Source organism: Coptis chinensis, chromosome 1 (genome assembly GCF_015680905.1).
Source record: "Coptis chinensis isolate HL-2020 chromosome 1, ASM1568090v1, whole genome shotgun sequence".
NCBI lineage: Eukaryota > Viridiplantae > Streptophyta > Magnoliopsida > Ranunculales > Ranunculaceae > Coptis > Coptis chinensis.
The window spans coordinates 38,298,617-38,442,066 of record NC_141456.1 but is presented as its reverse complement, the minus strand read 5'-3'; the positions used below and the strand labels follow the sequence as shown (position 1 = coordinate 38,442,066).

The following is a 143,450-nucleotide window of genomic DNA, read 5'->3' as shown; positions in this document are numbered from 1 at the left end:
CATCTATCATTATCAAAGGCTACAATATCATCGTTGCTACCATTACTATAACGCCTATATTCCATTGACAGAAATTCTACATTGTTAGGTTGTGATGTTGAGTGGTTACTGCTTCTACCCCAAGAAGTGGAGTTGCACCTAAAAAAACTATAGAGATAATAAGTGGACAGTGGATCTGGTTTACAAAATGTACAATATACTACAAATTCATTTACCAACAGATCGAGCGCATCACAGTGAAGTTTTTAGAAGGATAGGGAGGAGCGACTACACTGAAATCCCCTATTGCAAGATAACACATGTTGCCTTTTTTGGAACCATCCCTGTCGCATTCAGCACAAAAGTACCAAGTCTTTGTTCTCGAAAAAACTTGGTAGGGCTATACATTTCACTAACTTACATTTTGCAAACCTTCTATGGGCAACAATTAGATAATTGAAAGCTTCAAGCATGAATAAATATCAACGCAAGGACATGAGAAACCCCCAAATACATAATCATATTAGTGGAATTGAGAATCTTGTATTAGATCAAAGCATTAGAAATAAGATGAAATATTTCTATTGAGAAGCGTGGAGAAAAAATTAACCAAGTTCCTATTGAGATCCAAATAGCACATAGATGAGTCTATTTAGGGGTGTGGTGGAGTTTGCTTTGTTTCATATTGGCCTCATGACCAAATGATTAATCAATTAGAGATCATTGAAGAATATACATTGCACTTAACTAAGAAATACTTAAGAAAAAGTTGAATGTTCTCGATGGTGTACATTCAAGAAATTAAGGTCTTTCTAGCTAATAACAAAGCAAAAAAATGGTGTTAAGAGCATCCAAAAATTAGAACTTTAGGCACTATAGAACCATGCAAAATAATAATAATAATATATTAAATATATATATATATATATATATATATATGAAAAAACTCAACTCGCTCCATAAGCAGTAATGTTGCGGAAAAAATCCAAATCCACCCCAAAACCCTAAAAAAATTAGAACTATCGTGCAGTGGCAATGAGCATAAATAGGAAGCATCAGAACGCAAAAGATTGGGTACTAACACCGTACCGCACGTATAGATGAAATCAATGGAACCTCACCTCAAAGCCAACACATTCTTCAGGATCGACCACACAAATAGATATGACAAAAAATTTATATGTAACCATGCTGCGTTGAGTTCTCTCATTCTCTTTTCCTTTTTTTTTCATCAAACGTTCCATGTATTTTTGGTTCATAGAAATGATGCTCCAACCATGTTTATTCTCCAAACTATTCAAGGGTGAACTGACAATTTGAAAAGAGATTTAAAAAATGGAATAGAGCTTGAAGCCATAGAATTCACAACACTTAGTTCGCTTGGCCGCGAGAAAACAAATGCATGGAATCAGTGTAGAATTCAGAACTTTAGGAAAACGCGATTGTCTATGCATCATTATATTTCCATAATAGTTGTCCATAAGAAAGGTAGGCTATCTAAAAAGATTGTTCACAATTCATTATTCTATTTGATACAAATGGATGAAGATGATAACCCAACAATTATATAATCTCAACATACCTTTGAAAATTGCACAATTTTAGCAGCAGTGCGACAATTTGATGAAGACTCGAAACATAGGTTACACAATTGGGCAATCCTTCTTTTCTGGGCTTTACTGCCAGCATAAAAAACCAAAGTTTGGTTAAGCTCCTCTATCCTTAGCCACCCTTCAGTCGAATATCAACAGATATCAAATTAATCTAAAATTAATAACTAAAGAAATACTTTATAGTCAATATTGTTGCCTTACAGTACGTACATCTTAGCAACGGAAAACAAATATCGTGTATATATATATATATATATATATATATATATATATATATATATATATATATATATATATATATATATATATACTAGAAAGTAGACCCGTGCATACGCACCGGTATTCTTAAAAACTTGTTCAACAATCATAACATACATATAGAAATTTTCTAATTAACTAATTCGTGATTCCTGTTTTCAGTGCTAACCCGTTTTAATTTCATAACAAATTGTTTTAATCAAGTTTTAATTTCTCAACAAAATTTTTTAATTGAGTTTTAAAAACCCATTTTTAATTGGGAGAGAGACCCGATTTTAATTTAGAAGTGTGATTTCCGTTTTAATTAGAAGTGCTAGAATTTATCTTTTCAATAGGAGAGGATTTTCCGTTTTAATAGGAATTGATGATGTGGAATTTTAAGAGAGCTAAAAAAAATACTCATTGTGGGAGCTTTAGTTTCCTAACAAATTGTTTTTATCAAGTCTTAAAAATCTATTTTAATCTCTCAACAAATTATTTTAATCAAGTTTTAAAAGCACATTTTTTTAATTGGGAGAGAGATCCCGTTTTAATAGTTGATTTAATTTAAAAGTGTGATTCCGTTTTAATAGGAGATTATTGTTTAATCAGAAGTGCTAGAATTTCTCTTTTCTAATTGAGGAGGAATTCCCGTTTTAATAGGAATTGATGACGTGGAATTTTAATAGAGCTAAAAAAAATACTCCTTGTGGAAATTTTAATTTCCTAACAAATTGTTTTAATCAAGTCTTAAAAATCTATTTTAATCTCTCAACAAATTATTTTAATTAAGTTTTAAAAATTTATTTTTTAATTGGGAGAGGGATCCCGTTTTAATAGTTGATTTAATTTAAAAGTGTGATTCCGTTTTAATAGGAGAAAGATTCTTGTTTTAATCAGAAGTGCTAAAATTTATTTTTTCTAATAGAGGAGGAATTCCCGTTTGAATAGGAAAATGATTCTCGTTTTAATTAGAAGTGCCTAACATTTATTTTTTCAATATGAGAGGAATTCCCGTTTTAATAGGAGATGATGATGTGGAATTTTAATAGAGCTCGAAAAATACCCTTTGTGGGAGCTTTAATATTAAGATATATATATATATATATATATATATATATATATATATATATATATATATATATATATATATAATTCTTTAGTTGTTAGCTTTAGAACATACTGGACTCGCCGAGATTACCCATAAGAGGTTCAATAATTCTTTTATTTTCTTCCTTCATTTCTAAACATAGAGCAACAAAAACTTGATCAGTGAAATCATCAACACACCATATTAGTAAAAAAAAATAGCAACAACTAAAAACTTTGTTTCACCAAATCACCTAGTGTTATTCCATTCCAATTACTTGAATAGAGCATGCAAAAGAGTACCACCAATCGACAAAATGAATCCATTTAAGTATCATTAACATTTCCTATTTTCTGTCATTCTTAGTTCGTTCGCCAATAAACCAATGAAAGTAAAAGGAAAATTAGAGAGCTTGAGAACAAGGCCCAAAATATCGATATATCACGATATATATCATATATATATTATTTTTGGTACAATCGACATGGATATATTCGATATATCTCAACCTAATATTGAATACTTTTTTTTAATATATATCGTAATTTCGATATAACGATATATATCAACCGATATATATATCACGATATAAATTATTGACTTTGACCGATATCGTTGACTTTGACCAAATATCGTTGACTTTGACCAATATATCAACGATATTTTTGATATAATCGACGATATTTCCGATATATCGACATACAAAACAAAATTTTGACTAGTCAACAAAAAAATAGATATCTCTGATATATCTGATATATATCGGTTTTTTGGTACATCAAAATATTCACCGAATTCGATATTTTGGGCCTTGCTTGAGAAGAGACAAGAAAAATTACCTGAAATATTAGGGTTTTACAACTGAAAAAAGATAACGATGAAGAGAGAGGAAGAAATTATTTTTAAATAGAAAGGATAATAAGACACTGGCTTTTGAGAGAGAAGAACAATATCTGAGCAGATTATAGAGGAGACTAACTAATGTTGAGATTCGAGAGAGATAGAGCTGAAGAAGAAGAACAGTAGTTAGGGGGTGGGGAAATGAAGGGTCTTGACTCTTGGGATAAATTTTTTTTTCCAATTCCTTGATTGTGAAGAGCGAAAGATTTTCTCTTTGTTCGGTTTCCATAATTAATACTGATAATTAATATATAATCCAACCGGTTGGGAAGAAGTATCAAAAGTGAGAACCAAGGGTTTGCATTACGAAGAATTTTCACAAATTAAGACTTTTAATTAATTCCTAATCCATATGGTGGAATGGTGGCCCTCGATTTATACCCCTCAAATCAAATCCCAGCCGCGAGTCAGGAACCAAACTGTTTTGTTAAGTTTATGTTAAATGTGGGTAAGTTAATTCGCCAAGTAAATTCGGCACACACCTAATTCACGTAACTTCGAAGACTTTGTAAAAAAATTGAAGAATTTTGTCACTTTGATGGCCAGCCATCGTTTGATAAATATTTTCGTCTCATCATTCCATCAATTGCTCTAGCCCATGCACTCCGTGGGCAGCCACCAAAGAAAACGTGCCCCTCGCTTCCGTTTGTTCACTTGTTGACTTGCCTCACTCCATAGTCCCACACTTGACAGCATACTTTCTACCTTATAAATACATCTCTCACCTATGCATCTTATCTATATCCGAGTTGACACCAAGTTTTACACTTGAAAGAAACTAGAAAAGAAATAACGCAAATATCACTAAGAGAATTAAGATGGCTTTCCATGGGAAAGATGATGCTCTGGACATCAAAGCTCAAGCTCATGTGTGGAAAATCATCTATGGTTTTGCAGATTCCCTAGTCCTCCGATGTGCAGTGGAACTTGGAATCGTCGACATCATTGATAACAACAACCAACCTATGGCACTTGCCGATCTGGCATCTAAGCTTCCTGTTTCCAATGTGAATTGCGATAATTTGTATCGGATATTACGATACTTGGTGAAAATGGAAATACTGAGAGTGGAAAAATCTGATGATGGTGAGAAGAAGTACGCGCTTGAACCTATTGCAACATTGCTTTCAAGGAATGCGAAGAGGAGTATGGTTCCAATGATTCTTGGAATGACTCAAAAAGATTTTATGACTCCTTGGCATTCAATGAAGGATGGCTTAAGTGACAATGGTACTGCTTTTGAGAAGGCCATGGGAATGACTATATGGGAGTACTTGGAAGGACACCCTGATCAAAGCCAATTATTCAATGAAGGCATGGCCGGTGAAACAAGGCTTCTCACGTCTTCACTTATATCTGGAAGTAGAGATATGTTTCAAGGTATTGACTCACTTGTTGATGTTGGTGGAGGAAATGGTACTACTGTCAAGGCCATTTCTGACGCATTTCCACATATCAAGTGCACCCTCTTTGATCTCCCTCATGTCATTGCCAATTCCTATGACCATCCTAATATTGAACGCATTGGTGGCGACATGTTTAAATCCGTGCCCAGTGCCCAAGCTATCTTACTCAAGGTGAGAAACGTTTCTTTCTTTCTTCCGTTTTTTTTTTCCTTTTTCTTTTTGAAGCCCTACCAGTCTACCACTAACTGAATAATTGGTGTATGCAACAAACATATTTGCCGCCTTTTGACAACAATTGTTTTTACAACTTAACTTAGCCCAATGAGTCTATGATTATGTTTTGCATTAACCACAGTTCTAATATTTAAACCAAAAAGTAAATTGAAATAACCAAAGACTAACATAATAACAAAATCAATTAAAAAGAGGTTAGTGCCATGAGTTTATTTCCTAGCTTAAAAAATGCCGTTTATTTTATAGACTAGAAACAATGCAAATCTCGTGGAACAAATCCATTGTAGCAAGTGATGAATTTGAAAATTGTGGGCTGTTTAAAGGATTGGCCCCGAATTATATTGTAAGCCTATCCTTCTTTACGAGCTTATAAATCGGGGCTAATTCTCCACTTAAAAGGTAGATAGTCAAGTTGGACGGTAGGTAGCTTCCAGAATATGCTTTTGATCAAGGCTTTGAGGGCATTTGAAGAACGAATTATAATGGTCCAATCCCACGGGAAACACGCCTCCTGTTCTAAAACAGCAGTTTCCAAAATTGTTGAGAGACAAAACAAATGAGAATTGAGCATAAGCAAGTGTAATAAAACCCCTCAATGCCCCTCATCCACCAGTCCATGTTGTAATGAGTACAGCCCAATCCAAATCTCGAGAAGGGTTGTGTGTATCAAAAGCCTAATGTCGTGTCCTTCTTGTGGAAACAGTATGTGGTTATTACTTATTTATTTATGTATCTTCACTTTTATGTTATCTTCTTGTATTCAATTTGAGACTAATGAGTATTATATTTGAGTCGAATGCAGCTAATTTTGCACGATTGGAATGACGAAGACTCGATCAAGATTTTAAAGCAATGCAGAAATGCAGTGCCAAAAGATGGAGGAAAAGTGATTATAGTGGATGTGGCATTAGATGAGGAGTCAGACCATGAGCTTAGCAGCACACGATTGATCCTTGATATCGATATGTTGGTGAACACTGGTGGTAAAGAGCGGACTAAAGAGGTTTGGGAGAAAATTGTGAAAAGTGCAGGATTTAGTGGTTGCAAAATCAGGCACATAGCGGCAATACAATCAGTCATTGAGGTTTTTCCATAATCATCTGTGGATGATTTTGCCACATACGATCCTAATAATGGTGTTCCAAGTCATCCCTGCTGCAAGTTGTTTGTTTTGTCACATAGCTGATTTTGATGTGATAAGTTCTTAGTCACGAGTATTGATTGGTATTTCTTTATGGCCCTCTTTCTTTATCTCTAATGGGGAAAAAAAAAAAAACAAGTTCATGTAACAAATATTGTGGTTCAATATTAATTGAAAGTCGTGTTCCCAGTAACGCTATCTTTCACCATGTTTCTTCTGTGTACATCGCCGATAATACCAGTACTACAGTACTACTAGTACTATGTAACAAATAACAAGAAGGGTAATCTGTAATATCTTTGACCGCTACCGGCCACCACATACACAGTACCTCTTTCATTCTACATAGGACAATTGAACAGTTTCAAGTTTAATCATCACAGACGGGGAATAGGAGATTAAGGAGCTACTGAGTGGTATTTTTATGTGCATGCTTAAACATATATACATAGAATTGAAGAGGGTCAGAGGGTGTTCATCAAGAAGAAGCAAGACGATGATTCAAAAATGAGGAATCGGGACAAAAGGACAGGGTTTTAGCATTTCATCCACCATCCAAAGCGCTGCCAATCATTTGTCATAGTGTCATACTACTCTTGGCTCACGCAATGATGATAAATGTAATCAGGCAAAACTAGAAAAGAGAGTAACAAAAATTAAAATGAAAGTAAAAACTTTTTTTTCCCCCTTTTTGATGCATATATAACAAAAAGCAGTAGAAAAGCACACGCTACTTCTGGTCTTTTCACCTTGACTAAATTAAAGCAGTAAAACCGACACAAGTACTAAGCAGCTTGAGGGCATTTGTGCATAATCATTCCTAAGAAAAACTTATGAAGCATGAAAAAGGCTGGAGAGATTCAATACTTAATTAAGTTCGTGACTCTGCATTTCGTCAAGTTTTATAGCTACCCAAAATAATCAATTACATATCTGTTACTATTGTGCACTTGTGCCGCCTCTCATAACATCACAGGCTCAAGCAGCAAATTAAACATAACAACCCATGCAAGTGATCTAGTTTTTTAAAAAATGCTGCAAGACAACGTGTTTATAAATAGGGTTAACTAGTATTACCCCCCATTAGATGAGCCTATTAGGATTTCCTTCCCACTAGATGGCCAATTAGGTCTCCCTCCTAAACACACACTCCTAAACACACAGTCAATTTGGATTGACCGTTAAATTTCAAGTCAAGCAACTGAAAATTACACAAATGCTCTCATTATTTTCAAAAAACAAATGTTCAATTTTAATTAGGTGGGGGGGGGCAATTATGTCATTTTCAACTATTTGACTTAAAAGTTAATAGTCAAACCAAGTTCACGGTGTGTTTGGGGGGCTGTTTATAAATCTGAAAATGCAGAAGGCAGTCAAGGCACCATCACAATATGGACGCTAAAAACTCTCCAGTTGAAATTCGGAGCAGCTTGGCTTAAGAAATCCAATTCGACGAGGGGTCAAAATTCCTGACCAGTAGCGGAAAAAATTGCAAAGAACAGACTAGGAGACATCTATTAAATACCTTTTTATACCCGTTTTCTCACTAACATTCATATGAAGACATTCGAATCAGTCTCTATCGTGTGGGGCGGTGGGCAAGCTTGACTAAGACTCGTGTAGTCCTATGTCATACTAGACGCACACATAACCCTTGGAACTCCTTCCAAACCTTCTACAATTCAAAGTTCTAAACCTTTTTTGCAAGTTTCCAAAGCTTCATTCACTTACTTCTTCCAAGTCCTCAAATGGCTCAGGTTATCTTCTCTACTATAACTTTGTTCATATGTTTTTAAGGTATTAATCATATTGCACTACGTTAGTTGCTAATCTTCTTTTGCCTTTTTCGTCATGAATTATTAGAAAAAAGCGATTTTCAAGCTCTTAACCATGACCGATCAGAAGACAAAACAAAAGGCTATGGAGGCTGTTGCGGATATCTTTGGTAATCTTCAAGTTCTTCATATGTTGATGGTGGACAATAATAGATATTTATCCGCATGAGGATAGTTTTATAAACATTTTCATCCAATTTGGTTAACAGGAGTGGATTCCATTGCGGCAGATATAAAGGAGCAGAAGATGACCGTAATAGGTGAAATGGATACTGTTAAAATCGCGAAAAAATTGAAGAAGATAGGAAAGATAGATATAATATCAGTTGGACCAGCTAAGGAAGAGAAGAAAGAGGAGAAGAAAGACGAAAAGAAAGACGAAAAGAAAGATGACAAAAAGTAATTGTGAGTAATTAACTGTAATATAACATATATTTAAGAAATATATATTAGTAGTGCTACAACTATAGCTAGTTGGTTTGTTAATTTTGTATTTCACTATAAAATTTTAATTCAATATTTAAATTATTCCTTCGCTTCTTCTCAAAAGTATATCTAGTGAATATTATGCTCGTGTTCTTCAGTGCAAGCTCACCATATCCACATTGTGTTCCAGAGTTTCTGTTTTGAATGTCAATCATTTGCAAATGATGCACTAAGTCAACAAATATCCATTCTTGACTAACTTTAGGCGGCTATTACTCCTAGCCAGTCCCCATTCCTAGCAGCCTCTCTTACTGTGAATACAGATGCTTCGAAATCCCTTGGTTCATTGATCAGTGGAACTAATGGTTGTCCATTGAAAAGAAAGACCAACTGTGACTATCATCTAAAGGTTGATCAAGGTTTAATTGCCTGTAGTATCGGTTTCATTATGTATAGTATAGTAGAAACAAGTTCGCTACATTTCATTCTTGGAATCAACTGAGAGTCAAATCTCCACATCTTAAATACACTGTTTGGCATCCCTACTTACGAAAAGTGAAGCTCACTCGGCGTGTCTGGTACCAAGTCTTTGCAAATATTTTAATTAGGAAAATAGGAAAGAGATGATTACCACACCGCATACAGGAGCCCACACAACAAAGAAACTGAACAAAGTATATATCCTACTTCCACCGCTAACGCTGCATTTGATAGAAAGATTAAGTAGTTACACTGACCTCCTGGTCCGGTAAGTTTTTGGAATTATATTTCCAAAATCTATAGACTGTAAAGAATATCTATTCTCAGACAAATGAAATGTGCTTCATTTGATTGTATCTTTTGTTTGGAATGGAGGAAGGTGGATTCCCACAGCATTCAATTTTATTTGCGCAACAAACTAATTTAACTGATAATGGCAGTATGGGGTACTAAAGTCACTTGTTAATGTTAAACAATATCGCCATAAATTTGATTTGCACGTTGCACTTTATAGTATATATATATATATATATATATATATATATATATATATATATATATATATATATATATATATATATCTATTTTCAATTATTTTTAAAACTACTTGCATACATACTGAATAAAAACAGAAACCACTACAGTGATATTTTTTCCCCCCAAATAAGTTCTCTCTGTTTGAAAAAATCACACAATACAGTGATATATTTTCTATCTAAAATCACACAATATAGATTGAAAAAAATATCAATTTGCGAAAACCTACAATGGTTGTAGTTCAAACGTAGATAAACAGAAGTGACATAAGGGCTGAGAACATATATCACGAGCTACAAATTCAATTTGGTATGAAATAAATTTTTTTCGTATAATAATGCAGCAATTATAGAATGAAGTAAGCTGCAATGCTACATTCACTAAAACTGATTAGGATTTTGGTGACAATCTACATGTACCACCTTAATATAAAGAGTGCCACCACCAATGCTGACGTTAAGTTTTGCCTTTTATAACTAAAAGCACATTTTGTCATTCACAGGCTCACATCAAGTTGGGGAAATCCGAATAACAAACATGACCATAATACAAAATATCAGGATATGGGTATTTATCGATACTCAATTTCTGGATATATATTGTGGATATATCCCTCTATTTGGAGATATTTGACATTGTTTCACATGTAAATATCGTGGATATATCTAAAATATCGACAAATATCGTAGATATTGTAGATATTTTTTGATATATCATGATACATTATTTATATTTATTTAAAATATAATAGTAAATATAAAATAAAATTGTTATATATACAAAATATCATTAAATATCTCCAAATATCGTAAAATATCACAAATATTGCAAATATCATCAAAATATCACCGATATTTACAGTCGTATATATCTCTTAACATATTGTGATATTTATATATCTTTTTCTGAAATCTGGATAGATATCCCCAAATATCGCGATATATCGGAATATTTTGTACTATGAACATGACACATGACGCAAGTTTAAGATAATCATTTGATTTTTGTTATCACTATTCACTGAGCATAAAACAATATGTCCATGTCTACCTATCATCATGAGTTGGTAGCATGAATAGATTACGTATCTTTCTTGTTTGATACCTAAAATATATAATAAATAAAAATAATATGATACAGTATTCCTTAACCTATATTAATAGAAAGGAGCTCGACAATGAACGTTTTATAATCTACAAAATACAAATACTAGTCTCTTTCTTTTTTTTTAAGAAAAAAAAATGATAAAACATATGTTAGCACGCTCATTTCATTTTCTGTAAATATAGATAATGATAGAATAAGTAATAAACTACTGGATAATGGACTGGCCAAAGAATGGTTGAGGAGCCGGCCAAACAATGACTGGAAAACTAGCCAACTGGATTGAATCCTACAAACTGCAACTTGATCACCATCTTCTCCACCAGTTAGATAACCATCTTCTCCACCATTCCCTTGTCTCCAAGTCAGGCCTTCGACCAAAAATACAATTCCCTAATAGTGCATTCGAAAATCTGACATAACAGAGAAGAAACTCTTAGAGTGCATCAACTCACATCAGCATCTTCAAATGGAGAAGGCTTCAAGATCCAAAGGCTTCAGAAGCCAGTTGCAGAATGGGGAGCTTTCTTTGAATATACTGGAAGTTAACCTATATTCTTGAGCCCCTGCCTGAAAAGTGAATGTAAATGCCTCAAATAAATATTTCTACTCAGAATTAGACGATCAACAGATACTAGCTGCAATTCAATTGACTTGAAATGACTGTACTTGATTAACCAGCATCCCAATCAATTCAAATCAAAATATAATCTCAGTGCTGAAATTCCACGACAGATCCACAATCGTCCCATCATCAAATCAAATACTCTATCTGAGTATAGTTTGCTCAACAGGCACACGCCTAGGGCTCGGGAAAACCTCGAGCACACAGGGAAACCACCTCCAAAATTCCCATGTTATACAGGAACAAGGAAACATAATATGAAACACTACTGAGAATAAATAGGAATCTATGTATAATATTCTTCCAACATGACAAGGCTATAAAGGAAACAATTTCCTAGTAAAAGAGGAATAAGCTTCTGAGTAATGTCATCCATTCACACAAAACAAGGTTGCCAATAACTATCTCTTAGTAGCTTTACAGGCAAAAGAACCATCAATTCTTTCAGCTCTTAAACCTCAAAAAACCACCTTCCTTCAACCGCTTACATGAAGACACACACACAGCCAGAGAAAGAAATCAAGCAATGGGAGATAGCTCTGTGAGCACATCTTCAGTTTTGCAGATCAATTCGAACAGGCCAAGAAGCAAGAAAGCACAGAACCCACCACTGGTGACTACTACTTCGGTAAAGGTCACCCAATGAAATCCCACCGTAAAATTATGGCCCACAACCTAATCACTCACTACTCTTTCCACCGGTTCATGGAAACAAATTGCCCTTTCCCTGCTGATATGATGGTTCCAATACTTAAGAATTTTTCGCTTCCTTCACACCAGAAACCTTCATTATCATCCAGTCGCATATTCTTAAACGATTTAATGTTGGCGAAGATTGCTCCTTTCTTATGGTTTATTTGATTTCTTCGAGCTGTCCGGTTGTATGCTTAGTCACCTAAAGCGTGCATATACCCCACCGTTCCCCCTCAAAAACCACGGTTTGACGGCTGAAAGCTAAAATTGTGTGAAAATTGCGCTCTGATATTTTGAAATCGGCGCTCTGAGTTTTGAAAACCGCGCTTTGTCAAATCTAAAGACACATGAGTGATTTTTAATGGCCAGCAGTCCAGCACATTTAGTACTTACGGTTTTGTCTTCCATTGCATTTAATACATTCAATAGTGGGCCAGGCTTTTAGAACTTTGAAGTTTGACAAATTTTTGACACCTTACTTCAACGTTGAACCGCTGATGATTCTAGATAACTTCACATATCATAATTATGAAGGATTGATTAGATATCAATTCAATAACGAAAATACTATAAGTCACTTCCAACTAAAAAAGGGTAGCTGGTGGTTCAAAAATTAACAAATGATAATACGTCTAATTGTAAACATATATAGTCTTATAGTCTTATATGTATTTATTTTAGGAATTTATTATAAAATACATTTCATAATTTATTTATAATAAAAAATATAAATAAATTGACACTTTCATAACGCTGTATATAGTGGAGTTTCTCATGTTAAGCCCTCTTCCGCTCCCGCTCCTCGCTCTGGTGACTAAGGTACATGCTTGGTGCTGTGAAATTTAATCCAAAAGATGCCGATATCTTGTTGAATTGGACTTACGGGGTCGCACCATGCTAAAAAATGTGAAGCTTCTGGGTTTTCTATGTCAATGATAATGTATTTGAGTTTTGGAGCTGCTTAAAGTTCACCGGGTATGATGGGGTTGAAATGTTGAATTGTTTTTTGCTTTTGATTTTTCACTTGATTAAGAATAAGTGTTCTTGCAGTTTACTACTTCTCTTTTGGGTTTTAAAGCTATTCAAGTTATGGTTACCTATCCAAAAGACAGAGGAAACATAAACTTTATGCTATGCCTACACAGGCACACCATAGAATTATCTCAATCTATACTAAATACTCCCATACAAAACCACAGAAAAGAAAAAACCTGTGTGTGCGTGCCTTTAAGAATGTAAGAGGAGAAAATTATCATATTTGGCTTAGCTATATTTTCCACATTTTTAGCACAATTCTGTGACAATGTCACCGTTTGGCAAAGACAAATATGCCCCACACAATACAATGCTGAATGTATCAAAATAACTTGAGATATAAGTATGCATATAGAATACTGAAAAACAAATTAATGGAAAAAATCATTCCATACCTTCAATCTCTGATAAGAAATTTCGTCATCTTGAGATTCAGTAGGACATTTATGCCTCAACAACAAGAAAAACTCCAGAAGTCGCTTTCTAGAATCAGAAAAGTGTATTAATACAATGATACAAGAAGAAAAGAGTTTCATGCATGCCAGATTCAATATGCTTATAAGATAAGCTCATGCAAAACCATGTTTGATGCTCTCTGGAAAATATTTCTGAAAGGAAGCATGTTTGTTTACTTGCATAGAGATGACTCGCTGGATGGGTACATAGCTCCTTTTGCAGAGGTTCCTTGCTTTCGACCAGTAGTTCCAAGAATAACTTCATGCAGTCCCGACTTGTTCCAGCAGATAGAATACCTATAATAGAAGCATTCAGCACTATTTAACTAAAACAAAATTTACAAGTTGAAGCCGAGGATCTAATACCCGCAAGTCAAAGTCAGTGATGCAGATTCGGATTGCTGAAACTCCTCTGGGGGCATTGGAGCCTCCAAAATCTGAGGCTGTCAATAGCCCAAAAGTAAAGTAAAGACAAGTACACAACTTTGCTCAATGCATATTGATCAATGTATAAACATAGAGGACCTTATTCACTCTAAAAGGAGACATTAGCCTGTTGGCCAATGGAAGAATGCGCTCAGTAACGGCTCTTCTCAAATGATTTTCCAAGGGAACTGCAGCACTTTGCCTAAGACACTTCCCAACAATCATAGATGATATATACACTGGTTGAATAAAGTAAGAAAGCAGAGCTCCTATAACGAGGAACAAAGTTAGCATCATTAATTGTTTCAATTAGTTCAAAGGGAAACTGATCTAGCAAACGTTATGTCACAGAACAACCATGTATTTTTATTTATTTTTAATGTCTCAACCACCAAATCATATCAGTGTCCTAACATGAAATTTTCAACGGGTGTTTAATAAAGTTGAGTAGAATATACGTACATAACTATCCAGCAGTTGTTCTTCCAAAATGAAACAGTGTCCACCAGCACTGAATCTCGTGAACTTATCTCAATTACATATAGGCATATAGCTTCATTAATTCTTGAGGGGAAAACATGTCTATTGGAGAATGAGATAGAGGTTCCCACAGATATCTGAAACTGCCTTCAACCCTCATGTTTCATAGCGATATGCCGATACCACAGATACGAAAACATGCACAATGTATCAAAATGAACAATCAACCCCCCCCCCCACCCCACCCCCAAAAAAAAAAACAAAGATAGTTATATAGGTTGATAGACTTACAGACAAAACAGGTGATACATAAATTAGACATATTTGTTGAGACGTTTAGCATAGTCCCACACGGGTCATTTAAAGCCTTGCATAATAATATATAAATATTGGGTCAACTCCACTCATTGCCAATTGGTTTTGAGTATGACGCTCAAAATTAAGATGGTTGAACACGATATTGTATTTGGGCAAAGATCTCGTCTACTCTACATCACCCAAGTATGTTAGTCCACGTGTTAGGCACAAATAACGCCATGAGATGTTAATTACTTAATTAGTATAGTCCCACATGGGACATTAAAGTCTAGCTTAACAGTATATAAGTTCCTAGGGCCGCTCCACTCAATATTTTTGAGGTGTTTAAATGTCCCATGCAGAACCATCTAAACATCACAACAAAATTAGCTCATTGTACAACCAACTTAGTTGTGGACCTGGAAAATGATACATATAAATCTAATTAAAAGGAGGTTAGAGCCCATCCCCTTTCACATAAAAATGAGTCTAAATGATGCATATCTGCATCAATCTTCCTGTACACCTTTTTCTAGCATGTCCGAAGAAATCTCTACTGCTATAAATGAAACAAACTGTACTAGAAGCAATAGCTACATGCTAACATTTTTAACAACTAGACTTGCATAGTTAAAAACCCTGAATAGAAATTACAACCACATAGAGTAATAGTAGTAGCCACGACTGCAACTGACCTTGAACACCTACGGTGTTCCAGCGAGCTATTTTATCAGAGCAACTCACTGACAGAGTAGTCTCACCACGACCAGGTTTTCTTTGAACCATGCCAATGGTTTGACTGCACTTTCCTGGAAAAAATAATTGTAAGAAAAATGAAAAGTGGTCTATTGAAATTGAAATTGAAATTGCATCCTAAAGGCAATTCAGTTGTTCTAACAGGTCGGAATCAAACAAAACCATATAACAGGTCATTCATCCTCATATAATAATTGGCTTGTAAAATAAATCAGATATATGAATATATCTAGAGATCTTATTCATTATTATCGGGAAAAAAAATAGAGATCTTATTCACACATGCCAATAAGTATGTTTCAATTCACAACTTTGATAAAACAATTTCATACTCCATAATAATATAGAGAAATACATCTGGCTTTGTTTGTATCATAGTAAAGCCAAAGTAAGAAACACATTGTGCTGCATTATTAACAAATAGAGAAATAACTAAATCTAATGTTTATACTTCAATTCTTCAAATGAGCACAATAAGAGTTCCATACCCTCCATTACCGTCATTCTTTACACGTGTTTCCAAATGCTCATTAGTAGGATCCCCGAGGTTGGTCATCGACAACTGTGAATCACTTATCTCAGCAACCGGGGAAGTGGAAGCATCCCCACCTATGAGATACAAAAGGAAAAGTAAACATAATCATTCACAACCACAAAACTGAGCCATTATATCCTAACGGCGATAACATAAGAGAAGCAGAAAGCACAAAAGGAATTGGTAACGTACATGGCAACTGTGTGATGTACAAATGCAGTTTCCAACCTGGCCTCATTACATATTTCACCTGGCCAGAAACACCCACGTCCCTTTCGAAAAGCAAACTCATACCAACATCATCATTAAGACATTTAATCTCTGCATAGAAGAAGCTAACACAATTTCATAGGAAAAACATTCTCTTAGCATTTTTCTATTAAAATGATCTCAGAAAGTTACCTGATAAGTGCTCTTCTCGCGATGACTTCAGCATGCGAATCATTGAGTACATCACCACGAGAAGTCAGTAACGAACGTCCAAGGCATTTAGTTCCAGTTCCCAACGACACAACTTTAAGATCTACACAAATAAGTGAGTCATACAGAGTAAGATTTATTATGTATGGTAGGGTAAAAGAAAGATGAAAATACCGTGGGAAGGAGAAGAGATGAGAAATGCTGCGAGAACTGTGATTTCTCGGCCTTGAGGTTTTCCTTTCTTTGGGAGAGAGTTATAGAGTGAGAATACTTTCGAGGATACTATTTCTCCCCATTCTGAACAATTATATTCATCTTGGGTATCCATAATTACGAATTTATGGGCGGCCTATTTGGGTAAATAATGTACGAAAATAGAGAGAAGCCGGAACAAGTAGAGTGAAAAGAAGAAGAAGACTAGAGGCACGTCCCCACGTGAGTCAGTGAGAGCGATTTGTGTGTTGATGGATTGGGTTTTGGACCTTTTTTTTATAGACCCACCGGGCTTATGGACTTTGCGTGGACTTTGCGTTTTTCAAGTTAGCAGAGCGAACTTTCTAGGCCGACAGGGGTATGTGGCCCAAAAAGTATTTTGGTTGGTTTCTGTCTATTCTCGTTCTCGAGCAATTTCTCCCTTTCCCTCTCCCTCCTCCGTTCTCAACCAAATTCAACTCTCTCTCCCCACTACAAACCCATCTCTCCCTCTCTCTTCTCCACCTCTGCTCACGTTATCTAGTCTTAAGCGAACTTTATATATTTTTTTACTTTGCAAATAGTAAAAAAAGATTCCACTCGGTGCGTGGTCCCTACGCTAGGTCGGAGTGAAAATTTTAATACGGTCTAGTGGAGACGAAGAGAAGAGATAAGGACAGATATAAACCAACCAGATGAAATTTTGGCCCAGAACGTTCACTCCGCTCAATTGATAAAAGAACTGTTTGGGCTTGGGCATTAGAGAATCAAACAAGGCTCCATGGGCTTGGGTATCAAACAAAGCGGTGCGGACTGTGGATTCTCGGGTTTACTTAATTTTTAAGGTATACTGGTATAGCTCGATAACACTCTAGTTTGGTTTTTTGTTATGGATTTTAGGTAACAGGCTACAACATGTTGACTCGATGTTTAACTCTGCATTAGTCCTTGGAAATATTCAATCTCCTTATTACAAGCTATTATGAAGATGTATGTTCCTAATTTCGCACACTTTCACTGTGGTTTAATATGTTTGCTTAATTCTCAAAGTTTCATCTACACATACATGTAGATTGCAAACCAATGCCGGGGCACTTACAAATTTCGAAGTTCTTGATTTTTTACGATTTAGAGGCGCATCAACGGACCCCACTCGAGTTATTGCCAATGTAGCTCCATCTGAGTTCCAGGTGTGTTTTAGTAGTAATAAGAGTTGTTTTTTTTTGTGATTCTGTTGTTAATTAAGTTTGTTTGAATGGTTTTTCATGTTAGGTTTATGATTATTTGGTTCAAAGTGCTGCTCGCAATCAAACAAGAGAAAGTATTGATGAGTTTTTGACAAGTTGCGCAAAATTTGATCTTGCAAAAGCTGAGAAACTTAATCTTATTAATATCAGACCTTCTTCTGCTGCTGAAATCGACTCGGTAAGCTTATTCCGATAGTGTGCAAGTTTCTTTTCTTTTTGTCATATTTGTTAGTGTGTTATTGTTTTGCAATATTATGGACTAAGACAATTTTCATAATGCTACCACATATGCTGATTCACCGTTGCTCAAGTCCAACATAGACCACTTCTAATTCACCGTTCACTTCAATTGATTTTTTTCAAAAGTTACCACTTACTCCTATAAACTTGGGGGAAAAGTCAAGTTCTAAGGTGTTGCTTTCTTTGTTATTAGGTCAGCAAACCGCCATCACTTTTTGTTCAAATTGTTGTTACTTGGAATTTAGTTGTTCATAGATCCAAGTTTGTCTACACGAGTGTGGTGAAACTTATGTTATTTGGACTTGCTGAGCATACTCTATCTGTAGCTATTCATTGTATTGGGCTATTGGCCAGAAAATCCTGATGACCTGCAGCTTATATAAAAAAGTGCTGTTTGTCCTGTTTCAAGTAGCCAAAGTGAGAGTCTTAATTAGTGATTCCTAATGGTGCTTGACTGTTTATCATCATAAGCATCTGATTGTAAGGTCATATTGTATTTTACCAGTTAGGATCTGGATATAAGCAGGGCCATTGCAGTTGCTAAAAATTTAACAGAGAGTACATGTTCCATAGATTTAGACATAGTACTAACTTGATTGCCATTCCTACTGAGACTGACATGAAAATATAACAAGAATTGAAAAGCTGAAGAGTTTGATAAGTCTTTTTATATCATAGCCCAATTAGGAGACATTCAATTGAACCAGGTTTTTCATGTTGATAAATTAGGGTATTTAATAGGAGAGATAGTCTGGTATGTAATTTCTCCAAGTAATAAATCCTTCGAATCAGAATTTGTCCTTTATGAAATAGAAGATTTCAAATCACCATATCCCTATTGTTGTTGTTGTTGTTGTGTGTGTGTGTACTACATGTGTTCAGCCATGTGGGAAGCTTACTTTCACTGAGTTTGTGATCCTTCCCTGTCTTCATATAAAATTTCTGATATGTTTGTGTCCTTGCTGGCAGATTGTAGAAAACTGTGAACAACGTATGGGCAATGAAGATGAAGCTTTGGTGAAAATGATAATTGAGATGTTGCCTGCTCCAGGGAAACCTGAAGGGATAGATGAGGATCCTACGGAAGATGTTGCTGATCAGGAAGCAATGGAAGCGGTGTTGCCCTCTTCAACAAAGCCTGGAGGGACAGATGAGGAGACTGTAGAAACTGTTGGGGATCAGGACTCAGTGCTTACTCTATAAGGTTATCTTTTCTGTACTGTTACTATATATCTTTATGTGGTGTGAAATTATCGCCACGCTTGCAATTGATGTGAAATGTTTTTGTACAGTTTAAGGGCGATGAAAGTGAAAGTCCCAGGTTTCTTGTGTTTAGTTATTTTTCAGGTATAGAGAACGAAGAAGCTAAACTTCATGTTAGGTTAAGCCCGATTTTGACCACATCAATTGTTCTTTTAACCTGTTAAGTATATCAATTAATTTCAAGTTCAGTTTTACTGCTGCAACTCTTAGCTATCTGTATGTAATGTAAAACCTGTATGCATTTATAAATACGACCTAACCAAAGGAATCTTTGTATAGTCTGAGAACTTCATAAAAAGCTTCCTTTTATCATGTCGGCAGTGGAAAACAGACCTTTTAATGGCTTTTAAACGTGGGATTGGATGTAGCTGCCATAGTTGAGATAATATCCTGAAGCTGAAGCTGCATTGCAAAATACGAAGGAGCAGCTAGTGTTGAAAACACAATGTCTTAAATCTAGACAATATTTAGCCCTCCACGTCACCACCACCTAAAATGGGTTTTAAAGATACCCTGTACGTAAAAGCTCAAAACCGCTGTCATTGCATGATAACTGTGGACCATGTACACATCTCTACACTATATGATAGCCGGGTCTATGATAGCCGGGTCTTTAGGAGTCCCACTTCTCAACCGAACAGTGTATTTCCAATCTCTCTATTTTAAGATTTTAAAACCACCTCCCTTAATTATTTTAAATTTCTAATCAATTCTTTTCTTTTTAAACAATTTGCAAAAAACTCCCCCACTTTACTGAAATTAAAATTAATTTCATATTATTTAAAATAATTTAAAAAACCTCCTTCACATTACTGAAATTATATTCAATCCCTCCTAATATTTTTATATTATTTTTTAGATTAAAACTAAAATTCAAAAAATCATACTATCGGAGACATAGGTTAGAGCGACAAAAATCATACTATCTGAGAAATATTAGAGCGACGAGTTTAAAGCACGGTTTGCATACTTGTTTAACAACTATATGCTTGAAACCCTCGTAATGTAGAAACAGCACCGATCGCCAAAAGTGAAGTGGACTTTGGTCAGATCAAACAATGTAAAAGTGCAAGTTCACATAGGTTTCTCAACACTTGCACAATTTTATCTGTGAGTTTTGATTTGACAAATTGCACCCTTTTATGGAAAAAACAAATTTGACGAGAAACTACTGATACTTGAAAGAAACCTAAACTCGGTAATCGTTAAAACCTAAAGAGACTTGGAAGACAGAAAAACAAAATCCCGTCAAATTGCAGTAACAAACATTTTATTACATTTGAACAACACACAGTTCGATCAAATTACTTAAAAGAGTATGCGAGCGCATATTTAAATACATAGGTTTACAGCAATAGGTTCCAACATACATTCAATAAAGGCACAACAAAAATTAAAGAGAACATCTTGTCTAACTATTATTTATGAGACCTTCGTTCTCAGAACCATTTTATCGTCTTCCACTAATTTATCGATTCTTGAAGCCTCTTCTGCCCCACATTCTGTTCTGCACCTGGGATGCCCTGATCTCCCATTGGGCCTTCTTGAAGCCTATTCTCCCCCACATTTTGTTCTGCACCTGAGATACCCTGATCTCCCGTTGCACCTGTAATCAAATTCACAACACTAAACAAGTTAACATACAAAATCAAAATATTTAGAATGGCACCGCAAATGTTTGGGTCAAATCAAATGGATTAAACATACCTTGAGATGTATTGGTGTCGTTAAAAGCTTGAGAAGGATTTGTTTCACCACCTTTTCCAAACCAAGAAGTGAATGCTCCTTTGAACTTGTCCACCACACCTTTTCCAGGGCTATCATTACCAGAAACATGACCCCCCTTTTCACTCTCTGAACTACCCAACCGGTCAGCCACCTTCTCTGATTCAGTCACCTTACCCATAGGCTTGTTCTCTCTATCCATTTCTTCTTCACTGTTACGCTTGTGAAAAGCATCTGAAACACCCTGACCCATTGCCTTCTTCTCATCACTGTCCACAACCACTTTCGGCTTATGGAATGCACCAGATATAACTTCAGAAAGTGCTTTATCTTCTTCACCAGGTTTCAACTTCTCTGCAATATACCCCTTAACTGAAGCAACTCCTTTATCTGTCTCTCCAACACCCCTTCCTTTGTCAACCTGAGAACCAGTACCCATATCGGTGTCAGCACCAATACCTTCATCTGTCTCTCCAACACCCCTTCCTGTGTCAACCTGAGAACCAGTACCCATATCGGTGTCAGCACCAATACCTTCATCTGTGTTTTTTTGGGTAATCATACCTATACCAGGGATCTTGGAAATAACTGCACTCCCAACCCCAGCTTCTTTACCATATACTGGTGCATTCTCTCCACCTTTATTTAATTCAGCTCCGGTAGACGAGGCAGAATCAGGACTGCCACCATATCCAAGCTTGGAAGCTGCCATATTTTTCGCCGAGACTGCTGCTGAAGAGATCTTCTCCGTGTAGCTGCTTTGCTGTGTTGTGGGCTCTTCAACAGACTCGGCAGATGGCACATTTTCTCCTCTGTCAGTTTGGGCTCCTGCAGTTTTGTCATCTGTTTTATCACCATACCCAATCTTAGATGCCACAACGTTTTTTGCCAAAAGAGCTTTATCGGCAATTGCCGAGTTTACTGATGGCATCTTGTCTGTGTAGCCACCTTGGTTAGGCTGATCTACGTTCATGTTCATGTTTTCTGGCTGATCTCCGTTCATGTTTTCTAGACGATTTTCATCGGACTCGGAAGCATCGTAGCCTTTTGGGACTGGTATAGTGTTTTCTGCAGTAGTATTTGTTTTATCGGAACTGAAATCTGCACTTGGAGTTGAAGAGAACTGATCGTGACTTCCAGTTTCTGGTGGTTCACAAAGGTTGGTGTTATTAAGTGTATATTGGTTAGCTAATAGTACCAGGCTAATGCACAATGCAAATTACCTGCCCCAAGATCAGGAACTCTAGTTTCGTAATTTGCTGGCTCTTCATGTCGTCGTTTTGGTTCAGTTAACTCCTCAAACGGTGATTTTCCACCCAAGTTAACCTCAGTTTGCTTTGGTTGCATATCATGGCCTTGGCCTGTGGTTCTGTTTCTCGCTGCTGCCGCTGACTCGTGTACTGTAAAGTTGAAGTGCATTTCCATCAAATAATACAACAGTTACATGGAAAAAAGCCATTTCTCAATCTTCAAGGACAATGTGAATTACCTGCTCCTGAGCTGGGAACCGAAGTTTGGTCATTTGCTGGCTCTTGATGTCGTTGTTTTGGTGCACCAAAGTCCTCACCCAAGGGAGATTTATTGACACCGGATTGCTTTGGATGATCGTCCTGTTCATTGGTTACGTTTCTCGCAGGCACTGACTCGTGTACTGTAAAGTTGAAGCGCATTTCCATCAAATAGTACAACAGTTGCATGGAAAAAAGCCATTTCTCAATCTTCAAGGACAATGTGAATTACCTGCTCCTAAGCTGGGAACAGAAGTTTGGTAATTTGCTGGCTCTTGATGTTGTTGTTTTGGTGCACCAAAGTCCTCACCCAAGGGAGATTTATCGACTCCAGATTGTTGTTGTTTTGGTGCACCAAAGTCCTCACCCAAGGGAGATTTATTGACTCCGGATTGCTTCGGATGCTCGTCGTGTTCATTGGTTACGTTTCTCGCAGGCACTGACTCGTGTACTGTAAAGTTGAAGCGCATTTCCATCAAATATTCAAATAGTACAACAGTTGCATGGAAAAAAGGCATTTCTCAATCTTCAAGGACAATGTGAATTACCTGCTCCTAAGCTGGGAACAGAAGTTTGGTAATTTGCTGGCTCTTGATGTTGTTGTTTTGGTGCACCAAAGTCCTCACCCAAGGGAGATTTATCGACTCCAGATTGTTGTTGTTTTGGTGCACCAAAGTCCTCACCCAAGGGAGATTTATTGACTCCGGATTGCTTCGGATGCTCGTCGTGTTCATTGGTTACGTTTCTCGCAGGCACTGACTCGTGTACTGTAAAGTTGAAGCGCATTTCCATCAAATATTCAAATAGTACAACAGTTGCATGGAAAAAAGGCATTTCTCAATATTCAAGGACAATGTGAATTACCTGCTCCTAAGCTGGGAACAGAAGTTTGGTCATTTGCTGGCTCTTGATGTCGTTGTTTTGGTGCACCAAAATCCTCACCGAAGGGAGATTTATTGACTCCTGGTTGCTTTGGATGCTCGTCGTGTTCATTGGTTCCGTTTCTCGCAGGCACTGACTCGTGTACTGTAAAGTTGAAGCGCATTTCCATCAAATAGTACAACAGTTGCATGGAAAAAAGCCATTTATCAATCTTCAAGGACAATGTGAATTACCTGCTCCTAAGTTGGGAACCGAAGTTTGGTAATTTCCTGGCTCTTGATGTCGTTGTTTTGATGCACCAAAGTCCTCACCCGAGGGAGATTTGACTCCGGATTGCTTTGGATGCTCGTCGTGTTCAGTGGTTCCGTTTTTCGCAGGCACTGACTCGTGTACTGAAATTTAAAGAGCATTTATAGCAAATTATGCAAGTATACAACAATTAATTATATGAAAACTGCTTTTTCTCAATCAACTCTCAATTACCAAAATTTAATGGTTTCCAAATTCCATGATTCGAGGTTAACTCATTGTAATATGTAAATAAAAAATGTAGAACTATCTCTATCAAAAATAGTCGTTAGTCAACTTTAATATCAAAGATCCCCTAGATTTAATAGAGTCAATGAGTACTACAGTTTATATTTTCACAAGTTTTGGTGATAATTAATTTACCACTTCCCACTACCTGATTCACTTTATTCAGTTCAACACAACAATCAATATCAAACCAGAATTTGCTCCAATAAAAAAAAAGCTAGAAAAATTAATTAAATGTGGCACATAGTGTGGTGGGCATGACTTGGAGTCTTTTTGTTCGAAAGCAGATGGTACGGTACGGTAACACTCATGACGTTCAATTTGACTCCTATGAGTTGGTGACTTTACTAAAAGAAGCTTACTTGGTGCACCATGGACTTCTGGGTCTTGAACAAGTTTTTCGTAGTCATTTTCAACTTCCCCATCAAGCTCATGATCATCATCGTTTTCATGTTGATCATGACCTTGACCATAACCATGTGTTTTAGTAACAAGTGTGTCCTTAATCTTCATTGCCCTGGCCTTCACTCTGTTCATTACTGATTTCTTCTCATGGTGTTCACCTTGATCACCTTCAGCTACATAAACATATACCAAACAGAAAATCAAAACAAGAACGAAAAATAAAGTACGTTCATAAAACATGAAGAGTTGGCAGGGCTATTACCAGGGTGAAGTCCTACACGTGTCGTCTGTGGATCCATACTGAGTTCAAAAAAAATTTGCAGACTGAAGTTTCTTAGTTTGATAAACTTTGTAGTCTATATAGAATGTGCTCTTAGTTTTTTTTTTGTGAAGAATTGAGATAAACTTGAGAGGTTTTATATGCGAGAATGAGCTCTTGTCCCATAAAGGTTCCAGTCATTCATTCGGACATTTATCGACAAAAAAAAAAGTACTTATTCGGACACGTGTAATTTTTAAGTTTAATACGTGTCTCTTTTCTAAGGTAAGGCCGACATCGACTAAGTGCGACACGTGGCCCTATGTAATGGTGTCGGTACCGGCCATTGAAGAAAAAATAGATTTTGCTCTTCATTACCTCATGTCGGTAAGAATTTTGTCGACCAGTGCAGCACGACACGTGGTTTGTTCTTATTGGTTCTTTGGCTATTGTACTTAGCTACGTGGCACTTTGTAATTGGGTTTTGGAGTCTGAACGATACTCAGTTTGGGCAGCCCGAACTGTTGTGGGCTTAGTAGAGTGGACGGGTCATTCACCAAAATCAGGTATTTAAGTCCGAGCTAAATGGAGACACCAATCCATATGCAAACACTAGATTTTTGAAAATTTGGTTAAAAATCTTCTTTAGTGGAGACACCAATTCATATCAATATCAAAAAATCAGCAAACTAAACACCAAATGTACAATGCGGTTTTCCAAAAACTGCGCAGCATTTCGAACACTGCTTAAGCTATGAATGTACTCCTCTGTGGGCTTCTTTGAGCAGTTTTTAGAAAACAGGATGCGCTTAAATTTCATGCCCACGCAGTTTTTCACTATAATTTCATGCACTCTATATTGTTATACTCACTTCTACTCTCTACTCTTACAAACTCTCTACTTTCCACTCCTTAATTCTCAACTAAACCACAGTGACTAGTGATTAGTGAATAACAAAGATCCAAGTTTAGAGGGATTTCATGGACAATTAAAGAATATATATCCAACTAAACCAAACAATGGTTGGCTAGTTGGTCAAGATGGTGTAGTGAGAAATTAGCAAAAGTAAAACGAATTTTGGAATAGGGTTAACTCTAAATGCATTTCATGCAAATCTATGAAGAGGGACCGAACGCAATGAACTTCAATGGCATAAAAAATCGGTGGACTAACGTTCAATCCAATATCAATGCATAAACACTAATACCTGATGTGTTTAGATCAATACTCTACTATCTCTTTATACTATCAACTTTATCAAGTAATATAGATCTAGTAAAAGTTCGTTTCACTCTTAAACTATCAAGAAATAATGAATTCAACTAATTTAAATCGAGAAAAAAGGTGAGAGTAATAATTTTTTGAAAGATGAATCAAACTACGAATATAATTATCTATTATAATAAGAAAGTTTAACTCCTCAGAATAACCGCTTTTTGGTTCAACAAGTTTGGTTATAAAATTATACGCCTAATATTTCACCGAACTTATTACATATATTCTCCAAAAATATCACTCTGAAAAGGCACCTCTCAGCTCTTTCAAAAGATAAACACTTTTTCACCAACTTATTAGTTATTACAACTTTTTTTTTTTTCCAAACGCCACTTCTTCATGTTTTTTTTTTCTTCTTCTCTACTTTTGAGCGATGCACTCGAAAATGGTAAATATTACCCCTTACTCTTTAATTCTTTATATGCCTTTTAAAATTACCTTTTAAACTTTGTTTTATATTCTTCATTGTTGCAATTGTTTCCTTACCAAAAATTTCAGATTCGTCATTACAAATGTCACTTTAATTTGCTCTCCCTCTTATGATCAGGTCGATTTCTTTCAATCATTTCTTCTAGGTATTTGTTATTGATGAACCCCAAAAAAAAGACAATTATTACAAGTGTGTCATTGGTCCCAAAAAGTCCAAAAAACAATTATTCAAGTGTATTGGTGGTCCCAAAAATAATTTCGAAACCCCAAGCTTAAACGAATCGGTAGGTTGTTGTTCATTATCAAAACCCAATGATATGGCCACATCGTTTGAACTAAGTCTCCAACGATATGACCACATCATTTAGACTAAGTCCCAAACGACTTGGCCACACCGTTTGGACTAAGTCCCAAACGACTTGGCCACACCGTTTGGGACTTAGTCCAAACGATGTGCCCACACCGGTCAAGAGGCAAAGAAACAAAACTTTATATTTTTTCAAAGTTCAAATGCCACACCGTTTGGGACTTAGTCCAAACGATGTGCCCACACCAGTCAAGAGGCAAAGAAACAGAACTTTATATTTTTTCAAAGTTCAAATGTTACACCGTTTGGACTAAGTCTCCAACGATATATATGGTCACACCGTTTGGACTAAGTCCCCAACGATATGGCCACACCGTTTGGGATTTGAACTTTGAAAAAATATAAAGTTATATTTTTCTCTAGAGAAATGCCGTGTGGGCAATATCGTTGACTAAGTCCCAAACGGTGCCAAGTCGTTTGGGAAACGATATGGCCATATCGTTGGAGACTTAGTCCAAACGGTGTGACCATATTGTTGGGTTTGCATAATGAACGACCTAGACGGGTCGTTTAAGTTTGGGGTTTTCTAATTCAATTTTTTGGGACCAATGACACACTTGTAATAATTTTTTTTTTTGGGTTTGCACAACACAATATGGAGTCCATGAGTAATAGGACTCTTCTTCTATTGTTATTGCTCCATTAGATTTCCTATTTTTTTGGGTCAATGAGATACTCCAATTTAAATAAGAACTGTTTTGGGTACGTATCTCACTTTAAGGCTTTAATTTCTTTTATGGCGGTTCAATCAATAAATCTTTTCATGCTTTTTAAATTTTTTCATTGTTACTGATTTAACTTTTTTTGTGAGTCGTCCATCTTCTTTTGTTTCAACTGAATTATTTAATTTTTTCATTGTTGCTGATTTGTATTCATTGTTATTTTATTCTTCTATCATTACCAATTAACTTTTAATTTAATTTCTTCATTCATCTATTTATTTATTTGAAATTACTCCGACCTTCATTACCTTCATTTTGTTTCAATTTTTTATTATTTTTTTTTTTTTGGCTAAGTGCGACTGTATTGTATTAAAAACAGAATAAAAAGGAAAAAAGCTACAAGGTATACAGAAGTACAAGGTATACAAAAGTAGAGAATTCAATCTCTTAACTTCCACGTTACAAACTCAATCAAATCTATAGTAAGTTAGATCAGACACCTTCCATGCCATTTATAGAGTCATAAGAGTTTACCTTCATATACTAAAGAATTAAAAATAGGGTTTTAATGGAGGGGAAAGTAGAGAAGAGTTTTAAATACACCTTTTAGCAAATCATTGATATGTCTAATTAGTTTTATTGTAAAGTTCTAATCTTTCATATTTCCCACAATGTTCTAACACAAATTTCCGAATTTTGTTAAATCCCCACCCAACCAATCTTTATCTCTATGCCAAAGGTTAATTAGTATGAGAAGATAATCAATCCACCAATTAATCTCTTGTGAGGATTAATTAACTTCTATCATAATAGTAACATCTCTTATCTATCTATCCTAATAGTAACATCTCTTATCTATAGAACAATGAAAATATTAAAGCACAAACAATAACTAAATTAAACTAATTAAACATATCAACTCCTCACCTTGGATTCATTATAACTCTCCCAATAGAATAGAATAGAATAGAATAAACACGGCCACGAATATAAAAACTGAAAAATAGTTTCTTTGCTTGTTCAGAGACTTCAGACTTAGAGCAGCGACCCAAAAACCAGGCTGAAGAACTTATTGAAACCAGAAACTTCTCTCTTGCCTTTCTCATCCACCATATCCAAGTCTGAGCAGCGGCGTAGAGAGGAGGACAAAGAACGACTCACCTTCAAATCAGAAGCTTCTCTCATGCCTTTCTCATCCACCATATCCAAGTCTGACCAACGACGCAGAGATCAAAGAGGACGAAGAACGGCTCACCTTCAAATCAGACAGTTCACTCCTGGCTTTCTCACAATCTCACCATCCATCTTTCTCTTCTTTTCGACGATTTTGTAGAGGCTGTCGGCACACCTTTCGCAATCATCCCTCTTTCTCGTCGCCATGCATGGTGTTTTTGCAGAAACAAAAGAAATTATGGATGATGAATTTGAATAAATTATTATGATAGAATAAACAAGGGTTAGCGTTTTAAAATTTAAATACAGATGAATTGGAATTTCTTTTTGCTCTTGGAATTTCCTTTTGCTCCTAACTATAGCAAAATAAAAATAAAAACAAGTTAAGCGTTGGGCATGGTAGTTATATCCATTTGAATATTAGCTGCGGCATCGCTGCATTCGCTTCATGCAACCTTGACACTGGCTCAGCTTTGTTAGCTTGTTGATTGTTTTTCAATTGATAATTCGGAATGATTGTATCAAGTACGTTGTTCCTCCACATCTGGTTTTCTGAACACAATGGTTAATACTTAATGGTATGAGACAGCTTGGATTGCTTTGCATAGAATCTTATAGGACTCTCTTGTTAACGCTTTAATTTACTCCTAACTGGTACCCCTAGAACAAGATCATTCTTTTAGAGTTTTCATGTTCAGTAGTGTATATTTTCAACATGAGTATGTTCAATTTTAAAATTGATATCTCAGAAGTCAGAAAAAAAAAATAAGTAAATCATTTTGATGCACTTTATGCTTCCACATTACCCCAGAATATTATATTGTTATCTATCGTATTCAAGAAAAAAATAGGATCGGGACTCCAACTCCGTGGTGTATTTGTAGTCGTTGTGGAATTTCCATTATATTACAGACATCATCTGGTCGTACGATAAGAAGATATGTATTTAATCTTCAAAAAGAAACAAAGAAAGAATAGTTATACATACATCAATCTCGCGCAACCTAAGACACAAAGAATGGCAATATGATATCGAATCGTGTTACATTCCACCAGAAGGATTAAGAATTGAAGCAACACAAAGCCAGTCAAAGTCGAAAAAATGAATTAAAAAGGAATGCTTATAAGATTGAGAGAGCCTAAAATGTTTTCTTAAAGAGCTCGCCCTTTAACGATGTCCCAGCTCATCTCGCTAGGATCTGTTGCCTGCAACTCGACCTGAATTCCGTCCAATTCTCTTGAATCTATCCTTGAGCTAGCATACACCATCTTACTCCTCACCCTTGATGTATCAGGAGACCTACACATGCACAAAAATACAAAATCATGATTTCCCATGAACTTTTTTTTTCCTTTTGCTACATTCTGGAGCTCTGGACACTACAATGCGTAAATCAAGTGCAGGGCTAGTGGTTTTGAAATTTGAAGTGAGATGATACAAGCCCATATCTCTATTGGGCTTCAAAGGAAATTCGCTAGCTTATTATAACGGGCCGGATTGGTTGTCTTACTCTTCAACGGGCTTGAGCAAAGTCTAGTCCAATACATATAGACCCAAAATCATTATGGCACAAATGCACAATCTGTTGCGCACCTTCTAGGTTGCAGCCGACATAGCTGAGAGAACGATGACTATTGTGATGGTTAGACCTAAGTAAACATAAAAAACATGGTATATCCTAATATACTATATAGTGTATTTCTTTTCCGTTTTGTTTTCATCGTTTTTTTTTTATGGTTTCCAATGGCATTTGTTTATACGCATTGGAGAACTAAAATAATAATTAAACGTGTTTATATACCGACTTTTTGTTATGCATGGTAATTTATCTTGCTAATGTAAGTAACCATGAGGGCCTTAAATTTTGATGACTGAAATGTAGAAGAAACAAAAGGAGTTGATGGGTTCATTACCATGCAATGAAGAATATCTTGCTTTTCTGGCAGTTCTCATCAGTAATGAAATCAAGATCAAAACAGCATAGCGGCATTCATTGGCTGGTAAGCTTGCTGTGAACTCATCATATGTGGCATCTGGTTCACCCACTGTTTCGACGACTACCTGTTGTATTTTTTCCTCGATTCTGAATACAATGAATCGGAATTGACGTTTGGTTTTCAACTCTAAAAACTTCAGCTTACAATCATCATGCACAGCCATTCCAGACGCCGCATTCGCCTAGTCCATGATTTAACAAAGGGATAAATAAACGCCATGCATATCATAATTCTAAGAATGAACCATTAATTTTAATTACATCCTATAATTCAAGGCACCCAGTAGAATATGTCTCATAAGTGATAGAACAACCATGAGTCATCAAAACAACAAAATGAAACTATCAACATTGTACTCTATATGTTGATGTACCTTAACAATATAGCTCAAAGATGGATTGCACAAATGTATAGACCATTAACGAAAACTCCACCATATAACATCTGATTAGTTTACCTTCTATTCCTCATTTGCATCTTTTTGTCTCACCTATTCTCATACAACAATGCTAAAATATAACAAAGCTATACATGCATGCATGCGTTCAAATTGAGAAATATTTGCAACATACCATATTGTGCTCCAAGGGGTTGTGAAAACTGAAATGGAAAGGAGAGAAAGAAGAATAGAGAAAAGAAGGATATGGCACTAAGGTGATATTGAAGATCCTTGAATTTGGGTGGATGAAAGGTGAGTTTTGAGAGAGGAGAAAAAGGTGGGAACGAGAGCTTTTAAGGGAGCAATTTCGTCCAGATCATCTCCTGGTGTTGTTACCAGGCCTTGTTTTCTCAATTTTGGTCGAGAATGTCGTTTGGGTAGTTTAAACTTAGGCCTACCTGGTTTGTTTAAGCATTTTGACCAATTTTCCCCATTTTTAGGACTTCCGATAACAACATTTCCCCTTCACTCGCAAGTTAGTTATGACTATAAGGTCTACAAATAACAAGGATAATTTTGTGTTGAGACTAGCCTTGTGTTTGTGTATAGCTTGTTAGCTACTACATCTCTGGCTAATTGTCCATTGTTTCAATTGGAAAAGATAAATCAACCAATCGCAATATGGCATGATATGTTCTACTCATGGCGGCCCTGGCCCTATGTTGTCGAAGCTCTTGGGCCCCAAAAAAAAAAAAAAAAAAAAGGCCCTGTTTTGCTTACAAAAACCTACTATAGTATTAAAAAACCAATTACAAAAGCCCAATCTAAGGGCGGGGAACAAACAAACAGTCTCATATTGTATAGGGCCTATTGGAAGTTAGGGCCGGACCTAGTTCTACTAACCGCAGACAGCACGCCGCATGATATATTACTGGTTGGAAATATATTATCAACAAAAAATAATAAATACATAGCGAAATAAAAAATAATCAATTATATCTCCAAATCGCGTAATATCATCAATTATATTTCGAAGACATTCTTGTGCAATTTGTAACTTTCTGCCATCGCTGAAAATCTACAAATCCACGTCACCACTCTACCATGTGATCAAATTCAACTTATTGAACCCAGGCCACTGAGATATAGTCTGTCCAAATACCCATGGGCCATGGCTAGACGGCTCTGCATAGTCCAAAGGCCAGGGCAGCAACTATTTAAAAACTATACTCGAGATTAATCCAGTTAAAACAACACTATTTATCTAATATTTTAATTAAAATAACCCTCAAGTACAAAATAAGTTGGTCCGGTATTTTTTCTTTTCTTTAAATATCATTTTTATCCTTATGTGTTTTATATATAATAAATCACACATTTTTTATTGCTTTAATATAAAAGAGAGTTAGAAAACCAATTTTCGAGTGAAAATAAGCTGCAAGGACAAATCACTGTTCATACCTGTATAGACCCCCACTTTGTGGCTCATTAAGCCCATGGATCTAGCCCAGTTCAATTAAGCCCAAGGGCTTAATCCTAGCTACACCCAACAACCGGGTTACATGTAAGATATATCCGTGTTTATTATTGTAGAATATAAAGATAGAGGTTCAAAGAGATAAGAATTCTTTTCGACAAAACAAACACAAAGGCTCGTAGGGTCTCAATTTCTTCATTCATATAAAAACTACTTATTGAAACTTGATCCCTAAAGAATAGATCTTAGATATGTAGGTAGCCATTATTTGGTTCGGTTTCATCTCCCCAAACATCAAATTCCTCTGTTTTTAGCTGCTTCATCACCATTGCTCGCCAGGTGTTGAAGCGGTTACTACCAAAACATAATTGGCGCCGTCTATGGGGAATTTAGAATCCATTATCACGTGAAAACAATCAAGATAGTAAGTACAAGAAGTAGACCAAATAGTCAACATATTCCTCCTGCTAATAGGAATCGCAATCCTCGAAATTCAAATCGGCCAATGCAAGAACCGTTGAACAATCAAGTTGCTCCTAGTGGTAGGATCAATTCTCAACATCCACCCACCACCACCGCCACCGCAAACGGAAGTACAAATGCCGCCGCCACCACCCCTAACAGTCTTGCAACAAGAAAACATGTAAGTCGGTAATCCCTCATGTGGTCCGCCATCCGTCCGTGTCAATCCTTCAGTTGACATGGATATGGACGTGGACATTACTCTCACACCAACTAACGAAAAAGGGGATAGTAATAGCCAATACACCCCTAATACGGTTGAGCGTGAGTTAAGACGAGTTAAAAATTTAAATAGGAACTTGAGAAGGAAGTTGACAAAGAGGCAAAGGACGGTGGACGATGTTGCCAATTCAACTACATCAAGGCGACCACCACACAGGACGTAGGCCATTCTAGTGTATGGGACCGCCTTTGAAGATCCACCTCATCGTCCTCGAAGAACGTGTTACTTCGCGCAATACCAAACAAAGGCATGCTCACCCTATTACCCGCTTATATTGGGAGAATCGGATTGGCAGGGATAACTACTACCCTAGACATGTCCGATCTCAAAGGGAAGATTTACCTCTGAGAAGCAATTTCAGGGAAGACCGCCATCCGAGATATGTTCGACATGACTGGGAAGGCATGTATCCTAGACAAGAGCAACAAAACATGGAGAAGCGGTATAATTATACCAGCAGGGTGACTACCGGCCTAGATAGGCTGGTTACAGGGATAGACAAAGACAATCACCGGCCTGAGTCGATCGTATGCATCGCCAAAAGATCTCTAACTCCAATAAGAGATAATGGAAGGTATCCTTCTCCACATGGGCACGACCGGGCGCCCAAATGTTCGAGCCAATACTTTAACTCTAACGAACAAATAAAAGAGTTGATTGCAAAAAGAACTTAATGATAGAGAGTGAAGGGATGTCGAATGAAAAACTTGATACCAATGATGGCGTACTTGATAAGTTTTCGCTCGACATTTAGGAAGCTTACCACCATCCCGACTTCAAACAACCTGATTTTAAACTTTATGATGAGTCGGAAGGAGATCCTGGCTTGCATGTTCTATCGTTCAAAAATAAGTTGGTGTTATAGGGTGGAGATGATCCACTCATGTGTAAGCTCTTTCCATCCACTCTAAAAGGAGAAGCATTACGCTAGTTTAATGAGTTGCCTTCAAGATCAATTCACCAATACAATGAACTGGAAAATCAATTTGTTAATCGTTTCTGCCATAATTGCAAGACGCCAAAGGATGTCGACTCACTTCTGAACATCAAGCAACAACGTGACGAAAAGTTACGTACTTTTGTTACTAGGTTCCGAAATGCAGCAGCAGATGTTCTAGAAGTTTCTGATGGAATGCTTCTTTTTGCCTTTAAAGAAGCATTATATTATGAAAGAGACAGAAGTTCGAATTTCATTGTAAGGGATCTTTACCACTCTCTAATTAAAGATGTCCCTAAAACCCTGCGACGATCCGTCTGTTAGGGTCAACAACACATCCGTGATCGAGGAAAACCTATCGGGCGAAAAGCAAAAAGAGACAAAGATATTCGAGTAAAGATTTTTCTCGACAAAGAAAGAATTCTAAGCCGGGCAAGGATGACCGGATCAACAACATAATGATGGAAATAATGACAATCGGCAAGTCAATTTCAATCGTGATGGAAAGACTCTACCGAGCTAAAACCGACCCTTCCAATGCCAAGTACTTTGTTATATATGAGAAGTTAAAAAGTGGGAATCTTTTTTCCCCGCCTTATCCACTTTCAGAAGATACCAAAGGTACAAGGGACAAATCCTTGCGGTGTAAATTCCATAATGACTATGGCCATGAGACAGAACTTTGTCGCCATCTCTCCGGGGTAGGATTCAGAAATTAGTGGAGAAAGAACTTTTAAACGAATATCTTACTAAAAACTCTCAACAAAGTATTCTTTTAAACTTATGAGCATGTCATTAATGTTTCTCATTCTCATGTTGAGTCTCTTTCCAAAAATTAGAGTAAGAATCAAAAGCGTTTGAAAGTTAGTTATGTTGGTGAGTTTAACCGTGTCAACAAAGTCGATTTTGTCAAAGGAATCCATACCGAAACTTGTGAAGAAGAGCCCCTCCGATTCACCGATGATGATCTCCTTGGTGTATATCACCCTCACTATGACGCAACATAATTATTCGTGGTCTATAGGTGCTTCTCGTGTTCAACGGGTAATGATCGACCTGGGGCCACTTCCAACGCCATTTTCAGTGGATGTTATTCTCGATACAACTTCACAGGGGTATGATCATCGCCAAAGACAATCCTATCATCGGTTTGACGGACAACATCTTCGCCGGTTGGAAGAATTACCTTACCAATCAAATTAATGAACAAAGAAGTTAAGCTCGATTTCTTATTGATGGGACCATTTCCCACTATAACGCAATTTTGGGTAGAGATTGGATACATTCCATGGGGTCATGTCACCACATTTCATCAGTGTGTCAAGTTCCCATTCTCTCGGCATATTTGCAAGGTTCGTAGTGACCAAGTATCTGCCCATGCCTGTCATGACAAAGCAATGGATGACTATAAAAAATCTGAAGTTTGTGGTAATACCATCCTTGTAAGTGCCCCACCCAAGTTGAGTTACCTAGTGGCGTGCCCTCCATCTATAATATTGAGACTCATGTGAAAGGGTCGCATATAGTGGATCGCCTTTTGGAAGTGCAAGTAGGAGATTCAACAGAAGAAACCACTTTTATTTCTGCCGAACTTTCGAGCGTGGAGCAAAAAGAGTTGGTTTCCCTTTTACAGCAAAATAAGCGTATCTTCGCTTGGAAAATTGAGGAAATGCCGAGAGTAGACCCTTCTGTTGCCTGTCATAAACTTGACATTGATCCAAGTTTCAGGCCAGTCCGCCAAAAACCAAGAAGAATAGCACCTGATCGGAAGCTCAAAGTTAAGGAGGAGATTGATAAACTACTTGCGGTTAACTTTATCCGACGAGTTACTTACCCAAAATGGCTTGTTAATGTCGTTGCAGTGCCAAAAAAGAACGGACAAATCAGAATTTGTATTGATTTTACAAACCTTAACGAAGCTTGTCTGATTCATCCGTATCCATTGCCACGAATTTCCGAACTGGTGGACGCACTTCGGGCTTCCAACGCCTATTTTTCATGGATGCTTCTTCCGGGTACTACCAGATCTCTTTGAATGTGGATGACCAAGAGTTCACCGCCTTCATCACCGACCAAGGCATTTTCTGCTACATTGTTATGCCTTTTGGTCTGAAAAATGCCGGTGCAACCTACCAAAAGCTTGTCAATACAATTTTTTCCGATCTACTGGGGAAAATAATGGAGGCTTATATCGATTATATAGTCGTTAAATCGAAGCTTACTAGTGATCATCTTTCCTATCTTCAACTTGTTTTTTATAGGCTTAACAAGTATAACATGAGACTCAATCCCGCCAAATGTTCTTTTGGCCTCTCTTCTGGAAAATTTCTGGGATACCTCATGACTCGTAGAGGTATTGAGGCTAATCCCGATCGATCTGCTTATTGATATGTCATCACCAAAAATAAGAAGGAAATTCAACGGCTTACTGGTCGGCTTGCCGCTCTTCATAGATTTATTTCTAAATATTCTGATCGTTGTCATTCCTTCTTCCAGACTTTAAAGGGGGCGGCAACTTGGAACGTTGATTGTGAGATGGCATTGCAACAACTGAAGAAATACTTGGTTAGTCCTCCTATATTGACAAGTCCTTCAACGAGTCAACCTATTGGCATATACCTAGCAGCTACAACTCAAGCGGTTAGTGCTGTTCTTTTCATCGATGATGGTAGACCCGTCTTTTTTATCAATAAGAATTTAACCAGAGCTGAGTCTCGTTATTCAAAGATGGAAAAAATTGCACTTGCATTGGTTCATGCCACTCGTCAATTGAAACCATACTTCCAAGGGAGGTTGGTCAGAGTTTATACTAAGTATCCTTTACGCAAAATCTTTCGTAATGCATAGGAACCAAGCAGATTAGCCAAATGGGAAAGTTATCTTAGTGCATATAGCATTGTCTTTGAAAGTCGTACTGCTGAAAAAGGACATGCTCTGGCTTCTTTGATAGCTGATTTTCCGATTGATGATTCTCCTATTGATGATTTCTTGCGCCAGAAAGAATCTATGGAAGACATTCTATCGCCAATAACTGGGGGAGACGAAGACCAACTTGAAAACGCAATTCCTAATACCATTGACCTATGGATTATTTACTCAGATGGCTCCCATAATAAATCGGGGTCTGGAATTGGATGCATTTTTGTTACACCCGACGGAGAGAAGATTGAGAAATCTGTTCGACTTGGCTTCACCGCTTCAAATAACGATGTCGAATATGAGGCTGCCATTTGTGCCTTGAGAACAACTTTGAAACTGGGGGCGCGAAAGCTCCAGTTATACACGGATTCTCGCCTTGTGGCCAATCAGTTTGGCGGTTCTTTTGAAGCAAGAGATGAGCGTATGACGGCTTATCTTAGTTTGATATATAGCCTTGCCCGACAATTTGATAGCATCTCTATCATTCAAAGACCCCGAAATGACATACGTCATGCAGATTCGTTGGCTTATCTCTCCGTCGTAGTTAGAAGCGAAGAGTCAAGGCATATCACTGTGGAGTTCCAAAAATAGCCAAGCATTGCCTTTACCGAAAAAGAGTTGCATGACTTGTATGTACATGAAAGCAATTACCTCTTTTGCTTGTACGCACTAGCGAAATACGACCCACGTATAATCGCACCAATCATGACTCGAAAGCGGAAAAGGAAGATGGAAAATTCACAACATGACTGTACTTTGGATCTTCCATCAGAGTCCATAGATCCATTTGTTCCTCCTGAGTTCGCTCCAGAAACAGATAGTGAGTTGGTACATGAAGCAGATGGTAGTCCTGAACTTCCCGATACGATACTATTAGAGCCAGTGATGATCTCCGATGAGCAAGATTGGCGTCTTCCTTATATCCACTACTTGCAAGTTTCTTCACTTCCGCCAGAACCAAAACTCGCTGAAAGAATCAAACGCGATGCATGGAAGTTTTTGGTGATATCTGCTGCTGACAGAAGTTTGCAATTATATCGCAAAGGCTCAGACTTAAACCCTATGTTGTGATGCCTCTCAAAACAGGAAGGACTTCAAGTTTTGGAAGAGATTCACTCCGGCTTATGTGGAAGCCACTCCAAGGGACGAAGTTTAGCTCATAAGGCTATGACACAGGGCTATTGGTGGCCAGAGATGCAAAAGGATGCAAAACACCTATCTGAGAGGTGTGAGCCATGCCAAAAGCACGACAATATGAGTAAACTCCCTATTACTGCGTTGCATCCCATGCTTAGCCCATGGCCATTTGCCAAATGGGGATTAGACATTATTGGCCCTTTACCTAAAGCTCCAGGTAATATACGTTTCCTACTTGTGGCAACAGATTACTTTACCAAATGGGTAGAAGCAAAATCTTTGGTTCAAATCCATGCTTCCAATGTCAAGATGTTTTTATGGAGAGATATTGTCTGTCGTTTTGGCATCCCTACTGCACTTGTATCAAATAATGGTAAACAGTTTGATGCTGAAGAAATTCGTCAGTTCTGTACTAATTTGAAGATACGACATAACTTCTCCGCACCTTATCATCCATGAAGTTAATGGGCAGCCGGGGCCACCAATAAGGTGATTTTGGCCAACCTAAAGAGACGTTTGACTGGCGTCAAAAGAAATTGGGTCAAGGAGTTACCAGCTGTCTTGTGGGCTTATAGGACAACGCCAAAATATTTAACTGCATTATCACCTTTTAACCTTGCATATGGTGCTGAAGCAGTCTTACCTACAGAGCTGATTTCCAGTACATCTCGGTCAGTTGTTATTGAAACAGGTTCCAATGACAATACTTTGGCTCAGTCAAAAGCTCTTATTGATGAGGTTCGCTCTGAGGGACTACAACAGCTTATTAAGTATCAAGCTGACATGAAACGGAACTACGACAAGAAGATCCGTCCTAAGTCTTTTGCTCTTGAGGACTGGGTTCTCATCTGTAGAAACCCAAAGCTTATAGAATCAGGAAAGTTTGGAGAAAATTGGCAAGGACCCTACATCATAGATCGTCCAGCATCTAAGGGTCATATTTCCTCCGTACTGTTTCTGGAAGAATGATAGAGAAGCCATGGAATGCTTACCACCTTCGTAAGTTTTACCGTTAGGAAATCTTTTGCATTTTTACATTACTCCATCAATAACAAATTTATCCATCTATGTAGTTCATTATATTTTATCCATCAATAAAGGCATTCAAATTGCATTCTCATATGTTTGGCTATCATTTTATATTACTCTATTAGTCTGTACTTTTCCTTTCAACAATGTCATTCATTAACATTAATTTCGGAGAGGTCATCCATATTATGCCTTCTTCGGTCCGAGTAAGTCGCATTCATGCCTACTTGAAAGAAACCCGAGTCAATAAGATGGTTATTCTTGCTCGGTACAATTATTGATATACTCCTAAATTACAATATCCGTGCGCATTCCACTACTGAGGCAACGACGTTGTGTTTTAGTTTGGTCCCAGTGCATGGGTGACGATCTTACACCTGTGCAACTCCAACAATTGTCAGGCCTTGCCTAACGTTCGGTACAAATATTTTGACACCTGAATAGCTAGGTTCATAGAGGACGATCATGGCCCTTTTGCTTTTCAATCACACTTTCTCCAATGGATTTTATATTGGGGGCGTCTGCTTTCCCCTCGTTATATCTCTACCATATTTTTCTATCCATACTACGTATCGACATGCAGCAAAGAACGCAAGATCAATAGCAAGATGATATATTATTATCAAATTATTGCCGTCGATGCATGTTCATTCAAGGTTGGTAGTATTTTTACTATATTTATTTCAATATCAACAGTCTATTAAGTTCCCTCCGGTAAAGGCACCCCTTTCGGAGCAACTTTAACAATCTCCATATACATTAGATATAATTTATTATAGGTTTTCTTTCTCTCTTCATTCTCTTCTAGAACATCTGCCTTTTGCATAACTGCTTGCATCATTTCCATCTCTTTATTTCCTATCTCTAGAGAAGCTTGTGTTAATAATTTCTTGTTTTCCACATTCTCTTTCTTAGCAGCACTTAATTCTTTTTCTAACCCCAATATTTTTGCAGTCATCTTTTCGTTTTCTTCTTCCTGCGTTTTCACCTGGGCTTTTAAATCTTATAATTTTTTGGTCCTTATAGCGGTGTTCCGCTCCTGTTCTTCCATCTCATTTAATTCTTCCATTATTCTCACTACCTGAAACATTAACGTAACCTTAAAACGCATGTTACCGATAAATAATAAACAAATGTAACCATAATTTACCTCGTTCCTTTTCTCCCGTTGCATGCTAGTTGTCACATGGATTAAATTGTTGGATTCACCTTGCGTTTTGTGATTTTCCATCAGTGCTAAAATGCCAACTCCAACATGTACAGTATCGTCTTTCTTCTCTAAATTTTTAACCACAATTTTTTCCTTTTCTTTTACGCTCTCTTATCTCCCATAACCATCTTCTAAAAATTTATAAGTTTCACCGTCGTCCTTCAACGGTAACTTATAATCTTTTCTTCTTAGCGTTCTCATCTTTTTTTAAGTATTCACTCCTTCCTCTGTATCACTATTACTATCTTCATCTTCTACGATTATTCGCTTATTCCTAATAATATTATTTTGATCTTTGACCTTATTTTGTCTAATTAATTGTCCATTCATCACTTCAAATTCTTTAGTTTGTTTTTCCTCCACACCTCTTTTACTATTTTTCCTTCCTACAACTTTACAACTCGATCTCATCTTCATCCTCTCCTTCAAAACTTCTTTCTTCTTCTCCCTCATCACTTTCTTCTTCACTCTCTTGCCCTTCACTCTCATCCTCTTTTTCCACCCCTTCCTCCACCTCACATAAGAAGTCCACTATATCATCTGGGAAACTTAGGTCAAATACTTTAGCTGGTATTTTCCCATGGAAGTAAAATTTTAAGTTATCCTGTGTTTTGCTATCCATGTCTACCATGTCAATCGGCGGAATTTCATCTACAAATACAGCCACCACCAAAAAAACAATTAGTAATTAAGTTATTACAAAATCTTCCTTTCCTAACACAAATATAGTATCGACCTATGTGTAAACACAATACAGTTTCTTACCAGTAAAATTGTTTGGAATGTCCCTTCCTGTCGTGTTCCACTTCCCTCGTATGCGATACGGATAATCTTCCTAATGCTTGTAGCTATCAGGAAGACCACTAAATCTCTCCCTTCTTTTTTTAAAGTGCACGCCGAGCATTATGAAATTGTCTTTCGGAGTGACACGAGGCCTTGCAATTGTGTAAAGCTCTTGACACCCAAATCTTCGTTTGTATCGTAATTGTAATCTTTGCATCCTTGAGACTATTAACCAAAATAGAACTGACATCTGTGAAGGTGTAACATGCCACCATTCTAAGATCCTTGCAACAGTATTATCTAAGGGAAATTTCAAACCATATGATAATTGGTGCCATGTTGCTACTACTTCATCTTCTTTGGCTTTTTGTAAAACACTTTTCACACTGTCCACATTGAATTCTTGTAATGCAAACCGTTTCTTCATCTCCGTTATTGAAGTCTTCATTGGTTGACCTCGTATGTATAGAGTACCTTTTGTTTTGGTCCATCTTCTTTGAAGTTGAATTCTCGTCATTACCGTTTCAAATTTTCGCTTCCACTTCACACTATATACAAATAATAATAATAATCTTTATTACCGGTTTTGTTCTCAATTTTTTTTTTCTTTTCTCTCTTTCTTTCTATTTAGTTTGGTTCTCCAACCCCACCTGGTGTGTTGTATTTATAGTGGTTTCTGATAGTTTAGCTAAACAACAATTCTAAATACTATTCCCTTGTGTATTAGGACTCCTCAGCGTGCCCGCCTTTTCTTGATTCCCTTCCTTGTTTTGTTTTTATTGACAATCTCAATATTTTGCCAACACCAAACTTTTACGTCAACTTAGTCAAGAAATTCGCATGATAAGAGGGCCCTACACTTTCATGGGTACTATTGCTATTGTTTTTTTCATTCTCTTTTCACATGGGTCCCGGTCATACTCTTTTTACATGGGCAATCTTTTAGCCCTTCTTACTAATTAAAGGCGGTCTTACGTAATATAACTCTTCTTCCAACAAACATTTTGTCATAAAGCTGGTCTACCAATACCAATACCAATTCTTTTTGGTTTTATTAGCACTCCAACTTTTTCAACTGTTCTATTCCTATTCTACTCACGTTTACTTATCAAGACCGGTCAAACAAGAGTACACAAAACAAATCATCTAGGCCGGTCTTACTACTCTTTTACCTATTTCATTTGTTTTTTCTTATAACCAAACAAGTTCCAAACCCATATTATTACTTTTACAGTTCTATTATTCTTACCTTTTTAGCCGACCTCACACAATTAATTAAGTTAGGACATTATTTCCGCCAATAACTTCCGCCCTTCCGTCAATTATTTCCGCTAATAATTTCCGTCAATTATTTTCGCCAATAATTTTCGCCAATAATTTATGCCAATTATTTCCGCTGATAATTTTCGCCACTAACTTCTGCCAATAACTTCCGCCCTTCCGCCAATTGTTTTCGCCAATAATTTTCACCAATTATTTCCACCACTAACTTCCGCCCCTTCGCCAATAATTTCCGCAAATTATTTTCGCCAATTACTTCCGCCATTAATTTTTGCTAATTATTTCCGTCCTTTGTCGCCAATAATTTTCGTCTCCTGTCATCGCCTACTATCGTTTTTGACAATGAGATTACACACACCAATACTTGATAACATTTATTCTATTTTATTTTTTTCTTTTAAATCGAGGTTCTTCCATTCTTTTTTCTATATTAACTTCTTTGCCACATGGGCTTTGCCCATCCACCAAAGAGAGGGCGATGTATAGACCCCCACTTTGTGGCTCATTAAGCCCACGGATCCAACCCAGTTCAATTAAGCCCAATGGCTTAATCCTAGCTACACCCAACAACTGGTTTATGTAAGGATATGTCCAGGTTCATTATGGTAGAATATAAGGATAGAGGTTCAAAAGGATAAGAATTCTCTTGACAAAAACAAACACAGTCCTCGTAGGACTCAATCTCTTCATTCATATAAAAACTATTTATTCTAATAATGTGAACTACGTTGAAACTTGATCCCTAGAGAATAGATCTTGGAGTGCGTGAAGCGACCATTATTTGGTTCGGTTTCATCTCCTCAAACATCAAATTCCTCTCGTTTCTTAGTCGTTATTCACCATTGCTCTCGTTGTGTTGAAAACAAAAGTTGCGAAAAACAATACTCCAATAGTTGTTCTTATTGATCATACACTATATTGAGGTATGAACAGTGATTGTTCATACTCCAAATATGTATGAATAATTATTCATACTCTAATATGTGTTCTTATTGATCATACATTATGTTGAGATATAAACCGTGATTGTTCATACCATAAATAAGTATGAAGTCTATGAATATACACCGAGTAGTTTGTGTTGGGGCAGGCTGTTTATTATTTCGCGTAAGGAGTAAACTTTACTTTTTATCTATCTAATCTGCTTTTTTATTTCGCTTCAAGAGTATGTTTCACCTTTCATCTCCGTAGTCCTTATAAGTGATTAAAAAAAAATTTGATTTTGAGAGTGATTTTTTCTTCCAATTAATCTGTACTTGAGAATTACTCTCTATTAATCTAATATGTCAATTAGCATTCCCCCTTCCAGAGTTTGAAGCCATCAATCTGGAATTCTAGATGCACATTCCTTTGGGTAATTCCATAATTCAAGGGGAAATGTGTATAAAAATATAAAATCATACTTTTAAAAGAGTGCTAAACTACATTGCGAAAAAACTATACGAATCAATTTTTGGATAAAGTTTTATAAAGTTCACAATATGATTTAGAGTACGACTTAATGCATACCCATAATTCGTGATTCCGAACGAAACTCTGGAATTCTGTTCGGAATTTCGGTTTTTCAAAAAACTGGAATTCTAAATATAGTGTCGAAATATTTGAAATTTTGAAATTTTTTTGAAATTCCAAATGTAATAGGGTCGAAATTTACTGGATTTCGGTTTTTGAATTTATCGGAATTCCAAAAATTCCGAAATCCCGAACTATGCGCATAGCAGAAACTCAAGTATCCTGGTGAATTTTTGGAATATGTATTTTTTAAACATTTTTTTGGTAAAAGCTACACGTATGAGTTTTGTCCGAGTGAAGGAAGTTAAGTTCAAGTGATCTTTTATTGGGTTTCAGAAAGACTAGCTAATGGAAAATTTTGTTCAAACCCACCCGAGACCACCCACATAGCAAGCATTTATTTTTATTCTTTTTTAGATAAAGGAATTTTCACTTGCACCAGCCACCAAGTAGTATTTTCCAATTCCTAGGCACCTGTCGTGCGTCATATTATTTTGGGCAAATTTGATGTTCCTAATCCTAATATAGTAGAACCTCGATAATTTAATACCATTGGAACTAGACAAATCTATTAATTAAATGGGGGTTTAATTAATCTGTAAATTAATAATGATATTAATTAATCGGTAAATTAATAGTTATTAATTTATTCAAATATTTATGATTTTTCAAAATGTATTCTAGAAATATTTTCAATAGTATTAAAGATCATATTATATTATCTTAATATATATTTCATTATACCTTAAAACATCTCTAGGTGGTAGTATAACGGTATAACCTGTCAAAATCTTCAAATTTGAATAAATATTTTGGAATTTTCTGGAATATCAATTCTAGGTGGCTTCAAATTCGGTCGCATCACTTGTTCGTTCGCATTTTTATTCGCAAATTTGGCAATTTGGATCTTGATCTTGGGCGACATTACAAATAAGCGCCCGATGGTATTATTATCGTAGCGCCCACTCCTAATGTCGTGGGTTGTTGTTTTGGATTTGTCTTTGTGACACTCCAACTATTAGCGGCGATGGTAATGTCGCCAGATGTTGTTTTTTTGCTAATGAAATTTGTGACCACCTAGAGTTGGTCGAAATTTGCGACTAGATTCTCCAAAAAATTTCTCAAATTTGAAGAGTATACTACCACCACCTAAAAATGCTCTTAAGAATTTGTTCTCTTATGTTTTAATATTTTAGAAAATAGTTATGTATCAAAGTGATCTTATATGATCCTTGTCATTTAAGATCCAACTTGACTTAAATTTCACAAGACAAGCAACACTAGACTCATATTTTAAGAAGACATAATATTTCACTTTATTTGTATTTTTTTTTATTAATTTATGTAATAAATTGACTCCACTAAACTCCATAGAAATTGTTTTGAAATCTATTATCTTATAAATTAAATTTTATTATTTAAACACAATAATTAATTTATCGTGTATTAAATTATCAGAATTTTACTTTACAAATAGAATAAACTCCACTCCAAAGAACTCGGGAGCTAGTTTTGTAGACAATTCCATGCTGTAGTGTTGTTCCAAGTGAGCCAGAATCAGAAAACGATTGCTCCCAGCCTTAGGTTCTGGAGCTCTTATAGTTATATCAGTTACTCGAGTTGCAATAGCACATGGCATGATGCATCAAATAACAAAGAGTCCAAGATTATATTTATATATGAAAGGGGGAAAAGACCTATGAAATGGTGGGTCGTTTGCTTTGCTAGCAAGCCATCACTGATAGTAACATTTTCTTTCAGTGGATAGAACCCTTGCATCTTGCAAAGCTGTCATATTACAAGTGAGGGGTCATCTGTCTCTGTAGTCTGTATGTTCAAGACTCGAGTAGAAAGCACGCTACACCGTTGGTGTCATGGTGTGTAATATACACCACTTGGAAAAAGAAGTAGTTCAGCTACAGAATCATCTCTCTTTTGGAAATGATAGAAAAAGAAGCACTTTGGATAATGAGACCGTGACATTATAACTAGAAGTCTAGAACACCATTGCAATTTTGTTTTTTTACTCTTACAGTGTCGTCGTCTTCTTTCATTTAATCTGGAACAGTTGGCAGAACTAAATAATGAACAAATATACCGACATATATATGACAAAAAAAAAGGGTTGCTGTGTTAACATTTATTGGACCACAACTTGTTTTGACAATATAAAATATCAACTACTCCGACTGACTTAATATGTTCTTTATGAGTGTGGCCAGTATGTCGCTCCTAAGGGCATTTTCAATAGGGGTATAAACCGTATAGAGTGGAAATTTTACACTCCAAATATAAAAAAATTCTCTTCAATGGGGGTGCTATACCGTAGGTAATAGTGTATTAGCTAATAGAGAGGGTGGAGAATTCTCTTTCTCGCTATTAGTTAATAAAAATCCCGGGCGACACTCGAACTGATGTCTGAGTGAAATAATTTTCGGACGTTACTCCAAGTAACGTCCATTTCTAATTCTAAAGTATTTTTTTACACTTCTCCATTGGAGAATCTATTTTTTTTTTTACACTTCTCCATTGGAGAGTATAAAGTATGAATATTTATAAGCTATATAATAGTATACAATTAGAGGTGTAAATCTTAATGACACCTATGTGGAGTCTAGGTGGAGGTGTAATTTTACACCTCCCATTAAAGATGCCCTAATAGCAAGTCCAATGAAGTATTGTTAAAAAGAGATGTTAAACTCTTGCCACATAGGATTTTAAGGGTTTTTATTTTATTCGACCAAATATGGCAAACCAAAACTTGAATTTCATTTCAATTGCTTTTTTTCTGTTTTGAAGTGCTAAATGAATACGGACGACACAATTTATGTCGTCTGTCAATTAGTTTGTAATTTGAGTTGAATTTTTTTTGGATGGACGATACAATTTCTATCGTCTATCGAAATTTAACACATAGATAGCAAAACTTGTGTCGTCTGTTTCCCAAAATTTATTATGGCAACTGCTAGACAATGCCACAAATTTGGATGGACTTATCATACCAACTAAATTTACGAGCCTTCTAACAACCCCATTAGAATGACATTTTGGTTTTTGGGTTCTATATGGCCTTTAGACCATATAACACTCCATTGAACTTGCTTTAAAACATTTGTAGTTGTTCAGGAATTTGGAATAATCGAATTCCAACTACTCTAAAAAACCAGAAGTCTATATAGTATTTCAGAAAACTCCGGCCAAGATTTAAGATTATTAAATTCTGACTTTATAATATTATTTTGATGCAGTTTTATTTTTCTAAATAAACAAAATATTTGTTAAAATTTCTGACACTTCATTTAAAAATTGCGAACGAACATTGGTTGAGTTTGAGCTCAAGTTCGTACTTATATTTGACGATAGAGATTTAGGGGAGAAGACAACAATTAGTATTATTAATAGACCAGACTTGTTTTTGTAAGGCAACACAATTTTCAGCTTGCAACACTAGACGGCGGAGCACGCCCAAGTGCTGGAAGCTTAGAACCAACGCACGGTCATGAGGCTAGGCACCAATACCCGTCCGATTGTTTTCTCCAACTAACAATTTGGGGAAGAACGAACTTCCTTGGTGTGTCATGTAATCAAAACATAAACATGTCTCACCTTCGTATAACGTACCAACATAGTGTCGAAATGAGAATATGAGATCTTTAAAACCAAAATTTTAGAAATAAACAACATTATGCTCAGTTGCTTACTATCAAAAAAAAAAACAAAACAACAACATTATGTTTATTTCCGTAATTTTACTTATAGTTGTCAGATGATCATGGCCAAGAAGAACATATGATATCAAAGAATACTATCATAAATTTATATTTATACATATTGTAAATTCAGGCAATTGATTTCATATATATCCCTCTTTTACAATTTTACCCATAGATTGGGATTTTGGAATTACCAGAATTATCAAAATCTGGAAAACCGAAATTTATAATATTTCAACCATATTATATTTTGATTTCGGCTAATTTCAAAATCATCAATATTTCAACTCTATATTGTTTTTTTTAAAACTGAAATATCTACTGAAATTTTGACATTCCTTTTGGAATCATGTCATTTATGGGATTGTGGTAAAATTTTTATCACAATCCCATAAATAACATGAGCAAATTGGACCGAATTTTTGTGACACATTAGAGACATTTGATATTAAGATTTTAAAGTACTAAAATTCTATAGTAACTGAATCTTTTGAATCGAATTTGTGAACACACTGACGTAACACTCATCAGGCAGGCAGGGAGTGCGTGTGTATTGGTCAAAGAAGTACTGAAAATCAAGGTCTCTCTGTTTGCCACGTCATTGTGTTCACAAATTCAGTTCAAAAGTGTGAGTTGGTGTAGAAACACTCTTCAAAGTATTGGCGAATGGCGAATATCGATATAAATTTTGGGTCTCTTCCAATGACGTTAGATGAAAGAAAGAAAAGAATCCGTGTTTCCTCGTGATCTGTCATAATTAGATTTTTTTTCTTCATTTTTCAATTCGAAAATATTCAAAAAGTTGAAACTCCCACTCCAAAACAAACGGCACCGTTAAAATACTAACGAAAGTCATAACCCTAAATGAAGAAACCGTTAACTCCCCTTTATTATAAGACCCCCCTTCATTGTTTTCACTCTCAAGTCTCATCACACTTTCCCTCTCTCTTCTCTCTTCACCAACTTTCAATCTGAACCGTCAAGAAGCAGAAATAATGAGAGAAATCCTTCACATTCAAGGTGGGCAATGTGGAAATCAGATTGGAGCAAAGTTTTGGGAAGTAGTATGTGCAGAACATGGAATAGATTCAACTGGAACATACCATGGGGACAGTGAACTACAACTGGAAAGAGTTAATGTTTATTATAATGAAGCTAGTTGTGGTAGATTTGTTCCAAGGGCAGTTTTAATGGATCTTGAACCTGGTACTATGGATAGTCTTAGATCTGGTCCTTATGGTCAGATATTTAGACCAGATAACTTTGTTTTTGGTCAATCTGGTGCTGGTAATAACTGGGCTAAAGGTCATTATACTGAAGGTGCTGAGTTAATTGATTCTGTTCTAGATGTTGTTAGAAAAGAAGCAGAAAACTGTGATTGCTTACAAGGTATATCATTTCTAAAACATTCTAATTTGTATTGCTTTGATGAAATATGTAAAGTTATGATTTTTTTGTTGTTGTAGGATTTCAAGTGTGTCATTCATTGGGAGGAGGGACTGGATCTGGAATGGGGACATTACTGATATCAAAGATTAGGGAAGAGTATCCAGATAGAATGATGTTGACATTTTCTGTGTTTCCATCACCAAAGGTTTCTGATACAGTGGTTGAGCCTTATAATGCTACTCTTTCTGTTCATCAACTTGTGGAGAATGCAGATGAATGTATGGTTCTTGATAATGAAGCTCTCTATGATATTTGTTTCAGAACCCTCAAACTCACTACTCCAAGCTGTAAGTTTTCATTTCGTATTCGGTAATTGGGAGATGGCTTTTTAAATTGTTTGAATAGAATATTCGCTTTTCACATGGCGGGACAGCTAATATCACGTGATATTGTTGATCTGTTTTTTTTAATCCTTTTTCCAGATTTCGTCTTTTACTTGTCTTTACTTAAGCCAAAGTAGTGGAATAGGGGTTTTTAGGGTGGTCCAGGAGGCATGATATTTTTTTTGGATATGTCCTGATCGCCAGTACAGGCTTTTGTCACATGTTATGTTAGTTGTTTAATGCAAATGACATCACGTGTTTCATTGAGATTGGTTCGGTATGCCAATGTGAACATTATGAGCCATTTCTGCTTATTTTAATACTTGGTAAGAAACTGAGAATGACATTTATGTTGATTGAACCAATTTAATGATGTTCACTTGTGGTGTTATTAGAACTTAGTGGACCTTGTTTTCAGCTTCAATTTTATTTAAATGATGTTATGTGCCATCATTTAATAATCCCTTTTTATTAACATTGAAATAGAGATGGTAATTTAGTAGTCCATTTACACATATGTGATACATGGTAGTATTTCTAACAGTAATTTGTGATTTTTCTGTGATCAGTTGGAGACCTGAACCATCTGATTTCTGCCACCATGAGTGGGGTTACTTGTTGTCTTCGTTTCCCTGGTCAGTTGAACTCTGACCTTCGCAAGCTTGCTGTCAACCTTATTCCATTCCCCCGCCTCCACTTCTTTATGGTGGGTTTTGCTCCTCTCACATCCCGTGGATCCCAGCAATATCGTGCTCTCACTGTACCTGAGCTCACTCAACAAATGTGGGATGCAAAGAACATGATGTGTGCTGCTGATCCTCGGCATGGTCGATACCTTACTGCATCTGCCATGTTCCGTGGCAAGATGAGCACCAAGGAGGTTGATGAACAAATGATCAATGTGCAAAACAAGAACTCATCTTACTTTGTTGAGTGGATCCCTAACAATGTGAAGTCTACTGTTTGTGACATTCCTCCTACTGGTTTGAAGATGGCTTCTACCTTCATTGGAAACTCCACGTCTATCCAAGAGATGTTCCGAAGAGTTAGTGAGCAGTTCACTGCTATGTTCCGCAGGAAAGCTTTCTTGCATTGGTACACCGGTGAGGGAATGGATGAGATGGAGTTCACTGAAGCAGAAAGCAACATGAATGATCTGGTGTCTGAGTATCAACAATATCAGGATGCAACTGCGGAGGAGGAAGATGAATATGAACAGGAGGAGGAATTTCAGGAAGCCTAAAAGGAGCATAAAGTAGTCTGGTTTGTTCAGTAGGTTATATATATATACTGTTGTGTGGTTGGTTTTATGTTTGTGTTTGGATGTTATAATGTTTGGGATATGGTCTGTCGCAATGCCCCATTGCTTATTTCTGGTCTTTATCTTACTTGTTTTGTGGGTTTTACTGTTTAAGAATTTACTGCTATACTTTTGGTAACAATTTGAGATAGGAAATTATGATCATATCTGTTTTTTCATGAGATGATTGGTCTTCTTATGGTAGTGTAGCTTCATTCGATTTCTATCATCTGCACTGTCCTTTGGGCTTTGCCTATTACTGGGTTCATACCTTTCCTGCCCCAGAACGGTTTGAACATCTTTCAGTTCTAGCCTTCTAGGTGGCGGTAGAGGCTGATCTCCACCATTATCTGCGTCAATTGGGACTCAGAAAGAACAAGAGTTCCTGTGCTTGAACATTAAGCACAAGCGAGATACCCTAAAGTTATTGTGGTGTTTGCCATTTCAGAACATGGAAAAGAAAGAAATGGAATTTGTAACGCAACTGTCTGTTTAGAGTTTTGTGATCTTCCCGCTCTGACTAGGAATTTGGAACTCTATGCAATAAGAAGGTTAGAGACTGAACCTTGTGTGCATACATACTCACATAGTATATATTAGAGACTGAACCTTGTGTGCACACATACTCACATAGTATATAGTACTAGCGTCAATACTGCTGGGTTGTACTTCGTACTGCAAAACCACGGCGGTTGCCAACATATTATATTCTGGTTTAGCATTTAGTTTAATGACATCCCATCTTCCAACTTATATGGCAAAGATGTTCTGGTTTGGACTTGGGAGCAACATCGCCGAACTTTCCCATATTGCAAATCCAAAAGAGAGTGTTGATAGCAAGCGAATGGATGCTCCTAGCCTCCTACTACTTCCATAAGCTCCCATCAAAGCAGAGAGGAACAACTTCATGAACCTACTTTACGTTAGGCTGCAAAAGAAGCCTCTTGAGTAACTAATCTTCTGGTTTCTCACATACTCAGAGTTGGTTGTATCGATCTATTGGTTTTTTCCAAACCGATTTTGACCACATAAATGAATGAAGTATAGTAACTCAGTGAGTCAGTGAGATCCCAAAACAGAAAAGATCACATCTCACGAATTTAACTGTAAACAGAAGAACTAAAAGGCACGGACTTAAAAGATTAAAAACAAATCATTGCCACTCAAACTAGGAATTTTTTTTTGCTAAAGACTCGAGCTAAGAAATAATAAACGCATATAAGAGTTCTTCCTCCGACATCGGTCTCCTGTGGTACAAACATTACCAGAGTACATTCTTAGGGGCTCCGCAGTCATTTTTGCTGCAGCTTCTCAATTTGTTTTGAAATACAGTTTCTTTTTTCCATCTTTATTTGGAGATCATTGAAAATTGAAAGAGCGGTTCTGGACTCCTTATTTTGTGGCCACTAGGTAGAATATCACAAGGTATGTGTTTCAGGAGGCAAATTAAGCTGCTTCAGTCGTACCCTTAACAGAAAAAGAAGGCATGAAGGGCTCTAATAGAGATGCTAGAAGATAAACTAACCCTGCTGAGGTTCTCATAACAATAGAATTCCGAGCCTGATCTTCCTTGTAAAGATCCCAGAATTTGCTATCTTGAAGATACCCATTTCCCACATGACAAATGTTCATTGCAGTTTTCGATACCTTCTTTAGCTTAACATTGTTCATGGCTTCTAGCTATTGCTCAACATAGTTGTCAACTTCTTCTGCTACTGTTTAACATAGTTTTGGGGTCTGATTCTACATCTGGAGCTTCAGGAATGACACGACCATAACCATATCCATTTCCTGAATCTCTCGCAATGAAACTTAAAAGTTAAAACAACCCAAAATTTCAGCAATTATGTGCTAACAAGAGTATTTGTAATTAACCAACTTTGGACTACATGTAAATGGGAAACAAGAATCCCTTTGCTTACTTTGGCTCCATATCTGCAAAATGACCCAAAATATCAGCTCCCAAACCGTCATAGCTTGCTTACTCTTGATAGAAGTAATGAACGAATGTGGAGAATCTCAGTTGAAAAGGCAGCCGACAGTGCTATAGCCAGAGAGTGGTCCGTGGGTCCTGCCCAGAGCATAATTCAATCCCATGCTATAAAGCAGAAGAAAGCAATTAAACATAGAGCATAATGGGTTCGATGAGTAAAGATAGGTTCCTGTTTTTACATTCTTTGCTAGAACACCAAGAGAAACTGTTCATATCAAAAGAACTAAGAAAATGTGACTAGAATTAATCAAAACCCTAACCACTACTCACCTGAGTTAACAACTAGGACCTACGTATTCACCATTCCCAGGACAGCACCTAATAAGATCAACAAACGCTACATTGATGGTCGACTTGAAAATCCATAATGTTAGTATCATAGGTGTGCAATCAATGTATGATGTGTATAAATAGATCAGACCTTGAATAGAAAGAACTTCTATATATTAATATATTACTTTTAACCTCTCCATGTATCAGAAATATCGTGAGTGTATTTATAGTTCCTGAGCTATTCCAACCTTAGGACCCTAACAGAAAAATGAATTGCCCATTAGAAGCCCACTCTTTAATTGCAGATACTCTAGGTCCCATTCACTATAATAAGCCCTCAGCGGTGCTTGGAGAGTAATTATTAGCGCAGCCTCGTAGAGGTGGCACTGTCTGGCATCCTTCTTTATACACTGAAGCCGTCGACCAAAATGTAGACAAGACCAAAGACAATTTTGTAAGAGGAGGATAAATGCACTTGACGCAAACTACAGTTACCATTCTTATATAGAGTAGAGAAAATGGAAAAACCTGCTTTGATTAAAGTACGGGTCATCAAGGATATCTACGGAGCGTACTAGATGCAATACCATGAGTATGAGAGCCAGTAATATCTGAATATAGTCACGTGAGGGATTAACCAACTCCGCTAGGCGCTAGCACTTGGAGATGTTTGCTCTCCCAATAATCCTTCAGCAAAGTTGTCACAATTTCCTTAGGGTCAAAGTTGTCACACAATAATGGGATTGTGAGGATTGGAAATATCACATGATCGAAATATCACATGATCTGCAGCATAGAGTTCATTAAGAGCAACGTGATATATTTCATTAACCTACTTCAAAAAACAAATAGACATAAAAACCTAACTATTAGTGCGGTGTTCATAAACAAATAGTTATCACACTTCAAGCGAACAGACATAAACGAATAATGTTTATTCGGAATGTAGGTATACAACTAACGACTTAAAGCGAAAAGCTGACCAACATTCGATAGCAAACACAAGTACATCGCACACGACTTAAAACCAGTTGGCCAATAAGGGTATGGTGTGGACAACTCTGCAGCACAAGCAATTAACTTGCAGTCAATACAGAAAAAGAGAAATTCACCAGAATACAAGACTTCTCAAAGAAGAAAACGTCATAAGAATAAAGTAAAAATTAATATCAATAGTATGAGGGTACATCCCCCGATTCAAGCACAAGTGGACATTTAGTAACTCCATGCTCCATGCTCCAGTTTTCTTTTCCGTTCACTCAAAGAAAAGAAGTTCCAATAATAAGTTGGTAAAACCTTTGGGTGATGATACTAGAGGTCTGGGGTTCGAACCCCGCTACACACTATTGAGTTACTGATCTCTTTAAAAACAGGCTTGCCTACACATTTAGCCTTCTAGCTTAGTTGGTAAAACTTTTGGGTGATGATACTAGAGGTCTGGGGTTCGAACCCCCTTTGGGTGATGATACTAGAGGTCTGGGATTCGAACCCCGCTACACACTATTAAGTTACTTATCTCTTTAAAAACAGGCTTTGCCTACACATTTTGCGTCTGTGACTAGCAAAGTCGGTAAAACCTTTGGGTGATAATACAGGTCCGACTCGAATCCCGCCAAATATCAAAGAGTTACTGATCTCATTTAAAACAGGCTTACCAAAAAAAAAAATAATAATAATAATAAGGCAAAGTAGGGTGAAAGCTTAAGTGCTACAATAAAAGTAGAACATCCCCAAAATGTATCATGTAATCAACCACTGTCCATTAAACATCAAATTCCACCTAAGACAAAGTGAAAAATAAAAACAAAACCACATAAAAAGAAACCATGTAGATAAAATAATGCAAATTTATGAACTGAAACAAGCACACACATACAAAGTGATTCTCAAGAGCCGAGCTGCTCTATTTGCGAAATCACATGTAATAAAGTAAATTCAAGAGTTTGAAACTGAAAATTCGTGAAAAAGTAGAGAAAGGATAATAATAGGAAATTAAGAATCTGATAACCCAATAATATAAAGGGAACTGGGACAAAAACAAACATCAGTAAAAATACCAACTACTGGAAAAACAAGGACATTAAAAACCACAAAATTAGAAGAAAAACAAAAAAAAAAAACTATTCAAGAAAATAAATCAACGAGTATAGGAAATCTAATAGTTATAAAAACGCGTGTAGTAGATAAAGGAACCTTACTAACTAAAAGAAAAGAACGCATCACAAAAAATCAGGAAATCAATGTAAATGTGAGAGCGTTTAGAGAAGTAACAACGGGGTTGTGTTTGATGGTATGGGAGAATTTCAATTGGTAATCGTACTTTGTAGAAGAGAATTCCCATGAAACAGAATTCTCTTATCTTTTTGCTCACTGCCCTGTGAAATTTTTCCTTGAGGGTGGAAAAGCATATTATGTAAATACCTTCTACATCGGGAAAAGCTTCACTACAAAGTGAGATGTGCACACAAGCATTCTTCCATGACATCAAGTACACCCTTCATTTGAACAAAATATATATAGCAAAAAACAAAACATAGATTATGATAATTTGGAAAAAAGGAAAAAAAAAACAGTATTGTTCAATATAGAAAAAAACCTTTTCCAAACTTTGGAGAAACACGGGCAAAATAAAACGCAACACAGAATTCAATCTTTGTGTTTTGAAAACAATGAATCGAGGTTACCATTACTCCACACCAAGTATAACTGGACATGTTTGTATTCACTTGAACCATGTAAACGCACAAGATTTTTGACAGCTAACATTACTGAACTATGTTCCGGAGTCCGCCACTAACTTCTCACTTTTTTCACTTCAACACTAACAACAAAGACAATTACAGAAGACTTTAACAAACTAAGGTTTCACCATCCCAACAGACAGCAAACTCAGCAAATGTTTTCTTAACATCTACCCCAAGAAATAGGTGAGCAATCACTATGAGATATGTATAAATATAGATCATACCCTGAACACAAAGTATTTTACTTTAACCTTTCCCAGCTATTACAATAGTCCTCTGAGTTATTTCCTACCTTAGGACCCCAAATAGCAGGCGCAGGCCCCCCAGATACACTAGGCTGCATAAACTTTAAGGTCTCCCTCAGCCTTGTACACTTGACGTAATGTGCCATCAAGGATATCTAAACAACATAGTCGATGCAATAACATAATCAGAAACTCTAGATTTGAAGGAAATCTAGAACATAGATTAGAACATAGTTGCCGATACCAAATAGTCGAACTTCAAATTTGAGATGGAACTATAGTTGGTGTGATCCTCTGTTGCATGGGTACGCCCTAATTTCCTCTGTATCGCGTACCCGTGTCATGCGGACACGGATACGGACACGGACACGGACACCCGGACACAAGCAAAACAGTACCTAATTCGCAGATCTCGCCGTGTCCAAATCGTCGTACCCATGTCCAAACCAGACACTCTGTCCTGTACCCATGCAACATAACTGTGATCTCTTTGTGGGTGGTTGTGGGATGTGATGCGCTGGGTAATGAAAACAACGAACCGATGCACAATTACAAAATTAGTATAATTATTAGACTGATATTACGAGTTATTTATATCAGAATTTAGAATTATTAGGTTTACTTCTTTTTGTTGGTAAGACAGACCTCGAATAGTGGAGAGCATTGAGGTAGAAACCCTAGAATACCATCACTCCTTTGTGAATTGATCATCATTGCAATATCACCACTCTTTCTATCGAAGAAAACCCTAACAGCAAAAACAGCACAAGCCTAGAATTCAGGGTTGTGAATTTCTCCAAGTATATGGAGGGGTCAGTCCCTTATTTCTACAAGAAATTGGCCCCAAGGCCCAATTTTGGGGAAAATGAAGTCTAGAGGACCGCGGTTTTTGTGAGTAACTCACAAGGACAAATTTTGGAGAAAAGTAACTCACGGACCCACTATTTCAAAAATTAGTAACTCTCAAGGACAAAATAAGTTGGCCCCGCCTTTTTACATTTTTTAAAATGTCAGTTATACTCTTCCGTGAAAATAACCTTCGAGGACAAATGACCCGGATTTAAAATAAATATTTTCCAATTTTACCCTTTCTGTCATTTTACTATGAACAATGAATGTTCATACCTTCTGCTGGTGTATGAACAATGATTGTTTATATCCAAATAGGTGAATGTACCTTATACAATATATTGATGTATGAACAATGATTGTTTATATCTAAATAGGTGAATGTACCTTATACAATATATTGATGTACATTGAATGTTCACTATGAACATTGAATGTTCAATACCCAAAAGACTATGAACATTGATTGTTCATACCTAATCAATGTTCATACCCAAAGACTATAGACATCAAATGTTCATACCCAATCAATATTCATACCCAAGGACTATGAACATTGAATGTTCATACCTACCAATTGAAAAAAATTTAAAAGTAGTCATGAACAATGATTGTTCATGTTTGATGTATGAACACTTTTGATGTATGAACAATGATTTTACATACTCCCAAATAGGTATGAACAATCCATGTTCATAACTGGATCAATGTTCATACCTATTGGATTATTGTTTATAGCTCCAATAGGTATGAACACTCATTGTTCATAGCTAATATTTGTAATTGGGGGTATGAACAATGAGTGTTCACACCTGCTTAAATGTATGAACAATGATTGTTCATACTAAATACACCAGGTCGTTTCGTCTGGGCCGGGCCGTTAATTATTTCGCGTCAGGGGTATACTTGACATTTCATCTACCCGATCCGTTTTTTATTTCGCGTCAAGAGTATACTTGACCTTTCATCTACCTGGTCCTTATGAGTTACGAAAAAAAAAAGGTGTCCTTTAGAGTTACGTTTTCGGCAGTTTTGTCCTTGAGAGACACTCCCTGTTATTTCTAAGTATCGGGGTCGGTTGCATAACATAACATCGATAAGCGTGAACCTTTACGACACCAATGGTTAAACATGTGACAGTTAACAAAACACATTTTGGACACGGAACAAACACGTAATGCTGGTCCCCAAGTGTGAAACACGCTGCAATAGAAATTTAGAACCATATAAAAGCCGACCATCGTTTGGGGAGTACACTAACGCTAGACATTGGGTGCATAATACATTACCTTAACAAAATACAGAAGTTAAATAAACAAACCATATCATAAATCAACTTACAGTGATCTCCCACCCTAAAAATCTACTCTTACCAGCCATTAAGACTCCAGCCTGGTCACAAGATGCACGTAGACATTCAATCATCCGAAAAAGGTAGGGCCTTACCAAATTTCAGTATGTATGCGATTCCATAAATTGATGGCAGCTGCCAAATGGCTTAAATGTCTAGATATGTGTCTGTGACCACAAACAGGATAAATGTAAAAGTCAAATAGAAACCTTCTACTGGCATATGTATGATACAAAAAGAGAACACAGAATAATGGATAGTCGGATACTGGATCCCTATAACTCAATGCCAGAGAATTATGGTGCACAAACATAACCAGTTCTTAGCTGTAAGCTATCCATTTTTAATGGCAGAACACTATAGTCTATGGTGCTCAACGTTCAACATCTATTATATTTGTGAATAGTTCATCAGATTTCCTTTCATACTTGGATCCAGATGGATTTGAACCATCAACCACTTGACGAAGAGTGCTCTAACCATTTTGAGCTAATGAATCCATTAGAGAGCACACACTAACAAATATAGTTGCACAATTTATGTACTGAGGAGAATATTTGTTACCAAACAACTTTTGACTACTCGTAATTGGGGACATTTGTCCTCAACTGGTTTTGAAGTTAATAATTCACCGTTGCCTTTGCTTACTTTTGCTCCATTTCTGTAAAATTACCCAAAAGATCAGCTCCCTAAACGTCATAGCTTGCTTACCCTTTGAGAGAAGTAAATGACAGAAAGTTGAGGACCACAGCTGAGAAGGCGGACGACATTCCAATAGCCAGAGAGTGTTCCAGCGCAAACCTGTAAATAATATAAAGCAGAAGAAAGGGATAAATCATATAGCATAACAGTGATTGTTCCTTTTGTAACTCAAGAGACAAGATCAGTTTCATTTTAACCTTTTGCTATAACACCCAAGGAAATTTTTCACATCTTAAGAACTAAGATGTGACGAAAATAAATCAGAAGTATGTCCTTCTTATTCCAAGGATCTCTAAGATTTTTTTTTTCTTGTTATGAAATTTGAGATCACTCCAAGGAGAAATGTTCCTAAATTTATAATTATGTCAAATACACGATTAAAAAAGAAATCTTAGGGAAGAATAGATATGTTGGAGGCGAACCACTTTTAAGTAAGATAAAAAATTGTCTTTTTGTCGTACCTTTGTTCCCCCCATCAAGAAAAACTGGATCTAATATTTTTCATGTGGAAGTCTTACAATGGATGCCCATCTGACCCCTTCCCTTTCTCTTCTCTCCTTTTCTCTCAATTCACAATTTCTTTCCTTCCTTTGAGATTTTTTTCCGTTTACAATCTAAAATTGCTCCTGCTATTTCTCCTTCTCCTCCACAACCATCACTATTGAGCACTTCTCCTTCTCGGTCATATTGCTCTTCTCATCGTGATTTCTTTTCTGTTTCGCTCATGAACACCGCATCGCAGTATCGTATACTAGTATATTCCTAGCTAAGTCTGTTCACCTAATTAAAGTCTGCAAGAGCTTTAATTAGGAAATCACTTGGTCACGTATCACAAAAAAGATTACCTTAGAAACTGAGGCATATATGTTATCTTAGAAAAGCCTCCATCAATGACAACATAAACTCCATTGGTAATGGGAGATGGCCTGGCAGTGCTCTTTTAGATGCGATGTTGGTAGGTTATCAATAAAAACTATTTAAAAGGAAAATATAAGCAAGGATCAAGAGTAAGAATAAGGGCAAACGTTACATATTTCTCAATACTAAAAGTGCGGGATTTACCAACTCCATAGCACTTGGAAATGTTTGCTCACCCAAAAATCCTTGAGCAAAGTCGTCACAAATTTCTTATGGTCAGAGTGTCACACAATCATGGGCCTGTGAGTAGTTGGAAATATCACATGTTCTGCAGCAAAGAGTTCAATAAGGGCAAACGTTTAGATGTTCAAAAGAGACATTACTTGTAAGGAAACATGACATGGATCCAGTGTTCAAACTTTTACAGGCCACAACTCAATATTACATTATTGAGAACGCTAGCGCCAACTGGTGTATCCAGGTCAATGAATGGTGTGAGATCGCAATCACCCCAACTGACTCTTGCGACACAGTTAAAGTCCATTTCCAGGCAAGTAACCTAAAAACTGGGACAAACGTGATAAATACAGTTTTAACAGGCCACTCCCTAAATTATATTATTAATAAATGTTAAAAAAGCGGATTTACCAACTCCGCTAGCACTTGGAGATGTTTCCTCTCCCAAAAATCCTTGAGCAAAGTTGTCACAATTTTCTTAGGGACAGAGCCTCGTGTGATCATGGGCTTCTAAGGAATTGGAAATGTCTCACATAACCTGCAGCATAGAGTTCACTAAGGACAACTGTTATATATTTCATTAATCTACTTCAAATAAATAAATAGAATGTCAATTCATACAAAAGAGATACTTAGAAAGAAACATGGCATGGGACCAGTGTTAAAATTTCACAAGTCCAAACTCAATATTAGATATTAAGATTGCTATCAGCCTATCACCAATTGGTGTATCAGGGCCGATAAATGGAGCGAGATAGCTATCACCAACTGACTCTTGCAGTACAGTTAAAGTCCATTTCCATACAAGATAACCTAACAAAGTGGTATAAAATGTGACAAAAACAGATTTACAAGCCACTACTTAAAATTATATTATCAAAAATATGAAACAGAGAGGGTTTTAGTCCCAGAATCAAGACCACGGCAAGTCCTAGCAATACTCATGGAAGTTCAAGATTCTACCATTCTAAAATAATAGATTTAAGTAGATTCCAAGATACATGCTCCTCTATTAGATTTTAAAAGCACAGACCTGCATCCACAAAATCGTGTTTTCAGGGTCCGTGCTACCTCGGTAAAGGGGTCACACTTTTGTTTTTCTAACATTTAATAGTTTTTAATCTCAACCAACTTATATAGATATAAGTACAGAGATGGTAAATGCGTGTAGATGTACACACCATAGCTGAAGGCAAGTTACCACAAGACAACTGAGTAACTGACTCTCCTCACTGCAACCTTTGCATCATACCTGTGTGAATCTTGTTCGTACCTTTTAACCTCACACCTCCAATCTCCTCTGTCTCTTCTCGAAGATGAGACTCTCTCTCTTGTGAACCTTTCAGCTGAACCCGTTTAGGGCTGCCTACGTACCCCCGACTCTCCGGGGGATCAAGCTGTGCCGCCGTAGTTCTCTCCTCTCTCTCTTTTTCACATCTCCTTCTTTTCTATCGTAACCGCTCTCCTTTTCTCTAACTGTCCACCTCTCGCATTACTTATCGCGGACTGGATATTGTACACCTGACCCCGGTTTCACTATCTTGCATCTTCTTGAGTCACTGAACCCCTCCTTGCCACTATGTCTCTCTGGAGTCCACGTCCTTTAATGTTTCGCGGATCGATCCTATGCTCTCCCTCTCCCTTGTGCCTTATGTTACCTCCGCCCCATGAGGCGTGTCATCCCGATAGTCATGAATTTGGCCGATAGAGATGCCCCCTCTCGACCCCGGAACCACGCGACGAACTCTGTTCAGGGGTCCGAGATATCCTCTACTTACTTGATTCGCGATTCCTTACTCTAGTTCGCGATGGGTCTTTTCCCCTTGGCCCTCACTCTTCACAATCAATCATCATCTCTGCAAAGTGTCTCAATCAATCGGTTCTCGTACATAGAACTCATTAGAATATCCGCGAAGGGTCGCATCCCCTTCGCTCTCACTCTTCCAACTCACCTATTGTCCACGAAAGGTCTCACCCCCTTCGCACTTACTCATGGAACTCGATATCACGTCCTCAAAGGGCCTCATCCCCTCCATTTCTCTTTTGTAGAGCTCAACAATATATCCGCGAAGGGTCTCAACCCCTTCGCTCTTATTCGTAACAGTCAGCAACTCCATAAGGGTCTCATCCCATTCTCCACAGCGCTCTGTAACACTCCATATCATGTTCGTGAAGGGCTTCGTCCCCCCCCCCGCTCTTTGGCTTAGAGGCAATTCATTTTGCCCCAAGTTCGGAGGATTCCACGAGAGCTCATCCCCATCTCGGCTGGACCCCCAAGCGAAGGCTCATCCCCCACTCTCGGCTTATAGGCTCATTTTGCCCCAAGCTTGATTCGGACACCGCGGTCCACGAAGGACTCATCCCCGCTCTCGGGCTTATAGGCATGACTCATTTTGCCCCAAGCTTGATTCGACATCTGCGGGTCCACGAAGGGCTCATCCCCGCTCTCTCGGCTTATAGGCGCTCATTTTGCCCCCAAGCTTGATTCGGATTACTGCGATCCACGAAGGGCTCATCCCCCGCCTTTGGTTAGTCAGGTGAAGCTGATAGGGCGATTCGGCTTTGTCCCCAAGTTTGATTCGGACATCTAGCCCGCGAAGGGCTCATCCCCCCCGCTGTCTTTGATCAGCTGTGAAGCCTGATGGGGCAGCTCAATTTGCCCCCAAGTTATTTTCGTTCATATCCCAATACTCATGAAACAACTGGAAGAAGTATGCTCTCTATTTCATTGATATAACATTCAACCCAAACTATCATTCCTCAGCTCACTTAGCAATATGTAAAAGCAAGCTTCCTCTCTTTTAATTGAAAAACTAAACAAAGACTCCGAGGTTCTCCGTATAGCTAGTACGGGGCTCGACTCTGGTCTTACTCAATGTTATATCATGCAATACACATTTAATGGAGACAGTAAACTTTTTGACGACAATATAGTGTAGGCAAATAAGGTAGTAAATGAGGTGAGATGGATCCATCTCCCAATACCAGCTCAAACTCCGCTCGGTTCCATGGTACCGCAAGTCTTTCTCTTTCACTGTAACCTGAAACTTTCATGTTCGAGTATTGCACAAATAATACGTGAGTTTTAACGAGGAACATTAATTCAGCATACGTATTTGCATGCAAAGATAACGGTGATCATATGTTCCAAACGGTGTACAATCTGTCTTACCTGCGGTGTATAACCACGTTTCTCATTCATGGTCCGCGACCTCCTAGAAGCGACTAGGTTCGCGAATTACCACGAGGTCAGGGGACAACCCAATCTGTCCCCATATACATCTCTACCCAAAAACGGGACAAGGCTTGCTTGCCCCAATGTAACTTCCGACGGCCGAAACACTTCCGCCTATCGATTATGTACATGACGGTAAAATAAACCGGTTACTGCTTAATGTGTCTCTCTGCATCTCTCTGTAATTATCTTACTATTAAGTATTCGGACGCCTCAATCACGTTGATCTTAGTCTCAAACTCTCGGATCTCCTTGTTCCTTTGCCTCGAACAATGCATACTCGGCAATCAATTCTTGTTGGAGTAAAGCTTATTTCGAAAAGTAGGGTAGACACTATCAACACTATTCGCGTAATCAAGTTGACCTCTATCCGTTCCATATAACAACGGCAAAGGCGAAATGCTATCATAATCGGTTAAGCCTCAAGTATGTACATTAGTCCATGTATCGACTTCGATGTATGAACTATCTTAACACCACCTAAGTGCTTTCGACATCGGTGGATAATTAAATAAGAAGCTGAAATTGCTGCTTTACTTCCCTCTGATCGTTGCCGGATGTGCAAGAATGAAAACGGCGAAAGATACGATCAGGAATGACCATGTAAAAGCTTCTCTTAAGGTTTCCCTTGTTCTTGGAAAGATAAGCAGAAATCACGCGCGCAGTGTACCAGGACGCTGATATTTATCTCCTTGATGACCCTTTCAGTGCGGTTGATGCTCATACAGGCACCCAACTATTTGAGGAATGCCTGCTGGGAATTCTCAGAAACAAGAGCATCATTTACGTTACACATCAAGTGGAGCTTCTTCCTGCAGCTGACCTCATTCTGGTGATGCAAAATGGAAGAGTTGCACATGCTGGAAAGTTTGAAGAAAGTTGAAAATACAAGTAGAATTTCGCAAACACCAATATCAGACAGCGAAGCTGATACAGACACCACCACTAATATAGAACTTCTAAATAGTAAACAAGACTCCAAACATAATCTCTCTCCGGACGGCAGTGCGAGGAATGATCATGTCTCAATGTGCATGGCAAGTATTCGCCATTTTTGTTCCAGTGACTACAGTATGCGTATGGTACCAGCGATATTACGCACCCATTTCTAGAGAACTTGCTCGCTTTGCAGAATCACTTTCAGGAGCTGCTACAATCCGAGCCTTTGATCATGAATGCCGGTTCATCAATACAAATTTGGGACTCATCGATAACCACTCAAGACCATGGTTTCACAGTGTATCAGCTATGAAATGGCTTTCTTTTAGACTGAACCTCCTATCAAACTTTGTGTTTGCTTTCTCACTGGTTCTGCTTGTGAGCCTCCCTGAAGGAATAATCAAACTCCTCCAACAAATTTTCACTATCCACCCTTCACTCCTCCGTAACATAGCTGTTGGCCGTAAGTAAACATTCCCACCAAAAGTCAAACAAATTCCCATCTTCCGGAATATTTCGATTCACTCCACAAACAGAAAAAATCTCATTTTTGTTTCCAAACATATCAAACAAAACACAGTGAAATTAAACATAACTGAGTTAAGAAGAAGAAGAAGTTTTGCAGTCATTAGGAGTGAGCTGTCACACTCGTCTCTCTGTTTTAGTGAGTGAGTCGAGGAGAGGAAGAACAAAAGATAAAAAGGTCTGTTTCTGTGTTACCGAAGTTTGAGGAATGGAATCTTGAGCGGAATAGGAAAAATAGCTCTCTTTGTAGCTGGTCTCTTTTTTCGTTCATCTCAGAATGTGAAGGAAAGATCATAATCGTTCCCCACAGACGACGCCAGAGAGTCTCATCTTCGAGAAGAGACAGAGGAGATTAGAGGTGTGAGGTTAAAAGGTACGAACAGGGAGATTGGAGGTGTGAGGTTAAAAGGTACGAACAGGGTTCACACAATGGCGTCGTCTGTGGGGAACGATTATGATCTTTCCTTCACATTCTGAGATGAACGAAAAAAGAGACCAGCTACAAAGAGAGCTATTTTTCCTATTCCGCTCAAGATTCCATTCCTCAAACTTCGGTAACACAGAAACAGACCTTTTTATCTTTTGTTCTTCCTCTCCTCGACTCACTCACTAAAACAGAGAGACGAGTGTGACACCACTCCTCTAATGACCGCAAAAAACTTCTTCTTCTTCTTAACTCGGTTATGTTTAATTTCACCGTGTTTTGTTTGATATGTTTGGAAACAAAATGAGATTTTTCTCGTTTGTGGAGTGAATCGAAATATTCCGGAAGATGGGAATTTGTTTGACTTTTGGTGGGAATGTTTACTTACGGCCAACAGCTATGTTACGGAGGAGTTAAGGGTGGATAGTGAAAATTTGTTGGAGGAGTTTGATTATTCCTTTAGGGAGGCTCACAAGCAGAACCAGTGAGAAAGCAAACACAAAGTTTGATAGGAGGTTCAGTCTAAAAGAAAGCCATTTCATAGCTGATACACTGCGAAACCATGGTCTTGAGTGGTTATCGATGAGTCCCAAATTTGTATTGATGAACCGGTATTCATGATCAAAGGCTCGGATTGTAGCAGCTCCTGAAAGTGATTCTGCAAAGCGAGCAAGTTCTCTAGAAATGGGTGCGTAATATCACGGTACCATCACGCATCTTTTGTAGTCATCGGAACAAAAATGGCGAATACTTGCCATGCACATTGAGACATGATCATTCCTCGCACTGCCGTCCGGAGAGAGATTATGTTTGGAGTCTTGTTTACTATTTAGAAGTTCTATATTAGTGGTGGTGTCCTCAGACGCCTTCATTTCCGATATTGGTGTTTCGCGAAATTCTCTACTTGTATTTTCAACTTTCTTCAAACTTTCCAAAGATGTGCAACTCTTCCATTTTGCATCACCGAATGAGGTCACCGCGCAGAAGAAGCTCCACTTGATGTGTAACGTAAATGATGCTCTTGTTTCTCGAGAATTCCCGGCGGCATTCCTCAAATAGTTGGGCCCCATTATGAGCATCAACCGCGACCGAAAAGCGGTCATCAAGGAGATAAATATCGGTCTGGTACATCATCGTGGCGTGATTTCTCTTATCTTTCCAAGAACAAGGGAAACCTTAAGAGAAGCTTTTACATGGTCATTCCCCGACCGTATCTTTCGCCGCTTTTCATTCTTGCACATCCGCAACAATCAGGGGAAGTAAAGCAAAGAATTTCAGCTTTTACTCAATTATCCACCAATGTCGAAAGCACTTAGGTGGTGTTAAGATAGTTCATACATCGAAATCGGATACATGGACGAATGTACATACCGGTGCTTAACCGATTATGATAGCATTCTCTTCTTTGTTGTTATATGGAACGATATAGAGGTCAACTTGATTACTGCAATAGTGTTGATAGTGTCTACCCTACTTTCGAAATAAGCTTTACTCCAACAAGAATTGATTCGCCGAAAGTATGCATTGTTTCGAGGCAAAGGAACAAGGAGATCCGAGTTTGAGACTAAGATCGACAGATTGGAGTCGTCCGAATACTGAATAGTAAAATAATTACGGAGATATCGCGAGACACACCGCGTAACCGGTTTTATTTTACCGTCATGTACATAATAGATAGACGAGTAGTGACTTCGGCATCAGCCAGAGAAGTTACACCGGGGGCAAGCAAGCCTTGTCCCCGCCTTGGGTAGATGTATATGGGGACAGATTGGGTTGTCCCTGACCTCGCGTGGTACTCCGCGAACCTAGTCGCTTCTAGAAGTCGCGGACCATGAATGAGAAACGTGGTTGTACAATCGCAGGTAAGACAGGCATTGTACACCGTTTGGAACATATGATCGCCGCTTATCTTTGCATGCAAATACGTATCTTTGAATTAATGTTCCTCGTTAAAACTTACGTATTATTTGTGCAATACTTTCGAACATGAAAGTTTCGTTCTGATGAAAGAGAAAAGACTTGCATGGAACGCGGAACCGAAATGGAGTTTGAAATTTGGTATTGGGAGATGGATCCATCTCACCCTCATTTACTACCTTATTTGCCTACACTATATTGTCGTCAAAATATTTACCGTCTCCATTAAATGTGTATTGCATGATATAACATTGAGTAAGACCAGAGTCGAGCCCCGCACTAGCTATACGGGAGAACCCCGAGTCTTTGTTTAGTTTTTCAATTAAAAGAGAGGAAGCTTGCTTTTACATATTGCTAAGTGTTTTGAATGATAGTTTGGGTTGAATGTTATATCAATGAAATAGAGAGCATACTTCTTCCAAATTGTTTCATGAGTATTGGGATATGAACGAAAAATAACTTCAGGGGCAAATTGAGTCACCCCATCAGCTTCACACCGGTGACCAAAGACAATGGGGGATGAGCCCTTCGCGGGCTAGATGTCCGTATCAAAATTGGGAGCAAACTGAAGCCAGAGAGCGGGGGGGATGAGCCCTTCGTGGACCGCAGTGTCCGAATCAAGCTTGGGGCAAAATGAGTTGCCTATAAGCCGCAGAGCGGGGATGAGCCTTTCGTGGACCGCAAAATCCGAATCAAGCTTGGGTAAAATGAGTGCCTATAAGCGGAGCTGGGATGATGAGCCCTTCGCCGACCGCGCAGGTGTCCGAATCAAGCTTGGGCAAAATGAAACCTATAAGCCGAGACCGGGGAGGACGGCCGAAGCCGCCGCCAAACATGATATGGAGTGTTACGAGAGCGCCGTGGAGAATGGGATGAGACCCTTATGGAGATGCCGACCGTTACGAATAAGAGCCGGGCGGGTTGAGACCCTTCAGCGGATATATTGAGCTCTACAAAAGAGAAAACGGAGGGATGAGGCCCCTTTGAGGGCGTGATATCGAAGTTCCATGAGTAAGTCGCGAAGGGTGGTGAGACCTTTAAGTGGACAATAGGTGAGTTGGAAGAGTGAGAGCAAAGGGGATCGACCGCTTCATGCGGATCTAATGAGTTCTATGTACGAGAACCGATTGATTGAGACACTTTGCGAGATGATGATGATTGATTGGAAGAGTAAGGGCCAAAGGAAAAAAGACCCATCGCGAACTAGAGTAAGGAATCGCGAATCAAGTAAGTAGAGGATATCTCGGACCCCGAACGAGTTCGCCGTGGTTCCGGGTCGAGAGGGGCATCCAGATCGGCCAAATTCATGACTATCGATGACACGCCTCATGGACGGAGGTAACATAAGGCACAAAAGGAGAGAGAGCATAGGATCCAAATCCACAAACATTAAAGGGACGTGGACTCCAAAGAGACATAGTGGCAAGGAGGGGTTCAGTGACTCAAGAAGATGCAAGATAGTGAAACCGGGGTCAGGTGTACAATATCTAGTCCGCGATAAGTAATGCGAGAGGTGGACAGTTAGAGAAAAGGAGAGCGGTTACGAGAGAAAAGAAGGAGATGAGAATAAGAGGGGCGGTTACGAGAGAGAGAGAAAAAGAGAGATGGGAAGAGAGAGAGGAGAGGAGGAGAGAACTACGGCGGCACAGCTTGATCCCCCGGAGAGTCGGGGGTACGTAGGCAGCCCTAAACGGGTTCAGCTGAAAGGTTCACAAGAGAGAGAGTCTCATCTTCGAGAAGAGACAGAGGAGATTGGAGGTGTGAGGTTAAAAGGTACGAACAGGGTACAATACCCATTTCTTATGTATCTCTTGCCTAGTGTGGATCATTACCATCTCAGCCGCATCCAACCTAAACACATCAGTCTTAACTCTCCTCTACATTTTGAATGTTCAATTGATATCTTCTCTGAAAAGCCTCCCTTGTCCCTTGCTATAATATTTGTCTAAACTTGGTGCTTGATTGCGTCCAGTTATATTTGTAAGAAGTAAGAGGTTCATGTTTTATCAAATTGAATAAACTAAAAACCATGAACTCAAGTGAGAGGGGAGGATATTAGCAATATTCTCTGTCAAAAGTATATATGATAACTCAAGTGAGTTTTTTTAAAAAGAAGCAGAAAAACACGCAAAAGTTTTAGAAAAGAAGGCAAAATTTTAAAACAAAGGAAAAACAATTTATTTGTATGTAAGAGGTGCATGTTCCAAACCAGTTGATATACAAAGGACATATCACTGATTAGATTTCTAAAAGGAAGTATCATGGATTTATTTCATTTGCAAAAAAATAAAAATAAATAAAGAAAAAGGGATGAATTTGTCCAGACTTTTAAAAATTGTGAATTTCTGTTTGAAAACAAATATTACTTAGCTTATATTCTCTGTCAAATGTGTTTCAGCAATAGGTGACAAAAAGGTTTTCAAACAAGAAGCACAAGAGGAATATTTTGAAAGTTTGGTGTTTACAAGTGACTGATTAAGATAGCTTTGACGAGCAAGTCTCACATGACGCAAAAAAATTCCATGAAGTAGGAAAGCAAAATATTCCTCCACGCCCCTCACGCAATGAATTCTTCCGTAGAAAAATTTACAAGCGTAGAAAATACCTTTGCAAATGCTTCTTATTACTACATGAAAATATTCTACTACCAAGGGAGATGTACAAGCAAATATCCCCTAAGGAGTAAGTTGTAAAAGGTAAGAGGACTTTTGAAATCATGGAGACTATAGATTTCTTTTATTTTATTGAAGAAAACATTTTTTGGAAAACATAGGCAGAAAACAGTGAGTTTCTTTTTTGTAAACATTGAGTTTTTTTTTTAAGAAGTCTCTTTTTCGATAATATTTTAGTAGAGGAAAACCATTGGTCAGCATGATATAGAAAAATATATGATTCTTTTTCAAAAAGCAAAATATGTATTGTAAAACAAACTGAAGAAAAAAAAACAATGGATCCTTGTTTTGAAATCATCAGATTAAAAAAAATTAGCCTTCACAAAAATGAAAATATATACAAGACTGATTATGGGGGCAGGGAGCTAATCTTTGTTTCAAAAGAAGTATGTGTGGCTGTAACCAAATTTTCGTGCTCTCTGAGATGTTTGCTCTCCCCACAATCCTTCAATAAGATTGTAAAACGTTTCCTATGTCTTAGGGCATTAGTATTCTTTCTAGTATTATGGGCTAATGACGAAACTAAAATAATCATAGTATATATACAGCACATGATGCATTAAGTAAGACCCTTATATAGTTCAATTACCCACTTATAGCAAACGAAATGTGAAAACATACCAGAATGGTGGTAGATTTTGAAAGAGCTGCCACGGTCTTCAAAATCCTCCATCTGACATACCTCGAGTACATTTTTAGGCGGGACAAACTAATGAAAAGGAAAAACACAAGTAAATAACAACCAACAGTTGATTACTCTATTATTATTGAGAGAATTATGACGGGCAAAACAAGTTACATGAAGTAGTAGGAAAGCCAATTGCCAAGTTGAATCCTTCCATAAAAGAAATTCACATTAGGAAATGCATGTAAGTATTCTACTACCAAGTGAGATGTACCTGCAAAAGACACCTTAATAAGAGTAAGTTGAAATATTTCAGAAGCACACGTAAAACGTTTTCTTCTCGCTTTTTAAAAACAAACAATTGTACTAGTATACTGCTATGCAGTGGGGGCGTGAGCGGAGAATTGAAGGCGTGGAGAGTGGAGAGGGAGGAGTGGAGAGTGGAGAGGGAGAGATTGAAAGGGCGTGGAGAGGGAGAGGGAGAGGAAGACGAAGATGAGGACAGACAGAAACCAACCAAAAACATTTTGGCCACATACCCCCCCCCCCCCCGGCCTAGAACGTTCGCTCCGCTCACTTGAATATAGGAGAATATATTAGAACATACCTTAACTTATTTCAACTTTTCAAGATTCAATACAATGTTTTAGAGCCACCGCCTGAGACTTCCTTCTACCTTTGTCAGCTCGGAATTGCCCATAAACTAACTTGCATGTCAAACCATTTGGCATAAAGCCAAGTTTCAGCATTTTATTCTGTAGCTCTAGGGACTTCAACACATCACCTTCCTCACTGCATACTTCTATTAGTGCATTGTAACTTTCAATATTCCAGACCAAAATAGGTCAACATTGACTCTGCAATGTGAAGATTCCTTTATTTAGAACAACCACTTACAACGCCTTGCAAATAGCAGAATTTGGAAGCAGATCAGTTCAACAAGCTCTTTCATCATTAACTCTCTTTAACACTTCTATGTAGTCAACACAAGGAACTTCTCAGAACTCTGTAAGTCAACAAATCAGGTTTCAAACCCTTTTCGATCGTCTCAGTCTTCAACGATAGTGCCTCAGTCAAAACCATCATATTTGCAGAAGCACTATATCAATTCATGATCATACATTTCTAAAGAAGGCTCAGTGCCTCAGTCAGACCATTCTTCTGATTCTTCTCAAAAGACTCTTTGCTGCATGCTGCTTGTTTTCTTGACACAAAGCAACTCCAAGATAGTTGTATACCTCCAGAGGTATTAAAACCTTTAATTATTGAAATTCCACAACCAAACATGAAGAGGAAAACAACTTGCCCACTTTGTAATATCCTTCGACAAGCAAACGACAAGTGTTACTGTCCAGTAACAACTAACAACCTATGCTGGATAATTTCAACATACAACTTGGCTTCTTGCATTCTCCCTTCCTTGCAATAGCCAGATATAAGAGAATTATACGCCAAAACATCGGGACTAAGCGTCTAACAATCATCTCAAATATAGTAACTGGTGAGTAAAGGCCAACACGTTTGAATAAGACTAGCTAGGTATTCAAACATGTTAAAACATATCAAGGAGACTGATGCAGGGTGAATAAAGTAAAAAAAATGAGTTTCTGTTTTAATTATCTTTCCGAGTCCAAGACCTCAATAAGATTTTATCTTTTGGTAAACGGGCAATGTATTACCTTTATTTCTTACTACTAACACCGTAGGGAAATAGAAAATGCCCAGCTACAGGTTTCAAACTTTCTTTAATATAAGTTTACAGGGTAAGCTTAAAGGGAATGTTTAGCAACTGGTGAGATGATTTAGAAAAATGAATAGACTAGATGATAACTACAATAATCTAACTAAAAGGAGATTAACATCTGTGACTAGCAAACCACTAACCTACCAAATGCTATCACAAGCCAAAATAAGAAAATGGAACTCCCAATTGATATGAAAATAAAAACCAGGGGACACTTGAGAAAGTTCAGTAACTATGGGTCCCCAATCAAATACTTCAGACTCTGCCCAAACTTTATAAGGATGTGTTAACAGCTTAAAAGCATGTGCTACCAGCTTGAGCTTCCCATGACATTACCCACACCCTAAATCGAGTTCTCAACTTGATGAAAATGAGGGAAAGAACAGCAATAACTTCCAAATTTCCCCCAAATAACTTCAGAATTCTACTGATGAGACTATTAACACCACTCCACACTTTGAAACCAAAATGAGAGCAACAAGCAAGCTACAAATGTGAAGAACTAACTGAAAAGAAGATGATGCGAATTTGGGATTAAAATCTTAAGGCCAATGAGAAAAAAAGAGTTATAATAGTAGGAGAACTCAAAGTCCCCTTCAATCACTTTCTTTTGATAGATAAGACATGCTTACTGATATAGCCAAGGCTAAAAAAAAAAATTGCATTGATCCCCTTCAATCACATTTACTTTGAGCCCACATAACTTCTTTAAAGATTACAAAACTCCCTATTAGGTTCTGTTTTGAGCATTAAAACACCTCATTCTATTAGGAATTACAAACTTCCATCATCAAATCAAATCCCATTTTTCCACATTCTCACTTCTTTTATTTTATTTTTTTTGTTTTGTTTTGTTTTTCTAATATTATTGTGGCTTAAGCCTCAAGCCGCATAGAGGCAGAGAGCCATGAGGCTTTGATGCGTTTTTTTAAACCCTAAATATAACCAAAAGGATTACATCAACCTTAACACATTAGCAATAGACAAAACTCTTAAACCACGTATGCACCCAAAAATACCCACCTAAACTAGATTACAAATATAAGACCACCACTGACCCCCACTCTGCTGCAAGTACAGCTAGATGAAGGAACCTCAACAGAGCTTCCTTCCACCTGCACTCCATCCCCGTCCTCATAAATACTCATAATCAGGCTGTTGTCTTGTTCCCCAGCAGACCAGTATCTCCCTGAATGCTCTCCTATCCACATCCCTCTACACCTTCTCCTACATTGGTTCAACCATAGTCACGGATAGAGATGACAAAATAAAAGTTACTGACCCCCTACCTACAAATTGCCTCATTTAATTGTATGGGCCAAGCCCATCAACATATCCTCTACTTCTTAAATTTGACGTCCAACTAATATAGCATAGCATAGAATCTCCTTCAGTCATCGATATCCGTCTCCTTTGTTTTCCACAAATGAGTCCCCACCAATGATTTTTGCTTCAAATTGGATATCTACAAATCCATGTACAAACCAAAATTTTCACAAACATGTATAACGGGCAGTAGGAGCTCCAAACAACAAGAAATTGACCCAAATCTCGAATCAGAAAGGTAGACTCAAAATCCTCAACTAAGGGTCTAAAGTGCAATGAAGATATGGCCTCACTTTTCAGTTTTCACTTATACATAGAGATAGGGAAACTGTAAGTGTAAAGTCGAATACTGTGGTAAGGGTGACTGTAAATGTTGTATGCGTAATGGATTTCCACCCTTTGGTCACTACTCTTTAACTTTCAATTTAATTGTCTTAGCATAAGACTTCCAATCAGACTTGTCTTAGTCTTTCTTCTTTCAGTTGATCAGTTCTCTTTCATGCTTGACGGTTGTTGTTTTACTAAGGCTTTATCTAGAGTTCATTGATACACATACTCACTACTATAATCTATTTCTAGCAAGTATTTTGATTTAGAGTGAATTTCTGTCACCAACGTCATCATCTCACTTTATTCCATCTTAATATCTACTCTTCTGTCAGCAACTCTAAACCACATTTTTACCATCAATCAACAAACTTAATGTGTGAATGTGTGTTTTGCTAAATATCCATATTCCAATATCATTTAAAACCAATTATATAAATCAAACTCAATATACAATGATGTTTTCCTAATATGATATTGCATTGAGAAATCTAGAGCACAACAACACATTAAAAAATAAAATAAAAATCAGAATGTACCTTTAGCTCCTTTCAAGATTTAATAGGAGTTTCTACAGACACTACTTCAACCTTCCTTTTATCATTGCAGGCTCGGGATAGCCCATAAATTAAAGACTTGCATGTCATACCATTTGGAACAAAGCCAAGTTTCAGCATTTTATCCTGCAGCTCTAGGGATTTCAGCACATTAACTTCCTCACTCCATACTTTTATTAGTACATTGTAACTTCCGATATCATAAATTTGCAACTCCAGGGCAAAGTAGATCAATATTGACTCTGCATTGTGAAAACTCCTTTCTTTACAATATCCATTTACCAATGCCTTGCAGATATCAGAATCGGGAACCAGATCCGTTCCAACCAGCTCTTTCATCATAAACTCTCCCTCAGCAGTTCTATGTAGCTTACATAAAGAACTTATCAGAATTCTGTAAGAGAACAAATCAGGTTTCAAACCCTTTTCGATCATCTCATCCTTCAACGAGAGTGCTTCAGTCAAACCATCAGACTTGCACAAACATTGTATCAACTCATTATACATTTCTAAAGAAGGCTCACACCCATCTATGACCATTCTTCTCAAAAGGCTCTTTGCTGCATGCGGCCTGTTTTCTTGACACAAAGCCACTCCAAGATAATTGTATACCTCCAGAGGTATTAGAACTCCTAATCTTTGAAATTCCACAACCAAATTCAAAGAAGAAAGCAACTTACCCACTTTACCATATCCTTTGACAAGCAAATGACAAGTGGTACTGTCCGGTGACAACCCTCGCTGAATCATTTCACGATACAACGACTTGGCTTCTTGCATTTTCCCTTCCTTGCCATATCCACAAATAAGAGAGTTATATGCCAAAGTATCGGGACTGAATCCTCTATCAATCATCCTATGGAATAACTGATGAGCCTCTTTCACCTTCCCTTGATCACAAAGACCTTTCATTAAAACAGTATAAGTAACCAAATCTGGTGGCACAAACCTCCTATACATAATCTTATACAAATAAAATGCGTCGTCCAACCTCCCCTTCCTACAATAACTTTTAATAAGTGTATTATACGTCACAACATCCGGCTCAAATCCTTCTTCCTCCATCTTTTCCAAAAACTCATTTACCTTTCCAGCATCCCCATCTTTACACAACACGTGAGTCAATATATTAAACGTATATGAATTAGGTGTAATCTCCACTCTCCCCATCTCATTATAAACTTCCCAACACAAATCTACACGATCCGACTTCAACAACCCATTCAAAAGACAGTTACAAGCACTAACATCAGGAACTAATCCCATCCCAATCATTTTCTTATAAACTTTCAAACCGTCTTTCACATTACCCGTTTTAACATAAGCTTTTATAAGCATGTCGAAAACTATCACACTCCAATTACATACTTGAGAACACAATACCAACTTGTCGAAAACATCATCATCATTACATTCTATCTCAATCACTTGACATAATAACTTCATTGCCAAATGGAACTTTCTAGACCAAGTTAAAATATGTAGAATGACACAGTAGTTAGTAACAGTAAGTCTAATATTTAAATAATTTCTTACCCAAGTGAAAAAACGAAAAGAAGTTACAGGGTCAGACTGACATCTTAGCAAAACCCGAGTAATTTCATCACTGCCCAAGTGAGGAACAACCTGTTTTTTAAAGTCAAGGGAAGTGAGTTGAGTGTTGTTGTTGTGTTTGAGGTGTGAGCATATAAGGTTGACTATTTTGTTTGGGTTTTGAGTTTGAGGGAGGAGATTGTAAAGTGGGTTTGTAATGAGCAGTGGTTTTGATAGTGTGATGGTTTGTAGTGAACAAGTGGAAAATTCAATAATAATTTGAGGGAAAAAGGGAAATGGGTTTTTCCTTTTAATGAATGAAGGTTTATACATAATGGTAGTGCGAGTGAACTGGGGTTGTTAAAAACTTTTTTCTGTTGCTGCTCGAAAAACCTGTTTATGTGCCCAAAATAGTTTGGACTCTCTTAACCAATGAAGGTTTAGGTGCCGGCCTATTTTTATTTCTTTTTTCGAGAAAATACACAAATCATAGTCCTGGAAAACGCTTGCTCCTTATAAGAGCATTTGCAATGCAGGTGATAGTTTTCACCCCTCTATCACCGATTCACTTTTCATTTATCACCAACCCAGTCAATCTTGGGCCTAAAAATCTCTGGACGGGGATGTTGGATTCTGGATAAAAATGAAAAAACACTCGAAAGAAACATCCATGACCATTTGAAAAAAAACCGAAAAAATGTCTCTAACATCCCAAAAACATTTTTAAAAAAAACCTAGGCTTAATCCAACATCCCGTCCGGCATCCTGAAAACTCATTTTCTCCTTGTTTTGAAGTCCTATCACCGATTTATCACCCAAAGATGCATAATAAAGTAGGTGATTAATCACTTCCCCCCTCATCGCGCGTGCATAACAAATAGAATCCGCCCTATCACCGCATTGAAGAAACATTACCAATAGGTGATAAACAAGAGCCAGAACAAAGAGATAAAAATATCCATGTTGGATTCCAGACCCATAAAATTGAAAAAAGATCTCGCCGAAAATGAAACATCCCGTCCCTCAAATTTAAAAAAAAAAAAAAAAAAACCATACAAATCATGCGAGACGGAATCTAACATCCCGGCCCAAAAAAAACCCAAAAGATTTTTAAAAAAAACACGCAGAAAATCCAACATCCCGTCCGGTTAATAACAAGTCGATGATAAACTATGGAAGGTTTCACCTTGTTTTGAACTAAGTTACTATCACCGAAGTTTATCACCCAAAGATTGCATAAAGACTTTTAGAGGAAAGTAGGTGATAGTTATCATTCCCCCTCTATCACCTGCATTGCAAATGCTCTAAGAACTCAACCAAATTAGCACGGATTCACAATTTCACATAAGTCAATCTTGGGCCTTCTCTAACGATTCTGGATAATGAAATTATGAAAGTATGTAATCCATGACCATTTGAAATTGTCTCATACTAACCGTTCTTAAATCTTAAGAGGGCATCCTATGACCATTTGCTCCTTGTAAGTCCAATCCTAATTCCCTATGCATAATAATATGCATTATTGCTAGTTCATAACAAAGAATCCGCCCGCATTCCCCATTGAAGAAGCATTACCAATAGGCAAGACACAGAACATAGAGCCAAGCATTCCACATTGAATGTCAGACCCTAATATCACAAAGAAGATCTGCCGAAAAACTCAGACACATGAAAACCCTCAAGTTTAAGACGAGTTTGCTCACCATACATATATCAGCACGTTTTGGAGTCTTGGACTATCTAGCGCCATTTGCTTAACTTGAACAGCCAAAATGTTTAATTGGTTTAAAAACTGAAACTGATAAATAAGTCACCTAAATAAAAGAGTGGATGAGAAACCAATCCCAAACCAATTTCACTAGCCCGAAGTAAAGGTGCTAACACAGTCCAATATTAATCATCTCCATTTGCAAAGCAAGAATGATGACCACGGATGATCTAGAGGAATTGACTTAAATTGATTAAGTTCTGAGTTAAACTTGGAATTCATTTATCAAAGATCACTTGCATGACTCACTCACTTATAATCGTCATCAATTTCAAAACCCAAGACATTTTAGCAACTTGAAAAACCAATATTGTTAGAAACTTCCAAAGTATACAAATTGAGCTGCTCTGTGTGTTGCCGTCCCAATCTAAGTCACGTAGCAGATTCATCGTCATATTCGTGTGAAAAGTTTGTACAGGATCAAAGCAGCAGAACTTCAAATCTATCGCAGATTCGCAGTAATCAGCAATATCTATACTGACCAAACAAAAAGAGCATGAAGCAAAGAAACATTACTACTCCTAGAGCTAGGTGGATTGTATTACGCTTGACGATCTGCCCTCATCCAATATGCAGCCTGTAACCAAAGAAAAAGAAAAGAGATAAAAGGGTAAAAGAGAGAGACATCAAAAAGAAAAGGAAAACCAAATTCCTTCTTCGTCTCTTCGACACTTCTTGTGTAAGTGCGTAGCTATCGTTAATAGTGTGCGAATACATTCTACATTCTACATTCTACATTACTTTCACAAAATACAAATGTTAAATAGTCAAAACACATCGTAAATCAAATTACAGTAATCACTCGCCCTAAGATATCACATTGTGTGGTTCAATAGTCTTATCAATTACCAGCCATTAAGACTCAGCCTGGTCAGAGACGTATGTAGACATTCAATCATCCTAAAAGGTAGGGGTCACCGGATTTCAGTATGTGGACGGTTTCATAGATAGATGGCAGCTGCCAAATGGCTTGAAAGTCAAAACATACATCACAAGAAAGCACCAAACAGATAGATCACTGTGACCAAAAACAGGTTAAATGTTAGTCGCATACAAATCCTCTACAGGCATATGTATGATACACAAAGAGAAAGTAGAATAACAGATAGTCGGATACCTATAATTCAATGCCAGAGAATGGTTTCTTTCCTGATAATGCTCAAGCATGTGCTTGTTAATTGTTATTGCTTCGACTGAAAAGGATGTCTATGCAGCACAAACATAACCAGTTCTCAGTTTTAAGCTATCTATATATTAATGGCAGAAACAGTTATAGTCTATGGTATCTAACAGACTTTATTTTATTTGCAAAAGCTAATCAGATTTCCCTTCATAATTGGATCCAGATGGATTTGAACCATCAACCTCTCAAAAAAGAGTGCTCTAACCAATTTGAGCTTATGAATCCATTAGAGAACACAGACTAACAAATATATTTGCACCAAATATGTACCAACTACCAAGGAAAATTCTTGTTACCAAACAGCTTTGGACTACTCGTAAGTCATAACTGGATAAATAATGTTAGTATAATAGGTGAATACTAACCTAGAATAGAAAGAACTTCTTTAATATATTACTTTTACCTCTCCATGTATCAGAAGTGTCGTAAGTATATAGTTCCCGAGCAATTTCCTACCTTAAGACCCCCAAAAGATCAGGGTGCATGTCCCTCCCATAACAGGAAATGAACTGCCCATTAGTAGCCCACTCTTCAATTGCAGATACTCTAGGTCCCATTCACTTTAACAAGCCCTCAGCGGTTCTTGGAGAGTAGCGCAGCCTCGTAGAGGTGGTACTGTTGGACATCCTTCTTTATGCGCTAAAGCCGTCAACCAAAATGAAGACAAAGACCAAAGACAATTTTGTAAGATGAGGATAAATGCAATTAATGTAAACTAAAGTTACCATTCTTATATAAAGAAAAGAAGATGGAAAAACCTGCTTTGATTAAAGTAGGGGTCAGCAAAGATATCTACAGAGCGTAGTAGAAGCAATATCATGAGTATGAGAGCTAGTATTATCTGAATACAGTCAGGTGGTGGAATTAACCAACTCCGCTAGGCACTACTGCACTAGCACTCGGAGATGTCTGCTCTCCCAATTCCTTGGCAAAGTACTCACAATTTCCTTAAGGGTAACGTGATATATTTCAATAATTTCATTAACCTACTGCAAAAAAATATATAGCCTATTATTTGGAAATAGCAGGACACGGTCGGGAAGACGCATCGGGAGACACAGGAAAGAGAATCAGAAACAGGAGATCTCCGGTAGGATATTCGGGAACAGACATGGCGGACATAACTGTAAAGACACTCACTACATTGGTGGGAAAGAACACCGTAAGTAATGCCTGATATTTGATTCCATTCCCGTAGCTTTCTCCCAAGTCTCTGGATGTTAAAATTATTGAGATCACTATCACCAACTGGTGTATCAGGGTTCAATAAATGGTGTGAGATCACTATCAGCCTATCACCACCAATTGACTCTTCCAATGCAGTTAAAGTCCATTTCCAGGCGAGATCGCCTGATAAAGTGAGAAAAGCATGATCGATAAAGGTTTTACAAGACACTACTCAATGTTGATAAAAAATGCTAAATGGGTCTGGTTTTATTTACTGAAGAAGATCACTGCAAGTCCTAGCAATAAACTGGACATTCATGGAAGTTGATAATTTTACAGTCTAGGTGGTTCATATATGTTAAATGAAGAATACTAACAAAGGGAGAAGCTTGGAGCTACCATTCAAAAATAGTAGATACTTGTAGATTCCAAGATAGATGATTATATTAAATTCTGAAAGCACGGGAATCCAGAAAATAGTGTTTTACGGGAGCTCCGTGCTACCACCTTAAAATATTATTATATATTTAGCATTTCTCACATTTAATTGTTTCTAATTTCATTTTAGCTAAACCAGCCAACTTATATAGATAACTAAGATAAGTAAAGAGATGGACCAGTAAATTAGAAACTGAACAGAAATGCATGTACAAGTAGTATATACCACCGCTAAACATAAGTTACCGCAAGGCAGTTGGCTCTTCCCCTCATTGCAAGCTTCCCCTCAATCTTTGGATCAGACCCATTTCTTCTATCTCTTGCATAGTGTGAGTCACTACCATCTCAGCCACATCCAACCCAAACTCCTCAGCTTTAACTACCCCCTTAAAAGTTCAATTGATATCTTCTCTGGAAAGCCTCCCTTGCTTTAATAGCTACTTAAACTTGGTGCTTGGATTTGTAGAGTGTCCTTCTAGCTTGGAAGTTTGGGACATTCAAGAAACTAGAGTACCAGACAAGAAGTAAGCTGCCAGTTCTCCCGAATCACACAATGCTATGTTCCCTTTCACCCTTCTACTTGGTGCCCATCCTTCCTTTTGCTATATTTACTATTTTGATTGGCAGGCTTACTTTGATGAAGAAAATTCCCATGAAAAAGATAACCCTCTTATGTTTGCTCAATTTCTCCCTCTTGAGGGTGGAAAAGTATATTAATCGGGAAAAGCATTCTTCCACGTCATCAAGTACACCCTTCATTGAACAAAATATACTCCTTCGTGTATCAATCATCACTCTTTCTACCAACCTAGAATTCTGAGTTGTGAGATTTCTCCAAGTGGATGAAGGGGGTCCCTTATTTATAACTATCATTGGTTGCGTAACATCTACGATAGCGTGAAACTTACGACACACGGGATAAGCACGTGACAGCTAACAAAAAACGCGTTTTGGACACGGAACAAACATGTAATACTTAGTCCCATGTGAGAATCACGCTATTGTCGTTTGGGCTATACTTTGGGCCTTAAAATAAGGACCAATAGGCCCATTTAAAGTTATATTTCTCTCCAAGTCTAAACGAGCTCCCTCTCTCTACCTCTAGTAGTTTGTTTCTCATCTTCCAATCAACACCTCAAGTTGCAGCGAAGACGAGCAGGCTCACCCATACATACATAAATTAACACGAATTGGAGTCTTGGAATCTAGCGCCATTCGACTAGAACAGCCAAAATGTTTAAATGATTAAAAACCATAACTTATCCAAATAAAATAAGGGTTGAGAAACTACCAATTTCACTAGCCGGAGTAAAACTGCTAACACTGTCCCACATTAATCATCTTCACTTTCCAAAGCAAGCATTATGGCCCAGGACGATATAGAGAGTTTGACTTAAATTGATTAAGATCAGAGTTCAACTTGGAATTCTATTATCATCACTTTGCATGTCCGACCAAACAAGAAAGATCACTTTCGACAATTTAAAAATCTAAGAAACTTATGCGAGTCAAAAAACCAATATTTTTACCAAAACTTCGAAAGTATACCTATTGTGCTACTCTGCGTTGTTATCCCAATCTCAGCCACGTAGCAGATTCATCGTCCCAATTGTGTGAAAAGTTGTTATATGATCAATGAAGCAGAACTTCAAATCTATCTCAATAGTCAGCATATTCTGGCCAAACAAAAAAAGCCTGAAGCAAAGAAAGGCTACTACTCTTGGACCCCAGGCGAATTGTATTACGAACAAGTAGCATGGATGTTTGACAATAGGCCCTCACCTCGGTGTTGTCCAATATGTAACCTGTCACCAAAAAAAATCAAAGAACAAACAATTCTGAGAGGAAAGGGGTAAAGGAGAGACAACAACAAAGAAAAAGGAAACCTAGTTCTTCTCCGTCTCCTTGACACTTCTAGTGTAAAGTATCACTAGACATCGGGTGCACATACCATACATTACTTTCACAATATACACAAGTTGCATAATCAAACCACATCATAAATCAACTTACTGTTATCTCCTGCCTTAAGAAATCTACTCTTACCAGCCATTAAGACTCAAGCCTAGCCACAAGACACATGTAGACATACAATCATCGGGAAAAGGTAGGGCCACACCAAATTTCTGTATGTGGGCGATTTCATAAATAGATGGCAGCTGCCATATGGCTCGAGCATCTAGATAAACATCTGTGACCAGAAACTAGATAAATGTAAAAGTTGCAAAGAAATCTTCTACTGGCATAAGTATCATACAAAAGGAGAAGCGGAATAACAGATAGTCAGATACCAATCGTTTCCTTCCTGATAATATGCTTGTTATTGTTCAGCAGTAAAAGACATCTTTTTAGCAAAAACATAAGCACTTCTTAGCTGTAAGGAGTGTAAGCTATCTATATTTTAACGGCAGAAACAACTACAGTCTATGGTGTTCAACAGAATCTATTATATATACCTCATCAGATTTCCTTCCATAATTGGATCCAGATGGATTTGAACCATCAGCCTCTCAACAAAGAGTGCTCTAACCATTTTGAGCTTACAAATCCATTATAAAACACACACTAACAAATATATTTGCACCAACTATGTACTGAGGAGAATATGTGTTACCAAACAACTTTTAACTATTCATAACTGGGGACTTTTGTCCTGAACTGGTTTTGAAGTTATTAATTCACTTCTTCCTTTGCTTACCTTTGCTCCATTTCTGCAAAATGATCCAAAACATCAGCTCCCTAAACGTCAAAGCTTACTTACCCTTGACAGAATTTGAGAGAAGTAAATGACAGAAAGCTGAGGACTACAGTTGGGAAGGCAGACGACAGTTCAATAGCCAGAGACTGTTCCAGCGCAAACCTATAAATAATACTTCTACCCCACACTACTCCAATATAAAGCAGAAGAAAGCAATGTATCATTAGGATAACGGCAATTTTTCCTTTTGTAACTCAAGAGTCGAGATCTGTTTCATTTTAAACTTCTTTGCTAGAACACCCAGGGAATTTTTTCACATCTTAAGGACTAAGAAAATGCGACGAAAATAAATCAGAACTGTCTTACTTATTCCAAGGATTTCTTTTTTCTTTTTCTTTTCATGTTATGAAGTTCGAACACCACTCCAAGAGCAAATTTTGCTAAATTTATAATTATGTCAAATACATGATTAAAAATGAAACCGAGGGTGAGATAGATATATAGGAGAGGAGCCACTTGTAAGATACAAATTCTTCTTTTGTAGTAACTTTGTCCCCACCCCATCAAGCAAAACTGGACAACTGGATCTATCCTTTTTCACATGAACCATGTCAGCAGACAAGGCTGGCTAGCATTATTTTATTTTTTTGCTTCAACCCCGACCCCGACCCCCCCCCCCCCCATCAAGCAAAACTGGACAACTGGATCTATCCTTTTTCACATGAACCATGTCAGCAGACAAGGTTTTTGGCTGGCTAGCGTTATTTTCTTTTTGCTTCAATACTAACAACAAACACATATACAGACGATGTTAACAAGTTAGCATTTCACTATCCCAACGGAAAGCACCTATCAAGCTCAGAAAATGCTTCATGCCTTCATTAGCATTGACTCTAAAATCCACATTTGTTAGTAACTTAGTATGATATGGGATATGTAAAACTAGTCAGACCTTGAATATAAAAAGTACTAAGATAGAAAAAATATCTTACTTTCATCTTTCCCATCTATCAGAAGTGTCGTGAGCAGTTCTTGAGCTATTTCCTGCCTTAGGACCCCATAAATTCTAACAGATAATGATCAGACCACTGGAAGGCCCACTCTTCCGTTGTGGATAGTGGATACCCTAGATTGCATTCTCTTTCATGTCTCATGAGCGCTTCTTGGAAGAGGTATTTGTAGCCCAACGTGGAACAGGATGTGGTGCTGTTCTGCATCCATCTTTATACCCTGAAGCCATTAACAAGAATGAACCAAAGACTACTTCGTAAGAGTACAAGTACACGTTACCTAAACTACAAGTACCATTTTTTTAAGAGAAGAGAATAAAACCAGTTTTGTTTACAGTAAAGGTCATTAAGGATATCTACGCAACGTATTAGATGCAATACCATTACCAAAAACATAAATTTGAATACTGAATAATAAGGATGGATAAAAATCAGGTAAAGAGATACGACATGTTTAAGTTTGATTACAACTGATTGAGAGAACTTTGAAGAGCAAGTATATCACTTGTCACTTGATACAAAAGAAATTTCATGAAGTAGGAAAGCCAATTGCCAAGTGAAGTCTCTCTATGCCCCTCACGCTATGAATTCTTCCGTACAAAAATTCACAAGCGTGGAGAATACCTTTGCAAATGCTTCTTACTGCATGAAGTTATTCTACTGCCAAGTGAGTTGTACCCGCGAAAATCCCCTTATAGCCTTAAGATTAAGTTAAAATAAGTAACTTTGAAATAATCGATAGATACAGGTTTTAAGGAAGAGGTAGATATGCAATACCCTTATCAGAACTTTTGAAAAAAAAAAGTGCCATGATGGAAAAACTAGACACTCGGATAGTAGCAGTTTAGTAGGTTATCGAATTACATACTTCTTATAATAGTTTCAGGCATACCTATGCTAAACTGAGTCGCAACATGAATAAAAAGATAAAAATAATGAGAAATAATGTTCGTAAAATAAATAAAATATTAGGTAAAGAACATTGATTTGTGCACAGTGTCTTAACTAGCAAGGATGCTTAAAAAACACAAACTATTAGCAAAACAATATGTTCAATAATAATGGTAGGTGAAGAACAAGGAGATTTCCTCCCTCTATTTCAATTGAATAGTAAATCTTGATTACAGAATGTATTGATAAGAGCGGGAAAGAGAAATGCCTCTGCATGCGTAGTAACAAGGGTGTGTGAACACACTAGGAGCATCAAACCCCATATGGTTCTTTAATAGAAGTTAGAAGTAAGATGAAAAAACCAATAAAAAAGCCCAGCCAGTTGACAAATTACATTCTTCTTATACAAGTTTAGCACACCTATTTCAAAATGAAGTCATATAAAATCCTGACATAGCATTAGTTATATAAAATCAAGCTCATAATTTATATTAAAATGAGTAAAGCTAACGTACCACTGGAAACACAACTTAAACATCTAAACAGTCAACCACAATCAAATTAAGGCATCCTTTACCCCACAATCAAACATTTATAGATGAAGGTTTGGTCATTTGAGAGCGGAGTGGTAACCCATACGGGTGATGTGTGTTTTTGGGTATGAAATACCAGTATGATGCGCTTCTGATGATTTGTGAGAAAATGGATAGCCTACGACATATAGTTCATTAAGGCAAAGTTTTCAAAAAAGGAAAAGCATTTTTTTCTCAGAAGTAAGAGGTGCATGTTTTATCAAATTGAAGAAACTAAAAACGATGAACTCATTGTTCCAAACCAATTAATATCCGAAGGACATGATACTAATTATTTTTGTAAAAGGAAGTAAGACTTTATATATCATGGAAATGTATTTCTTTTGCAAAAAATAAAAGGGAGAGAGAGACAGTTTTGTATTTACATAAGAAAAACTGGATATTTCTGTTTGAAAAGAAAATGCTTCTGCATTTTGAGGAAATTCTTTACTCACCCATTTTTTGTCAAATGTATTTTGGCAATATTTGTGAAAAGTTTTCAAACAAGAAGTGCAACAAGATTGAAGAGAAAGTTTGGTGTTTACGGGTGACTGATTGAGAGATTTTTGACAAGCAAGTATATCACTTGATACAAAAGAACTTACACGAAGAACGAAAGCCAATCGCCAAGTGATTTGTCTCCACGCCCCTCACGCCATGAATTCTTCCATAAAAGAACTCACAAGCGTGGAGAAATACATTAGCAAATGCTTCTTACTGCATGTAATTATTCTACTACCAAGTGAGATGTACCTGCAATGATCCCCCTTGCAGCCAAAGACACCTTAAGAGTAAGTTGAGTATCAAAAGTTTTAAAAGAAATAATGGAGACATACATCGTTTTAAGAAAGAGATGTGTTTTTTAACAAACTGAAAAATAACAAACAAGAACTCAAGTAAAACATTTTTTTTCTTTTGGAAAAACAGAAGCACAAAACATTGAGCTTTTCAAAACAAACTGTCGAAATAAAAAAAAAGCAACAAACCATTGCCTCGAAATCAGACATATAACACCTTTGGCTTAAAAAGAGGTGTCTTTTGAAACCAACGCTCGAAATAGAAAACGACAAATCATGGTTCTGAAATCCATTAGAATCATTGTTAAGAAATCAGTTTGAACAATTTTAACTTATAAATTACCGTTTTCCAGATCATTATTTCAGGCTAACGGTGTATTGTGTCCACTCAATTTTTTTTAATTTTCTAGTGAGAAAGACAACAGTTGTTAATGAGTTGATTAAACCAATAGAGAATAAAGAACCGAATTATTTTAAAAAATACTAACCCCAATTAAGAATTGCTGTGTAAAGGAACGAATTTCACAATCGTTGCTAATTGATAAAATACTAATTAATTAATTAATCCAGTGTATGGCATGGTATTTTTTTTTCTGGCTGTCTACGTGAGGCAAACTTGTGAATATCCTCCTTACAACCCAAATCACCCTTCAGAAGAAAAAAAGATGTCAAACAAAGAAACAAAGTTTTATTTTGAAAAGTAAGAACAACGCTCAAAACGATTAAAACAAGAACTCAACAACAAATAATCCAAGAAGAAAATACTCCACACTACACAATATTTACATTTTTCATAAAAAGAAAAAAAGAACGCAAATGAAAAGATAGGCCAACATATGTAATTTGTTCGAAAGAGTCAAGAACCTAAACGAGTAAGACCTTCTATTGTGACTAGAACTAAATTCAACCTTAGGACAAGCTCAAATCCCAACCAGTGGACCAAGTAATCAAACCCAAGAAACCGATTAGTAACTGTGGAACCCCTTAACCATGTGGATATCCCAGTGGCCTCTAATTTCAGCTAAGTATCGCATAAACAGAATCCCATACGGGCATATAGATTTTATATGAGAATAAGACATTAAGACCTAATAAACCTATAAACATGAATTTATTTTCATCATATAGTAATGAATTCAGGATATGCAGCTTAATACGTACAAATATACTTCTGAGGGTAAGACCAAAGGTATCTACCAAAGCAGGACTAATAAAGATTTCCTTGTCCCTAATAAAACAAAAGGCAACTATAGTACAGTACAGGTCAATCAGAACAAATAGTTTCCACAACAGTACCAAAAAAATTGATCTGTTACAAATTGATGAGAACAGCTTACCTTAGTCTTTAGTAACCAAGTGGTATATCTCTTCTACATCATCTCTGTTAACGAGTACAAGGGTTCACAAACCACATAGTTTATCTATAACTCAGTATCTACAATGCCACTAGTAAGAAAATGAAAATACATGCAAGACTGGCTATGGGAGCAGGGAGCTAATATTTGTTTAAAAGAAGTATGTGTGTCTGTAACCAAATTTGCCTGCTCTCTGAGATGTTTGCTCACCCCATAATCCTTGAATAAAGTCGTACAAAATTTCCTAAGCCTAGGGCATGAGTATTCTAGTATTATGGGCTACTGAGGATACTAAAAGAATCATATTATATATACAGCACATAATTCGTAAAGTATGACCCTTAGATAGTTCAATCGCCTACTTATATAAGAAGCAAATAAAATGTCAATACATACAAAGGAGAGAGTGAGAGACCATCTGACGTGAAATATGACCAAGGTCCACGAGCCAGAATGGTGGTATATTTTCTTGTTTCTACTTATAACTTCTGTGAAAGAGCTGCCACAGTCTTCAAACAGGGAAAAAGAAAGTAAGTAAGAAACAACAGTTGAACACACTATCATATTCTGCATACGATCGACAGAACAAGGGTTAAGACATTTTTTTATTTACAAAAGAAAAACTGTGATTTTCAGTTTGAAAAGAATATACTTTTAGGTTGAGGAAATTCTTAAGTCGGCCTATATTCTCTGTCAAGCGTGTTTTGGTAACATTTGCAGAAGATTTTCAAACAAGAAGCGCAAAAAGATTAAAAAGGACATTTTGTGGTTACGACTGATTGAGAGAAATTTGACAAGCAAGTCTCATTTGATAAATAAGAACTGCCAAGTGAATTGTCTCCACGCCCCTCACGCCATGAATCCTTCCATAAAAGAAACTCACGTTAGCAGACGCTTCTTACTGCATGTAATTATTCTAGTACCAAGTGAGATGTACTTGCAGCCAAAGACACCTTAAGAGTTTTCTTTTTGTTTTGGAAAAACATTGAGCTTTTTAAAACAAACTGTGGAAATAAAAAAACAGAAGAGCAAACCACTGCCTCGAAATCAGATATAACATCTCTGGCTTATAAAAAGAGATGTCTTTTACAACAAACTCTCGAAATAGAAATCAGTTAGAATCGTTGTTGTGAAATCAGTTAAAATTTACCGTTGTTTTTATATGCTATGGTAAATTAATCACGAGTGGGATAAAAAAAAGACATGCTTATTCTTATTCCCACAAAGTAGAACTACAAAATCCTAGAAATCATCATCCTTCAATTGTTAAAAAATAGTAAAGATAATAATTTAAAACTTAGCTAGTTAGCTTTAGGAAGGAAGAGAGAGAGAGAGGGGAGCAGTTCCACTTGCGTGTTTGTTAAGCAAACCGCGTGAAATTTCGTCTAGCCTTAACAAACACGCAAAGTACAAGCCCATCAGGTCTGTTAAAGAAGGTTCAAAGCCCAGCCCAGCCCACTGTTTCGTACTTTCACAGTTTCACGTTGTTTTTCATTTGATATATATATGAGTTCGTCTACCCCGAGGATATCCTCATAGGGACGACATCCGATACCCCGAGATCCAACGGTCCGAAAATAAAAAACAAATTCATATTCTTTCACGTTTTTGTTTTGATTTTGGCCGTTGGATCTGGATCCAATATATTTTTTCCCTATAGGGATATCCTCGTGGTAGCCCAAATCTATATATATTTTTTCCGAATTTCCTATTTACTCTTTTAAGGTGATAAATGTCCTTCTAAGGGCATCTCCAATGGGGGTGTAAAATTACACCTCCACATAGGCGCCATTAGGATTTTACAACTTCAATTATAAATTATTGTAGAGTCCATAAATCTCCACTCTCTATTGTTTCCAATGGAGAAGTGTAAAAAAGTTCAATTTTAAACTTGGGCATCACGTCAAGTGACGTTCGAGTTAAATTTTTTCAAATTGTGACTTTAGAAATAGATAGGGACGACACTCCAAGTGACGTCCGAATGTTTTTTTACTCCGACGTTTGTTCGAGTGTCGCCCAAGCTTTTTATTAGTTGATAGCTAGAAGGAGAATTCTCCACCCTCCCTATCAACTAATACTCTATTACCTACGGTATAACACCCCCATTGGAAAGAGTTTTTTTATATTTGGGGTGTAAAATTTCCACTTTATACGGTTTACACCCCTTATTGGAGATGCCCTAAGTGATGGTAGATAAGGACTAGAGGATTTGGTCCACACTTGTTACTGAGAATCTGATATGATTATGAACATGAACCAACTGTGAGTATGTCTCCATTTCCATGCCCACTTCATATGGTGGATAAGGACTTAAGGATTTGGTCCACACTTGTTACTGGGAATCTGATATGATTATGAACATGAACCAACTGTGAGTATGTCTCCATCTCCATGCCCACTTCGTATTGTTTCATTCATTTATCCCAATTTACGGCATCAGATCAAGAATTTGCTCATTTCCTAATACGAATATAAGTATATATATAACACCAACTTTTTTCCCGCCCTTTTTCAGTACAACTCCAAAGTTTATCATCTAATATATCTCTGATAACCGTTTCAATTTTTTCCCAAATTTTTAGAATCTTTGTATGTAATTTACCGTTTTTGAAGAGTATTTTAATATAGGATGTTATTGTTGTCAAGTGGATTGAAATAAGGTTGGAGGTTAGTTACATAACTAGTAGTCTGATGAGACTTCTGAGAGAAGTAACATCTGATTTGTTGTCTCTGGGAGTTGATATGATCTTGAAGAGTGCGATGTTGTAGGCATGGATGCAGACCGATCTGTTAATTAAGAATCGATAAGTCATATGCATCTAATATGTTTTCAAATGGAAATACAACAATGGTTTATTTTCTAGTATAAAGAGGTTATGTTCTTCAACTCAAATTGTGTCTAATTCTACAGAAGCTGAAATGTTCTCTGCATTGGACTTGGGAAAGAAGATGGGGAGACTTTCACAAGGCTGTATCTTCTTTTGAAGGAGGTGGAGGGATTTTTCCTGAATGTTTTAAGTAGACGCAAATCTTTGCTTTGCAGTCTTAGATCATGGTTTCTATCTCTGACACAAAGCATGAGAAATCTGTTTAAACTTTTCGTCGAAATCTAGTAACAGAATGTTCCTTATTGTAAACTTAAATAGCAGCCCTTTTAACTTTTCCTCCTAAGTTTGAAAAGTAGTAATAACATGAAAGAAAATGCATTAGATAGTGATTTTAATTTAACAAAACCTTCATGCTTCAGATAATGATTTTAATCTAACAAATTTAAGAGATTCAACTAATTCACCAAACTTTTCAGTCAAAATAGTGTGATCCACCAGTATCTATGCATTAGCTGTTGCAAGCTTTGAGAAAATAATCAGAATTAACGTACAATAGAAAAGCTATAAGCATTAAGATAGGGAAGCAAGGAAGTATATCTATTTTTTCTCATCTATTTACTGTATAAGTGGGTTGATATCTATTATTTTATCAGTTTCTTCCAGTAAACCTAAATTTTATTTTGGGCATAATAGGACCACAAAAGAATATTGCAGTCCTTGTCAATCAAAATAGTCCAAAGCAAACTCTATCAGGAGATCACTTTCCTTTCTTTTTTTTATCAATAAATTCCAAATTCAATCACTAGCTCAAGTTGTTAGCTTATGCGCCAGATTTAGGGACCTTGGCAACAGATATTTGAGAAAGAAAATGCTCAGCAACAATTCGCCTTTGAATTTTCCCAGTAGCAGTCTTTGGCACAGTATCTGTGATGAAAACCTTCTTCGGGACCTTGAAAGATGCTAAATTGTTTTTGCAGAATCTCAGCACCTCTGCCTCGTCAATCTTTGTTCCTTCCCTCAGAATAATGGCACAGTTTATCTGTGAAGCCAAGTGAACATAAATCTTCTAAGCATGATGTAGACGAGAGTGGAAAATCAAATCAATATAAAGGAAAAACAAATAGAAACAACAAGTACAACAACCAGTTATCTAAGAACTACAATTTAGCATGACCAGTTAACGAAGTTATTATCTTATAACATTAATGCTCTGGGCATAGATCCATATTTTGAAAACCAAACAGCCAATACAAAACACTTAATCAACTTTCCATAATTCATCAACAATCAAGAATATACTTCAAACCTATCATCATTATTGCGAAAGAGCATAGGTTTTCCTACTCCTAAACTTAAATGCGCTATGAAGATTCTCCTGGTAGCGAAAACAGTCATTTTCACATGAAATCAACTTACAGTTTATACATAATGTGTAATTTGAGACTATTCAAATGTTTGTCTGTATGAGGAAACTAATACACGGGGTTTGTTAGTTATGGCTGAAGTTCAAAGTTCCACGGACAAATATAGACATGCAACTACTAGTAGCCCAAGAAACAACAGTTTGGAAGTTAGATATTAGAGGACTGGAATCGCATGATCTTCAGTAGGAACATATCGAAACAGTGTAGCAATTCGTCTAATGTCAGAACTTTGACATCAGTGTAAAACCATGGCCACTTAATACAGAAGGTAATCTTCTTCTGGCACTTTGTTTTTGTTGTTTATATATGTTTACCCACCATAAAGCTGAACGTGATTGATGATAGCAAATAAAGGTAGAGAATGCTGAATATACCTCCTCGCCGTATTTATCATCAGGCACTCCAAAAGAAACAGCCTGCGCAACATCAGGATGTGATAGAAGGACTGCATCCACTTCAATTGGCGATATCTTTTCCCCTGAAATAAGTCAAATGGCAAACAACCAGTTTATATCTTTAGCAATATCTCTGTTTATACAATAATTGAAGTATGAATAACTTGGTGAAATCTGTATCAGAGATTTCACCTAGAACTTTTCAATTCCGATTCTTTTCTGTTAAGCTATTAATTACCTACCAGTCAATAACACCAATCACTCGGCTTACAGACTACAGAGGAACCAAGCAAAGAATGTTATGAAGCAAGTCTAAAAAGAGTTGTCTCAAGACCACCCCAATGAAGTCCAATTTTGTGTCTTCGGACTAAGTAAACTTGAAATAATCAACTCCCAGGAAAAAACCATGTACTCAAGTAAGATTATTGCACAAAAATATAGTTCAAGAATGTTATCATTCCAAGCTGTTCAAAATTGATGAAGTAAGTCTTGGGAAATTATTTTTAAGGGATTGCACAGAAAATGCAGTTTAAAATTCACTTGGAATTAAGACGTGGAGATTCAAATCAGTATGGAAAGAAGATGAATCAAAGGAGTTATGTATAAGTTACCCAATATACAAAGAACAAGTTGGGTTGCTGTAGCTCTCAATACAAAACAAATGGAATGCTATTGACAGTTTAATGTAAATTTAATTCTCATACCGAATATCACTGTTGACTTGTTCATGTACATTTTACACATAATTATCATACTAAATACCTATATTACCGGAAGTTCATGTACAAACCCACGACATTCACTTGACACAACACTTCATTGTCACATACTGAAAACACAAAAATATATAAGAATAACACAAGCCTTCTTTTGGACGCAAGACATAGGCAAAATACGGGTAAATTCTGCTAGGTTGTGCTGTAAGTAGTCTGCAATTACACAGTTTTGGCTGACTTGAAAATAGCGAAGGAGGCCCTCCCTGACTAGAGAACAAGATTTTAAATTAATTTTGATTAAAGCAGGTCCCTACGAATGCATATATATTTTTCTGTTAACTTTGCAACGGGACAACATACATTATCTACACAAATGTCACATTTTAGCAAAAACCTTGGTTATTCAATGCTCATAACATAATTGTGGTGAGAAATTAGTATTGTGACTTTCAAGATAACATACTCCAGCTTTAGCTTTCAAAGACATAGATATTCACAAAATACTTGTACTTCGTGGGGACTCTTTAGCACTTCGTGGTGAGAAATATTTTTTTAAGACGGCAAATGCTAAGAAGCCTACCCACTAAAAGACCAAAAGATGTGTCTATTTTAACATGTCAAGTGCATTCGCTATAAAATATCGAAAACACTGATTGTATGATTAATATACAATGCATTTCACAATTAAAATAATTACCTCCACGGTTGATAAGCTCTTTGATCCGACCCACAAGATGTAAATAGCCATCTGAATCCAAAAATCCCAAATCTCCAGTATGAAACCATCCAAACTGAAAAGCTCCCTTATTAGCCTCAGGGTTATTTTTGTACCCCTTGGTAACATTTGGCCCTCTTATACACACCTCCCCACTAACTCCAGCCTTTTGTTGAACACCATGCTCATCCAATATAGCCATCTCTTGACCCACTGGTATACCAACTGAACCCGGTTTATGTACACCAATTTCTGGTAACGGGTTCGTAGACATAAGATGGGACGCTTCGGTCATAGCATATGCTTCCAAGACCGGAGCACCAAATGCCTCCTCGAGCTGGCTCAGAATAGATGGCGCGAGCGAGGCACTACAGCTCCGAATGAACCGGAGCTTAGGGTAACTCTGCTCAGGTTTGCTGACATGGCGTTGTAAAATAATCTGATGAATTGTAGGGACAGCAGTGTACCACGTGGCATTGTACTTTATCATGTCAGACCAAAATGTCGTGGCAGAAAACCGTCCTGCCGCAGGCAGCGTAACCGCCGCTCCAGCAATGAGTGAACTCAGTAGCCCAGCTAATAATCCATGTACATGAAACAATGGTAACACGATAACAGTCGAATCCGATTCAGTGAGTTTATAAGCCGATTTAATGTTCTGAACCGACGCAGCGAGATTGGCCTGAGTCAGAGGTACTCCTTTGGGTCGACTCGTCGTGCCGGACGTATGAAGAAACAGAGCTATATCAGATGGTTCATTGACTATAGCGTCGACTGAGTTAACAGATGAATCTGTTTTTGCAGATAAAGTAATCTCATTATTAGAAAAACAAGTAGCGGTGTGTGGGATATTGAGTTTCTTGGCTGCAGACAGAGCTGAGTCGATTCCTTCAGGGGAAGTAAGTAAGAGCTTGGATTCTGAATCAGACAGATAGAACTCAAACTCCTCTGCTGTGTACGCTGCATTTAATGGCACTGCTATTCCCCTTGCTCTAATCACCGCCAAGAACATAATCACAAACTACAATAACAGATAATCATTTTATTAATCCAAAAATCTAAAATATTAATTCTTTTTCAATAATATAAAATGCAAATTAATAAACCAACCTCGATGGTGTTAGGATAGGTGAGAGCGACGGAATCACCGGGCTTTACGCCAGCCGAAACGAGGCTTAAAGTGGCTTGATCAATAAGTTGTTGAAGCTTCGAATAGGTAATATCGAATTTACCAGAAAGTGAGAGTGCACGGTGAGATGGAAATTTTACTGCGGCTTCTTTTAATAAAGCGGTGAGTGTCATGTTCTCCATGCTGCTGCAAAATATTTGAAAACAAATGCATTTAGATTTTAATAACTTGGTTTCGTTAAATGATATAACGTGGTTCAACGACGTGGAAACAATAGAAAAGGTGAAGACAGATTACAAAATAAGTACGAACAAGAAGCGTTAAATAGTATATTGGATATTTTCTCACCTAAAAATAGTAGGGTACCCAAAATAGTATAAGAGAAGAAGAAGAAGAAGAGAGAAAGTTGTGAGAGAGAGAGAAAGAGAGGTGGGCTTTAAATAAGGAAGTTAAGTTTGGGGTTGTGGCGCGAGAAGATCGAGGATATTCGGTTAGGGGAAGGTTACACTTGGGAAGGTGTGTTCGTCCACGTGTCGCCGCCTGCCTCACTGGTCAGTTTCAGTGTGCGCTCTCCCCTAGAAGCTGTCACTTTTTGCTTTTTTGGACTTCTCTACCTTCAAGTACACGTACCACCCATAGTTCGGGAAAGTGTGTCGACATGTGTACGTTTCAAAGGGTTAAACTTATATATTTGAGGCTTAAGTGCTTAACCCACATTAACCATAAGATAAATAAAAAAATAAAAAATAAATCTATACCCCTGTTTCAAGCCGTATTTGACTAGATTTGACCTTAAGTTAAGGGAGTGTGACTAAAATCAAAATTTTAAATTTTGTGTGACTAAATTTAAAAATATATTAATATAATAGTGTATGACGTAATACAAAAAAACCCTATTTTTTAATTAGACCACATTGCCATTCAATATTCATTGATTTTAGTTCTTTTTCACCCGGACATTAAGATATTCAGCATATCTCATATTCTATGATATTGATATCCTTGAAATTTGGATGTTTGTTTTGGGGTGGGCCGGATGCTGTCGGTGAGTTTTCATATTTTCACACATATAGTGGTGGGTTATTGTTCTGAAATGGAATACATCGAACGAAAACTGTGCAACAAAATTTGAATACAAACTATTTGAATACATCAAAGGAAAACACTGGTCAAAGTTTGTTTTAAATGAATATACCTTATTTGAGGGTCTCTTGAGTCTGGACCACAGGATCGCATACATCAGTTTCTTGAGGTGATCCCCTTGTTATTGAGATTTAGTAACACGTGTTAGCAGGCATTTAGCTCTTTTGATCGAACTTTGATTCTGAATTCTTTGACGCATGGATCTTTCTCTGTTGCTACCTCATGTATGGAGCTACGGATACGTAGGACTAGTTTATTTCTGTTTTATTTATTTATTTTCGATAACCAGCCACCACCCCTCTGTTTTGTTTTAAAGACTAAACCTTTTTTGTTTTGTTTTTTTCGTAACAACAAAAGACGTTTCTAGTGTGCGTAACTTGAAACATGATGGAAACCCGATGGAGAAAAAAAGATATGTCCATTCACCATTAAAAATGTATTTCCATGTGAGTATGTGACCATGTCTCAAGTCTCAACTAAGAATTACTACTTCATGTTTACTTTCCATCCTATCTTCTTCTCTCTAATCAAAATTATTTTAGTCAGACATTAAGATTGTCTTAGTGGAAGTTGGTAAAGACTATCAGCTACCGTTCACTTGGCAAGACCTGTCATCAACTAGATAGTTACAGCCACAGATGTTGATGGACATTATGGTAATATGATCAACAACACCACACTTTTATTGGACCTCAATTCTCAACTGGGCGATTCGAACGTAAGGGACAACAATAATTGAAGGTGTTAAATGAGCTGTATGCCGGCATTGGCTTAAGCACTAATTGGGGTTTGCTTGATCGATAGGGATATACCCCTATAATAGATTATTCCAATGATTTTTCAATATAATAAAAGAAATATTTTCAAGGAACTTTTGTGGTTTTAGAAATTCTGAAAAATTGGTTCTTCATGGAACATTTCGTCGACTCGATCTTATACGCAACAATTTATGTATGATGTGTAGTGATTAGTGAGGCATAGGGAGAGAAAACTCTTGGAATTTCACTAGTGGACGGTTAAAAAGTCAAAAAAATCCAAAACATTATCTAACTAAACATGACCTACATGTTACCTATATTTTTTTTTAGGATCCTACCATTGCCATTCCTCAAATTGTGTTGGGCAGCCCCAACGCAATTTGGGGCTTGTAGTTATGTTGGACACTATACAAGATCCCTTACACCCCCCAATTCATCAAAAATCGATAAACTGGTACTAACCAATTTTAGCATTCGTGTCTTTCTTCTCTCTTCTGTTGGGTTATGGAATCGTCGAGCTTCGCTCCGGTGTCCGACCAACATGCTTTGAATGACCATGATGTATCGTGGTTGAAGCTCCTTCACGATCTGACGAGGTCGCTTGGAGGGAAAAACTCCTGGAAATAACTCGAGCGACCTGTTGAAGTCGGTTAGAAGAAGTGAACGATCTGCTTGGATTGTTTAGGCCCATTTTGTTTGTTTTTCCGGAATTTCGATACTTGCTCAATATTTCGGCCCAAAGCCTATTTTTCTCACATTTTTCTATGTATCTATATAAAGTAAATAGATTAGGATTTTGAGACAATTTGAGAGATTTATTTCATGGGTATTGTGGGAGCTCTATTGAGTTAGGGTTTGAATGAGCCTCTTGTTTTTGATTCTTGCTACCTCTTGTAAACTCTCCAATCTTTACTATAAAAGAAACTCGACTCTTGTATGGATGTAGGTAATATTTACCGAACCACCTTAAATCTTTGTGTCTCTTTGCATTATTTACTTCCATGTTTATTGTTGCTATTAATTGTGATGATAAACTAGTGGTTTTGCTTTGTTGAGTTTGTTGTGATAACTACCAAAGTCTTGGGTGGGTGATTTCCTTGGTGTGAGCTTCAAGTTGAAATCATTTGGGAAAGAAAGTAACTAGATTGAGGTGTGACTTTCTAGTGAAATCTCCCAACAAGTGGTATCGGAGCCACGGTTTGAATCATTGGAACAAGGTGTGTGAGGAAAGACTCCACCTTTAGCAGATAGGCTAGGTGTAACGCCCGTATTTTAAAATACGTTTTTTTTCTATTTAATTAATTAATTATTTATTTATTTTCAAAATTATTCCGGATTGGATCGATATCGTGGGCTGGTTTTGGGCCGAATTCGGTGTTGGGCTTGGTTTTGAACCCAAGTATATAAACACATTTTTCTAGAAAATAGGGTTGAGAGAATAATAAAATAATGAAAATGGAGGCGAGAGAGAAGTTTCTTTGGAGAGGTGGAGCCGATGGCTCGGACTCACGAGGGATTCGTGGAGCTTTGGGATTAAGGTGAGTAGTTAGTCTTCTACCTCACCACGAAACAATTCTGATCTCATGTTTTCATTCCATTTCTTCGTCCATTTTTCTTAGCCATGTATCGTATTATTAAACCGGCTAAATATTAAGCCTATTGTTTTGGTTATCTTTGAAACCGTCGGAATCGAACTGGGGTTTTGGTTGAAATTTTCAAGCTCAAAGAAAACATTTCGGCGGCACCAAGAAATTTCCGACACAATATTATATAAATTGTTGGTGGTAGTAAGGGGATGAAGGTTGGGTTGGTGTCGGTCGTCGAAGCTTCGACAGCGTTAATGGCTGGCGTGGAGAGTCGTGAGAAAAACTTCGGTTAGGCTGTTTTGGGTTAGAATCGGGGTGGCTAGTGATGGTGAGTGGAAGGTGGTTGTCGATTTGTTTGGTGGTGGTTGTGGGCTGGACGGAGGTGCTGCGGGAAGCTTGGAGAAGCCATGAATGGCGGCTTGCCCAAACACCCCAGTAAAACAGTTTAGTCGGTTTGATGTATTGGTGTTGGGATAACGAACTTAGTTGATGTATGGGGTAGTAGGGAGTTTGATGGGGGCTGTTGGAAGCTTGGGGGAAGCCATTAATGGCGGTCACGATATTTAGATCTAGATTTGATGAAGTTAGGATTTGAATGATTTGAGGAATGTGTGTTTGTTAATGTTGTTGGGTTTGTTATGGGGATTAAAACCGCCTGATCAAAATGGGTGGTCGATTAGTGCTTGGTGGTGGCCGGATTTGGTGGTGGTGGAGGAGAGAAATGGGTGAAGGTGATGAACAGTAATTTCGATTTCGGGCTTGGGCCGGACCAGTTTGGTTCAGTTCAATGGGCCGGTTTATTTTGGTTTTGTTTGGGCCGCTTTTGTTTGGGCCAGTTCTATTATTTCATTTTGGGGCTGAAATCTAATTTCAGTGGTTGGGCCTTAGCTAGATTAGATTGTTTTGTTTGGGCCCGATTTCGTTAAGATTGGTGGACCAGTTCATATTACAATTTTTGGACTGAACCACTTAACTGTTTGGGGCCAGTTTCTAATATTGCTTGGGGCCAGTCTATAGGACTTAAAATAGACCTTTTTGGGTTTTTCTATGTTTAAACTTTCGGGTTCTAAGGTTTGGGCTTGGCCAGTTGGGTCCGAACCATGACCTTGGTCATGAGCCCATGAGCCATGCACCTTTGACCTTAGCCATGAACCATGGCTATGATTATGAACCCTGTCGAACATGGAAACGCATACCGACTTCGACTTTGATAATTTTTGACTTTGACGGTTGACTTTGACTTTGACCAGGACATGTTGACTTTGACCATGACATGTTGAGTTTGACCTTGACCATGATGTGTTGACCTTTGACCGTTGACCGTTGACTTTGACCGTTGACCGTTGACTTTGACTGTGGAATGTTGACTTTTCTAGTTTTTCACATATTTGATTATATAAAATATTGTCGATATTATATAACTTGGTTGGTCATTATCTAATTTAGATTTGGCGAAGAGTGTGTAAAAAGCATATATATATTGGGCTTTGATTGTGGATCGTGGATTTGCTTTATTTGTCTTCACGCTTTATGTGTATATTATATGGACAATAGTAATAAAATAATAAAATGGAAGCTTGTAAAATTTGGTGGTCATTATCTAAGAAAGATTTGACCTTGATGTTGTGTATTTTGACACGCATGGCGATATTGAGATATTAGGAGATATTATATTCCTAATAATGTTATAATAAAAATGTATGTGATACGTTGAAGCATTGCGACATGAGATAATATCTTTGGGATATTTATATTAATGCAATATCTTGGAGAAATGTATATACACTCCATTATTTTATATGTGAGATGCTAATATAGTATTGGTGAATATTTGCCACCTGAGTGTGGTGTAGTCTGAATAATATATTGGCACGTGAAAGAATGAAAGTGACTATGAGATATAATTGAGATGTTTCTAGATATTATGGCTTAGTGCAATAAGGTAATTGAATTGACCGCATGATATATAGAAAATGTTTATGAGTCATTAACGATATGACACCGAATAAATTACGAACGAAAATCCTAAAACATGACTACCACAACTCATGTGATTGGCCCTCCGGCGTTTGATTAATCCGAATGGCCTTCGGCCCTTCCTTCGGCGTTTCGATAAAAGCTGAATGGCCCTCTTGGCGTAGCCGAATAGTGGCTGGATTATTCCGTTCGCAAAATAGAACGATGATGCGCAATATTTTATGCCGAATAGTGGCAGTACTTACATAATTGCTTCCGTGTGAGGATTTACGGTGTCGCGGCATCCCGCCGAAAGGTTACGCATCGAGTGGTTCATTATGTAAGGGAGGCATGTGGATGTACATGTTCGGGCGTTGGGTAGCGATTGTGGTAGCCAGGAAACTAGGTAAGACATAGATACGAGGTGATTTTAGGGACACGCAAAGAAAGTCTGAAATAATCTTATTATGGTAATACGTTTGTTTAGTTGAACCTAAGACGCCTCGATGGAGGAACTACATGCCTTATTCATGATGCGTATAGTTTGTTATGTGGTTAGTGGGAAGTTAAAAAGCCTCGATGGAGGAACTACCGCCTTTAATTATTGTACATAAGGATGTTATATTAGTCGTTGAAAGTTAAAAGCCCTCGGTGGAGGAACTAACCGCCTTATGGATTGTGTATATATTTGTATAGTTATATGTTGTATTTTAGGGCTACTCACACTAGCATTATTTATAATGCTGACCTGATTTGCATGTTTGCTTATCGGGTGTGTTCATTAAATGAACATAGTTGATAAGTCTTGACAGTTTAGTGTTGAAGAAGATCGGTTCTTTGCTTGTGGTTTTGCGTTAAGCGTTGCATCTCGGGATAAGTTTTGTTTTCCCTTGAGGTGATATAGACTTTCACCAGATAAGGTTATTTGCATTTTCATTTGTAAATTGTTTTTGGTAATGAAGATGACTGTTGTTTAAGTTAAAATTTTTATTGGTTTTTAATTATCCGCATAGTTTAAAACTGTTTATGGGTTTTTGGGAGTGGAGAGTGCGTCACACCTCGGAAATCGAAGAGTCGGGAACAAATAATGTTTTTCCGAATTCTGTCGAAATTCGGGGTGTGACACTAGGTGTTTGTAGAAATTTCTCTGAGAAATTCTCCACCGTTGTTTTGGTTTAGTGGAAGTCATGACGACCAATAAAAAAAACTACAAGATAGAGAAGTTTGATGGTACAAACTTCGGCTATTGGAGGATGTAAATTGAGGACATACTCTATCAAAAGAATTTGTATGAACCTTTGATGGGAGAGAAGCAAGCGAGTTACGAGCAAAGTGAATGAGATTTGCTAAATAGAAAAGCATTGGCGACAATTCGATTGAGTCTCTCAAAGTCGGTGGCCTTCAATATTAAAATGATAAGACGACGTCTCTCCTTCATGAAGGCACTCACGTGCATGTATCGAAGAACCTTCGCCCGCGAACAAGGTCTATTTGATTACCAAGCTCTTCTATGAGAATGTCGGAGAATGATTCCTTCAAGGATCACTTAAATGAATTTAACCAAACGAAAAGACCAATTGAGTCGGTTGAGATTACATTTAGTGATGAAGTGAGAGCGTTGGCATTAATAGGACAAATGCCTCCAAGTTGGAAGGCTACAATTGCGGCTATTAGTGGCTCGGCGGGAATAAATAAGTTGAAATTCGACGATGTTGCTAGTATGATACTAGCGGAGGAAATTCGAAGGAGTTCGGATGGGGCTTCGACATCGGGTTCAACTTTGAGCACCGAGAGAAGGGATGATGTGTGCACAAGGGTCGTGGTAGACCGAGAAATATAAGGGGGAGAATGAACTCTCATGCCCCTAGCGATGAGCTTAGAGATGATAGTATCATTGTATGTTACAATTGTGATTTGCATGGCCACTATAGTAACCGATGACAAGCACCAAGGAATGACAACTACAAGAAGAATCAAGAAGCTAATGTAGTTGAAGTGGAAGATGATGCTTTGATATGTTCGATGGAGAACAATAATGAGTCTTGGTTTTAGATTCGACGATCATCATTCCATGTGACCTCAAATCGAGAGTTCTTTGAGAACTACACTAAAGGTGACCATGGAAAGGTCTTTCTTTGTGATGACCAATCTTGTGCCATTGTTGGCAAAGGTGATGTCCGTGTCAAGTTGAAAGACAGGACATGGTTATTGAGGGATGTTCGACACGTTCTGGATTTGAGGAATAATTTGATTTCAGTGGGTCAATTGGCTAGTGAAGGATTTGCTACAATCTTCACGAGGGATACTTGGAAAGTCTCTAAGGGTTCTCTAATAGTCGCTAAAGGCGACAAGGATGGTACTCTCTACATGACCGCACACAGGTATGGGTCGAATGTCGTGGCAAATGGCAAAGAGGATCCAAATATTTGGCACCGCAGACTTGGTCACATGAGTGAGAAAGGAATGCAAATCCTTTACTCCACTGGTAAACTCCCGTTAGAGTCGACGGACTTTGATTTCTGCGAGAATTGCATGTTTGAAAAGCAGAGAAGGGTGAGTTTTCAGGAGATGGGTCGAACTCTGAAAGCTAGGAAGCTTGAGTTGATTCATATAGATGTCTAGGGGCCAGATAATGTCTCTTCACTTGGCGAAAAGTTATATTTTGCGACTTTTATTGATGACCATACTAGGAAGGTGTGAGTCTATTTCTTGAGACACAAGTCCGAGGTATTGGAAGTGTTCAAGATGTGGAAGACCATGATTGAGAATGAGACATGCTTCAAGGTGAAGAAACTGAGATCCGATAATTGTGGAAAGTATGTTGATTCAGGTTTTGAGATGTATTGTGCTAACAGTGACATCAAGATGGAAAAGACTTTGAGAGGGACACTTCAGGAGAATGGGGTCGCAAAGCGAATGATTAGAACACTGACAGATAAGGCTAGGTGTATGCGTACACTAGCAGGCTTGCCTGAGCAATTCTGGGTAGAGAGTGTTAGCACAGCAGCTTACCTAATCAATCGAGGACCGCCAGTACCTTTGGATTTTAGGATTCCAGAGGAAGTGTAGAGCAGGAAGGATGTGAACTTTTTCTATTTGAGAGTGTTTGGGTGTGAGTCCTATGTACACATTAGTGACCAAGCTAGGAGTAAGCTTGATGTCAAGTGTACCTTCATTGGATATGGCGATGATGATCTTGGTTATCGTTTTTGGGATGACCAAAACCGGAAAATTATTCGAAGCAGAGATGCCTTGTTCAGTGAGACGGTTTTGTACAGGGACAGAAAAGAAGCATAACCCGTGGAGCCGGTTACAGATAGTTGCACTGAGTATGTTGAGTTGGAATGCTTTGACGTGAGTCGTGGTGTTGTAGAAGTTCCACAGTCAGATGATGATAGTAGTGACTCGGGTGAAGAGACTATGCCACCAAGTCCATCTCCATCTCGTGCACTAAGGAGGTTATCCAGGCAAACTATACTGAGCATGAAGGTCCTCCCTCCACCTAGCTATTTATTTACTGATGATGGTGAACCTCATTGCTATGATACAACATTGGAGGTTAGTGATGCTAGCGAGTGGGAGCTTGTTATGCATGATGAGACAAAGTCCCTCGTTTTTAGTGTCACTTGGGAGTTGACCAAAGTACCCAAGGACATGACTCTACAAAGCAAATGGGTGTATCAAGTCAAGAAGGAACATGATGGTTCCAAGAAATATTTGGCAATGATATTCTCCCCAAATACTTTTCAGTCAATGTTTAGTACTGTTGTAACGGAAAATTTAAATCTTAAGCAGTTAGATGTGAAAACTATTCATCTCCATTGTGACCATGTTGAGGAGATTTACACGCGACAACTGTTGGGTTTCCTACAGAAGGATAGAGAGAATATGGCGTGCAAGCTTACAAAGAGCTTGCATGGTTTCCAACAAGCCCCTAGGCGATGGTACATGGTCTGCACGCACCCGGATATATCCCATGCTGTGGGAGTTGCTTGGAGGTTTATGGCTAACCTTGGCAAACATCATTGGGAAGTGGTGAAACAGATATTGTGTTATTCATGAAGTACCATGGAGACATGTCTATGTCATGTTAGAGGTGTTGTGAAGATGAAGTTGAAGTGTTCAACTTCGTCAGGTTTTCTTGCTTGAAGACCATGTTGGATGAGCCGAGTGTTTCAATAGTAAATTGAATTTGGATTGAGTTGTTACAATTGAGATATGATGTGCATGTAGAATCTCGAAGGTTCCAAGTGGGAGATTGTTGGGTTATGGAGCCATCGAGCTTCGCTCCGGTGTCCGACCAACATGCTTTGAATGACCATGTTGTGTCGTGGTTGAAGCTCCCTCACGATCTGACGAGGTCGTTTGGAGGGAAAAACTCCTGGAAATAACTCGAGCGACCTGTTGAAGTCGGTTGGAAGAAGTGAACGATCTGCTTGGATCGTTTAGGCCCATTTCGTCTGTTTTTCCGGAATTTTGACACTTGCTCAATATTTCGGCCCAAAGCCCATTTTTCTCACCTTTCTCTATGTGTACCTATATAAAGTAAATAGATTAAGGTTTTGAGACAACTTTGAGAGATTCATTTCATGGGTATTGTGGGAGCTCTATTGAGCTAGGGTTTGAGTGAGGCCTCTTGTTCTTGATTCTTGCTACCTCTTGTGAACTCTCCAATCTTTACTATAAAGGAAACTCGGCTCTTGTATGGATGTAGGTAACATTTACCGAACTACCTTAAATCTTTGTGTCTCTTTGCATTATTTACTTTCATATTTATTATTGCTATGAATTGTGATGATAATCTAGTGGTTTTGCTTTGTTGAGTTTGTTGTGATAACTACCAAAGTCTTGGGTGAGTGATTTTCTTGGTGTGAGCTCCAAGTTGAAATCATTTGAGATAGAAAGTAACTAGATTGAGGTGTGATTTTCTAGTGAAATCTCCCAACATCTTCGGCGTGCTTGTTGAGTTTGATTGTGTTTCGTCTCCACGGAAAATTAGTGATACCCTTGGGGTCCAACCCAAATAGCCACAATTAGGCTTTACAAACTCAATAACTCTTTGATGTTCTTCTCATGTGGGACTCAATGTTTTTTACACTTATTTCTCAATAATTTCATCATCTCAAGTGGGATAAATTTGGAGACAAATTACTCATTCATTTCTCAATGGATTTGTGTAAATTCAAGTTCCATGTGTTCACTACACTTTGAACTTTTAATTACACACCCATTTTTCTATCAGTTTATGACTTAGGGTATAATTTTTTGGAATTAGGGTTTAGTACGTACTGGTTTAGTTATAACTCGTGAGTTTTAAATGTATGGAGTAAAAGTGGGGGGAGAAGGGCTATGAGAGGTTGTCAACAAGTTTAACTTTATGTAGGGGGGGCATGTTTTTTAGCTCAATGAATAACTTGTAATAAATCTTTTTTTTTTTTGAGTCTGTCCAACACGAAATGGAAGGTGCCTGCAGCCAAAGCCTATTTTTAAATTTTTTGTTCATTGCTAAATCCTAAAGGTGTTTACCGACCTTCGAGTGCTTCTACTTCCTAGTCGAACACCATACCACGGAGTCCTTCCAACCCACAGGGCATTTCTCAGGGTATAAGCCAAGGAGTAGATTATCGCTCTTGCATGTTAACTAATGACTTTCAGTAGTATTGCAATTTGCAAGTGAAGGACTCTAATAATATGCGTCTTCTCTAGTTTTTGTCAAATTTCAGGTCGTGTGGTGGGGTGTGGGAACGTGATTAGATTTTTACCAAAAACGAACAAGAGGAAAATAACCTCAAAACCCATCTCTTATCCAAATCCGTCTGTATTAGCGATGCATTTTTTCTTTTGCTAACGCAAATTAGTGCTTCAAAAGTCCAAATATCCAACGCATAACTATATATGAAACTACCAAATGTGCTTCAGTCTATAGCCAAGTTAACTTGGAATTCAACTAGTGAAAAATTATATGGGGAAGAAAGACTATATCCAAAACACGAAGTAGAACCATAAAGCTAGCTTCTAATAGCGGCATAGCGTTAGTTTAATAACCTAAATGCGATGGGAGAGGCAACGCATTGGTTGCAAGACTTGTTTTATGCCCTTTGATAATGTTTTAATGCGCTATCTCACAAATTGTGTTTTGGACCCTTTAACACAACCGTTACATTTAACAAATTAAACCCAATAGTTAAGATATTCCAACTTAAATTGACATTTTTACATATTAATGTGTTTTAAAAGACTACTCAAAGATGTTTCAAAACGACTCAGAGCATACACCTATTCTCCATCAAACTCAGATCCCTACGTAATCATGCCCACTCTTTGTCTTCTCATTTTGTTTTGTTATAATAGATATTGAATTCCCAATAAATACAACCATAGTAATGTCTACAAAAAGATAAATAGACACCAAAAAAATATTAATTACATATATTTTAAGAAAGTGAACTTGTTTAGATCAACTCATATTACTTGGATAGGTTATGTATAAGAGACTAGATCTTCTCCGCCGGATGTAAAACTTGCCCCCTACACCTTACAAAGAAAACTTGACATCTAAACAATTAATTAACAACCATTAGTAGGAAGTTAACAGATCGGAGGTTAAGTTGTTTTCAAAACTAAAACAGTTAAAAGGAAATAAAACGAAACAGAAAAGGAAAGGAAAAGGAAGGAAGCCAAGAATGTTCGTGGCTTAATCTATCAATTTTCTCTCCCAATCCCTCTCTCTTTTAATGGTGGTTGAAGAAGAAAGACTCTAGCTCAGAGTTCATGTAGGGTCTTATTTTCATGTTTTCTCTTCTCTCACCTAGATTGGGATTTCTTTTTAATAATTGCAAACTTGTGCAACAAATTGTATAGTAGATTAAGTGAAACTTTATGTTTAACTTCAATAGGAGTAGGGCAGGGATCGGATCGGATATGGCTATATCCGAATCCGAATTGTTTCATAATATCCGAACCCGAACTCGATTATATCCGAAATTTAATATCCGAACCCAATTATATCCGACTAACCCGATCGGATAACACTAAAAATTCAAAAAAAGCCCAAAAAATATATCCGAATCCGATAGACCCGACCCCGACCCCGACCTGAATAACTAAACGGATATAAAAATCGACCCGAACCCAAACTATTTGGATTTGAGTCAGGTCAAACTCGACCCGATTCCCTGCCCTAAATAGGAGGCAATGCATATTGCAATCACAATTAAATAAGTGTTTTGCAATGCCATTTCTTCAAGGTTAAAATCTATAATTTTTTTAAAAGAGAAGGAGAGGGAGTTTTGGGGAGAGAAAGATGGATTATCCGATTATGGGGGAGAGAGAACTTCTTTACTTCCTTGTATTTAGTAACTCCGTTTGGCTTTCCTACTTTTTAGGCTGTTAATTAATTGTACAAATGTCAAGTTTTCTTTGTAAGGTGTAGGGACAGATTTTACACCCGCGGGCGGAGAAGATCTGGTCTCTATGTATAACTAGCCATTTGGCCCGGCCTATAGCCGGACTTGCTTCATAGATAGCTAAAGACTCAAAAGCCGAAAATCCCCTTGAATAAATATCTAATTAGTAGAATGAGCTTTGATGAATTTCTAACATAGCCATTACTGATATAACATGTCAAGTACAAATCAAATAATTTTTTATATATATAGTCAAATCACTTTTCTTAAAAAAAGATAATACCAATGTCGATCCCGTGATTGAGTGTGTTCGAGGCATACCACTTTTGAGAATTGGGAAAAGACGTTTCATATAATCGGCCTTTAAAAACAGGATAAGCAACATTGTTAATAACACTACTAAGGAATTTTAAAGAACCCAGAGTTCTTTTGTTTTCTCTTGGGCTTCCAAAAGGTCTCTACTTGCCAGTAAAGTGCTTAACAGATGGTTTAATTTCCAAATCTCTTGTGGCTTCATTTGTATGGGGACAGTCCTTCACATCTAATGCTTCATTCTCCACTTTTATGAATTCTCCTTCCGAAGCATTTTCCTCTTCTGGCTCTTTGATGTCTTTTTCCTCATGCTTCAATGCCCCATTGGCTAAAACTTCGTCTTTCCCTGCATCAACCTGTAACAAAATATCATTATCAGAGTCAATATCACATAACATATCAGTCCAAAAATAGGATGAAAATACAACAATGGATACACAGGACATGCTACTTGTGAAGTTTGATATGCAAAGCCCGAGATAAGGTTAAAAAAAGCAGCAGTCACAAAGATAGACGCATGGTGAGGACACACGAAACGGTGCTACAGAAACATAGAGTTATGCAGCAATCACTTACTGAAGCACAATTTAACGACTGCCATTTTTTATGTAAACATAGACGTTAAAAATGTTCCCATTGGCTGTCATTTTTCAAAAAAAAAAAAAATTACAACCTTGTGTAGGGAAACTAAGCACGACATAATACTATATACATTAACTTAGACAACAATTTAGTCTAAACAACAAAGATCGCTAAACATAAATGTAAAAGTGAATGGCCATAAACGAAGGAAAAAGTTAAATAGGCTACGGACTATAAAAGGTAAAGAAGGGGAGGGGAAGGGTTTGTATTTATCAGTCTGTGTCAATCAAAGGTTCAAAAACTGGATGGCTGACAATGTCAAGGAATTGGGGAGCTAATTGGCAGTCAAATTCCTATCTCAATGATCAATCACTCTCCTTCAAGGTCATTACTACTGACGGAGAGACTTGATTCTTCCCTAACATTGTTCCATCTAGTTGGCAATTTGGTCAGACCTTCTCTAGACGGGTGCAATTTTAGCTCATTGGAGATCTTAAGTCAGCAGAGGCATGCTTAATATTTTTTAAATGAAGTAGCCCGCCACTCTTACATGCTCTACTTGATCATGTAAAAGTGAAATTTCTGTATTCTTGTTTAAAGCTCGAATTGAACCTGTGAACCAAAGGCTATCATAAACCCAGTGTCGTCCAAACTGAGGACATGGGTTGATCTCAAAATGGTTAACATATGTGAATTAAATCTATTTTAAAAACACAATTGTAGATTAGCTCACACAATATTACCCTACTCTCCTCTTGTCCATTAAACACCAACCACGACCAATATTACGAATATAATAAGTGACTTCAAACCTGAAGGAAATAACGCCCATCAGTCCACAAAGCTGCTTTATCCTTTGTGACAACAGCAGTGCCAACGCTACCAGTAAACCCCGATATATATGCCCTTCGCATGAAACATTCGGCAATAAACTCACTCTGTATATCAAAATCCAATCCAAATGATCACAAAACCTGAAAGGTTGAAGAGTTGAGAGGACTGGTTTTCATAATATAGCATGTAACATATTTTGCGTGATTATGGTTTTGTTTCATGCATATATAGGAGCAGTAGGTAGATAATCATGTCTACTTTTTCTGGCGTTTGTACCAACAAAGAACGAAAAGGAAAAGTGATGTTTTGTGTTTTTACATTTTTGATACGTGCTGTGGTCAATATAATGCTTGTTTTACACTACGCGTGATTAATCAAAATCATCAATGCACCTGTTAGCTGCCAGTGTGATATTGTAACTGGATATGCATGTTGGAACGCATAGTTAAAGCACTTGAGCTTAGCTATTTACAATAGAAAAAAAAAAAAGTCAAACCTTGATGGGCATCTTGAGAAGGGACAATATAAGCATCAATACCAATTCCAGGCTTAGAAAAAAGTTCTCTTATAGCACGAAGCTTCTCTTCGGGCTTCTTTGTATCTACAAGACGGGGTTTTTTCTCTAAAGAAGAAGGTTGTGCAGTAACTCCAGTGCAGTTTCTCACAATGAAAAGACGACAACTACGACAACTATTAGTTTGCTGACTGGTTTTGAACAGGAGGAAAAAAAAAAACAAACCTGTTTTCTGTGATTGCCTGCAAAAGGAAATCAAGATAATTGAAAGTGGTTTCCAACAAAGTGGAAACAGAGAAAGTTTAACTTACCTTATGAAATTGCAGTATAGAATTGTTCATCATCTTGAAGTTTTTGACTTTGTTTAATTTTGGAAGAAGGGAAGAATAAGAGAGAGGGTTTGAAGAGATCAATTTTTTTTGGAGAGTTGGGAGTGTTTTGTAGAATTGAAAAAAGAGTATAAAAAAAGATTTTTATCTATTTTGGGTTACGAACAATTGAAATCTGCAAAAAAATGGCGTAGAATTCTTTTTTTTATGAAAAATCTGATGTGTCAGTTGCAGAGAAAAAAAAGTACTCAATATTAATGGTCTTTGATATGTTTTGCAAGTAGGTATAGTCCTAAACCAAAAAAAATAATAATACAAGTAAACAATTATAACACCCCGTCTTTTATTTTATTTTTCCTAATAATAATAAAGATAAAGATAATAATAATAATAATAATAATAATGTAATATATAAATAGATATAGGATATCCAGTAGTTACGGATAAAAGCCCGTAAATAACTAGATAAGAGTTATCCTTTTTTTTAGAAGTTTTTAAAAACTAGAAAATAGAGTTTCTCACGTAGAGTTTTTAGGGAAAAACAAAACGAGAGTTTGAGAAAAAAAAAAAAAAGGAGAGTTTTACTGAGAGAAAAAAAAAGGGGGGTTTGAACAAGAAAGATCGTCTAGTTTCGCACGACAGTATACGTTGGGCTTTCGGGGTTTCGCTCTTGGAGAAGCTGTTCGGTTTTAAAACAGTGAGTAGTCATATTTTTTTTCTATTTCACCTCACCTTGAGTTTTACAGTTTTATGGTACGAAGAAAAACTTAGTTTTCCACTTAGTATTTTTTGTTACGATATTCTTCCGTTGTTGTTTTCTCATCGAATTGATAAACATGTTAATCATATTGATTTGCGTGAGACTATGAAATGGTATTGGTAAAGTTTTGTGTGTCTTTGTTAATGGCGATGCCCAACAAGAGAAATCGCCTAGGATTTCGTTTGAACTCTTTATTGTGGTATTGAATTTGTATGGTAGTTGTTTTGGGTTATATGCGAATTGATTGTCGTGAGGGATTGAGTGTAGATTCGGTAGGGGAGGGCTGTGAGTCTTTGTGGAAAGCTCCAAGCGACCATTAATGGCGGCACGCCCATCCTCCGCGAACTATTCGAACCGCTTTTGTTGTTGTGTGGTGTATGCTGTTGAATTATCAAACTGTGATTGGGATGGGTGCTGTTAATAGGTGCTATTAAAGCTTTGGAAAAGCTTGGAAATGGCATTAATGGCGGCGGGAATTCTGTCTCAGATCTAGTTTTGGGCGAGATGTTAAATTCAAGAGTTGAGGTTTTGGCGTTTATTAAAGTGGTTTGGTTTTTCAAAAGAAGTCAAACCGATATGAGGGAGAAGGGAGATGGTGGTGGCCGGAAATTTGGCTGCTGGTGGTGGAGGAGAAGTGTAAAAACTCAAATTCTTGTTAAGGGTATTTTTGTAAATTTCATAATAAATCTAGGGTCATTTATGTAAATTGGTCGTCGGGGTTATATTTCAAACGTACGTAACTTACTGGAACTTAACTCCGACTCCTAAGTCACGTTAGGTAAGCGACCATATACGAAAATTTGACCAAAAATGGCGGTTAGCGGTTTTCTGCGTTCGGAAGGCACGAAAATGTAACAGCTTACACGCATGAGTGGGTTATTGTTATAGCCTGCGGTGAGATAGAATATAGAAGATTAAATTTAGCGGGATGGGCCGGAAAAATGATTACGACGCGACGTCAAACGAGTTGGTGGTTAGGAGTATTAGGATCTTAAGCCCAATTGGGTCACATTGGGCTTGGCCTTGACCATATCGCGACTAAACCAAAAATAGGCCCAAAACAGAAATCACGAAAACAGAAATCGCACCTCTTCTTCCCCACCGCATCCTTTAAACCCTAGGTGAGAGAAACTCAAATTCTCTCAAATTAGGTGATTAAAACCTCAATTCGAGCCAATCCTCCTCCACAACAAGAACGCTTGCGAGTATGGAGATTCGAAAATTTATTTGACTCGGCGTCGTGTTTTTTCGAAGGTGAGTAATTTTGTTTCAAACAATTAGTTTAAACTTCGTTTCAATGGATTGGATGTGTTATCGAAGATATTAAATGGGGTGGTTGTATAATTCGGCAAGAAAGTTGGAGAAGCTAGTGAATTTCAAAGCATACCAAGCTTAAATGAAGTGAAAGGTGAGTGATTTCGCCTCCATCAAATAATTTAAACTTCGATGTCGATAACTTGTGATGTATTGATGGAATTAATTGAGTTGGGGGTGATGTCATCGCGGCAAGAGTTTTCGGTTGGAGGCGATAGAGTGGAGCGATTTTTTTTGGAGCAAATGAGCTAGGAGCTTATTTTGTCACGACTTCGGTAAGAATTTTAATATTCAATCTATTTTAGAGCATTGATGCTAGTTCACACTTGTTTAAGATCACATCGAGTATCGAGTGAGTGAGAAAGAACACCCACTTAGTATTATTGGATTAAATGTGAATTGAAGAGTGGAATTTGTTGCAGTTGGAGTTGGGAAAAATCGTTATAGTTAGTAGGATTGATAGATATGATTGGCGTTGACGTGCGGTCCTACAGTGGCTGTAAATGACTCAGAGAACCCTCGTCGAATAACGCGTGCGAAAATGGCCCTCAGAGCTCTGAATCTAACGGTAGTTAGATGGAAATTTAACCGAAAACAAAATTTTAACATTGAGAAAGAATTGGATTTTGATGCTATCTACAAAACCAAATCCTTAGCGTCGAGATTCTTTTCGACGTTCGTAGATAAGAATTTTCTCGTTAGTTTGATAAACTCTAACGACCGACGTATACATCTGATGTTATAGGAGTGATCTCGAGTGAATTTGATTAAGTGGGCTTGATTCGTTAAGTGGGCTTGAGGAGAACGGAGCTTGCTAAGGTAGGAACCTACATACCAAGATATAGCCCTTGCTTTATTTTCATGCATGATTTGAATTGTTTAACTAGGAAATAGATAGTTGTGTATCAACCATGCATGTATATATGATATTCATGTTTTTCATTGTATTTCCTCGCTATAAACTATATATATAGATAGCTTTCGCGTGAAATGGGTTTTCTGTAAAAATCGGGTAGCGAGGGATTGTTTTCTTTGTTAAAAGTGAAAAACTAGTTTTGGGGAACGTTAAGCTCTTTGTCTCGAAGGAGACGAGAGATGGATTTTTTTGTAATGCGGGAAGGATTTCCCGGTTGTTTGTAACTAGGTGGGAGGTTCCGGATTGTTCCCTGGATGGTTGTGTTATTTACGATGATTAGCCGCTTTTGGGAATCATCGGTTGTTATTTACTATGATCGCCCGTTTGGGAGTCATAGGTTGTTCTACTTTCGATTTGGAAATCCAGAACTCACACCTATATAATCAACAGCTTTAAAAGAAAAACTAGATATGTAACTAGAGTATTTGAAAACAAACGGTAATAATGAAAGATATATATATATATAGATATTACTATGTTTATCACGAGGGATTTAGAAAAAGGAACCGTGAATTCTATAAAGAAGGAACTGTTGTCGCATTTCGAGAGATCGTTAGCTTCTAGATTCAAAACTGGGTGTACACCTTTTCGAGGTGGTGGGCCACCTTTAAAGGGATGCATCACTGGATGTAGTCCGGAATTCCTTTTCTACTTTTCTAGATAACCATGCTTATGCGTGTCACGCCAGTATGGTGATTAGCTTGTGTGGGGTTACATGTTACCTCGATGAGGTTTAGGCGCCGGAGAGAGTTTAGTCCACTGGATGTGTGTCGATCCCGAAAGCGTCTGCGGTCGTCGAACGGTTGACCACCGTAAGTTAGGTGACGGCCGTGTATGGGGTCGTGGGTCACAGGGCCCACCGAGCCCTAAAAGCTTTTGGGATTTTGTGTGTACGAATACAACAACGGCATTTCAAATCCCCTCGCCGGTAAAATCGAAAAACAACGGTGCATGGTTCACACCGGGAAGTATCTTGAACCGAGATTGCCCTGCGATCGGGTCGAGTACCGGTCGTACTCTCACCATTCTAATAGGATGCACGTGCCACAATAGTTGTATGATGATTGTGAAAAACTATATTTTGTATATCAATGAAGCATGTCGAGATGATTTCTCGCTAGTTAGTGATGTATATATACATAGTCACAATATTTGAATATTATTATAGAAACCCCGCATGTTTTAAAGGTTTTCTATAAGTAAACTATTTATCGGTTATGTATGTTTCTCTACCGGCATAGTTGTTTGCTCATCCTACTTAACATTTCCACGACGGCGGTTGCGGAGGAGGAGGGTTCCCCCTAACCCTAGTGATGACGGTTATGGTGATTTGGGAGGATTCCCTTATGCTTGACGAGACAAGAGTCAAGTTTATATTTTGGGTCACATAGAAATAATCTAGGTTATTCTTTTGTCTTTGTATAAATGAGCATAGCTCTTTTCTTTTGGTTGTATAGTAATAGTCTAGTCATTTTGATGTAATATTTGATGTATTCAAGTTGCAGTTACACTTACACAGTGGTGGATGGATGTAATGTGGTTTAGAAGGTTGGGTTGTATATATATGGTTGTTAGAAGGTTGTAGTTAGGATTTCCGTGTTATGGCGACAGTTTATGACGTTTTAGTGGTTTACTTAATGTCGATCAAACAAAGGAAACTCTGCCGAAATTTCGGTAGAATCGGGATAGGTGTCGGCCTCGAGATTCATTCCACATCCTCGGGATGTGTGTTGGGTCTCGGGGCGTGACAAGAAGAGTGAAGAAGATGAACAGTAAAGTCTGATTTGGGATTGGGCCCGAAAATCGTGGGTTGGGCTTAGGCTTTAACTTTTTGATTTTTATTTTTTTGACTTAAGTTAGACTATGGGCCATAGTGCTTTGGGCTTTTGGGTTTTTGGAGTTTAGGCATGGTTGACCAAGGTTGGCTGTTGACCAGAGTTGACTTTGACTTTGACCAGTTGACCCGAAAATTTGACTTTTTCCTAAAATTATGATTCAGTCTATTAGGATAAGTCTAGGACTTTTAGCATGTTTGACTTAGGCTAGGACCTTTATAAATATACTTGTGTACGTGTATTTACTGCTTTGTGATTTTTCAGTCTTTTACGATACACAACATTATGACACTTATACATTCATGAAATTAATAACGCGTAAACCAAAAATAATTGAATCAAGATTTTTCCTTCGTTCTCTAAATAAGTTATGCAATAAAATTCAATAATGCGTAAACAAAACTTACCGCACCCTTTTAGAACTCTCCACGCCTCAAGTTTTGGAATTGAGTTTTATGACTGATGATGTCATATGTTAGGTGGGCATTTATTGAATGTGCCATAAATAGCCCGTTAGTGTTATATAAGGGTATTCATTGAATGTGCCATGAATGACCCGAGTATTCATTGAATGTGCCATGAATGACCGTGTTTGTGGACCCGCCCCTAAAGAAGAACTAAGGTATTCGCCTTGCGGGTTAGTTGTATTCCTTGAGTGTACGGGAATGTAGGATTGGGTATTCCTTGAATGTGGCAGGAATGACCCAGGGCATTCATTGAATGTGCCATGAATGGCCCGTTAGTGATATGATAGGTATTCTTTGAATGTGGCGGGAATGACTTAAGGTATTCATTGAATGTGCCATGAATGACCTGAGTTTTTGTGCCCAAAGAGGCTGTGAAATATGTGTATGAAAGCCCAAAGATGGCTATGATATTGTGGTATTCGGTGGGAGAGAGGCACACAGGAATGTGTGATTTGGCAAATATGTGGAGTGCAAATCGTGGAGTAGGTACTAAAGGGTGGGTGTATAAGAAAAGTAATTGAGTAATTGACAAGAGAAATTGATTTGTTTATACGAGTGTGCTTGGGTTTACCTTTGAATACATATAGAATATCTACATATGTTATATATACAAGTTCTAACTTTCTTTTGCAGGAGGATAGGACTTAATAATATTTTGTGCAGGGACGCGGTCCTACCCTTATACCGCGACGGATATCGGTAAGTGTAATTCAATTATTTATATATTAAAAGGAGTTATTAGAATGAGTTAATAAAATGAAAGTTAATAAAATGAAAGTTTTGCTTGGGAAGAAACTATGCCGGTTGAGATGACGGAACTACCTGTCTTCCAAGCTGAGAATGATTAGGTTATGATAGATTTAAAGTGTTAGTTGGATAAGTAAAGTTTGAAATGCTTATATGTAGTTAGTCTACTCATACCAGCAAATTCCATTTTGTCGACCCATGTTTGCTTTGTTTTGGCAACGTGGGTGTGTTCTTGGGAACATAGGTGGTAGGCAGTGGAATCGCGGCGTGTGATTGGGATTCGTGCCTGGAGCAGTCCGTTAGTTTTCTTTTAGGTCTGATTCTTTATTGGAAGGATGTAATAACGTAGTTTACCTTTTTCATGGCATGAGAACATGGTAGTGAGGAATTTTATATTGAGAGTTTGTTTGATGTTTTATTTGGAAGGATGTTATCTTAATAAAGAAGTTGCGGATAATTATTGAGATTATATTTTTTTTTAAGTTGATTCTTTTATAACATGGCTGTTAGGGTTTTGTATGTGTAGTATCCTCTGTCATAGTCTGGGTTTCTAAACAAGTGAACCTAGTGATGTTTAAGATTTTTATATTTCAAATATTCACTTTGTTATTGTTTAGAAATTCGGGTTGTGACAACAATCATGAATGATATTTTTAGAAAAAACAGACACGGTAGAACTTAATTATAAATGTTACATAACAAATTCTATGTTTTATTCACTACATAACAATTGTTTACTAACAAATTCTATGTTTTATTATTTTGTTAGTATTGTTACTATTGTATGTCATCCAATTCTATGTTGATTATTTCATGTGACTAACCAATAAAGACAGAAATCTAGATAAATTTATAACTATGGTGAGCAAAACTAGGTATATATAATTTCTCTGAATGAAAAAGCATCTGGCCCCTTACAAGAATGGGACGATACATTAGATAGGCATGTTTATGAATTGTATTCCAAAATCTTTATGCCTATTTTACTTATTTCAATTGAAAAAGGGACCATCAACCAATTCCTCTAAAAAAACTTGCAACATATAAAAGAAATTAGAGGCATCGTGTTGGTCTTCAAACACTACCATATAACCTAAACATAGGGAATCATCGTCCATTTTCAAAGAACATATATAGTCCTCCAGACTCTTCACTTTCAGAAGTGAACAGATCGAAAGCAGAAAGAAGTTAGCCATTAGTGGAAGATTTATTATAAATTAGGAGTTGCCCGTGCCTACGGTCCGGGGATGAACAGTACAGTCACAAACCCTTTAAGCCTTTTTACCCAGAGGCCCAAACCCAATAGTCTTTAGCTAACCATCACACTATTTGAGCTCACTTGAAAGTATCATGCTACAACTTGTGATATATGCGGGCCCCACACCAAATATTTTTATTAGATAGATAACATATATATTCACATTTCAATACTATCTCAAACATAAATGAGGTCTAAACAGAAAACGTGACAAGATCGATGGAGTTAATTAACCATTTTAATCGGTTGCTGAAGCACAAGTTCACCAAACTCTATAGTAGAGAAATATTCTTCATTCTCAAATTTTCAACTGAAAACAACACCACCACAAATTAATGAAAAATCAATCAAAATCACAAAGTTAAACTAAATTATTAACATAATTAAACGATTTAAACTCAAATTAATTACAAGGAATTCATAGTAAATGGGGACATATTGCACTGTTACGTCTTCACCATATATATATTTTTTTTGGTAAAACCACTTTATATATATATAAATATGCACTAAAGTGCGTCAGGCACCTGAATATTACATGTTATAAGTTCCTCCTGCAATAGTCCTAGTAACCAAGTGGGTGCTTCCATCTCCCAAAAATGCAGTCTCTCGAGATCATGAGCACCGGGTCGCTAACGGATGGGCTTAATCTTATTACACGATCTATCTACATGTGTTATACTTAGGGAATCAAAAGAGGAGATGTAGTACTGTGCATCTATAATTATATTAGCGGCTATCCTCCCGACGTTAGTAGCCTGGTGATTCCAAAAGTCAGCTACTGTTTTGCAATCCGTTTCAATGATAATCTTGTTGTAGCCTAAGACATACGCCCATTGGATGGCGCATTTGAGCCCTCGGCTCTCTCCCTCCTCGGCGTTTCTTCCACATGCTCTGCTGGTACCTGCTACTAAGAAAATTCCATTGTCATCTCTCATAACATAACCAATATCAACAGGTTTAATTTCCGAATAAAAAGCTATATCCATATTAATCTTGACAAAGGATGATGGTGGAGCAAGCCAAGTTTTGGTTATAGGTAATTAATCAACCGAAAAATCTAGATTCCGCTCATATTAAGTAGACTAGTCAATGGCACGTGTAGCACGTGTCTCTAGCTATTTCTCTCTCTACTTTACGGTCTCTCTCTACTTTATGTAGCTATTGTTGACTTTGGAAACAAAAAGACAAAAGGACGAAGTGATTGCCCCTGTGGTTGACGATATTAACGATTTTGCCATATCAAAAGACAAAAGGACAAAGTGATTGCCCCTGTAGTCGACGATATTAACGATTTTTGCCATACAAAAAGGCCAAAAGACATGAGTTTTAGAGATACATTAAAAAATATTAAATCATTATTGCCCTACTTTTTATTTTTTTTTCCGATAATCAATCACTATTGCCCTACTGTAACTGAGGGTCACGAGAATTAAAATATTTTAGATATATGTAGAAAATGAGTTCACCCAATACAACCATTGAAAACCTCCTAAAAAAATCCAACTGGGAAAATCATCTCCATTGAAAGTAGAATGTACAACAGACTTTTAACAAATAAACATCAATAACATACTAAAGTATACTAAAAAGAAAATCCAAATAAAGTTTAATTTTCACTTTTTCAACTATATATGATGCTTGCTTTTTCTTAGGTTATTTTAATCTTTCACAAGACACATGACCAAAAAAAACCCGCATCACCAACTATAGTTTTGTTCAATGCCAAAAAATATCATCTGATATATCAATATATCGGTGATATATATCAGAATATGGGTACATGATATAGAAATAATGTGATATTTCGGTGAGATATATTAATTTATTTTTGGACCGATATATATATTCCGTTTACCATACTTTTTTTATACCATAGTTTATACCACACTCCACAACTTTACTTACAACATGAATTATAACATAGTTTTTTGTGGATGTGTTCAATTAACCATGAAGATCACCTCTATAAAATTTCACCTCATTTTATAATGTTTAACTATGTCAAAAAATGATTGCAAAATCGAAAAATATGTACCGTTAAAAAAAAATCAAAGTTTACAACAACTTTTAACTAGGTTAGAGATTTCTAAATGAGATAAATTTTTGTGAAGATGTTATCTATGGTTAATAAATCATATCCACAAATTATTATCGCTTAATTCATCTTGTAAGGGGGTGTGGTATAAACTATGATATAAAAAGTATGATAAACGAAATCTGCTCTACAAATTATGTATCGTATTTTCCGATATATATATTGGTGATATATCTGATATATTTGATATATATCGATTGACTTGTTGACTGTTTGACTGATTTTTTTGACTGTTGACTGATAATTTCGACATATGTCATTATATCGGTGATATTTTCGATATATATTGAAATTTTAACTATTTCACAAAAAAATTAGAATTTCTGAAATATCTTGATATATCGATATATCCCGATATATTTCGGTTCTTGGGGGTCCGAAATATCGGCCGTTATGGAAAATTTGGGCCCTGGTTTTTGTTAGCTTTTTAGACCATGTTTTAGTAGTGAAAAAAACGGAAAAAACAATGCAAAAGGGTTACACACGTTGACACGTGTTTGCCTTCTATGGTTAAAAATGTAATCACTTTTGGTAACACAGATTAAATTATTGGCTTATGCTCTAAGCCCAACTCACTATATAGGATCCAAAAATAAAAGATTTATATGAGTAAGCCCGGCAATATATGGGCCTGAAAATAAGCAAAAAGAAAAGTCTAAAACTAAAAGCATCTAAATTACCAAGCCCAACCATAAGCCCAAAACACAAGTATAGCCGAACCTTTAAAACATGCTATGTAACAATCCCGGCCATAGGCTGGCTCAAGGGCTAGTTTTAACTTTTAAACGCTAGGCTGTGGGCTAGCCCCTAGGCCTTCTAGGCGACTAGGCAATGCCTAGACGGGCTAGGCGCTAGACGATTGTTTTTTCCCTAATATATATAGTAATACACACATATACTACAAGAAATGAAAAAAATTATTTTCCATAACTCAAAAAATAAACACAAACAAAGATATTTATTACAAAAATGCGTAATAGTTGAAGAATATCGACTTCATATAAAAACATACTATTTGTTATAATGCATATAAATTTACATTAGGACTTTAGTATTTTAAACTCATTCAAATCTTAAGCCTACACGGGCTTTTAATTTTCGATATTTAATCATTCAAAACAAAATAAAATAATAATAATTGATTGGACCGCCTAGACCCGTCTAGTCGGTCCACCGATTTTTTAAACGACTTGGGCCTAGGTGAGTCGGTTGGGCGCCTAATAAGATAGAGACGCTTCAAAGCGTCCCGCCTTAGACCGATTTTTAGAACAGTGTTTTTAAGTAGAGAGTTATGTACTGTGAAACAAAAATTGCACAGTACATGGATTATTTATTTGAGATATTTTGTCTTTTCCGTAATAGGCTATTGGCCCTGTCCAATGGAATATTAGCAAAATCGTAAGTCCAACCTCGGTCCATTGACTAGTCTGCAATTTTTTCTACCAGTATTATCTTTGAAAGTTTGTTTTTCCGAACGAACGTAGCCAGTTCTCTTGCGCTAGCTAGGGACCCAAAAAAATATTGTCCTGTGTCCGATTGTCTGACTGCTTCTCTCCTTTATTAGTCTCCCTCCACCAATTTTTTCATTGCTCTCATACCCTCATTTTTTCTGAATTTTTTTCTTTCACAATCACAATATGCAAGCAGTGGCGGAGCCAGGGGGAAGAGTACGCCCTGGCTCACCCTCAACTTTCAGCAAAACAATTTTTTTTTTTATTGTTCGGCAAAAACTAAAACCCCATAACCGAAAACTTTACCAAAAAAAAGAAAACAGACTCAACAGTATAAAGTCCATCGTACAGGACATCTTTTAGACTCAACAATCAACACACAAACCACCGAAACCAAACAAAGAAACAAAAACCAATACGTACTCCACTTTGACTTTTTCTCTCCTTATCAAAAAGTTATATAAAACCACGACCCAGGTACTCCACTTTTTCTCCCTTCTCTTTATTATTCTAGTTAGCTATTTATAAATCCTAAATTCTTCTAGGTAAGCCTAATATTATTAAATTTCTTGTCTAAATTTTTTTTATCTTTTTATATTGATTCCTAAGCCATATTTTTTTAATTTTTTTATATTCTTTTTGTAAATTCATTAAACCACATATTTTTATTTAATTTAATTTTGTGAATATCATAATATCATTGGTGGTTTATTTTAATTGGTGCAATTTCAATTCAGTTGATTAATGGTTTTTTTTTAAAATTATTTAAACAGATATGTTAAAGTATTTGATCAAAGGAAAGTCATTGCCTGCTCAACCTACTCAACTACCTAATAACACAAATAATGTTGCCAGTGTTGAAGTAGGATCCTCCTCAAAGCGAAGTCACCAAGAAACTGATGATGGTTGTGTTGAACAACCCACGTTAAAACGGGTTCAACGTGAAAATCGTGAAGAACTTGACTTGTCTAGTTTTCAGGGAGACCCTGCACTGAGGAAAAATATTTCAGATTATCATCCTAATGATCAAGACTTGGTAAGAAGAACATATTTGCTTAGGGGTCCTTGCCAGCCTAATCATGCTTTTCCTCTAAGAACAAGAGGCAAGAAAATCCGACGCTTTCAGAAAGAGTGGTATGAGGAGTTTAATTGGTTGGAATATAGTATTCACGAAGATGCCACATTTTGTCTATATTGTTATATCTTTAAACCTAATAACGGGGCACAAGGAGGTGGGGATGTTTTTTCTCACATGAGGTTTACTAATTGGGAAAGGAAAACCAAATTAAAAGAGCACGTTGGAGGACCGAATAGTGCTCATAATATTGCTTACAGGGCAGCACAGGCTTTGTTAAATCAAGAGCAAAGATATCGGAGACATTTCTTCACGCATAATCGACCAAGTTTGAAGGGATTATCGAATACACCTAACCGCAATAACCGGGTTGCATTAGGTTTCTTTTGAGACAAAGTTTAGCTTTTCGTGGCCATGATGAATCAGATGAGTCGATCAATAAAGGTAATTTTCTTGAACTTATACAATTTCGAAAGATCATAACGGCTAATTAAGAAAGTTCTTGATAATGCTTCCAAAAATCAGAAATTGACCTCACCGATATCCAAAAAGATATTGTGAATTAATTTCCGTAGAAACTACAAATGCTATTCTAAAAGATCATGAAAATTCATTGTTTGCTATTTTAGTTGATGAAGCACGTGATATATCAATTAAGGAGCAAATGATAGTTGTTTTGCGTTATGTCGACAAGAAAGGTTGCGTGATTGAGAGATTTTTTGGAGTTGTGCATGTTAAGGAAACTAGTGCAGTAACACTTAAAAAGGCAATCGATGAGTTGTTCTCTAAGCATAGGTTGAGCATATCTAGACTGTGTGGACAAGGGTATGATGGGACTAGCAATATGCAAGGTGATTTGAATGGCCTAAAACCACTTGTAATGAAGGAGAATAAGTCTGCATTTTATGTTCATTGTTTTGCCCATCAGCCTCAGTTAGCCCTTGTATCAGTTGCAAAGAACCAGGAGTCAATCGCTAACCTTTTTAGTATTCTCTCTAATGTGGTAAATACTGTTGGAGCATCATGTAAGAGACGAGATATGTTGCGCGATGCAATGAAGGCTAGAGTTGTTGCAACGTTACAAAGCAGAGAAATTTCAAGTGGTAAAGGGTTGAATCAAGAGACTAATCTTAAACGATCTAGTGACACTCGATGGGGCTCACACTATTATACACTTCTTGGCATGATAACCACTTATGGTTCAGTAGTTGATGTGCTTAATAATATAGTGGAAGATGGTTCAAGCTCGGAACAAAGAGGTGAAGCTTACAGATTATTGGATTCAGTGCAGTCTTTTGAATTTATCTTCAATTTACATTTGATGAAAGCGATACTAGGAATTAGCAATGATTTGTCAAAGGCTTTGCAACGTAAAGACCAAGACATTGTCAATGTCATGGCTCTTGTTAAAATAATAAAGGTACGCTTACAGACGATGAAAGATGATGGGTAGGATAGTATCCTAACTGAAGTTTCTTCACTATGTGCCAAACATGAAGTGGTTGCTCCAAATATGGAAGAGAGGTATATGGCTCGAGGGAGGTCTCGACGAAGAGCAGAAGGAAACACCAGTTTACAATTTTACATTACTATCGTGTTGGATTATTCTATCACTGTATTGATTTGCAACTTCAAGAGTTAAACAATCGGTTTAATGAAGCAAACACAAAATTACTTCTTTGTATGACATGTTTTGATCCTAGTGAATCGTTTGTTGCTTTCAATAAGCAAAAGTTGATCCATTTTGCTCGACTTTATGCCGATGATTTTTCAGAGATAGATAAGATGGAATTAGCGGATCAACTTGAGAATTATATCATTGATGTGCGTTTCGACACTAAGCTTGGTGAAGTAAATGGAATTAGCGGCCTAGCCAAAAAAATGGTTGAGACAAAGAAAGACATTGTGTATCCACTTGTTTATTTGTTGATTAAGTTGGTGCTGATTTTACCTGTTGCTACTGCCACTGTGGAGAGGGCATTTTCTGCTATGAATATCATAAAGAATTGTTTTATGCTAATCGGATGGCGATGAATGGTAGAATGATTATTTAATAACATACATTGAAAAAGAAGTTTTTGATAGCATTGATACCGAGTTGATCTTACAACACTTCCAGAAAATAAAGAAATGTGACGAAAAAGAAGGCCGCCGAGGAAAACTATGAATTAGTACTTGTTTAGATTTGATTATTTTTTTTCTTTTCTTTTTTTCTAATACATTAATATATATATTATTATTATTTTGTATGCTTGGTTTTTGTTTGGCTGGCTCACCCTCACTTACATTCCTGGCTCCGCCACTGTCTACAAGGGCTATTTTCTTCTCATCATTCTTTTTCCTCTCTAATCTTCTATTTTATCTTGTGAAACCTATCAATCCCATTCAATTCATTCTCTCCACTTTTGAAACGACGAAGATTCGCGAGTTCGACACCACGGTATACTAGTAATTACTTCGCCTTTGAGTGCCAAGAACCCAAACCCGTGTTGGAATCTCTATGAGTATTTCGAAATACTAGTGTGTGTGTGCAAAGTGGAGGAGATTAACAAAGTGTGTTCTCTCCACTTTAGTGCATTGTGGATAGTCCCACATTGGTTAACCACCACTAGCAAGTGAGGTATATGAGGAATTCCTCTACCATAAGGCGTGCCCTTAGGTACAAATGCTTTGTGTTTAGGAGGAGGACTCATCCAAAACCACATCGCCATGCTACCCGCACCGAGTCGGCATGGGCTTGGGCTTGGGCTTTCATCGTCTAGTGGGTAGTGGCTATCCAAAAGCCTAAATTTGTTCTGTTTTTTGCAAAGTTTCAAAGTGTCCTATCTCTAGTTGGTTTCTTCTTACTTATCTGTTTGCAAAACTGACTTAGAGTTTGAGGATGAGTCCTTCTCCCATCTAGAAACCGACTACCTTCCTCTATATATTGAGGGTTGTACGTCCATGGAGAGGTATCCAAATCCAGACGCAGAGAAACACTTTTCACTTCTTCAGAACTCGTGAATTCCAGAGACAGACCTTCACACCACACGAAATCGAGAAAAGCGTAACTCGAATTCCCATCTTATTCTTCTTCTCTTCTTCCGCCAACCGCCGAGGAGAGTTATATTCTTGCTTCAGTAGGGGTATGCGTTCTAGTGCAAAGTCGATCATTGCTAACCATTAAATCCTGTGAGGAAGACATCACTGCTGCCTTTCTACACCATTGAAAGGGGCGAAATCTTTTCTTAAGGACAGCCTAATATGCGCTTTGGTTATTACCTATTAATTCTGTCCTTGTCTCTTTATTCTTTTCTTTATTCACATCCAACAACCCGTACATAATGACGTTGACGCATTAAAAAGAGACTTCCTACTAATCAGTGTTTTCCATAGTCAGTGTTTTCCATTTTTAAAATCATGTATCTACATCTTATCAAAAAGTGGCCAAGGCATGTGTTCACTTTCATCCCTTCATGCAAACCAAATGTAGTGATTTAATTTGTAAATCTAAAGTTTGGTCGTGGATTGTGCTATGAACTCATAAGCATAACTCCAACAACGTCACATTCTAACAAGCATATGGGGTGACATCGACCCCTTGAGTGGATTCTGTATCCGCCCATGCATATGAGACGAAAGTACTTGGGTTGTTTGCGTTTGGAGCAGTTAAGCATATACTACAGATATAAGGAGATCTTATGTAGAAGACAACAATAAAAATGTATAAAATGGGAAGAAGAACGAGTCAAAGATTTAGAGAATTTTGACGTATATAAGAGTAATATGAATAATATCACCGATTCACCGACTGGCTTTATTTTATACTGAAAATTATAGAGTGGAACTCTGAAGTCTCAACTCATGAATTATTAACGTCAGTCCGGTTTGTTTTGAGCCGAAATTATTAATGAAAATGTGTACTTGAGCCGAAATAAGTAAAAAATGATAGTCGACAATCCAATTTTAGACTTATTGGCAAAATTAAAATTGAAGACTTATAGCAAAAATATTATTGGGTTTTGTCCTTTGGGCCGTAATCTCTGAAAACACAATTCCCTCATCATTAGCCCATAAGGCTTTTGGCCCGCATCCACAACTACATACAATTTTCTGTAGGTCTTGTTCACAATAAAATTAATAAACAAGGAGTGACTCTCAATGACAAAAATACCGAAAAAGTAACTCTCAAGGACACTTTTTTATTTTTGTAACTCAGAAGCACCGGGTAGATGAAAGGTCAAGTATACCTTTGACGCGAAATAAAAAACGGATCAGGTAGATAAAATGTCAAGTGTACCCCTGACGCAAAATAATTAACGTCCCGGCCCAGATGAAACGACCCGATGTATTTAGTATGAACATTGAATGTTCATAGTCCTTGGGTATGTTGAATGTTCATAATCCTTTGGGTATGAACATTGAATATTCATACATGAACATTCAATGTTTATAGTTCTTGGGTATGAACATTGAATGTTCACAGTGAACATTCAATGTTCATAGTCCTTGGGTATGAACATTGATTGGGTATGAACATTCAACGTTTATAGTCCTTGGGTATGAACACTGATTGGGTATGAACATTCAATGTTCATAGTCCTTGGGTATAAACATTGATTGGGTATGAACATTCAATGTTTATAGTTTTTTGGGTATGAACATTCAATGTTCATAGTCTTTAGGTATGAACATTAATTGGGTATGAACATTGAATGTTCATAGTCCTTTTGGTATGAACATCAATGTTCATACATCAATATATTGTATAAAGTACATTAACCTATTTTGATATGAACAATCATTGTTCATACACCAGCAGAAGGTATGAATACTCATTGTTCATAGTAAAATGACAGAAATGGTAAAATCGGAAAACATTTATTTTAAATTCGGGTCATTTGTCCTTGAGGGTTATTTTCATGGAAGGGTATAACTGAGATTTTAAAAAATGTAAAAAGGCGGGGCCAACTTATTTTGTCCTTGAGGGTTACTAATTTTGAAATAGTGAGTTCGTGAGTTACTTTTCCCCAAAATTTGTCCTTGTGAGTTACTCATAAAAAACCGTGTCCTCTAGACTTCATTTTCTCCAAAATTGGGCCTTGGGACCAATTTCTTGATTAATAAAGTTGCAGTGGTTGTAAGTTGTGACTTGTAAGAGTCTGTGAACATGCTTTTGCTCTACATCATCGCCTTTCAGGTGGAGATTGAAGAGTTGAAAGTTGAGACCTTATATATAGTGTACCATGTGTAATGAGGTGGTCTAGCTAAATATAGATTTGTTATTATGACTTCACCTATTCCATTTTTGTGTAAATAAAGTTCTTTCTTATATCCATACTCAGGGGCGGCTCTGAGTTTATTGAGGCCCTAGCTGAGCTCTTAAGGTGGAGGCCCTTTACTATGCATACAGACCCTAATGAAAAAAAAATCACACGCAAATAGAGATAATAGGGCAATAGTCGTCAGCGAATTTGAGGCCCTAGTTTTGGGCTAAATTTTTTGGGCCCCAGCTGGTTGCCTCTCTTGGCTACCCCAGAGCCGGCCCTGTCCATACTGTACTGTGGCTGGCCGGAATATTGTGCCAATATTACCAAAACAAGCCTCAAAAACTTTTGTGGCGTGCACATTTCTAATGAGATACCGTTCAACCAAGTGCATTGGACAGACCCCTTTGATCAGCTCATGTTATACTTGTGGAGAAATTGCCGTGGATATGATGTGTTTTGAACGTTTGGGTTCAGACATTTTCATAGTATAGCCAATGAAGACATGAACATGAAGTATTCCACATTATCTTTAGTAATCACAACATCAATTCCTACTAAACGAAAAAACAACACCAATGAATCTCTACTACTAGTATAGCCTATAATGATCGTGGCCTCTTAAATTCATCCGGGACTTTTTCTGACGCATAATACCCTTGATGAATAATAAAATCAAATGTCTAGATATTTATTAATGAGGACTATTTTGTCTTTTTATGTGTTTATAAATTTTCAGTACTGATATTGTCCTTAAATAAAACAATTGATTAACACTTTTAAATAGGGCCAATCAATCTTTTCATGTGGGAGTATATTAGAAAACCAAATCCACGCCATTCTGATTTGTACGCATTACTATTAATGCCATTTATTTAGCAATAATTGCGTTATTTAATAAACTAAGACTTTAATTACCACAAATAAATACACGAAAACCTTTCCGTTTCAATCTCGACTCCACGTCTCCCACCTCTTTTGCAAACAGTAAAAGAGAGCTCGCACCTAGATTTTAAACTTTTTCCCAACTCTTTGCTTGCAAATCCCCTGAAAAAGCCACTCTCATTGAAATCGATAAAATCAATTTTTTCTTTACCAGATGGATGCGAATTGGGTTAATTGTCGAAAAAGAGGGTTCTCTTTGAATATTATCAAGACATTGATGGTTGTTTTGACAATTCGTGAACCTCATCCAATGTTGTAATGAAAGCTTAAAAGAATATATTCATTCTTGAGTTCTGAAGAATACTGATGAACGAGACAAAATGAGTTCCAAAAGAGATTCATGTAGAGGAACCCACATATCCCATCTCAAAAACCTTCCCATGTCTTTATCCCTCACTCATCATAATGGAGTAGAAACCACATCATTATTTTCTATTATTGGTTTTGTTCGTTCTCATTATTGGTAAGATTGTGGAACCAATACTACTCTGATTCTTCAAGTTTCTCATCATATTGTTATTTGCAAATATATTCAAAGAAACTGTGTATGTTCTTTGACTGTTGACAAACCATTCTTCCTTCTATAACAAATATAATCACGATGTGTTTATTGAATGTTATTTTGCTTTCATTTGTCTCTGTTTTCAATCATTCCCGGGTGCAAAAGTTTGAGCGGCTAATGATGGAGAGAAGATGATCTATTAACGGGCGCAATGCCCGTACTAGGAATGGGACATTTCAAGTGCAAGAGATTTGTAAAAGACAGAAACTATCATCTGAAAATGAGTTTAGATTTCATTCCTGGTATAAAGTTAGATTTAATTTCTCTGTAACTTTCTACTTTAACTCTCCATGTATACGACCTGTTTAGTTTGGTGTGTGCATTTAACATTTCAACGTCTAGGTACTGGACTAGATAACTTTGCTCCATGTCTGTCGTGCATATAAGAGTTTTCTTTTTAATTTTATTTTTTCTATGTTTTGTTTTCGTTAAATTTTTTGGTTGCTGTTCTTTAAAATAATAACAGGCTCTAACTTCATTGGGTTCATACTGCTTGCATTTATATCGCATATATAGGACATCATCCATCATCAAGAAAGCATGCATGTACTCTGTATCTAGGCTGGTGTTACCGTGTTAGGCATACATTTTTGTTTACAAGGAGGTATGTCTTTTATATGAATCATTAATGTGGAACAGTGGAAGTTCGTATTTAAGTATGTCCCCATAATGTGATAAACAACCACCCACCCCCTGTCTTGGTGTTGTCTTGGTGTTTTATGATGCTTAGCTTGATAGTATATTAGTATGAGGCTGTAAAGATGTCTTAATTTTAGATTCACTCGAGTTAACTCTATATTTTAGTCATGATCTCTTTATCTCTCCTTTTACTTTGCATTGTAGTTGATTTCCGGCTTGAATTTACACATACGTCCTTAAGAGTACTATATCATCTTAAGAGTGTGGGCCTCGGGTTCTCGAAGGTGTGCTTAATGATCAATGTGTTTTCTATTCGACTGTAGACTATTGTATTTTTCTTTTATTTGATTTTATTTGCTCTTTTTATTTGTTTTGTGTGTGCTGATTTCGTATAAATACTTGATCATTCGGTTTTTCTAAATTATTTCCTAGATTTATTTTCTTATGCCTCTCAGGAAAAGTCATGTGAGAGTTCATCTCTTATAAGCGGTCATGCAAGTAAGCCATGGACTTCGTTTGGCGAATGTTAGTGTACTGTACTCTAGGTGTTAAGAGTTTTTTTTGTGTAACCCGTTCAAGAATTTATCTATTTGCCCACATATGTGAGATCACTATTCGAGGATCTGCAACTATTCCACTCATATTGATTCTATATAAGGTCTTCATGGGATGATAATGAGTCATAATGGGGCTTGGAGAAAGTTTGGTACACCTAAGCCTATCAATAATTCAGATTTTGTTGGTCTGCCTTATTACAAGCAAATGGTGATAGAACAATGGTACCGAACAACCTTATTGATATTCAATGTTACTTCCCAGGAACTTGAAGCTTCGAATACTTATTCCAAGCATTCATCAATTATAAATTAATGGACTGGAAATTTCGAGGTCAAGTCTGTCCAGGATTGCATTAGTACTTAGAAGTAGTCCTGCCATTCGCATATCCCACGACATACACTACACTATATATTGCTGAGGCTTCACTAGAAGCATCTATTGTTGCGTAGTCTTCTGTATATGTTGCTGAGGCTTCACTTGCAAACAAGGAGCTCAAAAAGAAATTGAGTAATATAGAAGGTATAATCCTTTACTCCATGATCTTTCTATTTTTTTTATTTTTATTTTATTTTTGGACAATTTAATCGTTTATTGTTGTTACATTAATGTAAAGAGGAACTCATAGGTGTGTTGTACTGCTTTACTAAAATTTGATATGGTTGGAATTAACTTTTGAAATTCCAAGTACTTAAGTGTTTCAGAAATCTTTTTTAACTGGAAAGATTAAAAAATAAAAATAAAAGAGATTATTTACCAAAAACGGTTTTAGGTGTTGAATTTGTTGTTAAAAGTCTTGGTGCACCGAATTTTCCGGGGGGCTTTGAACTGAATTTCTGGTTATAAGGAAGTGGCTAATGGTGTTTAAGCAGTGTGTATACTTTGCCTTCGTTGTCGCTTCTAAGGATATGTTTTGTGTTGATAGAGAAAGATTATTAATTTCATCTTATTAATTGACATCCTATGAAGTTCCGCGGCAAAGTATGTCAGATGAAGGATTGTAACATAGCTTTTTCATAGATGTGGCCTAAGAATGATAGTTTGTAATAGAACCATCTTCCATCATTCTCTTTGGCTTTTATGCATCCTGCTGCTTTTGATTGAGTTTGACTGTAATATGCATTTCCTTTACCAAGTTACAACGATGCTGTAAGTGTGAACTATCTTATTCTTTATTTATTATTTTATGAAATATAATCTCTTCCCTCCGTGAAGGACTTGCTTGAAAGGTTGAAAGTAAATCACGAGAAAAAAACCCTCAATCATCAATCAAAATAAAAAAAACATGGATGAAGAGTACGATGTGATTGTTTTGGGGACAGGTCTCAAAGAATGCATCCTCAGCGGTCTTCTCTCTGTTGACGGCCTCAAGGTCCTGCACATGGATAGGAATGACTATTACGGCGGAGGGTTGACTTTGCTCAATCTCATTCAACTGTGGAAAAGATGTAGGGGAGATGACAAGCCTCCAGCACATTTAGGCTCTAGCAGGGACTATAATGTGGACATGATACCAAAGTTCATGATGGTAAATGGTACCCTGGTGCGCACACTCATCCATACAGATGTTACGAAATATTTGTCCTTTAAGGCTGTCGATGGAAGTTTTGTCTTTAACAAATGAAAGGTTCCAAAGAATGCATACATGGAGGCCCCGAAATCTCCTCTAATGGGTTTATTTGAGAAGCGCCGTGCTCGCAAGTTTTTCATTTATGTTCAAGATTTACAAACCACAAACACACGAGGGAATGGACCTTACAAGAGTAACTACAAGACAACTTATTGCGAAATACGGTCTCGATGACAACACAGTGGACTTTATTGGTCATGTTGTGGCACTTCATAGAGATGACTGTTACCTTGATGAACCTGCACTTGATACAATGATGAGAATGAAGCTTTATGCAGAATCTGTAGCACGTTTTCAAGGAGGATCACCGTATATATATCCTCTACATGGCTTAGCAGAGCTTCCTCAGGCTTTTGCACGGCTCAGTGCAGTGTATGGTGGAACGTACATGCTAAATAAACCTGAAGGCAAGGTAGAGTTTGATGATGAAGGAAAGGTAACGGTGTTTGGTGACACTTCCGAAGGGGAAACTACCAGATGCAAGAAAGTTGTCTGTGATCCTTCTTACTTGCCCAATAAGGTTAGGAAGGTTGGGAGGGTTACCAGGGCAATCTGTATTATGAGCCATCCTATCCCGAATACAAATGATTCTCATTCGGTGCAAGTCATCCTCCCTCAGAAGCAATTAGGCCGCAGATCAGACATGCACCTCTTCTGCTGTTCGTATTCACACAATGTTGCCGCTAAGAGAAAATTCATTGCCTTTGTTTCTACGGAAGCAGAGATCGATCATCCTGAAGTTGAACTGAAGCAAGGAATCGACCTTCTAGGGCCTGTTGATGAGATATTTTTCGATGTCTATGATAGATATGAACCTGTCAATGGACCCTCCCTGGACAATTGCTTTATATCAATGAGTTATGATGCCACTACACACTTTGAGTCAACTGTTATGGATGTGCTCAACATGTATACCCTTATCACTGGAAAGGTACTTTCGACCTCGGTGTGGATTTACGTCTTTGCCAGTCTTTGCGGAAGAATGAGAAGCTGACGTTATACTTGGTTTAACCATTTATGCTTGCATCTTCTGTAATTTTATTAGATTGTCATGTTTCCAATGTCTGTAATGTTACAGTTACGGTGAATCTACTCAGTCATGAAATCCGATCCTACAACATGGATTTGTTTGATGCAAACTGATGAAAAGTTTCATGGCTTAAAAAAAAAAAAACGCGAGGTGAGGATGATGTAGAATCTCGAAGTAAGGACTTTTAAGGGGAGGAGGTGGTATAGACTTTCCACTCAACATACTTTACCTCCATTACCAACAAAGAAAGCTTTCAGCAGCTGCTGCAAATATACAACTATACGTACATATGATCTTTTTCTTTCAAATGTTGTGCCTATCAGAGTTACAAAACCTACCTCCTCTCAAGGTTCCATGTGCTACCCTATTCTATAAATCTGTATTGTTAATACGTGCATTGAGATGCACATGCATGATGCTAGTTTGAGTAAAGAGTATATATGGGACATAAAATTTAGACCACGAGGATATCCCTATAGGGACGCCAGCCGAGACCGTTGGATCCGAGATCTAACGGTCTGAAAATAAAAAACAAACCCATATTCTCTCTCTTCCTTTTTGTTTTTGATTTTCGGACCGTTAGATCTCGGATCCAACGGTCTCGAAACACTCATCCCTATAGGGATATCCTTGTGGTAGCCCAGATCTAAAATTTACCATATACAGTATATGTACTTTGTAGCTGTGAAAAGAAATGTTAGTATCAGATCCAAATATAAGCAAAATGATAGCAACAGTCGATCAAAATTCCAAAAACAATGGTGTTGTACTGAACTACTGATAAGCATCCAGATAATTAATGCCTACTGAACTTTTCGTGTGTACTAGCGAGGAAGCACATGCACGCACCATAAAGTCAATGTTAATTCGTCGTAAATTTGTAATCAAGCAATTAGAAAGTTAAAGCTAGTCATTGGCAAAGGGTCACACCAAAAACCTGGAACTGATTATCATAAATTACCTATCAAAATTTACCAGAAATCGTAAGAAAGAGTACAAGAAAGAGTATCTTAATAGACAAATTAAGGGCATATCCAGGGGGGGCTAAAATTACACCTCCACGTAGACTACACATACGTGGCATTAGGATTTTATAACTCTAATTGCATACTATTGTATAGTTTAAAAATATCCACACTCTATATTCTCCAATGAAGTGTAAAAAAAAATTAGATTTTAAACTCGGACGTCACTTAAAATGACGTCTCTCTTTGACGTCCAAGTTAAAATTTTTCAAATTATGACTTTAGAACTAGAAAGGGACATGACTTAAAGTGACGTCCGAAATTTTATTTGTTCGGACGTTGGTTAAAGTGTCGCCCAAGCTATTTATCAACTGATAGCGAGACGGGAAATTCTCCACCTCTATTAACTAATAGTCTATTACTTACGGTATACTGCTCCCATTGGAAAGAGTTTTTTGACACTTAGAGTGTAAACTTTACACTCTATATGGTTTACACCCTCCATTAGAGATGCCCTAACAAGGACCCGCGTACTCTAACAAGTCTCTTAAATCCCTTTAGGAGATAATATTTTGAGGCAAAATACTTACGTGCATCTCAAGCATAAAATAAGGTGCATATAATGGAAATTTGGTAATTGCATGTGCATCGGTTGCAAGAAGTTTTAGTTAATAACTTATGCGTTGATGATATTTCATTGAGAAATTTATGTTTTTTTTACAGTTAAAATTTGGGGTTAAAACAGACCCCCACCTATATATAACCAAAGTTTGAATTTTACATCCACTCTAAGAGTAATGGTCATTAGGGAGGGTGCAACATTATAAACTTGAATACCTACTAATCCCCTATTACATACTATATTGTATCCTCATTAGGAAACCCCTCAATGAGGAACAAGCATTAGAGAACCAAATTAATACATCCCAACATATCCATAGCCCAGCCCAGCATAGTCATAGCCCAACATAGCCAGGCTCCAAGTCTTTGCACAATACATCCCAACATTTATGTTTGATTGGTTGCCGGAAGAACGAACCCAAAAAATAAAAATAAAAATAAAATAAAATAAAAAAAAATAATATATAGCTCCTAAAAAGACCTTAAATAACGACCAAATCTAAAACAACCACAACTTCACCACAAAATGATTTAAAACCTAATCATTTGTACATATGATCTACTAACCATAAAAAACATCTCTACAAAAATTCAACTCGTTTGACAATTTTTAACATTGACAAAAGATGATTGCAAAAACTAAACATTTCTGGACCGTTATATATTTTTCAAAAATGAACAACAATTTTTATCTAAGTTAGAGGATATCAAACGAGTTGAATTTTTGTAGAGATATGATGTTCCAATTCTTTATGGCTAGTAGATCATATGCACAAAAGATTAGGTTTTAAATTATTTTGTAGGTGAAATTGTGGTTGTTTTAGATTTGCTCTTTATTTAAGGTCCTTTTAAGAACTGGGCTGTATATATATATATATATATATATATATATATATATAATTTTAAAAGTACATACTTATTTTAAAGTTAAAATAAGTACGTAAGTAAAACATCACATAGAAAATGAATTCAACTCTAATTTTTTGTGGGTAATACCTACATACCATAAAGACCATCTCCACAAAATTTGATCTAATTCGGAAACCTCTAATCCAGCTAAAAATTGTTGTCATCTTTAAAAAGAAATCTAACGGTCCAGAAAGTGGTTTTTTTGCAATCATCTTTTGTCTAAGTTAGAGATTTCCAAATGAGTTGAAATTTTGTAGAAATGATGTTTATGGTGAGTAGATGATAATCTAAAAATTAGGTTTGAATTCATTTTCTAAGTGAAGTTTTATTTTATATATATATATATATATATATATATATATATATATATATATATATATATATATATTTCCTAAAAGAACCTTAAATAAGGACCTTAAATAAGTACCAAATCTAAAACACCCACAATTTCACCTACAAAATGATTTATAGCCTAATCTTTTGATACTAACCATAAATAACATCTCTACAAAAATTCAACTCGATCGTTTGACAATTTTTAACATTGGCAAAGGATGATTGCAAAAACTAGACATTTCTGGACTTTTATATATATTTTCAAAAGTGGAAAACAATGTTATCTAAGTTAGAGGATATCAAACGAGTTGAATTTTTGTAGAGTTACTCTTTATGGTTAGTAGATCATATGCACAAAAAGATTAGATTATAAATCATTTTTGTGTAGGTGAATATATATATATATATATATATATATATATATATATATATATATATAGTCCGACTCCTAAAATGACCTTTAATAAGTATCAAATCTAAAACATTCACAACTTCACCTACAAAATGATTTAAATCCTAATATTTTGTGTATATGATCTACTAACTATAAAGAATATCTCTATAAAAATTCAACTCGTTTTAACACTGGCAAAAGATGATTGCAAAAACTAGACATTTCTGAACCTTTATATATATATTCAAAAGTGGAAAACAATTTTATCTAAGTTAGAGGCCGGATATCAAACGAGTTAAATTTTTGTAGAGATGTTCTTTATGGTTAGTAGATCATATACACAAAAGATTAGGGTTTAAATCATTTTGTAGGTAAAGTTGTAGGTGTTTTAGATTTGGTACTTATTTAAGGTTCTTTTAGGAGCCGGGCTGTATATATATATATATATATATACGTCGACATACAGAAATGACATACGGAATTGACATACGCAATACTACCTACCTACATAATAAACTAAAAGCTGATTTTATGGAGATGTGATCTCCACAACATGGAGATCATCTCCACAAAAAATTAGCTCCTTTGAACATGTTTAACCCTACTAAAAATTGAGTTCAAATTATAAATTTATCTGACGGTCTAAAATTTTAATACTCTTTTGACACTCTTTTGACAAAACTAGACACATCCGATTGAGCTGATTTTTTGTGGAGATACTATCCATGGTAGGGATATAATATCTACCAAAAATCAACTCTTAGAGTAATGTGCAAGTCTGCTTTTGGATTGCGTATGTCAATTCCGTATGTCATTTTTGTATGTCGACGTAGCCAGCTCCTATATATATATAGGGAGGGATAGAAGCACATTCATTATGCGCACATTATAGCCACATTTTTGACATACAAATGAATTAAGGCCTAGTTTTTTGTAGAAATGATCTCCCCACCATAAAGATTATCTTCACAAAAAAACATAATATATAGATATGTCTAATCACGTAAAAATTAGTGTTCATTTGTGTTCATTTTTAAACTTTTCATCTAACGGTCTAAAAATTTTGTGAGCATGTTCTAATGTTAGACTTTTTTGAATGAGCTTAATTTTTGTGAGCATATTCTCTATGGTAGGGAGATCATATCTACAAAAAATAAGCCCTTAATTCAATTTTTAAGTCCATAATTTTGTTTGGATTCATTTACAATTTGACTATAATGTGTGCATAAAAATATCTCTCTATATATAAAAGTAACTTTGGAAATGTACGTTTTTATATTTTATTCGTCAATTATGAGATTTATACATAATGAGTAGTTGATTGAGGCCAATCAAAAAAACAGTAGTTGATTGGTACTATTAAAATGAATATGTTGAAAAAAAAATGAATGCGAGTCTCGTACGTGTTATTATGTTTGGCTTGGTAAAAACTCATTATCATTTACAATGAAAAGCTTCAATTCGAATTCTACTAAAATAAACCCTTAAATAAATGAATTGGCACTAGCAAGCTAATAGTATTCATACAAAAGCCCATGTCATGGATTCTTTGTCTTCAGGCCGGGATCATAGATTCACTTGGAAAATAAATTAAAGAATCAAAGATTCACAGTATCCTCTATAAATGTAGGACAGATTAATTGTTTTCCAAGTTGTACGAAAGATTCCTTAATGTTTTTATAGTTTCCTTTCTTCTTCTTTCTCCGCACTGGTGACCGAGTTGCATTAAGAGCCATATTATATAAATCTTCAAGTTCTACGTAAAATTAGATTGTTTTTATGTACACCCGTTCAATCAGTACACTTATACACACTGAATATTTATAGATATATAACAAGATATAGTATAGTAGTATACTAGCTAGCTAGCTTAATTATGTTCCAATCTTTTTTGGGTCAAGTGTATGAGCATGTTTTAGATCCGTTGTTCAAGTAACAGCCATACAAGGGTTCTGCACCTTAAGCACTTATCCATGAACTTGTAAACTGATGTCATAATGTGCATAAATAAATAGGACTATGAATTTGTTTTTATTTTTGTTTTGTTTAGGTTGATGTCCGGACGCTTGTTTAAAAATTGAGAGTAAAAAGAAATGAAAGAGAAACTTCTTGGGTTTGTTATAGGTGATTAGAATCATATAAACTCACCGGTTGGGTTTTTCCAGCTTAAGCTTATGATGACTTTTGGCGGTGGTGAGTTGAGAGAGATAGGAAATGGACCTCAAGCCCCGGATCACAAATTTAATTGACAAAGGTAAAGAGAAACCAAGGTAGAGAGTGAGGCAAGTAATTCAGTCTTGTCGTGATGAAGTTGACATACAACATATTGTGTCTTCATGGACTGGAATCCCAGTTGAAAAGTATCAAGTAATGAGTCTGAAAAACTCCTCAAGATGGAAGACACACTCCACCAAAGAATCATTGGTCGGGATGAAGTTTGCCAAAGCTATTAGCCGTGCCATCCGCCCGAGCCCGTGTTGGTTTGAAAGAATCAAATCAGCCTATCGCGAGTTTCATATTTTCAGGTCCAACCGGTGTTGGAAAGTCGGAGCTGGCGAAAATGTTGGCTACCTATTACTTTGGTTATGAGGAAGCCATGATTCGGCTTGATATGAGTGAGTTTATGGAGAGGTATGTCTCCAAGCTGATTGGTTCACCACCTGGGCACCTGGTTATGTCGGCTACACTAAGGGTGGTCAGCTTACTGAAGCTGTTCACCGCCGGCCCTATAATGTGGTCCTCTTTGGCGAGATAGAGAAGGCTCACCCCGATGTCTTCAATATGATGCTTGAGATTCTGGAAGATGGTAGGTTGACAGATAGCAAGGGACGGACTGTTGATTTTAAAAATACGCTACTGATAATGACCTCCAAGGAGAGTTCAGTCTACTTAACAAGTCAAAGTTTAATTGAGGTGGATTCTATGCTCATGATCTCTAAATTTTCCTTTCCAATAGGTTTAAAGTATCACCAACTACAATGGAATGACATTTGCAACGACGCCACATAATCAAGAATGTCTCAAGAACCAGAACAAATTGTCAGGTTGGATAATAAGGTAGAAGAGCTAAATATACTATAACTTTCTTAAAAGTAGCATAGTGATAAAAAGGTGTATATGATCGATTTTTGATGAATTTTCAAGGTGCGTGTGGTGTGGTTGTTTGGCCTAGGCAAGCATTGCGACTATCTATTCACAACGACTTGGGTTTTATGACTTAGTTGCGCTACTTTTTATAATAAGAATTGGGGGTGTTCTTTTTATCTTTATAATCATTATTTTGGGAAGGCCAAAAATTGGGCTATTTTATGTTTCTTTCTTCATAATCAGTGTAATCACTTTTATTTAATTTGCTTTATATATTGTTGCACTATCACTAACTGTTTCCCATGTACAGTTTCGTTGAACACACTACGTCCTTTAAAATTCATCGGGCATGGATGGAGAGGTGATCGAATTGTGGTACATGTTCAGGTATGTCTATAGTTAAGATCAAATTTGATAAGCATATTACTTACACATTTCAAATTCATTCCACACACAAGTAGATGTCTTGATCTCCTACACAATATACATTGTTTGTCAAATTGCTTGAGCTATTTGATTGTTAACCGTTGCATTTAGTGGTTCAAGTGCTTATTGTTGCATGACCGTAATACTCTAATGTAGTTGCATAGGCTATATTATATGGTTGTTAAGGGTTTTTTTTCCAAAAAAATGAGAAAGAATGTTTTAGTAGCTTATATAACGTTACAAATTAGTTATTCTTTCTAGATGGCTGCGTTTTAATGGTGACTTTTTATTTAGGTTTGATTCAATGTGTACAAACCTTAGGTGGTCTCTGATAATATGGAGGATATAATGTTACAATATCGTTATTCTTTCTAGATGGCTGTGACTTTTTATTAGGGTTTGATTAAATGTGAACAAACCTTAGTGGTCTAGAATAATATGGAGGATGGCAATACACCCAAGACTTGCAGGTATGGCAATGGATCATTGTTCCTATGTCATTAGATGCAAATGTAAAGACAGTTGAATTGAAACTTGCATCAAGTTCCATTATTAAGGATATGTTAAAATGTGGGGACTTTGGGCACTACTTGAAGATATGGTTGCTTGTGATGACAAGCATTGCTTACAAACAAAATGCAAACTGGGCATCAAGAGGTGGATACAACATGCTTTGACTTTAACCAGCGAAACTACAAAAGATCAGGATGGAGATCAAGCTGCCCAAGTAGCTTTGTTGAAATAAATTCGGATAGGGCATCATTAGGTAACCCAAAATGGCCCAGGTGCGGGGTGATATACGAGGAATGAGGGGCGGGTTATGCGAGCACCTACTTGCAGGTTGCCAAAGAGTTCAAGTTACTTTGTTGAATGCTGGGTCATCCTTTCAGCGTATTTAGAGAGCAATGGAGCAAGGATAACTATATTTGGGCGTTGAGATGCAAAAAGACACGAGCTATGCAAATTTCATAGAAGACACTATGGTTAAATATGGAGCAGCTTAACTCTCCTCTTGATAACTATATTCATATTCTCTTCAATAAGAGCAATAGAATGTGAACATAGTTTCTTTAATACTTTCTAGCAAAATACACGTGTTGTGCACGTAGATGACAAATAAATGTTTTAAAAAAAGTACGCTAACATCCGTTTGTGTTTTAAGTTTTTTTTTCTAAATTCTTTTATAAAATTATGTTACAGTTATCAATTACTCGATTATAAATAAATTTTGTTGAAGACCCTATCTTATATGGCAAATATACGAAGTGAAGAATAACTGCTTTGTCAAAATCTTTGTAAGAAAAATACAATAATTACTCCCTCGGTAGAGATGTGGAAATGAAAAGAGAAAGAAAAATACAAACACGCTTCTATGAATATAAGCAAATCCCTTAAGAGTAACACTTGAGATCCTTGACTGAACTGCATTACTTTTAAGGCTCTGCAAAACATATAAAAGTTGGTTTAGAAACCATGTTATTGAAATTTAAAAGCTCGTCAAAGTCTCATAATTGTCGATGCGCTGAAGTCTAATAATTGCCAATGCACTGGAGCAAACAGAGTTTGTCAAAAACCAAGATTGCACTAAAGCTTTTGCACAAACCTTGCGTTGGACAAACAACCATAGTTCTACATAATGTTCACTACAGTCTGGGATAACATAGCCATCACATTCAAATTTGTATGTACTTTAAGTTTCTCCAAAGTTGCGCATCATAATCAAAAGAAACATTTTCTTGGAAAACTTGCAATGTATCAAATCCAAATTGCTATTTCATTGTTTAAACAGGGGACAATGTCGAATGAGAATTTTGCCTAAAGTGAAAAGGCAATAAGCCAATAACAACGCACCTCTGGAAGTACTCAACAGGGAAAAAACCAAGTAAGATGGTTCTCTTGTCCTCTATTGAAACACATGATAACATTACCAATATGTAGTGAAGTAATTTGACCAAACCGTCAAACATAGATGGAATGGGTCTCCTTAAGGGATGGATATCTAGAAGTACATATAGTTATACCAGTACATTGAGATAAAATTGTACAATATCTTGGCACCAACGCCGAGAGTATTTTTCGACCACCACAATCAAGAAGGCTTGGAGTCTGCAACTATTATCACTACCCAATCGACAAAAAAGAGGTTCTCATCACTTACTAAAAACGAGATTCAAGATTCATAAGGCAACGTTCAAAGCTATACATTTCAAAGTTTTAAATAGAAAGAAAGTAGACATTCTCTTGTATCTCAAAGTACTTAAGTTCAGCTTTTGACCCTGCTCAATTTTCAAGCGATAGATATGCACCTATAGAAATAGATGCCAATTATAATAAATCTAATAAAGTTTTTTTAGCTATTAAAACAAATTTTTTTTGCCATGTGATGGAAAATTAGAGCACGTCAGCAATTAAAGTGCAAAAGATGGACAACTACCTCTTATGCATGCATAAATTTCGTCACTAACTCTTCAATCTATAGGTGAACTGAACTATTAGAAGCAGAGTCACATTCTATCTATCAACCACTCTAAATTGCATGTTTCTTAAATTTGGCATGCACTATGAAGATTCCTAGATATATATATATTTTTGCACTTCAACTACATAAACACACGACATAGACACACTCTCCAATAGAAAGCATAGTTTTCCAAATTATGGAAAATGAAAAGTACAAAGCCTACCTTTCATCTCTTATACGCTCTCATATGTAACAGACAAATGTGCTTAATACGTTTACAACCATGTCCAAATGGTTCTAAACACATACTGATAATATAAACTTGGTCACTATAATCAAACACAATTGAACATCACATTAGGTTATGAGATCCGATAAGGAGAGATCATTCTTTCTAAATTTTGGAGAGATCAAGGCAAATAGTCGTTGGATGAAGAAATTTTTTCTTTAGATCGAGGTTGTTGCATGGCCCACAGTTGACAAACCACATCAAACCGTATGATCATGTCATCCAACGGCTGATATGAAGTGCGCACTAAATTTAGAGAGAATAATCTCTCCTTATCATTTGCCTTAGGTTATTCAAGTCTCCAAATGCCAATATATAATAAAAATAAAATGGAATAGAAGTGTCAACAAACTCTGATTTCTAGGCTTGCCAACGATGATCATGAATTAAACGTGTAGAAAAGGGTCAACAAAGTCTATCTAGTGCATGCACATAAAAGGTACCAATTGTTCGAACGCTATTACCTGTACCCAACAAAAAGTGGATAATACTTATACACAAAAAGTGATTTTGTTTTTTTATTAAGGAAGTCTTATGCATCATAAAACACAAAAACAAATCTCTACGGTGCTATGACTTCGCCTTCATACAATAAGATAACATGTGCACCATATCACCAATGTTGGGAGGATGATCCCATGTTCTACACAATAATTTGTTTAGACAAAATTCCAGCTCCCTAACACCTACAAGAGATCAGAAAAATGGACAATTGATTAGTAAACTACATATTCATGAAAATTCAGCCATTAACAACACAATTCATAATCAGCCTATAACAACAAACAAAT

At 36.9% G+C, this 143,450-nt stretch overlaps 10 protein-coding genes, 3 long non-coding RNA genes and 2 pseudogenes across 42 annotated transcripts; 7 read left to right on the top strand and 8 right to left on the bottom strand.

Annotated features, from left to right (window-relative positions):
• The first annotated feature begins 4,407 nt into the window (after positions 1–4,407).
• On the top strand, positions 4,408–6,793 carry LOC147523886 (3'-hydroxy-N-methyl-(S)-coclaurine 4'-O-methyltransferase). The gene is made up of 2 exons (XM_086600497.1): positions 4,408–5,396; positions 6,262–6,793. The coding sequence occupies exons 1-2, from the start codon at positions 4,638–4,640 to the stop codon at positions 6,553–6,555; spliced, it is 1,053 nt and encodes a 350-aa protein (XP_086456623.1). The 5' UTR covers positions 4,408–4,637; the 3' UTR covers positions 6,556–6,793.
• Positions 6,794–8,218: 1,425 nt separating this feature from the next.
• On the top strand, positions 8,219–8,967 carry LOC147523885 (Copper transport protein family). Its single transcript, XM_086562791.1, has 3 exons — positions 8,219–8,357; positions 8,464–8,545; positions 8,645–8,967. Exons 1-3 carry the CDS (start codon positions 8,349–8,351, stop codon positions 8,836–8,838), a joined length of 285 nt encoding a protein of 94 aa, XP_086418917.1. The 5' UTR covers positions 8,219–8,348; the 3' UTR covers positions 8,839–8,967.
• A 1,948-nt stretch (positions 8,968–10,915) lies between these two features.
• Positions 10,916–17,164, bottom strand: LOC147523884 (denosine deaminases acting on tRNA). Of its 9 annotated transcripts, none has more exons than XM_086600582.1 (10): positions 16,879–17,164; positions 16,687–16,807; positions 16,477–16,605; positions 16,248–16,358; positions 15,689–15,802; positions 14,316–14,485; positions 14,157–14,233; positions 13,968–14,087; positions 13,731–13,818; positions 10,916–11,552 (listed from the first exon to the last, which is right to left on the bottom strand). In XM_086600582.1, the coding sequence occupies exons 2-10, from the start codon at positions 16,736–16,738 to the stop codon at positions 11,448–11,450; spliced, it is 966 nt and encodes a 321-aa protein (XP_086456708.1). In that variant the 5' UTR covers positions 16,739–16,807; positions 16,879–17,164; the 3' UTR covers positions 10,916–11,447. The 9 variants fall into 9 exon arrangements, with proteins under 9 accessions (XP_086456708.1, XP_086456694.1, XP_086456677.1 ...); XM_086600568.1 differs by having other exon boundaries at positions 16,477–16,556; positions 16,687–16,798; positions 16,879–17,162; XM_086600551.1 differs by having other exon boundaries at positions 14,157–14,227; positions 16,477–16,619; positions 16,879–17,161.
• Positions 17,165–17,748: 584 nt separating this feature from the next.
• On the top strand, positions 17,749–19,849 carry LOC147523883 (uncharacterized). The gene is made up of 5 exons (XM_086600484.1): positions 17,749–17,886; positions 17,969–18,086; positions 18,169–18,321; positions 19,353–19,587; positions 19,676–19,849. Exons 1-4 carry the CDS (start codon positions 17,879–17,881, stop codon positions 19,584–19,586), a joined length of 513 nt encoding a protein of 170 aa, XP_086456610.1. The 5' UTR covers positions 17,749–17,878; the 3' UTR covers position 19,587; positions 19,676–19,849.
• Positions 19,850–20,899: 1,050 nt separating this feature from the next.
• Positions 20,900–25,199, bottom strand: LOC147523882 (uncharacterized). Of its 3 annotated transcripts, XM_086600518.1 has the most exons (11): positions 24,966–25,165; positions 24,661–24,876; positions 23,995–24,153; positions 23,744–23,905; positions 23,428–23,646; positions 23,112–23,330; positions 22,861–23,022; positions 22,595–22,771; positions 21,906–22,514; positions 21,354–21,830; positions 20,900–21,252 (listed from the first exon to the last, which is right to left on the bottom strand). In XM_086600518.1, exons 1-11 carry the CDS (start codon positions 25,000–25,002, stop codon positions 21,110–21,112), a joined length of 2,580 nt encoding a protein of 859 aa, XP_086456644.1. In that variant the 5' UTR covers positions 25,003–25,165; the 3' UTR covers positions 20,900–21,109. The 3 variants fall into 3 exon arrangements, with proteins under 3 accessions (XP_086456644.1, XP_086456635.1, XP_086456651.1); XM_086600509.1 differs by having other exon boundaries at positions 21,354–22,514; positions 24,966–25,199; XM_086600525.1 differs by lacking the exon at positions 23,744–23,905 and having other exon boundaries at positions 21,354–22,514; positions 24,966–25,157.
• Positions 25,200–29,795: 4,596 nt separating this feature from the next.
• On the bottom strand, positions 29,796–31,542 carry LOC147523881 (actin-depolymerizing factor 7-like; annotated as a pseudogene). Its single transcript, XR_015217812.1, has 3 exons — positions 31,440–31,542; positions 30,784–31,048; positions 29,796–30,169 (listed from the first exon to the last, which is right to left on the bottom strand). The product of XR_015217812.1 is annotated as an actin-depolymerizing factor 7-like (transcript).
• A 16,952-nt stretch (positions 31,543–48,494) lies between these two features.
• Positions 48,495–51,243, top strand: LOC147523880 (tubulin beta-1 chain). Its single transcript, XM_086600467.1, has 3 exons — positions 48,495–49,378; positions 49,456–49,725; positions 50,331–51,243. The coding sequence occupies exons 1-3, from the start codon at positions 48,985–48,987 to the stop codon at positions 51,002–51,004; spliced, it is 1,338 nt and encodes a 445-aa protein (XP_086456593.1). The 5' UTR covers positions 48,495–48,984; the 3' UTR covers positions 51,005–51,243.
• An 884-nt stretch (positions 51,244–52,127) lies between these two features.
• LOC147523879 (uncharacterized) lies at positions 52,128–54,869 on the bottom strand. Of its 3 annotated transcripts, XR_015217794.1 has the most exons (3): positions 53,325–54,869; positions 52,984–53,159; positions 52,128–52,852 (listed from the first exon to the last, which is right to left on the bottom strand). It is a non-coding gene; the product is annotated as an uncharacterized LOC147523879 (long non-coding RNA). The 3 variants fall into 3 exon arrangements; XR_015217796.1 differs by having other exon boundaries at positions 52,128–53,159; XR_015217795.1 differs by having other exon boundaries at positions 52,128–53,132.
• A 3,425-nt stretch (positions 54,870–58,294) lies between these two features.
• Positions 58,295–76,599, bottom strand: LOC147523878 (Pentatricopeptide repeat (PPR) superfamily protein). 14 transcript variants are annotated; one of them, XR_015217765.1, is made up of 7 exons: positions 74,587–76,599; positions 70,825–70,924; positions 70,647–70,734; positions 60,522–60,851; positions 60,313–60,404; positions 59,680–60,191; positions 58,295–59,317 (listed from the first exon to the last, which is right to left on the bottom strand). XR_015217765.1 is itself a non-coding variant. In XM_086600450.1 (2 exons), exon 1 carries the CDS (start codon positions 76,468–76,470, stop codon positions 74,599–74,601), a length of 1,872 nt encoding a protein of 623 aa, XP_086456576.1. In that variant the 5' UTR covers positions 76,471–76,599; the 3' UTR covers positions 71,198–72,065; positions 74,587–74,598. The 14 variants fall into 14 exon arrangements, 1 of the variants encoding a protein (XP_086456576.1); XR_015217761.1 differs by having other exon boundaries at positions 60,725–60,851; XR_015217754.1 differs by having other exon boundaries at positions 59,680–60,404.
• A 1,355-nt stretch (positions 76,600–77,954) lies between these two features.
• LOC147523877 (uncharacterized) lies at positions 77,955–89,566 on the bottom strand. 2 transcript variants are annotated; one of them, XR_015217748.1, is made up of 3 exons: positions 84,061–89,566; positions 78,755–83,964; positions 77,955–78,482 (listed from the first exon to the last, which is right to left on the bottom strand). It is a non-coding gene; the product is annotated as an uncharacterized LOC147523877 (long non-coding RNA). The 2 variants fall into 2 exon arrangements; XR_015217747.1 differs by lacking the exon at positions 77,955–78,482 and having other exon boundaries at positions 78,526–83,964.
• A 133-nt stretch (positions 89,567–89,699) lies between these two features.
• LOC147523876 (uncharacterized) lies at positions 89,700–92,313 on the top strand. The gene is made up of 2 exons (XR_015217746.1): positions 89,700–90,391; positions 90,928–92,313. It is a non-coding gene; the product is annotated as an uncharacterized LOC147523876 (long non-coding RNA).
• Positions 91,314–95,868, bottom strand: LOC147523875 (putative CoA ligase CCL9). 2 transcript variants are annotated; one of them, XM_086600377.1, is made up of 5 exons: positions 95,572–95,868; positions 95,205–95,409; positions 94,077–95,115; positions 92,643–92,746; positions 91,314–91,883 (listed from the first exon to the last, which is right to left on the bottom strand). In XM_086600377.1, the coding sequence occupies exons 2-5, from the start codon at positions 95,403–95,405 to the stop codon at positions 91,665–91,667; spliced, it is 1,563 nt and encodes a 520-aa protein (XP_086456503.1). In that variant the 5' UTR covers positions 95,406–95,409; positions 95,572–95,868; the 3' UTR covers positions 91,314–91,664. The 2 variants fall into 2 exon arrangements, with proteins under 2 accessions (XP_086456503.1, XP_086456507.1); XM_086600381.1 differs by having other exon boundaries at positions 95,205–95,406; positions 95,572–95,718.
• Positions 95,869–108,396: 12,528 nt separating this feature from the next.
• On the bottom strand, positions 108,397–110,819 carry LOC147523874 (uncharacterized). Of its 2 annotated transcripts, none has more exons than XM_086600367.1 (4): positions 110,626–110,819; positions 110,297–110,556; positions 109,779–109,940; positions 108,397–108,740 (listed from the first exon to the last, which is right to left on the bottom strand). In XM_086600367.1, the coding sequence occupies exons 3-4, from the start codon at positions 109,878–109,880 to the stop codon at positions 108,531–108,533; spliced, it is 312 nt and encodes a 103-aa protein (XP_086456493.1). In that variant the 5' UTR covers positions 109,881–109,940; positions 110,297–110,556; positions 110,626–110,819; the 3' UTR covers positions 108,397–108,530. The 2 variants fall into 2 exon arrangements, with proteins under 2 accessions (XP_086456493.1, XP_086456484.1); XM_086600358.1 differs by having other exon boundaries at positions 109,779–109,904; positions 110,626–110,762.
• Positions 110,820–123,228: 12,409 nt separating this feature from the next.
• On the top strand, positions 123,229–124,017 carry LOC147523873 (uncharacterized). Its single transcript, XM_086572746.1, has one exon. It carries the CDS (start codon positions 123,229–123,231, stop codon positions 124,015–124,017), a length of 789 nt encoding a protein of 262 aa, XP_086428872.1.
• A 7,487-nt stretch (positions 124,018–131,504) lies between these two features.
• LOC147523872 (guanosine nucleotide diphosphate dissociation inhibitor 2 pseudogene) lies at positions 131,505–133,135 on the top strand (annotated as a pseudogene).
• The last annotated feature ends 10,315 nt before the right edge of the window (positions 133,136–143,450 follow it).

Excerpts from the sequence above, each read along its gene's own strand:
- LOC147523885 (XM_086562791.1), top strand. Across the intron at positions 8,546-8,644 it reads GGCTGTTGCGGATATCTTTG|GAGTGGATTCCATTGCGGCA; the intron begins GTAATCTTCAAG and ends TTTGGTTAACAG.
- LOC147523878 (XM_086600450.1), bottom strand. The coding sequence starts at position 76,470 with ATGTATAAACCTTCATTCATTAAAAGGAAAAACCCATTTCCCTTTTTC.
- LOC147523874 (XM_086600358.1), bottom strand. The coding sequence starts at position 110,332 with ATGCTTATATTGTCCCTTCTCAAGATGCCCATCAAG. Across the intron at positions 109,905-110,296 it reads TTCTCAAGATGCCCATCAAG|AGTGAGTTTATTGCCGAATG; the intron begins GTTTGACTTTTT and ends TTTGATATACAG. Across the intron at positions 108,741-109,778 it reads ATGGGCGTTATTTCCTTCAG|GTTGATGCAGGGAAAGACGA; the intron begins GTTTGAAGTCAC and ends ATTTTGTTACAG.
- LOC147523873 (XM_086572746.1), top strand. The coding sequence starts at position 123,229 with ATGATAGTTGTTTTGCGTTATGTCGACAAGAAAGGTTGCGTGATTGAG.
- LOC147523882 (XM_086600509.1), bottom strand. The coding sequence starts at position 25,002 with ATGGATCCACAGACGACACGTGTAGGACTTCACCCTG. Across the intron at positions 23,906-23,994 it reads GGTTCCCAACTTAGGAGCAG|TACACGAGTCAGTGCCTGCG; the intron begins GTAATTCACATT and ends TCAACTTTACAG. Across the intron at positions 21,253-21,353 it reads CGACACCAATACATCTCAAG|GTGCAACGGGAGATCAGGGT; the intron begins GTATGTTTAATC and ends ATTTGATTACAG.
- LOC147523880 (XM_086600467.1), top strand. The coding sequence starts at position 48,985 with ATGAGAGAAATCCTTCACATTCAAGGTGGGCAATGTGGAAATCAGATT. Across the intron at positions 49,379-49,455 it reads AAACTGTGATTGCTTACAAG|GATTTCAAGTGTGTCATTCA; the intron begins GTATATCATTTC and ends TTGTTGTTGTAG. Across the intron at positions 49,726-50,330 it reads CAAACTCACTACTCCAAGCT|TTGGAGACCTGAACCATCTG; the intron begins GTAAGTTTTCAT and ends TTCTGTGATCAG.
- LOC147523886 (XM_086600497.1), top strand. The coding sequence starts at position 4,638 with ATGGCTTTCCATGGGAAAGATGATGCTCTGGACATCAAAGCTCAAGCT. Across the intron at positions 5,397-6,261 it reads CCCAAGCTATCTTACTCAAG|CTAATTTTGCACGATTGGAA; the intron begins GTGAGAAACGTT and ends AGTCGAATGCAG.
- LOC147523875 (XM_086600377.1), bottom strand. The coding sequence starts at position 95,405 with ATGGAGAACATGACACTCACCGCTTTATTAAAAGAAGCCGCAGTAAAA. Across the intron at positions 92,747-94,076 it reads AGAGCTTATCAACCGTGGAG|GGGAAAAGATATCGCCAATT; the intron begins GTAATTATTTTA and ends GACTTATTTCAG. Across the intron at positions 91,884-92,642 it reads ATGATAAATACGGCGAGGAG|ATAAACTGTGCCATTATTCT; the intron begins GTATATTCAGCA and ends TTGGCTTCACAG.
- LOC147523884 (XM_086600544.1), bottom strand. The coding sequence starts at position 17,032 with ATGGATACCCAAGATGAATATAATTGTTCAGAATGGGGAGAAATAGTA. Across the intron at positions 16,620-16,686 it reads GCGAGAAGAGCACTTATCAG|CTTCTTCTATGCAGAGATTA; the intron begins GTAACTTTCTGA and ends AAATTGTGTTAG. Across the intron at positions 14,088-14,156 it reads TCACTGACTTTGACTTGCGG|GTATTCTATCTGCTGGAACA; the intron begins GTATTAGATCCT and ends CTTCTATTATAG.
- LOC147523883 (XM_086600484.1), top strand. Across the intron at positions 18,087-18,168 it reads TAGCTCCATCTGAGTTCCAG|GTTTATGATTATTTGGTTCA; the intron begins GTGTGTTTTAGT and ends TTTTCATGTTAG. Across the intron at positions 18,322-19,352 it reads CTGCTGCTGAAATCGACTCG|ATTGTAGAAAACTGTGAACA; the intron begins GTAAGCTTATTC and ends CCTTGCTGGCAG.